Below are 144,179 nucleotides of genomic sequence, written 5' to 3' on the forward strand. Positions count from 1 at the left end.
CTATTTTACAATTTCAATTTACTTTATCAATTTCAAACAGGGAATTTAGTGCATACTATATAAAAGAATGATTTTATCTTTCTGTAAATGACAGAGAAATGGTATGAAGAAATGAAAATACATTCATGGTAATAAACAGAAAAGAAATTAGAGCAGTGATTGGCAAACACTAAGCTTTCACTTAGCATCAATTGTTATTTAACGCCTAATTTGAGCATAATTAATCAGTAAAGTTTAAACAACTCAAAGGGAATCTCAAATCGCTTAGATTTCCCAGTGTAAAATTAGAAAGGACAGAGGTAAGTAACTCATTCCAGGTGTCTTTTAAGAGAAGAAGCTCAGAGTTTCACATATAATTACTCATCATACATCATCATCATCATTACTGTGATAGCACCAGTGAACACAGCACTTTATGGAATTACCTTGGAGCCCCACCCTGTCTGTTCATTCATAGCACAGTAATGGCAACCCAAAGGCAACAACCTCACAACACCTGTAGTTCCTTTTACAAGTGCCCTAGCGATCGGTTTATGGTTTTCATTAACCAATGCAGAAATGCTAAACCAACTCACAGACTCTGGAAAGTGGTCAAAGGATGTTTTCCTGTTTTAGGTTTTCAGAAAATAACAGGAAGTATGACTTATACTTTCTAGTGTGATGGTATCAATAGAAGAGAAAGGTAAAACCCCTGCCCCAAGAGCTCAGAATATTGGGGTATAGGGGATGATATATGGAGTTTGAAAACAAAAGAGTTCAATAAGCTTGACTCTGGAATTTGTGATAAGTAAGCCAGCTCAGTGCTCACCTTGATATACAAAATAAAAATGTGATATTTTCTAAGGTCAAAATAAGCCTTTTATTCTTCTAAAATTACTTTTGGTTTTAGTTTTGTTAATTACTCTCATAACTCACAATAAAATTTCAAAGGCATTGGAGACACTTTAAAGAAGTTTATGGTTCTAAAAGAAGAATTGCATAGCTATGTAGATATTTTTAGATGGAAATGTCACAAGTTGAAATTAAGTCATTCATTCCACTGTTATCTGATTTAAGTCTTGAGTGTTTAGTAACTTTCCTAATGTTTTCTCCTTGGAATTGGCATGATATATATGAAAGTAAATCTATCCGGTGATGTTAATGATACTACTGGCATAAATTTGTACAAGCTTTACATTTTTGCAATACTTTCACAAAAACTGGATATCAAAACAAGACTATAAAGTAGACAGGGGGAAATTATTCGTCCTATATCACAAGAGAAGAAAATCGGGTTTAGAGACCTCAAGTCACTTGGTACAAGATATCAGATGGCAAGACTAACACTGCATCCTTTTTCTCAGTTTGGTACTTGCAGCAATCAGGATGGGCTAGGTAATGCTGTTGTGACAAACAAAGTCACAGTTCAGAAGGTCAAAACAACAAAGACATATTTCTAGCTCTTAATACAAGCCCATTACAAGATGTCTCAGAGGAAAATCGTATAACAAATCACACACTTGTTCTAAAAGCTGCTGCACAAACATATCTCATGGTTCAACAGCCAAAGCATGTGGCATAATCATGTCTAAATTCAAACATGTAAACCTAAGAAGTGAACCAAACCAAAAATATTTTGTGAATGTCACTCATCATAACACAGTCCTGAGTCATTTAATGACATTTCAGTCAACAAATAACTGCATACAATGGTGGTCCCAATAGACTACAACACATTAGATGGGTGTGCAGTAGGCCATACCATCCAGGTTCATGTAATTATACGCTGTGACATTCACACAATTGCAAAATCACCTAAAAATGCATTTCTTAAAACATTTCCCCATCATTAAGAGACACAACTGTTGTCTTCAAACATTAAAAATATTCAATTTACACTCCTTCTAATAGGTCTATGTACTTTCCCAGTTATAAGGAGAAAACCCAAAAGTGCCATTCAGTAAGGACATCAAGTTCAAAGAGTAGGATCTATAGTGACATGTAGTACATTGCATCAGGAGGGGATACCCATTTTGTTATTCATCTTTCATGTTGTGGCTCCTGTTGAGCCCATAACCTATGACTTTAAATCTCAAACCATTTGCACACCTAAAATCCAATATATTCTGGTGAAACATGTTCAGGATCACCTCAATAACAATTCTAACAGAAAAGAGAAGAATAGGCGACACACATCTGTTACGTTAGCATACACTTAAATGATTATAAGAATGCAATTTCTGCTGTTTCCAAACTAATTACAACTTAAAATTTAAAGTATATGTTTATTAATGTAGTTAAGTGTATACACTGGAATCCAAAATATTAAAAATCTGATATTCAGTGACCATCATCTATTTAAAAACATGTATAAATAACTTTATCTCTAAGTTGGACATTTTACATTGTACCCTTTCCTACTTGAAACTGTATTTTTATCCACTTCTGACATGGAATTTCATGTTAATATAAAATATTTTTATGCTTGAGAGGTCTTCATTGCTCACCCCATCATTTTTCTCTGTAACCAACACATGCATGTAAATTGAAATTTTATACATTTGTACATTTTGATATGACTGTAAGATTTCATTCTCACAAGTTTTCTTCTGGGTCTCATCATTACAATTATTAGTAATATATACTGTATAAAAATATGTATATTATACATTATAATGGATCAATGTTAAACATTAAAAGTAAAATGTCCTGAACTGGAAATGAATCACATGTGGAAATTCCTTTTGTCCCTTCAATTAGCTTATGTGTCCATGGACGAATATTAAATAATGCTAGAATGAGATAGGATTCAACATCTGGCTTTCATTTTTATAAATGAAAGCACTGATAACCTAGCTCACTATTTATAGTAACATTAACACCAACAATTTTAATTGTTCCATTGATATCCAGATGGTTTTTATATCATGTGGCAAAGCAGAAGGGATAGTTAAAGGCGATGCCTTTCTTTTGTCAAATGGGAAAAGGTGATTGTGGAGTGGGAACCAATGTGAGTCCTAGACAGCAGGCAAGTTGTTAGGCAGACCAATTTTATGATGGGGGATATAAATTGTAGATCTCGACAATAATTTCCTCCGAACTGCCCGTTCCTAATAAGCTTTGAAAGTGTTTGGGCCTCCCTGGTGGCATAAGGAGTTAAGCACAGCACTATGAAGCTATCCGCAGACTCTGTGGAATGAGTACAATCCCCAGCCAGACAGGGAGGTACCCACATGGCACAGCAGACCTCTAACACATGGTGCAGCAGACCTCTCCTGCCTTGCCAGCTGCTCCCCTCATCAGTGCTCTGTTCCCCATTGTCTCTAGTGAATCTCTCACCCCCTGCATCTCCGGCCTATACCCCAGTTCTTTTTGCATAAATAAAAAAAAAATTAAAAAAATAAAGTCTTTGAAAGTCGTTGTGTGCTTTAGCTTGAAGACCACTGAGTTAAGTTATGTAACTAATTCTTCTGGCTGATTTCCTCACTCAGTAAGGAGCCCTCTGATTTTAATGTCATTCAAATGTCCTTAGGTCTGAGTGTAATATGCAGGTCATATTAATAGTAATAACTCAAATTGCACTTAATTAGGTCCCCATCTTTAGAGAAAATCTCTCACCCTTTGCAACTCCCACCCAACTGGTCACTATCTAAACAGTGGCTCTTCTGGGTCAACAGATAAATCCACTTGGTCAATTCTTTTTTCTCACAGGGCATAGGCACCAATAGCTGTACCTCCATAATTTCACATAATAGAGCATACTGGAAACTAATCAAATGTCAAACCAAAATTTTTAAGTCAAATTTTGCCAAATAAGTAGTTTTAAAAATATTATATATTATTGCCTTGTTTTACTTTTATAAGAACATTCAGAATTTTAGAATTATTATTTCATGGAATAATTAGAAATATAACAAATTGGACTATAAATTAGAAATTTATATAGACTATGAATTAGAAATATAACAAATTAGACTATGAATTATTTATCATCAAATGTTTGAGATATCTCAAAGAATCTATGTAATATATATGTAAGTTACTAGATAAACATTTAAATGAATACTGATGAACTTATCCCAATTAAGAACTAAAATATTACTTTTAGCCTTATATCTGCATGCTATTTCCAGCTCATCCCCCTGCCTTTCTCCTAGAGGTACTGTCCTATTTTTTTTTACCACTCTCTTATTATTTATTTATTTATTTACAAAAAAGACTTATTTATTTATTTATTTGTTTGTTTGTTTATTTATTTATTTATTTATAAAAGCACTGGGTATAGTCAGAAGCACGGGAGGGTGAGAGAATTCACCAGAGCCAGAGGGGGGAGCAGAGCAGGCAGAAGGACCGAAGTACACTGCTGAGGGGAGCAGCGGGCGGCAGGAGAGGTCTGCGCGCCATGTGGGACCCTCCTCTGGTGGCCGGGGAGCAGCTGGGGATCGAACCGGCGCTGCAGAGGCTGCGGGCAGCTTCGCAGCCCAGCGCTCAACCACTGCGCCACTAGGGGAGGCCCCTCTCTTATTTTTTAAATATAAATTTTTATCACATGTATATGTTCTAATTAATGTGTTGTTTGGATTCTCTTATTATTTGGGTTTATAAAAAGTATGTGTTCTATGTAACCTCCTGCAACTTTCTCATTCAACACTTCTAAGTTTAGTCATAATATGACGTGTAACTATAGTTTACTAATCTTTACTAATATATAATATTCTATTGGTAATGTACCACAATTTATCCATTTTATTGAACTATTTGTTTTTTTTAATTTTTTTATTTTTTAAGATTTATTTATTTTTATAAGCACTGGGGTACAAAGTAGAGGCACAGGAGGGTGAGTGAATTCACCAGAGACAGAGCAAGGAGCAGAACAGGCAGAAGGACCAAAATATACTGCTGAGGGAGCAGCGGGCGAGACAGGAAAGGTCTGCCATGCCGTGTTGAAGGAGAGGTCTGCCACGCCAAATGGGAACTCCCTAGTCAATGGGAATCGAACCCGTGCTGCAGAGGTTGCTGACAGCTTCACAGCGCTGCACTCAACCCGCTGCACTACCGGGGAGGCCCTATTTGGTTTATTTCAATGTTTTTATTATTATAAGCAAAGCTGCTGGTACAAATTTGCAAGATTTCCCCAAAGGATATAATTGGAATTGCTGGATATACACCTTTAAAACTTCACAGACAGTTCTAAATATTTTTCCTAAGTAATTGAGAAAATTTGCATTCTTTCTACCAATGTATAATATTCCTTTGACTTGCATCTTTACCAACCCTCAGCATTATAAAACTTCTTAATATTTACCGTTTGTCACAATAAAATATTATCTCCTTGGAGTCTTATTTTGCAATTTGCAGATTAAGATTAATAATAAAGTTGAGCAACCTTTTACATTTTATTTGCCATTTGGGTTACTCTCCTACAATATATCCACAAATATTCATTTGAGGATTTTCCAGTTGACGTTTTATTGATTTGTAGCTTTTTATATATAGTCTAAGTGCTAATTATTTTTTAGTGGTAGGTCATATATATTCAAGTCTTTAAAATTTCCAAATCTACTCACATAAGATTTTGTCATTCAGTCCTCATATTTCTGTGAATCCCGTACAATAGGACATCAGCCCATAGATACTGACGTTTATTTCCTGCAGTAGCAATACCTTTTGCTTGTGTGGGACAGGCAGTTTACCAAGCACTCTCACAAATCTTATTTGTCTCCCAATAACTTTAATCCCATTCATGTCACAAATGGCAAGATTTCATGCTTTTTTTTTGTTTTTGTTAGTTTGTAATTAATCTGTTCAACTTTTCTGTTCCTTCCTGACTGAGTCTGGGAAGGCTGTAGGATTCTAAGAATTTTTCCTTTTTTTTCTGGATTATCCAATTTATTGGCATAACGATATTCATAGTAGTCTCTTATGTTCCTCTGTATTGCTAAGATGTCTGTTGTAACCTCTCCATTTAAATTTCTATTCATCTATTAGGTTTTTTTTTTTTCTTACAGAGTCTCACTGGAGATTTGTCTATTTTGTTTATCCTTTCAAAGAACCAGCTCTTGGTTTCATTGATCTTTCATTCTGTCTTTTTAATTTCATTCACTTCTAATAATAATTTTTATTATTTTCCTTATTTCAGAGGTTTTCAGCTTCATTAGTTCTTCTTTTTCTAGTTCCTTAAGGTATAAAGTTAGATTATTAATTTGAGCTTTTTGTTTTGTTACTTGATTGCCGGGGACCAGCCTCGGCAAAATGTCGTGTCAGGGGTTCCTGAAAGGATGAGACAGCGTCGGCGAAAATGAAAGGACTGAGGGGAAAGGGATGAGGTAGAATGAGGAGACACTGACACTTGGTGAGGTGCTAGTATCTTCTGTGGAGAGGCTCAGCAAGTTCTTTATTTATACATTTTTTGCATGCAGTGAGATTACATTATCATGTGCATAGAAACAAAGCAGAAACAATCAGTGCATCTCTTTTTCCATGGGCTTTTGGCCACTACGGGCTCTCAGTAGAAGGCAACCTTCAAGGTTAATAAAAAACTAAGTCTTACACTAAAACTCATTGTTTCAGCAAAACAATAACCTAAGACAGTAGATAGCCACCAGTACTTCCCTATCAACAAAAGCCCAAGTAAGAAAAGACTCCTCTTATTTGCATGGCCTTCAGCTGGGGACCAGCTGCTACTCAGCTATCAGAACTTTTTCTACCTAGAAACTCCTTAACTCAAATAGCTTCATTTAAAAACTTTGTCAAGAAACTTCAAGAGAAGGCAAAAGAAGGACCCACTACAATTGTTGTGCTGGATTGCTTGTGAGGCATGCACAACAAAACATTTTCCATTGTCAAGTGGGCCAAACTGCCCAACAACTAATTTCTAAACAGACAATTTTCCGTGCCATTTACTGACAGTATGCTGATACATATAATTTATTGTCTAATATACTTTTTGATAATTTTTTCTCTCTCTATGACCAAGAACAAAAAGCAAAGGGATGCCAGATCTTCAGCCCCACGGTGTGAGGCCTTTTCTCTTAGCTGCTTGTCAGTATCCTATCTGGCTGGGGCAACAATGCCCCCTGCAGCACTTGATAGGGTCTATATTGCTATAAACTTCCTTTTAGCATAGTCTTTACTACATTTCACAGATTCTGATAGCTAATGTCTTCATTTTCATTTGTCTCCAGGCAGTTTTTAATTTTTCCTTTGATTTCCTCATTAACCCAATAGTTATTCAGTAGCATGTTGTTTAGTCTCTACCTGTTGAATCTTTTTTTCTGTTTTCTTTCTCTTGATTTCTAGTGCCATACCATTGCTGTCAGAGAAGACACTTGAAATTATTTCACTCTTTATGAGTTTATTGACACTTGTTTTGTGGCCCAACATACGGTTTATTCTCAAGAATGTTCCAACAGCCTTTGAGAAGACTATGTATGCAGCTTTTGTGGGGTGAAGCACCCTATAAATGTCTATTAAATCCATCTGTTCTAATTCTCATTTAATGCTGTTGTTACCTTGTTGATTTTCTGTCAGGTTGATCTGTCCCAGCAACTTTTAAAAGACAAGCTGGGTATTATTATTCTTGTTTTATAGATAAGAACACTGAGTGGCTTGCCTTAGGTCATAGGACTAATAAGTCCTCAGACTCTGCATTCCGTATCCTCTTTATGATTATAAGATGCTGAGGCACTTTGTAGATTATGGTTTATTCATTTAAGCAAATGCGGCACCTCTGCTTAGCATCCTTACTTCAGTTCCTTCCTTTTATTTATTTTTAAAAAATAATTTAAAATACAGCTCTAGCATATTAAGTTAATTCTAATATCAGTATTATAATGGACGAGTAAAAGAAGCATCAAAAGGATTTTTAAATAGAACATATATTTTTCATGTTAAGAGTTTAGGAGGATATTAAAAACCGTAATGTGTTGTTACATGTCCTATGGCAAATTACATTTTTGAAATTAATGTGCCCACTATGTAAGTAAGAGCTAATTTCAAGTTCAGTATTTTCCTTCTTTGTCTTTTTAAAGTTTAAAAGAGGAATACAGGGGCTAAAGAGAAGAAAATTACACTTTGACATTTAATGGTATCTAAATTGGCTGTCCTATTTACATCAAATACTGATTTTTCTATTTTCTATATTAAATTTTTAATATACTATCTAGATATAACTAATACCTTTATTGAAATTAACATTAAATGTTGAATTTACAGTGGAAAAATATTGGCAGAATATTATTCCATCACTCAAGCTCCAGCTGAAGCTCCCATACCTAAACAGTTGGATAAACATGAACATGTTGTAGGAGACAAAAAAGTGAGGATGCTATCTTTTAAATGAGAGATGATCAAATGCTATCTCTGAAATACTTGAGATACTGAGAGACAGTACTTATTTTCTGGAAATTAAATTCATTCAGGTATTCATTCATTCATTCTCATGATAATCAAGCTATTGCATGTAAACGCTTTAACCTTTTGGTATTTATATTTTAAGCACTTCCTGGCCAATCTTGTGATGAATGACAGGACACACCATATACCATATCTTCTCCAAAGGAAAGACTTCAAACAACTACTACCTATTCTACAAATAGTTACTAAAGATGACCTGTCCTAGATCTATTTTTGGGTATCATAAATAAATGCATCTCCAGTTATATACCCAGTATTTATGCCTCATATATTCCTACATCAAGTTTCAATTTAAAATTGGTTGGCTTGCTCCTATTTTCACTGACAGAATGGCTTCTGTCAGTATTTTGATCTGAATCTGAGTTTTGTGTGTTATATGAGAAATAATACATGTGTTATATGAGAAATAATACATGATGAGACCTTTCTGTGTATTTCTTTTATGAGTCAAGTACTATACTAACTTCATGCAGTACTATATTAAGCTCATTACTTTGAATAGGGTTGAGGGTAATTATAACACAAAGTGGTAAGCAAGAGTGTGCAAAGGGGGAAGGGAACCTAATGTCTCCAGAATTCAATCTGTGTTTGGAGTGAATGAAGCGAACTCTGTGTTGGTAATTTTGAGCTGTACATTTTTTTATAGTTGTGTCTAAGGACATGGATCATTTCTAATGACCAATACATTCCTAATTTAAAGGGAGGGTCATCGCCTAGTCAAAAAGGCCTCAAAGAGGCAAAATACCCATTTAAGAGGAAGGGCACTCACATTTTTAGAAGTATGCCTTCAAACCAACTGAGTAAAAAAAAAAAATGACCTTGTGGATAATGTCACCTTCTAATTTAATATCCACTTTGGGACCAGTGTAAGATTGGTGATATTAGGACAACAAGCCCAAACAGAAACTGTCTCAGGCAAAATAAATAAATAAACAAACAAACAAACAAATAAATAAATAAATAAAAAGTAAGAAGGCATGATCACCCCATTTATGGAAGAAAAATTGTCAAAGGCCCTTTATGAGTTGAGGGTGGGAGAGCTATTTAGTAGATACTTTTCTCAGGTGATAAAGGTTTTCTGCTCATAAGGGCTTTAATTTTTGATACTTCAATTTTTATTTTTAAAGATTCCACATTTTCCTATATTATTATTAATAAAACTCTTTAATGAAAAAGTCATCGTACTGGTCTTTAGGAAGAGCAAGGAATGGGGTTCTGGGGAAACAATACTTCATTCGGCATGGATGTTGGTAGTGAAAGAGTAGTGAAAGAACTCTTTTGCAAGAAAGAACAGAATTTCGGGGGAAGGATGTGGAACTGTAAAGACACACTGGGGATGAATGAGAGGACCTTGTGAAATTCCTAATCAATAAGGCCCAGCTGAGTTCTCCTAGACGGACCACACTGTGCTGTGTGAGACAAAGAAGCCTGAGAGTGGTGTCACTTGGTTCTCTGGTTAAGAACATGGGATCCTAGCCACACCATGTATTCCTGAATTGTCTGCAGAAGCCGAGGAACTGCAGCCTTAAGCAATCTCCACCCTCCCGTGCTTTGGAGAGCCTTGAGTGGGATGCCAGCAGAAGGTACCCTAGCACAGGGCGTGCTTCAAAAGCCACCAGCCCAAATCCTGAGCCCGATCAGGAGCTCTCTGTGGCCATCGCTTTCCCCACGAACCCGCCTACTCCTCTCCCAGGTCCGCCCATATCCCAAAACGAGCTTAACTCAGCCAGCTGCTCCCAACTTTCCAACCCCGCACAGAGAACGCGGGTCTCCGCCAACTTCCGGCGCACAGGGCGCGGGGCGGCTCGACTGCGCGTGCGCGCGCCGGCTGGTGCCCCCCTGCGCCCCCTTCCCCTGCGGCCGGCAGTTGGTACAACCGGGCGGTTGGCGTCCTCCGAGCCTCCAGCTAGGGGCGGGCTTTTCAAATCTTACCTTTGGAGGCGGGCGAGGCTCTGGCTGTGGCGCCGGAGATGGAGGATCAGACCCCGAGCGGTCCCAGACTCGGCCTGGCGGGGCTTCCCGCGCCGCAGGTGAGTAGGGAGGGCCCGTCTTCAACTTCTTACGCAGGGGTTTTGTCTTTGTGGGAAAGTTCCCATCCCGCGTCTCGAAGCCAGTTGGGACCAGAAACAAAGGGAGACCGCGCACAGTTTCTTAGGGAAGGGGTGCGGAGCCCCGCCGCGGGGTTTCGGGGCGCACCTGTCCGCTTGCCCACATGGGGTTGGGGGGTCTGGGTTCCCCGGGATTTCCAAGAAGCCCACCCGAAGCCAAGTGGAGAACAGTTTTGCTTCTTACTAGATTTAATAAAAGCACAATTACCAGAGCTATGTCTACACACCATGCAAAGTTGCTGGAGTAGGGTGGAGAAGCAGGGAGCAGCCGCTCAACTCTATCAGAAGGTGACTCGATGATGGATTCTTTGACAAATAGAAAGGAAAGGAAGCGACCACTTTAAGAAAGAAGTTTATTTGCCATTTAGCCATGAATTCACACTCATAAATGTGTATTAGAAAGCTTTTTACTTTGAGGCCATTTACTAAAATGTTACGCATACTACTTTCTGCTCTAAAATCTTTAGTGTTTTAAAAAACACAAAATTTTTAAGCTGCATCTTCAATTTCATTTTAATCTCCACCTTTTACCTACTTCTGAAGTAGGCTAACCCATATGAAATTGCCGGATTTGTAGGTCAAAAGTACTAGCAATTTCACCTGGTTCAATCCAGTACCTTTGCTTAGGAACCTGGGATTTCTTCAGTAGATGCAAAATTGGTAAGAAGTCTTCAATAATGTGAACATTAAAGCAAAACATTAAGCTTCATGCACAAAACAATCTAGTACCTTTGTCAAGTAATTTATGCCGTTTTATGCCAACGTTTTCGAACATTTCAAAAATTTTGATGTAAGTAATTTTATCTGTCCTATCCCTTTGAGTGCCTTGGCTAATCGGATTGTGATTTCTAGTGAACTGGTGATCTGTTGAGTTCTTACACCTACTATATTGGTGTTGATGTAATTATTCAGGTATTTTTATTGAGCTCTATGCAGCTGTAAATTTAAAAATGATACAAAAAAAAGGATTAAGTTCATGAAAGAAGTTTAGTTACCAGAATGAAAATAAATATTTAAATGTACATAAGAGCTGAATTTCATACTTATGTGGGAAACTACAATACTAAATGATTTTTTTTAGGCAGCAAGAAATTCAAATAATTGAGTCCTGGCATTCTTTTTGTTTGAATCTTGGAGAAAAATTGCAAATTAGTAATAGGTTTCAACTTAACAAGAATATTGAGGATTAGTTATTTGATGAGTTTTCCTTGATATTAATGCTATTTCCTGCCCTTTAGTAGTGATCAGACCATATATTTTGAAGTGGCCAGTGATTAAATACCTCTTTTCAAACCTTGGAGTTATCTGTGACTATTCACATCATAGAATTGTTGGGTTTTAAATGAGCTTAAGGTGAAAGCCTGCTCTCCTTGTTGTGCAGCCTTACATTAGTTAGCTGTTTTTTTTTTTTTTTTAATTTCTGTTGTATACTGGGCTTATCCCTCAAACTTGTTGGAATTTGAACACTTCTATAAAGTACTTACCACAGTAGCCAACTCTGAGAACTTGCTTGAGAAATGACTGTTATTGTTATTATCTTTTGTTCCATTCATTTGAGCAGTTGGAGCTGTCACCTACCTTTTCTTACAAATGTTTAAGCTTTTGAAATCCCAATGAAAACAAAAATCAAGAAATATTATTTCATGAAAGAAGAGTAAACATAAACAGAAATGTGAATTTAAACTTTTTCTCCCATTTCATTCCCCAGAATGACCAGTATCAACAATTTCTAGACCTTTGTTTCTGTACATAAACAATTTTTAAAATACAGACTTTTTTTTTTTTTAAGATTGATTTATTTATTTATACAAGCACTGGGTCCAGTCAGAAGTGAGGGAGGGTGAGAGAATTCACTAGAGCCAGAGCGGGGAGCAGAACAGGCAGAGGGATCGAAGTACACTGCTGAGGGTAGCAGTGGGCAGCAGGAGAGGTCTGTGCGCCATGTGGGACCCTCACCGGTGGCCTGGGATCGAACCAGAGCTGCAGAGACTGCAGGCAGCTTCGCAGCCCAGCGCTCAACCACTGTGCCACCAGGGGAGGCCCCTTAAAATACAGACTTTTTAAGAAGAATGACTACTACATTCTGGTATCTTTTTTACCCCCATCTTAGTTAGCTAACTCAGTTACTTAACCATATCTATTAGGGGGAGTGATAGTTTCTACCTGGATTATTACATTTGTTTTACCAACAGCCCGACCTCATTTTTTATTTTTTAGTCAGTGCTTAATTCCAACACTAAGGCCATTTCCTTTATGCCATTCTAGTTCTTAAAACATAGTAGGTTACTATTTTTAATATAACCTTGTTTTCCACTTTCTAGTATCTTCCTTTTCATTTTTAGTCTTGCCCTGTCCATTTATTCTTTATTAGCCTGACTTGAAATACCTAGAATATCAGACAGTACCATAGTCATCTGTTTAATTTGATTATAAGCAAACCCTTTGTTCGGAAAATTGAAGAATAGCAAGAGGATGACTCCTCCCAACCCCATTTACTTTTTCTTCTTGAAGATTTGTTTTCAAACACTCCTAGGAGGAATGAATATAGGGAGACAAGTTTGAATCCACTATTCTGGTGGAGGTGGCAGCAGTCAGGATTTTGGCTACCTACTCTTTCTTTTTGAAGAAAAGAATGTGCATTGGGTGTCCTCATTACATGAGCATTGAAGACAAAGTCCTTTGACTCCATAAATCCTATTCTGGCTAGAGCTACAAATACTTGACTAATAAGGTTTCCTCTGCTTGTAAAGTGTATATGCGTATTAAAATAAGTTGCTTGGTGAACACAATAACACCCCACCTTTTACTTTACCCAAAATACATTCAAAATCATTTATAAACTTCCAGTTCATCCTGCTTGTGACTGCTCTCCCAGATCCACTTGGCTCACAGTAACCTGAGACCTATTTATCAAAGGGAGGCAGGGTTTAATTTACTGTGTAAGTAAATTTGACTGGGTTAGGATCAACAAACTATGTCTGTAAAAGGACAAATAGTCAATATTCTTGGCTTCACAGGCCGCACAGTCTGTTGAAATTGCTCAACTCTGCCATTGTAGCTTAAAAGTAGCCACACACAATATGAAAGATTAATTAATTTTTCATTAATCTTCAATTAATCTTTACTTACAAAATAGGATTTGGTTAGGGCATAATTTGCTGAATCTTACTTGAGAGTATTCTAATATTACTATTTAACAGATATATCACATTTCCTCAGTGAATCTTGCAAATTAGATTAAAAAGAAAAACTTGGCTTTACCTTTCCTTTTTTCCCAAATTACATAATTTTATGAAGTCTTTATCAATAAGTGATCTTCCATTTGCTAGATGGAAACCCCTGGAAGCCCAATCTGTTCTTTAATGTGACTGTGGCCATCTACTGGTTCCTTAAGTTTGTTGCAGCTTTCCAGATTGCTGTGGTACTCTGCCTTGGTTGTGCATTGATTCACCAGAGAAACTTGAAAAAAAATATTCAGCTTCAACCTCCAGAGATGCTAATTATGTTAGGGTAGGACTTCAAGTTAGTAGTGCTTTTATAAAACCCTTTCTCTTTGCCCAAGGTAACTCTAATACACAGTCAGATTTAAGAACGAATGTGCTAGTCCAACTTACTGCCTCACTTGTAGCATTTAAAAATCAGAATTAAAAAAAAAAAAAGATAGTATTTGTTTGTATTTGAGTTGTGGGATAACACTATCTCAGTTTCAGGTTGCTTCCAACTATTCTCCACTACTAACCAACCTTCTAGAATTTATTTCTATAAACATATGGATCACATAGGTAATTCTGAAAATTAATTAGTAATTACATTAAAAAGGAATTTATTTTGGGACAGACAAGTCATAAAAAGATGACATGGAATTATTGAAATTTATTTGTATTTAAAAAAGCCAGCAAATGGTTACTTATATATAATACACTAATTTTGAGTTTTACTGTAAGGTTTTTAGGTAGTGATTAAATGCTGTAATTACAGAAGGTAATTAAACATCTCTTTTCTGTGTATGAATAGTACATTCGATTGATTTAGATGGTCAAGTTACCTATTGTAGTTTCTCTTTTTGCGTTATCTTCATAGATTTACTCCCAGCTTTTCTTTTTTGAAAATAGTAGCTTTTTAATGTCTGAAACTTTTGTTATTAGATTCTATTCACATTTTTGGTTATATATGTTAATCCATTTAAAGGTAGATTATAGCATTCATTTTTTACTACAAAAACTAGGATGGTCATTTTATTTGTGGAAATGGACATAATGGAGCATTATTAGATATTTGTAGTACAATAGAGAGTATTCTGTAGTTTATAATTTTTAAGTCACCTATGAATTAAATCAGAACAAACATTTCAGATTACAGAATTTTAATGTTACATATGAAACTTATATGCAGAGTAAGACCATTAAATATCATTGCTAAAATACTCCTGAAATTTTATTTATACTTCTTACCATGACAAATAACTTGTTTTTCCTTGCTGCTAAACTGTACTTTCTTTATTCAGCGTCTGCTCATTCAGAGTTTTTCCTTGGTTAATTCAGTATCATCAACCACATTTACCATCCTGTGGTACAACTGATGTAATATTTACATGTAATATTACAATGTAATATTACATTGTTCTCATCAGCTATTATATTAGTTTCTGGAAGCTGTCTTAGCAAATTGCCAACATTGGGTAGCTTAAAACAATAAATTTATTCTCTCATAGTTCAGGAAGCAGAAGTCTAAAGTCAAGGTATCTGCAGGGCCATGTTCCCACTGAAAAACCTAGGCTTGCCTTTTCCATCTTCTGGTAGTTGCTGGCAATCCTTGACGTCTTTTGACTTGTAGATTCCAATCTTTTCCTCTGTTCTCTTCAATATGGAGTTCTGTGTGTCTCTCTCTCTGTATTCATATGGCTTTCCTATAAAGGAAGCCAGTCTTTGGCTATAGGACCCATACTAATCCAATATGACCCCATCTTAAGATCACATTCTGAAATGCTGGGAATACAGCTATATTTGGGGGATACAATTACCACGTGCAGTTATGGTAACATGAAATATTTCTTAACTTTGTCCTTTAGCCAGCAGATTGTGAAGAAATGAAGATTTTGCAATGAACATTTTAAAATAGCTTTATTTTTCTACTAACTCACATTAAAACTTTGTTAAATTAAAGCTTTCCTGATACATTATAAAATTGTATTACTATCTAATAATATTAATATCTAGTAATATTTCCATCTACTATCTAGATGGAAAATGTAGTAAATAGTATTATAATTTTATATTCTCTGGTGTGTGTGTATACATACATATATGCATGCAATTTATACCATATACCATTTATTAGGAGGAAAAAGAAATATTATAATTTTGGGTTTCTCTTAAAAATGCTTTTTTTTATTTTTAAGGACTGCAGCATTCAAGAAAAAATAGATTTAGAAATTCGAATGCGAGGAGGAATATCGAAACTCCTTTCTCTGAGCACTCAGAAAGATCAGGTTTTGTGTGCAGTTAAGAATCTCATGGTGTGTGATGCTCGAATCATGGCCTACACATTGGAGCTACAGAAATTAGAAGAGCAGAATGCAAATCAAACCGGAAGATGGTTAGTAACATATTAGTTTGCTTATGGCTTTTGATGTAATTAAATATTTGAATTGTATTAAAAACATGATATAATTTCAACTAACGTCAAATATTAAATCACCAAAGATTAAAAAAAAACTGAAATAGCCTCTAAATAATTTTGGGTTTCTAAAAAACATTTTGACAATAGAGCTTAAACTTATTAAGGCAGAAGTTTTCATATGGGCAGTTTTGTTGTTCAGTACATCCAGCTTATAAAGTGAAAGTGGTAAAGAAGCAAGGACTCAAGGGACTGTTTTATGAAGAAGGACCAAGGTTGATAGTTAAATATGTGCAAATGCAAGTTAGAAGACAAAAAAATGAATTGCTTAATGTGCTAATAAAGAAGTTTTGACTAAAGGATAGAAACTTAGGTATAGAGGGCCTCCCCGGTGGTGCAGCGGTTGAGCGCTGGGTTGCGAAGCTGCCCGCAGCCTCTGCAGCCGCTGGGTGAGGGTCCCACATGGCGTGACAGACCTCTGCCGTGCCCGCTGCTCCCCTCAGCAGTGTACTTCGGTCCTTCTGCCTGTTCTGCTCCCCACTCTGGCCCTGGTGAATTCTCTCACCCTCCTGTGCTTCTGACTGTACCCAGTGCTTGTATGAATAAATAAATAAATAAATCTTTAAAAAATAAAAGAAACTTATGTATAAAAATTGAAGTGTGACCATCTAAATTAAGAATATGTGACACTTATGAATGGTAAGGAATTTTAAAAATCTGCCAGTTGATACCCTTCATATAAAGAGGCATGTGACTTGCTCAAGGACATGTCACTGGCTAGTGGCAGAAGCAAATGTGTGGTCACTGAGGATTTGCTAAATCCTCTATCTTCTGTCACTCCATTCTGCCCTTCTGGATTATGAATTTAATATGTAATTTACATTCTACTCTGTTTACAATGCCAAGTCTTACTGGACCTGAGAACTGACTCAATTTAGTGATCAGATGTTGGTTTCTTATTTAATGTAAATGGACTTATATCACTCATTGTTGATTAGTCTTAGTGCTCTAGCACAAAAAATTTTCCTTTAATTTTTAGTTGTCTTTGGGTTATTCACAGTGCATTAATCTTAGTCCCTAAAAAGTAAAAACACAGGTCAGAAACAGAAATTTCTATAAAATTAAAATATCAATGAGATCCTGAAATAATAAAGACTTTGATACAAAATGGCAGTATATATTAGCTGTATTACTGTAGTGCTATTTGATCTTTTTGTGCTTCAGTTCCTTCCTGCAAGTTGGGATAATACTTGCCTTTGAAAACTTAGACTATATTGGGCCTCCCGTGTAGGTGCAGCTGTTGAGCGCTGGGCTGCGAAGCTTCCAGTTATATCCCCGGCTGCCAGTGAGTGTCCCACATGGCGTGACAGACCTCTCCTGCCTTACCTGCTGCTCCCCTCAGCAGTGTATTTCGTCAGTCTGCCTGTTCTGTTCCCCACTCTGGCTCTGGTGAATTCTCTCACCCTCCCGCGCTTCTGACTGTACCCAGTGCTTGTATAAATAAATAAATCTTTTAAAAAAAAAAAGAAAAAAGGGCCTCCCCTGGTGGCGCAGTGGTTGAGCACTGGGTTGCAAGGCTGCCCGCAGCCTCTGCAGCGCCAGTTTGATCCCCGGCCACTGGCGAGTGTCCCACCAAAAAAAAAGAAAAGTTTAATTGAAAAAAAAAAAAACAACTTAGACTATATGTATTTAAAACCTAATATAACACTTTATGCATAATTACTACTCAACAAATACAAAATTTATTATATGTTCCTGGAATTATGAAATTATTTCATAATAATATAATCAAGGAAACTGTTTTTCAGATAGACATACATTATTTGAATCTGTGCTTTTCAAATTGAGTATACATAATTATGTGTCAGGAGATATGCAAAAACCATAAAATAAATATGGCCTATCTTTCTATAGCATGAATTTGAAGATAAAGCATGAAAAACTTTAGAACTGTGTCCTAAGTTTTGGATTATTATAGTCATTAGGACATACATTTCTTATCCTCAGCCTTTTCAAGGGGGGCTGTTTCAGTGGAAAAGTTTTAGAAGCATTGGTTTAGTAAAATGTGGGATTCTAAACTCACTATCTCATCTGTGATATTCCTCTAGGAATCATATTTGGCCACCATAGTCTATAAAAATTTACTATGAATTGTGAGTTGGCCATTTTCTTAGTTTGGCAATCTAACTTATCTCAAGTTGCTAATTTATAAAATTGTTAAATAAGCTTAATATCTGTTGGATTTATATAACAAAAATAGGGATATGTATGATGTGCATGTTTTTTTACCGATTATTTTTGATAAATGAAAATTGTTTTGGTACTATACACATTTATAATCATTTATACAAAATATTGTCTTCCTTAATTATTGGATTATTTCCTTTTAAAAGATAACCTGAATATTCCCTATGAATTCTTGTTTCCAATTCATTTTTTTGTGCAGAGATATAAGGTGAAGTCACTGATCAAATGTAATTGGAAATTATAGTACTTGCCTTCTTAGTATATAAAAATGATCTAAAGATTAAATGGTGTCATTTTTAGTTCCTTGGTGAAAGTTATGTAAATTATGCCATTTGTTTAGTCAATTAAATATTTACCTAATAGCTATTATTTTCAGAACACTTACTAAGTGCACTAGTGTATTCACATTCAAAGAGCAGAATTTGTCATAATATGAAATACATACATATTCAGCAATCAAATATTTTAGAGACTCAGCAGTCTTTCCTTAATTTGTTTTTTTCAGTTGTCTTTAACACTTGAAAAGTGTTCAATTGTTACATTGCTAGCAGAATTGAATTGGCACTTTAATGTATTTATTGTCTACCATTACACTTTCTGTAACATTTATGATGAAATGCAAAAAACTAACAGACAGTATATTTAGACTTTATTCAAAGTAGAATTAAATCAGTATGAAATGATAGAATTGAGGAAGGTGTAATGAAAAAATTGGATTTGAATCTTCTAGCTTGTAAAGGATGGATAGGGTTTACTTAGTTGAGTAGAAGGAAAGCAGCATTCCAAATGACAGAAAAGAAAGAGAAATAGCAAAATAAATGATTAGGGTAAAAGATGAGCATGAATTATTCAAGAGAAGTGATAAGATGTATTTGGTAGAGACCAAAGATGGAGCCAGATGTGAAAAGGAAGGGAGTAGCAAGATTCAAGGAAGCTTATTTAGGATTCTAGAGATTTTTTTGGTGTTAACTTATTAACATATTCTATCAATTTACTAACTTCTGTATGCCAGATATTGTGCTATAGTGTTCACAGATACCACAGTACAAGTTGAGAGAGAGAGAAATCTCTTTATTAAAGACTTTGAAACTGGAATTTAGACTGATGCCTGTATAACTGTTCAGGTGACCAGAGCGCTGATCCTGGTAAAGGGTAACAGGTAGGGGCCAGGGCAGTAAGGCAGCAAATGATCACTGCCTGTGAACACCAAGGGTTCGGGTTTCTTGCAGGCATCCAGTTGTGTGATGAAGACCCACAGGGGCCCCCTCCTCTAGGCCAACTCCTTAGTCAACATGTCACAAACAGTCTTAGGCCAGGCTCAACCTCTAAAGCTGTTTGCACAATAGATGTAACCCTGGGTGGGGATTATAGTTGAGACAGGGCCACAAACTGAGAATTGTTCTCTTTTGCCTTTCAAGTATAGAGCTTTACCCTAGGGCACTTTGTTCCTTTTATTAAAGTCCAGGTGCTTCAGATTCTGGTTAGTGACAGTATCTGATTGTCTCATCTTTGGCCTTGGGTGGGAGTAAGGCAGGTGTTTTGAGTATCACAGCCAAAGGCTGCAAATAATAGCCTCTTCTGTGAGGTGACATAGGTGACCTGATCTCTCAGCCTGTTCCGAATCCAGCTGTTTTTGTTATGGAGGTTCAGGTTCAAGTGAGTACCTCCTGCAGTTCTCCGGTGGTGCACCCCTTCTCCAGGATAGTCCCTGGTTGTTAAAGTCCCCAGGGTGGGCATGTGCTTTTGAGTTAACCTCAGAAGGACTCTGATGGTAGCTGCTCTCCCCACTCATTTACTTTACTGCCCTGATGTTGCTTTAAGCATCTGTTTAGTTTTTCCTGCTTCTTCCACTGTGCCATCACCCTTGGTGTATACAGTAGTCATCAGTTTATTTCTCAAGGGTTTCATATTTTAGTTGTGATTGGTTATATATTTGTGGAGGAGATGAGCCCCCCATCTTCATTCTGCTGCCATCTTACTGGGCACTAAGAGTTAGAAATGTAAGTGTTTCAGAGGGCGCACAGTGACTATGTGACTGGGACATAGGGCTACTTGACTAACTACCCCTTGCCTCCCTCTCCCCCAAAAAGCCCACTTACTACCCCACGCTGCTATGGTGAGTTATTATAGAGCTTTCCTTTTATTTCTTTGTTTGTTTATATAGCAATTATTTATAATTTTATTTTCAGCAAGATGTGGCATGATAAAATGGATATTTGAGAAGGTTATTTAACAGTAGAGTGTTGAAAAGTATGGTAAGACAAAATAATTGAATAACCAATTTTTAGGAAAACATTTAAGAATAGGAAGCCATAGAAGTGATCTAATAATATAACTTTTGGCAAGAGAAATGAAGAGATCAAAACCAGTGCAGGAGTTTCAGGTTTTTCTAATTGATCACTCAAGTTGCTCCCTGTACAGAAATAAATATTCTATAAACAGTTTCAGTTATTTTTCAGTTTATTATGAATTTATTAAAGTAGGGAAATTATCTCACTTCATTTCACAACCCTGTAAAACTGGAGTTCCAGGAACGAATTAGCTTTAATGACCCAAGACTTTCATTGTATACAATGACTTAACTTGGGGAGAATTGAGAAAACAGTCATTCTGTGGTTTAGATGAGGAACCTCAGTTGGGAATTCAATGATAATAGTCCAATAACTTGTGCTTATTCTTAACTACATATCCAAATATAACAAAAGCTTTGGTCTCCTACTAAATTGTGTGTAGTTATGAGACACTTTCTGATATACTACTTTTTTTTTTAATTCCTAAATTTGTATTTGTGTAATTCGCAGAGTCATTGTGAATCAAAGTAAGATACAGAGAGCTTTCTCAGTTGAGTGGTCAGTAGAGAGTGTGAGGGGTGGAGGGGTGAGACAGCCTACTGCCTCAGTTCAAAGTATTAAATTGCACATTTACAACAATCTGTCAATTTACCAGTCTTTTGACTGGTAAACTAGACTATCGCCCTATCTTTTTTTTTGTATCTTTTTGCCAAATATATCTGTCTACTTAAAAAGACTTTTTATGTTGGTCCACTTGTTAAAAAAACAGCTAATAATGATTTCATTTACTAAAATTCTTTAGATAGGTGTTGCATTCCAGGATCTTTATGGTCTGATTTCAAACTATTTTCATAGACCTTATCTTTCAAATTTCTCCTTTATAAATTTACTTCAGTTAAATGCTTGATCTGTATCTCAAACAGTTCTTGAATTTTCCTGTTTCCAGTGCCTTTGCTCATACTGAAGTACTCTGTCTTCCATTCTCATTTAACAAGACCTCTTTTGTTCTACAATGCCCTACTTATATGGTCAAAGTTTCCTTGGTGATTCTATTCAGAAAATTTTAATTTTTTTTCCTTTATGCTCATAGTAAGAAATCAAAAGATGATTGTCTCCTCTTAGTTTTAGTAGCATATGAAGCATGAGTATCTCTCTATAACATACTATATTCTGATATAGCTACTGACAAACTCATTTTTTTTTTTTTGAATTATAAACTTTTGGAGGCAAGGGCAGTGTTTGGTTCTTACTTATTAGTGAGAGATGATGTCACCACGCATTTCATATGTTTTTTAATGAGCATTTAGTGCCTGAAGCTTAAATGCAGCTCAGCTAATGCTGATTCTATTCCTTATTCTCCTTTGTGTTACTCAGAATACCTAACAATACTGCCTATATATCTATTTAAGAACAATTTAACATGTGCTTCAAATAATAATATTTTCCCCCTTTTTCTCTCCATGTATATGATGGGCAAATAATACTTAGAATATAATAATAAATTGTATGCCAGTTATTCCTTTTTCTTTTTGTCAGTTTCTCCTATTTCTGGTTTTTGTTGTCTTCTGTTGGCCTCTAAGCTCACCATGTTCCAGATTGGCACCTACTGTTCCCTACTCTCTCACCTTTTTATATCCTTTTATTATGAAATTTAAGATGTAAATTTAAACACCATGTAATGGAGCATTAAATAATTTGCCATATATGTTCACCCACTGCTTTCTTTGTATATACACATAAATGCATGTATAGACACACACATTTCTCCTTTTTTGTTTGTTTGAATCATTTGAAAGTGAGTTGCAGACTACATGCCATGTATATCTCAGTAGTTTGGGGTATAACTTCTAAAAGCAAGAATATTCTTCTGCCTATAAAATACTAACATTCATTCCACAATAATCACATCATATTGTGTATTCAGTTTTACTTAATTGACAAAAGTTAATCCTTTGTAACTTTTTTCCAAAACAAGGATTCAGTCAATATTCATGTAATACATTTGCTTATATCTCTTTAGTTTCCTTTAATCATTTTACCCATTCTAAAATCTCCTTGGTAATGTTTTCAAGAGTCTAATCTTTAACAGAATCATGCTATTCCATGAGTAAGTTGGATCTAAAGGTTTAAACAGACTCAGGTTATACATTTTTTTTTTAAAGATTTTATTTATTTATTTATTCATTCATTCATTTATTTATTTATTTATTTATTTATGCAAGCCAGAAGCGTGGGAAGGTGAGAGAATTCACTAGAGCCAGAGTGGGGAGCAGAGCAGGCAGAAGGATCGAAGTACACTGCTGAGGGGAGCAGTGGGCGGTAGGAGAGGTCTGCGTGCCATGTGGGACCCTCCTCCGGTGGCCAGGGAGCAGCTGGGGATCAAACCGGCACTGCAGAGGCTGCGGGCAGCTTCGCAACCCAGTGCTCAACCGCTGCGCCACCGGGGAGGCCCAGGTTATACATTTTTTTGCAAGAAAATTTCTAGGTGAGGTTGGATACTGTATAAGCTGCCAATGTGATGTAATATGATAAATGGTTTTTCAACTCTTAAGTGATACTGAATTTGATCCCTTGGTTTATATGGCAATTGCCAGATTTCTTCTTTGTGATATGGTAGTTTTCTCTTTGTGAGTCATAAGTAATCCGTGGGACATTATATTAGGACTGGGTGAATATTCTGTTATCCTGCAAATTTTCACTTACTGGTTTTATGAAGCTTATCTAAGTTTTTGAAGGGGGCCTGCAAGACTGTGAATATCTTTTATTTTTCAACACTTTTTTAGCTGACACTCTTCTGTAGAGAAGAACGTTTCTCTACATAAATGTTCTTTTTCTCTCCATAAATTCATGGATTTTTATTTATTTGATGTGGTATTTTCATTTATAGCTATTAATCTCTTTGATAGATAAATGTCCCAAACTTTTTCAGTGGAAATTCTTTCAAACTGATTTCTTTGTTTCTTTGACTTGCCTCTGTGAGTCATTAAGAGAACTTCCTTACTTCTGGTACAGAAAGATGAACCAGACTTACTTTGTATATTCTGTGCCCTCAGACCTAGAGTTAGTAATTTTTCTAATGAATCCTGGTTCCCTTTAATGATGATGGTATTTTGAAACCACAGTCTGGGCCCTGGGTGTGCTCATTTTTACAGGGGATCACTGATGTTGGGTCTTTTCAGTGGACATAGCCATGGGAGAGACTTTTTAAAAAGTCAGGATTTTATTTTCATCATTATAGGTTTTTGTTTTAAAAATTATTGTATTTAATACCACTATCTATTTTTCTATATATTTTATGTCTTCCTTCCTTCCTCCTTCCCTCCCTTCCTCCCTCAGATGTAGACCCCATAGAATTTTCACCACCAATTCACCAGTGCACCATCGCCATAGTCCCTTGTATTCTTCCTGCCCTCGCTTTGGTCTCTCTCCTTCCCCCTCCCCTGCAGAATGTCTCCAATTTATAGTTGTCTCTTTATTGTTGTTTTGTTTTGTTGTATTTTTATTGTTATTTTTTGATGTCTTTTTCTTATGCTGAAAATCTTAATTTCTAATAACTGATATATTCCTTATTCATTTAATACTGTGATTGTTGTGCAAAAGTTTAATAATGAAAGTATCAGTGACCAGAAAGTCCACCTAGGCAAGTTCAAGATTTCTTTGCAGTTGTTTTCTAACATACAGAAATTATTAAGAACATGTTTCAATGTATAGAAAGTCGAAAACAATTGTGCAGTAAAAATCAATATATCTACCACCTAGGCTCTATAATGTTTTACTGTACTGTTCACCCATCAGTTCATCTTGTTTTCTATGATGTAATATAAAGTTTTTGTGTGTGTGCAAGTGTGTGTGTACATACAAATATACATTACTGTGATTGTAAAGTCAGAATTGTGTTTTAAAGTTGCTTGAAATGATCTTTTCTCTCTGTATAATAGTATTGACAGCTTCATAAATAGTCACTTGTTATTTGTTTCAAATTGCTTTTTATTCTCTTTGAATAAACTGTACTTTTTGGGTATATTGTGTTTCTTTTCTCCAATTCCCAGTTACCTCTGTCCCCACTCCAAGAGGCAACCGCTGATGATTTTGTCTGCTATAGGTTTTGCCTTTTTTAGAACTTAATGTAAATAAAATTGTCCAGTATGTATTTTAAGCCTTCTTTCTTCTTTGAGATTCCTCATGTGTTAGAATGTTTCAGTGATTTGTTCCTCTTTATTGCTAAAGATTCCACTATCTGAATGTATTGTCTTGCCACTCCCTTACAGGGTTGATTTTTCAGTTTATTCCTACTTTTGGCTGCTTGCAAGTCCCTTGAGGTAATTTTTTCATTGTGAATTGCAGCCCTTAGTATTTTAAAGTGTCCTTTTGTTGTCTGAGATAATGCTTTTGGACCTGAATTCTATAACAAGATCATATCCCCTGCTTTATTATTGTGTGGTATATCTTTGCCCATCTCTTTGTTTTTCACCTTTGTGAATTACTTTGTTGATGGTTTGTTTCTTGTATTCACCCCAGAGTTGGATTTTACATTATAAGCCAATTCAAAAATCCTAAAATTTTACTAGAGAGTTAAGTGTATTTACATATACATACTTCTATATTTGGTCTCAGCTTTGTCATATTCTTTTATATTATGTGAACTTATGTGTAATGTAATTATGGTCTATCTTTACTATTTTCTTGGCTCTTTTCATTTATTTATTTTAATTTAAGAAGAGTTTTACTGGCCACAGTAGTTACTACAAATTCGTATTAAAAAACTATACTCTGATAATTTTATAATAATCTCTGTTCTATTTTGTTTCATATTATGTTGTTTTTCTGCTTAAAATATCATTTCTACTTGTTAGTAGGATCAATGAACTTGTCCTTTTTTTCCCATTTCTACTTTTTTTTTAAATCCTTCTTTGGATACTATTTACATACTGCTCTTGCATTTCAGTTTTTGCTTTAGTCATTTATCTGGCATTAATTATACATATGTTCACTACCTATTTTTTGGTTATATTTTCTAATTTCATCTCTTGTTTGGATGAAGCTCCCGAGCTAGTAAATTCCTCAATCTGAATGCAGTTATCTTCATAATTTGGGGTGTTTAAAGAGTTTTTCATCAGTGTCACTACTAAAAGATTATCATGACTGTATATAAAATACTTGGCCAACATTTTTGTTCTTGGAGATTCTTGAAAAGTTTGTTCCATTGGTTTCATGTTATCAACAAATTTAAGGTTTAGTATTCTTCCCTCTGTAAGTGATTGATTTTGTTCCTATGTAAATAACTTAGTCTTTGTGCCTGGAGCCTGAAAACAGTTTTCTATATCTTACAGTCTGATAATTTTGCTAGGATATGTGTAAGACAAGACTCACGTAGGCCCTTTTATTATGAAGATAATGTCTTATTATTTTAGAAAGATTTTCTTTAGTTAAAGCCTACAGAATAAAGCATATATTCTATCTCATTATTTTAATTTTCTTATCTAAGAACTCCAATTGCATAGAAGTTGGATCTTCTTTGTCCTCTATGTCTTATCACTTTCTCTTTGATGTTTTAAATTTTTTATTTGGTTCTTTTTGTTCTCTTTCATTATGTCCTTCAGTGTATTTTCAGTTATGTCACTCCATCCTTGCACGCCTTGTGTTTTACTGTTTGTTTCAGAAATGATTTTATTTTTTCCAATTTCTTTCCTCTTTTATGTTTTTCTTCTTCTTTTTTTAATATATCTACATATTTTTTGTCCTTTACTAGTTTCTGAGTTATTAAATTTCAGATTTCTGATTGCCTTTATATTTGCAGTAGTGTATCTAACTACATCTATATATTTCGGAGTATTGTATTACTGTTTTTTGGCTACTTTATATGTAGTCATGTGTTACTTAAATAAGGCAAGGATACTTTCTGAGAGATGTAATGCATTGTTAGGCATTTTGTCATTTTGGAAAAGTAATAGAGAGTGTAATTATGTAAAACCCAACTGGTATGGTCTTTTCCAGTCCTAGGCTATGTATACAAACACTGCCATCATATTTCTGTCCCTTGTTGACTGAAACACAATTAAGTGATACTTGACTATATTTTGGAGAGTAATTGGTGGAATGTTTTTATCAGCTGAAGTAGTTTGATTCTTTCTACTTTAACTTTATACTAGCTTTCTGTAGATGTTTGGATCCTTTCTTTTGTTACTAATGAAATATGAAGGATATAGGACATTCCTGGGGGGACTGATGGTGGAGCGGGAGAAGGGTTTACTTGGTTTCTTAGTTCCAGAGTATTTTTGTTTTCAGAATTGTGAAGAGCAGTTTCTGTAATAAATGGTGCCTTTGGGAATGTTGGCAGGTTTAGTTTTCTCATTTTTTGATACTATTTTGTTTCTTAGGATTTTTACTTTCAACTGAATTTGCTTTCTTTTAATGGTTAAGCCTTCAAAGGGTATTTCTCCCATTGTCTCTTAACAAAACCACCAACTTCTGAGCCATAATTCTTTTGGAGCCCCTTCCTCTCAATTATCCAGTAAACAATGTTAATGGCATCCACCATGTCTTATATCCACTTTCTTCTTGTGGAGATCGCAAGTTAATACTGAGTTTTGTAGTGGTACCTGATCCAGTAACTGACTTTAAGGGTTTCAGTTAATTTGCCCAAGTTTGTAGTCTCTGTTTTGTTATGCTGTAGTTGTGGACTGTTGGTGATTTTTTTTTTCCTTTCCTTATTGACCTGAAGATCTTTGTAAGATGCCTGAAAAGATACTAATTTTGTTGGCTACTGTTATCTGGAACTAGGGATCAAACTCAAAATTTGATCACTTTTAACAAATGTTTTAATGCCTCTTGCAATTAAACTCCAAGTACTGAAACTAAACAAAACTTAATCCTTATATTTATATAACATTGTTTCAATGATAAAGAATACATTTAAAATATTATTTTGTTCGGTAGCTCTGAAGTAGATGATGTTTTCCTCATGTGATTGCTGAGTATAAACATTCATTAACATATCAATCAATAGTTATTAAAAACTAAAATGCAAACCCATGACTTTATTCTAAATCTGTCTGCTCCATTGAAATGACTGTATTCTATTTGTTTCATATAATATCCATTAAACATTTATTGAGTGCCATAGCATATACTGAGCTGTATAATGGGCACTGGTGATTTAGTAATGACCAAAATATATAAAAAAAATTCTCAAAAAAATATAAATATATATAAAATATATATAAATATATAAAAATATATAAAAATACATAAAAAAGTTCAGATTCTACTTTTATTTTTTAAAATTTAGTTGTAATTGACGTAAAATTTTCATAGTTTCAGGTGTACCACACAATAGTTCAATATTTGTATTTATTGTAAATGTTAATAAGTCTGGTTAATATCCATCACCTTACATTGTTACAAAAATATTTTTTCTTGTGAAGAAATCTTAGAGGCTTTCAAATATATAATACAGTATTATTAATTATATGACCATACTATACATTATATCCTCCTGTCTTTTTTTGATAACACTTTAGCAATAATATTCTCCCTTACCCAGTCTACCAGTTTGTCTCAATTTATGAAATGCTTTATTTGGTTTTGTAAAAATGACACTAATCAAAGTCAATTATAGTCAAAGTCAATTATACTATACATTATATCCTCCTGTCTTTTTTTGATAACACTTTAGCAATAATATTCTCCCTTACCCAGTCCACCAGTTTGTCTCAATTTATGAAATGCTTTATTTGGTTTTGTAAAAATGATACTAATCAAAGTCAATTATAGGGCCAAATAATGCAGATTATTCAACATATTTGTCATTTTGAAAATGCCCCTTAATGTGATTGCTGGTTTCTTATACTCCAGTTTCCTAGTTTGTTGCTTGTATACTGTAACATTAAAGAAAAAAATATATGTTACTAGTGAAAATTGTCTTCTCCTGGTATTTCTAAAATAAAACATAGCTGGTTTTGTTTTTAAAACTCTCTATTTTTTGTGTTGAGAAGAGTTTGTTATATGTCAGGATTTGAAAAGAAAGCTCCTCTTCCCAATTTAAGAGGCTTATGAAGCTATTATTTTTATAGCATAGCTTTAGGAGGATTTAAAATTCCACGTTAAGCATTTCTGAGTGCTTTAAGTTTTACTTATTTGCATAATAGGTGATGGATTTTTTTTTAACCTGCTTTCAAATCATAGAACACCATTTAGAATTCTTTTAGTACTTCATTGAGAAAATATAAAATACTTTCATCATCATGCTATTTCTCATTGTAGCTTGGTAGTTTTGGCAATGAAATGCTATTTTAAATCCCTGTATGGAATAACAAAAGATTATAATCTGTATTTATTCAATCAATTTTAATTCAGATTTTTGAGCAAAATTCAGTAAGGTGGCTGATTGGCACCCTCTGTTGGTCATTTTATTTACCTACAGCCAGAAATGTAAGTAATAAAATAAAGTTAAAAGTTTGTCTTTGATATTTTTATATCTTTTAAATTAGCATTTTCAAGTCTCAGCAAAATAATGATCTAAACTAGGAATAAGGTACACCATTATTGAGCTGTGCTTTTGTTTAGATAAATTTGTGGTTATTTGTTTTTTCCTCAGGCTGGCTCTCTAATTGTAGCATTTAGAATTGGCATTAACATTGCAGATTGTCAAACAAGTATTTATTTACTGTAGCAAACTATTAGCTACAGTAGCACATTATTAAACAGATAATGTTTTAACAATTTTATTGTCAATTTGGATTAATTAAGAAAACATCACACTTTAGCACTCTAAATAACAGTTTGAAGTTAATTTGAATTAAAAATAATTTAAGCTTTGGAAAAAAATAAGGCTGAATTACTTTAGTTTATGTCTCCTTTTTAAAGACAGATTTAATTTTTCTAAAAGATTTTATGGTTAATTAGATTTACATTTTAATTTGATAATATTTGTATATAATAAGTTGTTGACTGGTCCTGGAAATGCCTATGCAAATAGCTTGTAATTATAGAGAAGAAAGCTGTACTCTGCCAGGTGGTTGAATAATTTGGAGGGGAAATTTTTTTTGGTAAATATTCAGCAAGTTTGTTCTTGGTGGTTCTAATATTTCAGAATTTAACTTGCCTGCCAAAGCCTCAAGTTAAATCCAATTTAATAATACCTAATGGACCTCAGCTTTAGCATAATCTACAATCTATTTCATAATACTCAAATTACTCACCATATTGGAGTTTCCTTGTGATTTTTTTCACTGAAATAAATATTTTAAGAATTTATATTATGTACTGCTCCTATAGAAGATCTTTTAAACAAGATTACTTACAAGTGCCTACCAACTGCATTTATATTGTGTCTTTTGTACCAATTTGTGGAAATTGAAATTTGTGTTTGGTTTCAAGTGTGTCTCTTAGTATGTTACTTTCATCAAAATATGCTAGACCGTTTAAATTGAGCTTTTCACTCTGTGATGGACTAATAATAAGAAAGCTAGTGTTCTTAATATAACAGAATAAATGTTAGTGTAAATATTAAAATAGATTCTTTAATATTTATGATTCAACAAAACAGTATTTTGAAATATGTACTTTAATTTTTACTGAGTGATTTCCTATTTTAATATAAATAGCAAGTGTAACTATAAAGTAATTAGTTTTCTGAGAATTTACATCTTTAAATCTACAATACTTTTTAGGTACATCTAATATGCAATTTATAAATACCATATAAATGTCCCATATAAGGTTATTAATTTTATATTTCTAAAGGTTATTAATTTTACATCACTAAGGTTATTAATTTACATCACTAAATTATTTTAGCTCATTTAAAATATATTTCTTTTATATTTCATCTATAACATTTGTGTGCTAAGTGCATTAAGAGTAAAAAAAAGAGTATGCTGATACATTTTGTTTTCAAATTTGGATGCATGATAATAAATATATATGCAGTGTTTTTAATATACTGAAATGCAGTGAGAATCGTGTCACAGTCTTCTTCAAACTTCCACCTAGTCTTTCTATAGAAGCTTTTGTAGAATTAGACAGTTTTCAATAGAATATTTCAGTCTAATCACATATTTTTGAAGCACCTCATTAAATTAACCAGCAGTTAATTAGCTAACCAGTTTAGAGGTCCCTCCCTTCCCCAACCCCAGATAAAGTACAGAGGATATTCTTGGAAATGCTGCTCTACAAGATATGGAATTCTAATCTTTAAATACAAGTATTTAGAAAAGGATATTGGACTCAAAGATGGAATTGATTGGTCTAATAAGAGATTACTATTTTGAAAGTTTTTTTTTTATGGTAATAGTATATTCTAAAATCATATTTTGAAGTATCTTATATTCCAATAATTTCTTATGAAACTTATTTCTATTGTCATGGTAATATTTGCCTCTCCAAAATTAATACTCTCTATACAGAGTCACTCCCTTTCTTTTCCCATCTTTTAGTTCTGCATCTGTTTTAGAGTATGTATGTTTATGTGTTTGAGTGTGTGTGTATATGTGGAATTTCAAGAAAATATAATAATGATATTACTACATATAAATATATAACAGATTAATTTTTGATATTGGTCATTTCCATAGGTATAAGATACTTCTGGGCAGCAGGTTCATGATTAGGAAGTTGATTAACTTTTTGAGGCAACTATAATTTGACCATTTAAAAATACAATTTGTGAAATAGTGATCTAAAATCACCTGAGACCTGGGAAAATATTATATATCTTGCTTATATATGTAAGTGATTACAAAAGGCTTTATTGTAGGATAAGCAGTATATAGTCACCAGAGACTATAAAGCTTATATTAAAAAATCAAAGAGAATAACTATATTTTAATGCATTGACTAAAACATCTCAAAGTTTGAGTCAAGTAGTTTATATTAATTGAAAGTCACTATTATTCATGGATATGTGTGTATTTAATATTTAAGCATTTGTCAAATATTGTTAAAATAATTTTTTTTCTTTTGACAGTGATGTGAGTTATGAAAGTAAAGAACGGTCAGCATGTAAAGGAAAGATTGCCATATCAGGTATGCTATATAGATGGATCACTTTTATATTGCTGATTTAATTCTATAATGTTCTAAATTTGGTAAAATTTTTAAATCCCCTGTGTCCATTCTTTTCCTTCATTATATTTTGCATACCTCTATCAGAATATTCTCAAACACCATTTTCAACATTATATTCTATATTTGTATAAAATTTTATGATTTGAGAAAATGTTCATATGTGTTACATATACAGATTTCTCCTCAATGCAGCTTTTTTTTTTTTTTTTTTAAAGAAAGGTAGGGTACTTCTCTTTTTCTACATGCTCAGAGATTGCAAGGTTTCCTGCAAGTTGCTGAGCTGGACTGCCTCTCCATTCCTTTTCTGCCCAAGACTTTCAATCATGATTATAATGTTAGTGTAGGCTTGAAGTTCCATGCAGGTTGGAACCATGTTTGTTTTGTTCACTGTATACCCAGGAGCTAACAGTGATTGCACATAGTAATTGCTCAGTGGATAGTGAATGGATGACTGCTCTTTGTTGCCTATAGGATAAAGATCAAATATTTTCTTCTAGAATTTTCCATTCTGACCCAACTTTTTCTAGCCATATCTCCCACTTCCTCCATACATAAGGTTTCTGCTTTTGCCAGACTTTTTTCTCCCTGTTCTGTCCACACACGCCATGCTTCTGACATCTAATTAGGTCTTAAAATAAATATATTATATTTAGGATCTTATTGTCATCTTTAAAGCTTTCCCTGTTACCATTCCAGCTAGAAATATTTCTCTTCTGTGAATTCCTAATACAGTTAGGAAACTCTTTGCCACTAGATGGCACTTATGCTGTGTAGTCTCAGTTTCTCCAAAGTGTTTAGGAAACTTAAAGACAATGGCTTGGAGATACCACATAATGAAGTGAATGCTTGGCTGACTCATGTGTATGCCAGCTAGATAATGTACCTTTTACAAATAATATCTCATCAGTACTTTGGGAAACAACAGACCTCCATTACACCTTAAGTAATAACTAGGTTGTTTCATTGGCCAAAAATCTTGTTCTTAAGCTCCAGGGTGTCTGCTGCTACATTTCAGGCCCTTTTACAAGGAACTGTTTTTCGAAATGACTTTATGGATAAACAAAAATTATGGATATTTTGGATTAACAAAACAGGGAGGATAGACCTGAATTTTACATAGGACATAATTGTCGTACATCAGAGGAATTACCCTCAGCAAAATAATTCTTCAGAAAAAAATAATTGAGCTTTATAAAAATCTGTTGCTTTTTTAATAGTTGTTTATATTCATATATCTGCCTTTCCCCTTATAAGACTGGAATGTTTTTTGCATCCTTGTGTCCTTTCAAAACCAGTTACTTTTATATAGTAGTTGTTCACTATATACAATACATTTTGATATGAATAAATAAAATATAGATCTTTAAAGAGGATTTTCTAAAAATCCTAGACATGTCCCCCCATTTTCTGTTTCTGATGTGGTCCCACTCAGTTCACAAATGAAATATGTTAAATTGCTGTGGAACACTTGAATGATACAATAGAGTTAATATATGTTGTAATTTCATAATAGTTTGCAACAATTCATGAAATCAACATTAAATGTTCATTTTGAAGAGTGCTTAAGAAAAAGCATTTTAAGTAAAAGAAAAAAGCTTTTCCTGACCACAAATACTCAAGTGTAGAAATTAAACTTTTTTCTGCATGTGTTCTTTCTTTCCAAAAGATAATTTTAAATTAAAGAACTGAAAGTCTTAGAAAATGAAATACATATGTAATTTCTTTTCATCTTTGCTTAGACTTAATTATATCTTGTCTGTATATTTATAAAAATAAAAACAAAGAAAATTAAAAACTAATTCACTTTAATAAATCCATTTTCTTTGACATTGAGATGAAAATGTGACTTTTGTTTTGGTCAAAATGAATATTTACAAGAAAGTTTCATAATGTTTCTGAGATTACTTTGATTGCCAGGAGATCCCTGGATTTTCCACTTCCAGTTTGTCCACCCACTGACCACACACTCAAATAATAATTGAGGTTCATCCTAATTGCTTCTGTTAAATGCCAAATAATTGCATCATGGTAATTTTCTAAGTTTATTCTCTGACTTGTAATTCAATGACTGAGGCCAAATCAGTCCACAAAGTGCCTCAGTTTAGACAGACCTCTAGGCCCTAATAGCATCAAGCTAGCTGTTTTATTATGACTCTCAGTTTACCATTAAAACCCAATGAAGACATTTACAAAAGAGATAAAAGTAAGAATACTGTAAACTAACACAATCTGTAAGGAATGTCTATTTGAAGCTGAATTAAGAAGCATAGTTGGTGCATTGCCATCTGAAGTTGATAGTAATAGGGAAATAGATGAAAAATAGATGGGACTTATCCAGCTTTCTCTTCTTGAGAACTGACATAGCTAGGCATGGGAAAGGGTAAGAATACCTATAGGCTATAGTAAAAGAGGTCAGGGTCCATATTCCTCCCAGGATAGTATAAATAGTTAATACCACCCTAATAGAAGAAGAACAGCTGTGAACAAGAACAGTTGTGAAATGAAATGAGTCAGCAACTGTGGTCAAGCAAGTGGTCTCTTTGGCAGGACATCGGCGAAGTAATAATTATAAAACAATAAAAGCAGCCCATTAAAATAAAAACAAAATAACATGTTTATTGCATCAATATAATTAACATAGTTTTAGAAATTATAGCTAAAATAGTATGAGAGATGAAATTACTAAAAAGAAATAGACAAAGTGAACATTATTGGAAAATAATAGGTCACAGACATAGAAAAATCTCAGGAAATTTACTAAACCACTACTTGCATTAATAAAGAATTATGTGGAAGTGGCTGGATTCAAGATAAATATACAAAAAATAACTGCTCTCAGAACCAGCAATAACTACTTAGAAAATATGATAGCCAAAATGATTTCCTTTACAATGAAAGTAAAAATGATAAATATTCCCAAGAATAATCTTAAAAGGTAAATGTAATTATATTCTTTGTAAAGACAGAATATTATAAAATCATCTGTTCCCATATTAATTTGGATAATAGAACGCTAATAAAGTATTTTAGAGGAAGAATTTTGACAAAATACTTCAAAAATTTACATAAAGAAATGAACAAAAAGTTGGTTTTGGAAGGATATATTTCTGACAGTAAAATATAAAGGTTAAATGGATATAATAGTATGTTATTTGCATTAGGATAAATAATACTTGATAAGTGATTCAACTAGATCTGTAACAGAGATAGCCAAAGAATAGGGACTTACTCAAGATAATATGTGTGATAACATGGCATCACAAATCACTGAAGAAGAGAATGCCGAACAATTATTCTTGAAAGAAAATGTTTTTACCTCACATACCCCAAACTCTCAATAGATAAATAATTAACTTTTAAAAGAATAAACTGTAAACAATATAGTGAGAGAGAGAGAAAGAAAGGAGCCATGGATACAAACAGATTCACTTAAATGACGACCAATAATGTATTAACATTTTTCTCATCAATCAAATAAATGCAAATTTAAACAATTCTGTCTCTTGACCAAAATTTAAAAATTGCTGATGAGATATGAAGTATTGGCCTGTGGGAAGATCTTAGTAATTTTTTTTTTTCAATTAAATCTGCTAAAACAGCAGGTGAGAAGGCCAGTCACACAAACCTTCTTGGTTGGACAGGATAGAGATAAAGGAGTAATAGGAAGCTTTTCTAGAAAAAAAAAAAATGGAAATGGGCATTAGGAACCTTAGTACTAGAACTCTAAACAAATAAAGTAGACAAAGAATTATGGGATCTGAACATTGAAACACACAGATGTAGCCATAAACAGTTTATGTTCTAAGGATTATAATTATTTGAAAGTGATATAATTAGTATGTTTGAAAAATTTGCACATAAACTTCTAAATGTAATAAAGAAATATCTTAAGCAGGAATTTTCCACAAATAAATTAAAATTGTATTAACATTTGAGTTACTTGTAAAAATTACATGACTTATTTTTGCTGAATAATTAAAATCATCTTTGCCTTTGAGATCTCTACTGTATATGTTACAATTCATACATCTTACTCTAGGTAGAATCTTGTCCTCTAACTTTGAAAATATATAGATAACATAGGAATCCCAGGAACAAAATTATAATTTCAATTTCTAATATTAAAAGTAAAGGAAAACTGTGGGAAACTAGGATGGAAAAATTTTGTTTCACAGCTCTAAATTAATTTCTGAAATACTTCAGAGTTTGAAGACTGTGAATGAGAAAAATGTGTTTAAGTCACTTTTAGAACATGCTTACTTTTTGGACTTAAAGAATTAATGCATTTTCCCTTTCAGTTTTATTTCTTTTATAAAATAAATATTACAATTTTAACATGAAATTACAACTTCTTTGGTAGACAAGTTAAATCTTAATGGGAAGAGCCTTGATCTGCTTGTTTATTTTTTTCATCTGTATAGTTTTATAGTGGTTGAAAGTTCTAGAGTCCTTTCTACTTGTACTATTCTATGATTTTAAAATGTGTTTAGCTATAAAAAATAGAAATCCAAAATAGGAATTCAACACTGGGCTCCCACACTTCACCTATTTTAAACATAAGTCACAAAATGAAAATGGCGTGATATAACCCTATTACAGACCATAACTGGTAAATTAATTTCTTGAATAATCAGTAGGATTTTTTAAATTAAATTAGTTAAATAAGATTTGCTTATGTAAATTATTTAAATACATGTAACAGGCTTTATATTCCTCATTTACGCTATTTTTAAGAAAACTATCACTTGGGTTAGAATATTTAAATAATAAATTTTATTTTGGTCAGAATTCATTATATAATTCAGAGGTTGATTTCACTTTAAGAAATGAAATTTACTAGCATTATCACTTGTTATTTCTTTCCCCCTCTCTAGATATTCGAATACCACTAATGTGGAAAGACACTGATCACTTCAGCAATAAAGAAGGTATATAAATATACATACTTTCAATTTGTAATTGAAATATTTTCTTTAGTATATAGTAAACTTGTGATTATTGCCAGAAAAAAACTTCATACTGCCAAATGATTTAATTTGAAAAAGTGAGCAAAATCTTTAATTATTTTTCAATTTTTAGTAAAATGTAATTACTTGATACTAATTAAGATAATACATATCTATTGTTCTTTTAGTTGTTAGGAATCTCTACAATGTCAGTAAGTAAGAGGTAATGGGGAAGAAAGTGTGGAACAAAGATAATGTTTATTTAGGAATAAAGGCAGTATTTCTTTTGTTTGACCAGAATCTGAGGTGCCTTTCTGCCTTATTTTTGTTGCTTCATATTATTTAACAGGATGTGAGAGAGAAAGATTTTCAGGTTCATCTGATTTTTGTTCCTTTCAGCATTTTATGGCTTTATGTAGTCTTCACAAACCCATGTATTGCTTAGGTCATGGAAATTAACCTCAAATGATTCCTAGATCTGAGATGCAAAGCAGAAAAGATGTGTTTAATTCTTTATCTTTCTTGTCTTTTATGATAGTTTTGTTCCTTACACTTTAAAAACTGAATCACATTAAGCATAATTAGTTTTATATGAAAAATTCAAAATCAGGTTAGTATATTTGTTATTCAATTAGGAAATATAATTTACTTTACAAAGGAATACATGTGGGAATTGAGTACATTTTTCTGATTACTATAGAGAATAAGTTTTTCTGAAGTACTGCATTTCTCAATAATGAGACTAAGCCCTTTAACCACCTAATACTTTTTAAAAACATTACCAAATTAAAAGGCCTAGCAGCTATGTTTTTTGTGTTCACATGTCTACTTTTATTGTTTTTTGTGGTTTCCTCCCTTGCTCTTAGTTTGTGGAAAATGTTTTGCTGTTATTAATGTGCCTACTCTTAACCTCTTTGAATCGAAAATGTTTTTTTCTCACATAGATTTGGAAACCAAAATGAAAGAGGTAATAGTATATATGATAATAAATTTGTTATTAATTAAAGCTTAAAGAGTTTTCTAGGCAAAAAATTTATGAGTTTGGTGGTTTCTTTAGGCTGCTTGAGAGGCCTATATTTTTAGTTTTAATTCCTGATACTCCCTGGTTTAATCATTGTGTTTTAGTTGGATAAAGTATTAGTATATGCTAGCAGAAAAATCAATATAAAAACTAAGGATACAATGTTTAATGTGTGAAAGAATATAAGACTATTAACAAGTACTTGAGTTTTTTTTCAAGTAGATTTTAGATATATATATATTTATCACATAGATCATTGCATAAAATGTTGTTTTTCTTCTCTAGGGTCACAGCGCTATGCCATTTTTTGTTTATTCAAAATGGGAGCTGACGTTTTTGATACTGACATGGTGATTGTGGATAAAACAATCACAGATATATGTTTTGAAAATGTAACCATTTTGTAAGTGTCTTTTAATCTTCACAGAACGAAAATCTAAAATTCTACCTTTTAAAAATTATTGAGTAATTTGCATTATTTTTGAAGCATTAAAAAAATCTTTATTCAAAAGAAGTCCACTTCAGCATTTTAAATTTTCCAATGTAAAACAAAATAGAAATCTTGTAATATTAGTAGTAAATATTTGGCTCATGGGATATAATAACTTCTATAAATATTTATAGTTTCATTATTAACTAACCTGTGAATACAGTGGAATCTCATTTTAATAGCATTTGATACAGAGTGAATTGGAACAGAAAGCTCATTTTGTATTTCATGTAGTAGATTTAGTTACATAAATACTAAAATAGTATGTTTTATTTATAATTAGTCCTAAAATGTATTGTATAGGAAAATCGCTTTAGCAAAAATCTGAGATTTTTTCTTATAATAAAAAAAAATATAATATTTTAATAATTTTTCTTATAATTCTTTTTTTTATAATTTTTTAAATAATTTTTCTTATAATTCTTTTCATTCTTGACTGCAAAACAATAGAAAGTTGGGTTATCCTCAAGACCGTTTTTATCGCCCATACTCCTTACAAGTTCAATTTAGAGATTCAGAAAGAACTTAGGTAGACATAGAAATAATTTTTAACTAGCATAAGTTTCTTCTGACCCTTCAAAAGTTCTATTGGTCTAAATCTCTGTATCTTGGAAATTGAAGAGTACTAGTTTTGCCACTTAAATAGCATTAAAAAATGTATCACAAGCCATGTTTTATAGCTTTTGTCTAGTTTCCCATAAGTATTTCTGTAATACAGAAAAATAAATGCATTGCTCTGAATTAACATTAACACAGGTCTCCTGACAAAGCTTTGTTGAACTATAGGGGATTATATTTAGGATTCTTCAAATTATTGCCAAATAGATAAATGAGACTCAAAAAAATAGCTTTTTTTAGTATCTGAGTATATTTATTTCTATTGTCAGCAATTACTGATAATTTTTTTTTCTGTCAAAATCATCCTGTTAATGGACTCTTTTCACATCACTTTGCTCTTGTTTGTTTTTACCACAAATGCAAAAAGCATAGTTTATTTTCAGAAATAAAGAACAATGCAAGTTACTTGGGAAGAAACATGATTTATAGTTAAAATTCTGTAAATATTTAAAATTGTTCTAAAAATAATTGCTGACAAATGTTCTAAATGTTTAAAAATGTGCTTTTTGTTATGATTGTTTTTAATAAGTATTCAATATTTATGAATCTCTGGCTTTACTCTAAATATTGACATTTGTTAGTCATTACCAGGAATACTGTATGTTTAAAAGTTACAACATAAAAATGTAAAAATATCTGCAAGTTATTCCTTGGATTCATCCAAACTATAGATTGGCCATTGAAATCTTTAAAAGTCTTATGTTGCATTTTTTAAATATATGAGACTGATGGATTCCCTGTCTGCAGGCAGCATCTACTACTGATAGGCCTCTTGCAGTTTTAAGTACATTTTATTGTTAGTAACATTACCACAATATTTTATAGTAAAGGTACTTCATTATCTGTAAAAGGACAAAGACAACCTTAGCATTTGCTAAAATTATAGAATTTCTGCATATTTATTTAATTAATATATTGAATATCTTTTGTACTAGCTTAAGAGTACAAAAATTTCCAAGACAGCACTCTCCTTCAAAGAGCTCATGCCTTAAAGTATAACTCTGTATATTTTTGTTTATTTTCCCTCATATAACCAAGTAGTGAAATGCTGTTTATAGTTATTAAGTACAAAGGTGAGTGTAGTTAGGTGAGACATGGTAGTAAGTGACCCTTTATGAAAAAGAAATGAAAACTTGAGATTTTAGCAGAAGAAATCTTTTGTTTGTTCCTTTTTATTTTTAAACCTTTTTTTTTTTTTTGGAGGTGTAATCACTTCAAGAAACCACACTTATAGTTAAATACCTTAAAAACAGCTGTATTAAAGGAATGATAAGGCGAAATAATACTGGCTACAAAATGACCATGGTATTTTATTCTTTTTCTTTAAGTGAGATGGATGGATGGGTGGATGGATGGATGGATGGATGGATGGATGGATGGATGGATGGATGGATGGATGGATGGGGAGAGAGATAGATAGATAGATAGATAGATAGATAGATAGATAGATAGATAGATAGATAGATAGATAGATAGATAGATGATTGATAGATAGACAGACAGACAGAAAGACAGAGATTGCCCTAGTTTAGAAGCTGATAATCAGGTCTAGAAGTTACAATGACTCTTTCAGCTTATTTAGATATTAAATAAGTCCAGATACTGACCCATTAACATAGGTTAACATAAACCTATTTCAAATGCTGTTTTTAAATGTTACAAAATACAAAGAATGTTATAATTCTATTTTCTATTGAGTAAATTTCTAATGTTACGAATGTCCTTGTTTTTAGTAATGAAGCAAGTCCAGACTTTCAAATAAAGGTGGAAATATATAGTTGCTGTACAGAAGTCTCTTCTATAACCAACATACCAAAAAAACTAGCAAAGAAACTTAAGACATCTGTAAGTAAAGCTACAGGAAAGAAAATAAATTCAATACTTCAAAAAGGAGAAAACGAAATATGCTCATCTTTCAGTTCTGCTATTCCGTAAGTTTTGTAATACAGTATGTATAGTGACATAGTATAATTATATATTTGTGACATTTTAAAGTATTGTATATGGAGAATATGTTTATACTTTAAATAGAAAAACATCCTGAAGCAGAAACAAAACTTGGTTGTCTGACATTTACCCAGCTGTGAGGTATTCTTAATACCTTCCTTTGAAGGTAGGAAGTTGGGTGACAATGTTTTTAAGGATTTGGAATTCTGACATCTACCAGAAAGATGAAATGTTTTTCTTGAAAAGGGACTATCTACATGTCAAAATATTTGCTGCATATCAGTCTGCTAATTGAATTTCTGTGTTTGTCATGCTTTATTCTTATAGCCTTAAAGAATGTTTTATCTCTTTGTAACAAAATCGCTTTATCATACCTAACAAAATAAAAAAAATAAGTTATTAATATCATTTGATTTCCAATCTGTATTACCTCGGCTCTGATAAAGTCCTCTTGTAATTTGTTTGTACAAATCAGGAACCAAGCAATGTCTACAATGTTGGATTTAAGTGAGTCTTTTAAGTTTCTTTTTATCATTAATGACTTCCCATCTACTTCTTTTTCCTTGGCATTATTTATTGACAAAATCAAGTCTTGTAGAATTTACCACATTTTGAATTTAGTTGGTTGTATCTTTGTGGTCTTTTTTAACATCTTTTTATAGCCCTGTATTTTCTTTAACTTGGTGGTAAGATCCAGAGAACTGATTAAGTTCATTTTCTTTTTATGGCAGTATTTCATATTGATTTTACTTCTGTCCTATTAGAAGACCTGTCTCATGTGTAGTGATGTTAAAATTGATCTTTGGGTTCAGGTGTTGCTCACCTGATGATTGTGAAGTTCTCTATCAATCTTTCATCTAATGGTTTTAGCAATCATTGCTGATCATTCATTATTCTACTAGGGATTTTAATTTGTTGATTTTCTAAATTTTTCCCTTTTTTGATTAAATATGGATTTCTCTCAAGAACTGTCTTCACAAGCTCGCTGGATAAAAATGCAAAAAAAAAATAGAAAAAAATTACTTCATTCTTTTACTTACCCAATTTTAGAATAATAAATTGATATTCTAGCAACCGTGGAGGTGATCAATATTTTGTTTTATTTGGACTTTTGAATTTTCATGTGCTTGTATTTTAATCTATTGTAGTTGTTATTTTCTTTGAAGCCAAAATTGTTCCTAATTTCATCAGTAAGAAACATTTCAGCTGACTCCTACATCCTTTTGAATCTCTCAGTAGCTTCCTTGCTTTCTGACACAATAAGAGGTCCCATATTCATCTTGTATTTTTTCTGCCCACACTTGGAATCACTGTTTCTTTAAGAAACTCAGATTTCTTCTAGTTATGTTCTTTAAATATTGTGTTGTTGCTTTACAAATAGTTTTGGGTTTATGTTCTTGTGAAAACTGTTAAATCGGTCTATAGTCCTAGAATGTCTATACAAGTCTAATAGAATTTACTCTTAAGCATGTCAATAACTTTACTACAATTTCAAAAAGCAAAATATTTTAGGTATAGAACTTAGAAATGTCAGTCATCGAAGTGTAATTAAATAACTTCACATCAGGTATATTGCATGTGAAATGTTCCTTGGGAGTCTAGCATTGCAACTTTCAGATCTATTTTGATTGAGACTGATTCTAGGAATACATTTTACATTATGACTGAGTGCATAGCGATATAATAGTTTTCATGAAGCAGTACTTAACCCTTGCTCTTTACAGTATTATCAGATTTTTAAAATTCTAGTTATTTTTAGTTTTTAAAATGCTACTGATGAATTATTAAACTTATTTCATGCTCCATGAATGGTTCCCATCCACTGAAAAAGAATCATAGGAGAAATAATTCTTTTCTAATATTAATGCCATTAGATAGAAGGAAGGGATCCTCATTTTATTTTCTTCTTTACAATTAAGACCATCTTAAAACTTTTCTAGATTGAAATTATATGCTGGAAATTGCTTAAATTTAACCAAGGCATAGTAGAACAATTTCTTTTTTTCATGACTAAATGAATAATTATAGTTTTTGGTTTAAACATACATTTTGTTTATTTTTTATTATTTAATTGAGGCATTGGTTTACATTGTTGTTTGTATTTTTTTTAAAGATTTATTTTTTTAATTTATGCATACAAGAGCTGGGATGTGGGCCAGAGGTGTTGGGGGTGAGAGGATTCACCAGAGACAGAGTGGGGAGCAGAATAGGCAGATTGACTGAAATATATTGCTGAGGGGAGCAGTGGGCAAGACAGGAGAGGTCTGCTGCACCATGTGGGTCAGCATCTTAGCCAGGGATTGAGCTCTTGCTGTAGTGGTTGCCTATAGCTTCATAGTGCTGAGACTTAACCCCTTACACCACCAGGGGGGCCCCTGTTGTTTGTATTTTGAAAGTACAGGATGCCCTCTCTTCCAGTGATGTTACCTTACTACTCTTACCACCAAAGAACCCATAGTCTACCACTATAGTCCATTGTCCTCTGTCCCTATTTTGAGCTTGTCCCTCTGCCTATGAATATTTCACTTCTATAGTCAGCTTTCAAGGACTAGTCTTTTATTTTGGCTTTATCTGACCCTTTGTCTACTTTCTCTGTATTCCACATGTAAATAATCCCATCCAGTATTTGTCTTTATTTTTTCTGACTTATTTCACTTAGTATAATCCTGTCCACCTCTATCCATGTTGTTGCAAATGAAATTAGTTCATCTTTTTTGATCTCTGAGTAGTATTCCATTGTGTATATATACACATCTTCTTGATCCACTCATCTGTGTTTGGCACTTAGGTTGTTTCCATAGTTTGGCTATTGTAAATAGTGCTGCAGTGAACATGGGAGTTCAAGTTCCCCTTCCAATTAGTGTATTTGTATTCTTCTGGTAGAAACCTAGGTGTGAAATTGCTGGTTCATGTGCTAGATCCATTTTTAGTCTTTTGAGAAACCTCTATACTGCTTTCCATAGGAGTTGGATCAGCCTATATTCCCACCATCCCTCCTTTTTCTCCACATCCTTGCTGAAACATAAATTTTAGAATTGAAAGGAACCTTAGAGATAATCACCCAATTCTGTCATTTTAAAATTTTAAGCAGGAAAATTCCTAATTTAAAAAAAGACAGGACTAGTAGTGTTTCTTATCTAACAACCTGATATACCTTGGACAAATTATACTATTCCATGGGCCTCAGCTCTTTCATATGAAAAGTGAAGATGTTTAGACACAATCATTTATTTTTAGAACTGTCCTTAGAAACAGTTTTAGGGATTTATATACCTTTAAAGCATTTAAAAACGAGTGGACTATGCAAATGACTTAAAACTTCATTTTTTGGCAATGAGACTTAATTTTTTATTCTGTCACTTATTATTTATTTGACCAAAGACAGATTACTTTCTGGGTTTTTTTTCCCTTCTACAAAGGGGAATACTAATATTATAAAATCTTAGGATCATTGTGAGATTCAAAAAGATAATTTATGAACTTACAATATAGTAAACATTTAATAAAATGTTGTTCTTCCTATTATTGTTGCTATTTTTACTATTCCCATGCAAGTGCTTTTTCTGAACTTTTTATTTTCAAACTCATGCTAAAGCATTGCAGTTTAGAAGCTTGCGTTAGGATTATGAAGTATAGACATATATTATAAAATTTAAAACCATTGTTTATAATATCATAGAGAAGATAAGTAAGTAATGTTAGTTAGGACTTGTATTTAATATATATTCCTCTTCAAAGTCTAGAGAAATGTTTGAGGATATCATTATTGGTATTAAGATCTTTTTTAATAGGAACTGACATGCTTGTATTGAAGTGTTCATTCTCCTATTCAGACTTGTCATCGTACTTGGTTTATTCCTGAGTTCAAATACTTATTTTCTTTATGACTATTCTTGTGAAATTTAAATGCTACTTCTTTATTTATACCATTGAAGTTGGTCAAAAGAGTAAAACCTTTTACATTTCACTAAGATGTGTTCTAATACCGGCATTCTGTTGATCTCCTAGTGTGAATCCAGAGTATACTAGATTAAACCCATAGTCTACACTTAGTCTTACCTGATACTCCTTAACTAACCATTTCAGTACCATGATAGGAGTTTGAGAACAGCATTAGTAATTAGAATGCATGAAGGGATCAATTTTGTTTCTTTAGTAGTGATTTAGTTCACTGAAAAGATTGTTAATATAGTTTTTGGTTATTAACCAAATCAGGCATAAAAGATCAAATTTGGGCAGTATATATCATCTCTAATAATATGGTATATGAATAAATATAATTCTTCTTTCTGACAAAAGAGTGTAGTTTTTCAGATTACCATTTAAAGTAGTCATGTTTTTCTTAATAGCATATTTGGATGGCCTCCCAAAAATTGTATAATAATTGACTTATTTGATAAAAAAATGTAGCTGATTAAACTTTTGGGAACTTAGTATTAGGGTTGACTATAAGGAATGAGTGTAATGTTTTAGTAAGAAAATGTTTTCCTGACAAAAATGTTTTAGAAGTGAGATCATTGTTGGTTTTGGAAGCACAGGCATTGTAATTAGTCATAGTTTTTAAATGAAGTAACTTGAAATATCATCATAAAGTATTGTTTGATCTAAAAGAAGACAGTGAACATTTTTGGTAATTTTTAGCATGCTCCCTGATGTGATTCATTTATTCATTTTATTTGTACAATTTAGCTTACTGAAATTCCTTAAGCTAGATTTTCCCAGTGCTTCTAATAACTGAATTAACTGTTAAACTCCTTGAAAACTACTTAGTACATTTTACTCCATTGTGTAAATATACATCATTTTAACCAACCATCTTAAGAAAACAGGTAAAATTGAGAATGATTACTTGGCAAAAAGTTATATTAAAAAATAAGCTACTGTATTACATTTTAAAATAAATTGAAGTTAGAAAACAAGTATCCTAGAATAAATGGATTATTTATATTAAAGAATAATGGTGTAAAGAAGTTTGGCAGTGTGAAAAGTGATGCAGTGTTTAAACATAACTAGGGAATTACTCAGCTATTGAGTATAATTTATTTACTCATTCATTTAGTCATCTTAGAAATGATTATTCATCAGTTACACCATGTGGTACATTGGATTCAAAGGCTAATAAGTCATGTTCCCTACACTGAAAGTTCTAGCAGTGGTATAATATGGTCACTATGCCTCTGTTTCAACATGTTTATTATTTTATTACCAAAGTAATAAAAACTTGAGAAAGAATCTAGAAGAAAAAAATTTTATTCAGAGTTCAACCACTTTAAATACTTTTTATTATTTTAAATTAATATTTCTCTTCCAGATTTTTGTAGTACTTATCTTTGGGAGATATTTAGATTATCATAATTACACTATAAATTCAACTTTCTCTGGAATTGTTACCCGGTGTTCACATAATCATTCTTTTTCCTTCTCAATTTTTATTGATTTGCCACTTGTTTGCATATGATTTTGGAAGTACAGCCTTCATCTGTGTTGCATGCCACATTCATGCTCCACCAAATTTCCTGTTCTACAACCCTATTACCTGCCCTCCTCTATCTTCACCCTCCATCCCCAATCCCTTTGGTAACCAGTATATTTTTTCACAAAATCTAAGAATTGTTCTTGTGGTTTTGCTGATTTGTTTTCTTCTCTGGTTTCTAGTCAGAAACTATCTGGTGAACTGTCTTACTTTCTGACTTACTTCATTTAGCATAATCACCTCCATCCATTCATCTTGTCCCAAAAGGCACTATTTCATTTTTTTAAATAGCTGAGTAGTGTTTCATTGAGTCTCTATTTTACATCTTTTTAATATACTTATCTGTCAGTGGGTATTTGGGTTGGTTCCATAGCTTGGCTATTGTAAATAATGTTGCAGTGAACATAGAAGTGCAAATTTCCTTTCAAATTAGTGTTCTTGCATTCTTTGAACAGATAGCTAGGGGTGGAATTGTTGGATCATATGGCTGATCTATTTTTAATATTTCGAGAAATCTCCATACTGTTTTCTTTAGAGGCTGCACCACACTACTTTTCCACCATAGAGTATGAGGGTTCCTTTTTCTCTACATCCTTGCCAACACTTGCTGTTTCTGGTCTTTTTGATATGGGCCACTCTCACCGGTGTGAGGCGGTATCTTATTGTGGTTTTAATTTGCATTTCTCTGATGATAAGTGATGATGAGGATTTTTTTCATGTGCCCCTTGACCATCTGGTGTCTTCTTTGGAGAAGTGACTATTTAGCTCTTCTGCTTTTTTTTTTTTTTGGTTGTGTTATTTGTTTTCTTTTTGTGGAATTATATAAGTTCCCTGTCAATGTTCTTAACTATCATTTCCTTGCTAAATGTATGGTATGCAAATACTTTCAAAAAGTAGAGTGTCTTTTTGCTTTTGTGATAGTTTCTTTTACTGTGTGGAAACTTTTTAGTTTGTTATGTTCCCAGTTGTCTATATTCTTGTTTCTCTTGCTGTTGTAGAAAATTCCACAAAAATATCTCTGAAGTCTGTGTCGTGAAATGTTTGCCTATCCTTTCTTCTATGTATAGTGTGGTCTCAGGTCTTACATAGAAGGTTTATAAACATTACTGAAATTCATATGAAGCCATAAAAGTCCCTGAATAGCCAAGGCAGTTCTGACAAGCAAGGAGGAAGAATGGTGGTATCACACTGCCAGACTTTAAACTATATTGCAAACATATTATAATCAAAAACACTGTGGTACTGAGCAAAAGCAGACAAACAGACCAGTGAAATAGAATTGAGAACCCAGAAGTAAACTTATATCTATATGGACAGTTAATCTACAATGAAGGAACCAAGGGAAAATCTGTTCAATAAATGGTGTTGGGAAAACTGAACAGCCACATGCAAAAGAATGAAACTAGACCTTTGCCTTACATCAGACATGAAAATTAGCCATTTATTTTTGCTTTTGTTTCCCTTGCTACTAGAGTTGTGTTTCCAAATACTTCTGTGAAGTTGATGCCCAGGAGTGTATCTCTTATGGTTTCTTTTATGTATCTTATGGCTTCTGTTTTTATATCCACACATTATTATTTTAATTACCATGTTTCCTATAATTTGGTCTATCATAATTTATTTATCATGCTTAGGCAACCATTCTTAGAAGAGGTTATCAATAACTTTTTCATATTGTTATTTTCAGATGTGTCATTCATTAGAAATAGGTAGTTGTCTTAATATATTTGCCTTAGAGTACCTGAAAAATCATATTTTAAACATATTTTGGTTACCACATAATTTTAGCTTATTCTGTCTCATAAGTTGCTTTTAAATATGCTGTCACTTCAGTGAGCTAAGTGCAAATAAATGCTCAGCCTTTAATGTAGCTGCTTCTTGTGTACAAGAATAGCAGTATTTTATATTCCACTATGTATTGAAATGATGCTATTCTTGAAGTAAAGAATACTCAAATGGTTTTAGTAGCTGCTGAGATTAAATTACAATGTCACTCCTAAAAGTAAAACTAAAAAGTTTCTTCATTCTCTTTTTCTCCTTTTGTATGCCTCCCACCATTTCAGATGTTTTTCTTGATGGACTGAAAATACATGTATACTATCCATATAGTATTCTGACTTAACAGTTTCATAACCACCTTGCCCCTGTGATTTTGCTTTTTACCTTTCTCAGTTATCCACCCCATGATTGTACATTAGATCTTGTCATTACTAAAAATTGCAAACTCTTTAAAATCTTCACAGTAAGTATTGTACTCCATCATCCATCTTCCACATGTACAGCTTGCTCCCTTCTCTATGCTGACTGCAGATTAGCTTAAACTCCATTATTTACCATTTTATTCTTTTCCTAGCATTTCATTTTGGTGTCATGCTTGGAAAAATGGCAATGTTGGTTAAATCCTACTTTTAGCCACTCTGCACCTGTACTCATGAGGAATAGATGAAAAAAAACTGGAGAAACACAGTCATATTGACTAGTTTCACTGGTTTTCACATGATTACTGATTACTAATCTTAAGTGTGTTCTCCGTATGACTGAGCAATCCTACCAAGTTTCCATAACCTTCCACTTTACTTCTCTTCCAGTCAGTATTTCACACTGTTATTCTTTTTCTGAAACCCTCAATACCCCTTCTCTCCCCTTCTCATTCAAAGCTGATACCTTTGTTTTCTAGATCATTGATATTACTGAAGCAATCAGAAGAGAATTTGCATATCCTTACCTACCAGCCTGCCTGCATTTATCTCTTTATATATTGTTTCCCATCCTTGTGAACTGCCTTTGGTTCATCTGTGCACTAGACCCCATCTTCTCAATGACTCAAAAGTGGCTCCTACACATGTTCCTTCCTCTCTTCTACACATTTTTCTTCTGCATCATTTACACAAATATTTGAATTCACATTTTTACTGTCCCATTTCACAGCCATCCTTTAGAAAAAATTTGTGTCTCTACTTCCTCTCCTCATTGTCTTTTGTATCATTTCAGTCAGCTTTCGTCATGTTATCTCTGTCCCACCCTACAGAAATGGCTCTTGTCAAGGACAACAGTGATCTACATATTGCCAAAGCCTAAATCACATGTTATTGTTCTTCCTGGACCTTTCCATATTGTTTAACAAAATGATCATTCTCCTTGAAACACTTTTTGAAATGTACCTTTTAGGTTTTGCTTCTGCCTCAGTGACTATTCCTTGCCTACCTCCTTTGTTCATTGCTTTTCAAGGTAATCTGAAGTGATAGAGTGCTTATATATCAGTGTTTGATATTCTGACATTCTTTGAACAGTAGTTATATACTGGTAACTTCCAAATTCAATTCTCCAGTATCCATCCTCTCTTAACTCCAGAGTCATATATCCAGCTCTCTGCCCTACAACCCATCTGGATATCAAAAACAATCTTAAAGTTAACTTGTCCAAAAATAATCTGTTTCCCATATGCATGCTTCTCTCAGTCAACCTAATTTCATTAATAACAATTCCATTCTGAAACTCCCTGATGACGCAAGGGGTTAAGACGCAACCTGTGAAGCTGTCTGCAGCCTCTGTAGCATGAAGTGATCCCCGGCCAGCCAGGGAGCAACCCACATGGCGCAGCAGACCTCTCCTGTCTCACCCTCCCGCTATTCCCCTCAGCAGTGTATTTCAGTAGATCTGCCTGTTCTGTTCCCCACTCTGTCTCTGGTGAATCCTCTCACACACGCCCCTCCTCTGGCTTGTACTCCAGCTCTTGTATGCATAAATAAATAAATCTTTTTTTAAAAAAAAAAATCCATTCTTCCAGTTGTTCAGGCCCAAAACCTTGGAAGTGTCCTTGTCTTACTCTTTCACAGCCCTGCCTACACTGATTCAATTATAAGACTGTATCAAAAATCTTACCACTTCTCACTATCCCAGCAGCTTCCACCCTGTTCTATGCCTGCATCTGCTCTTGACCAGACAATTGTAGTTGCTTTCTGGTTGGTATCTCCGTTATTCACTCATGATCCCTGTGGTCTGTTCTGCACATGATAGCCAGAGGGATTATTTGACAGTAGAAATAATATCACAGCAACATGTCTCTGTCAAAAATTTGCTTTCCATCTCACTCGGAATAAAACCCAGTGTCTTTGTCATGCCCTAAAAAACACTACAGTGTGAAGGGCCTGTACCCTTTCTACCTCTTAAACACCTCTCTCCTCTCACCTCTCTCCTCTCACCTCTCTCCTTCACTGCCCCTCACTTTATTCCAGCCACACTGGCTTTCTTGTCAGACACCTACCATCATTTTCTTGCATCACTTATTGATATTCATTGATGATAATGTATTCCTGAACATACCATGTTCTTTTCTGCCATGCCAGCAGGGAGTCTATTTCTCAGTATTTTGAGTAGAAAAATTATAATGTTGTTCCATAAAGCTTGCATATCAGTGATGAATTATGTTGAGGTAATGCTTGAGCATGTTGCTTCCTAACCAACAAACAACTAATAGGTGGTTTTGTGTGTAGTAGTATTTGGTCTTCCATTGTAATTGCTGTTCTCAACTGTTTTGATTTTTCTTCATCGTTTTCTTTAATACTTCCTCAACTTTTTGGTGGGACTTTTTTTGTGTAACAATAGGCAAAAGTAAGAGCTAATGATGAAAGACACTATAGATACTTAACAGCATAGGTGAATAATAGCCAAGAATGGCCCCCACTGAGTATGAGGCTAGTATCTCTTATCTCTGGCAGCATTGAGATTTGATAATACTTTGTGAACTTTTACAAAAGTCTACGTATGAGGCTGATATTAAACTAATTGTATACAGAACATAATGTTAAATTTTACTCATGTATTGTTTTGTTAAAAAAATATTTGATGCACTTTTAAGACTAAACTTAAGTTTTCCTATATAAATTAACAATTTTGGGGTAATAAGAGAGCTCTGGTCTATGATGGTTATATATTAAAAACAAGAACTATTCTTTTGAGTATGTCCTTATTTATTAAAGAAGTTCATGTATGCAGTGTGTATTACTAATTCATTGAAGTTTTAGTAAAAGACAAAGTTTATATCACCTGGCACAATTAATAAAAATTCCAGACATCTCTCTTCAAATTTTGTCTGTATTTCTGTTTTGTTATTTTTTTCTAACATAGTCTTTGATATTATGAACATTTATATTTTACTATTTTGGAAAATAATAAAACTGAGAACTCTTGAAATGAAGATTATTAGCAGAGAAAATACAACTATTACTGAATAAAATGCATTTTATCACCACAAAGTACCATGATAAGAACTTAATCAAAATTTTTAGATCTTCAACCCAAATGCCCAAAAATAGATGACTGGATCAAGAAGATGTGGTACATATACACCATGGAATATTACTCAGCAATCAAAAAAGATAAACACATGCAATTTGCAGCAACATGGATGGTGCTGGAAGGGATCATGCTCAACGAAATAAACCAGAAAGAAAAAGAAAAATACCGGATGGTCTCACTCATAGCAGGAATCTAGAAAACTTAAATAAGGGACCAGGAAAAAGAATAGCTATAAGAAAGAAAAAATCAAAATCAACATACAACTATGAACCGGAGACACACTATGGGGAGGGGGGCGGGGAAAGGAGGGAATGGGGTCAAAATAAGGGGGTTGCAATTGTATGGGGAATATAAAAATAAAATTTAAAAAAAAAAGAAAAAAAAATTAGATCTTTGGCAAGAGACTATTTTAACACAAGCATAAAGGGGACCTCAGTGACAAAAATGGAATTAGTAATGAAGTTTTCTATTTTCATCCTATAGATAAAATCCCTAAATCTTTGAAGTTGGCATACCAGAAGAAGGAGATTGATTACTTCCTTTGGGAAATAAAGATGAATCAGATTGCATCATTACTCTTTTTATTAACTTTCTTTCATGATTTCCCATCACAGTTAGAATTAAATCCACTTTCAAAACTCACAAAGATTTGGGTGTCTTTGCCAACCTTATGCTGAACCATGCTTTTAGCTTGCTCTCTGTTTCAGTCATGCTGCTTTCAGAGTTAAGACAAATAATTTGTAAATATTCTTAAGATAAAATATCATAAACATGCTAAATTGACTAATTTATGTTGACTGTAATCTTTCATTTATAAACCTCTTAAGTTTGGGGGGTGTTTTTAATTTTTCATTGTGGTAGTATATATAACAATATTTACCATGTTAACCATTTTTAACTGCAGGTTCAATGTCACTAAATGCATTTATAATGTTGTGCAACTATCGCTACCATCCATCTCCAGAATATTTTCATCTTCCTAAAATAAACTCTACCCATTATGCAATAATTTTCTGTTTCCCCATCCAACTAGCTGCTGGCAACCTCCACTCTACTTTATTTCTAGGAATTTGACTATTCTAAGTAACTTGTATAAGTGGAATTATGCCATATCTGTTCTTTTGTGACTGGCTTATTTCATAGAATGTCCCTTTAAAAAATTAAGATGACATTGGTTTATATCATTGTATATGATTCAGAGGTATAGGATCAGATCTCTTTGCGTGTATGTTACCACACCACATCCAATACCAAGACATCCATAATCCTCCACTGTAACCCATAGAGACCTCTCCCACCTTTTTTTTTTTTTTTTTTTTTTTTTTGCTCCCCACTGGTAACCTCAATTCTGTAGTCAGATTTCTAAGGATTGTTTTTGGTTTGGTTTTGTCTGACCATTTGTTTTGTTTCTCATTATTCTACATGTAAGTGATACCATCTGGAATTTTGTTTCTCCTTGTGATTTATTTTGCTTTGCATAATCACGTCCAGTGTCTTCCATGTTCCAGTGTTGTCATAAATGGCAAGAGTTCGTTTTCATAGCTGTGTAGTATTCCATAATGTATTTATTCCACATCTTCCTAACCCATTTCTCTGTCCTTGGGTACTTAGGTTGTTTTCATAACTTGGATATTGTTAATGGTGCTGCAATGAACAGGGGAGTGTATAATATCCCTTCAAATTAGTGTTTTTGCATTTTTTGGGTAGATACCATAACATCTATATGTCAGTAAATTGAAAATCTAGGAAAACTGACACATTTTTAGATGTATAGCACCTGCCAAGACTGAATGAAATACAAATAGGAAATCTGAACAGACTATTTACATGCAAGGAAATTGAAATCATAATTGAAAATCTCCTCAAAAAAACCCAAAAATTCAGGTCCAGACAGGTTCATTAGTGAGTTCTACCAAACTTTCAAAGACAAACTAATACTTATCCTTCTCAAACCTATCCCAAAAAAAATTGAGCAAGAGGGAATGCAAACACATTTTATGAAGTCAACGTTATCCTGATACCAACAGTAGACAAGGACACCACACACACACAAAAATGTCTTTAAGGTTCATCCATGTTGTAGCAAGTGTCAGAATTTCATTCCCTTCTAAGGATGAATAATATCCTATTGTACATATATACCTCATTTTGTTTATCCTTTCATCCCTAAATGGATACTTGGGCTTCTCCTATTTTGCTGTTTTGAATAATGCTGCTATTAACATAGGTGTACCTATATCTGAGTCCATGCTTTAAATTCTTTTTAGTATATACCCAGATGTGGAATTACTAGATCATATTGTAGTCTTATCTGTTTTTTGAGGAACTACTATATTGCTTTCCATAGCAGCTGCACCATTTTAAATTTTTATCAGCAATGCACAGAGGTTCTAATTTGTCCACATCCTGTCAACACTTTTCTGTTTTTGTCTTTTTTTTTTTTTTAGAAGCCATCCTAATGGGTATGGAATGGTATCTCATTGTAGTTTTGATTGCATTTCTCTAATGACTAGTGATCTTGAAGATTTTTAAATAATTTTATTTGCCACTTATATATCTTTGAAAAATATCTGCACATTTTTTAACCTGGTTGTTTATTTTTTGCTGTTGAATATAAAATTAGTTTATGTGATAGAAAACATACTTGAAAATTTAAAATATGTTTTCTTTCTTTTAGTGGTGCAAAGTATAATTTGCTAGCTTATACTACCCTTACCTTGGAAAGTGCTGAGGATAATTTCAAGACCCATAATCTGTTTATTAATGGAAATGGTAGGTATATTCTATATTTTACTTGTTACATATATCAATGTATATGTGGTTACAGTAATAATTTCTAATTTTAATATGTTCCTCTGAAGTTGATATTGACTTAAATACAGTGCAGGCCAGAATGATTCATGGGGGACCTTTCAAATATATTTATCACAGTGTTGCAAAGATCAGAGGAATGTATATATCTTTTTAAATTACTGTTTTCTTATTCTTTGACTAAATACCCAGAAGTGACGTTGCTGAACTATATGGTAGTTCTAATATTTTTGAGGAATCTCCATAGTGTTTACCACAGGGGCTTGACCAGTATGTATTCCCACTAACAGTGCACTAGGGTTCCTTCCCCAAATCCTCATTAGCCCATTGTTTCATGTCCTTTTGACAATAGCCATTCCAGTTGGTGTAAGGTGAAAGTTCTGGATAGCATTCATGCAGGATACTTTTTACAAGCTAACAGAAGTTTGGCAGTTTAAATAATTTTCTCCTTAAATAGTAAACATATAATTCACAAACTTTCTTCTGCTTTTATTGGCTCTTGGAAATCACTTATCAACATCACTTTTGTGATGTTAACCTGTCTCTTTATCATTCATTTTCTGAAGTTTCACTGTGATATAAGTATAGAATTTAACTTTATTTATGCTTCTAGTAGAACTCCTTGAACTTAAAAAAAAATGTTGATTGATGTCTTTTATTAGTTCTGGACAAGATCTCACACATCTATTCCAACAGTTGCAGCTCCATTCTCTTTTTCTTCTTTTAGCATTCCTCTTAATTGAATGGGAATCCTGCTAATTCTGTTAGCTTATCTCACTGTCTCTCTTATGTTAATTACTATTTATTATACACTTATCATTTTATCTGTCTGTCTGCAATTTTTGTGGATATTTTATTACTTTTTTTATTTCCCTCATTTTCTCTGTGGCTCTCTTATCTTCTGTTATACCCGTATACTAAATTCTTCATTATAGGTATTGTATGTCTCAGTTCTAAAAGTTCTTTTTTTTTAAAGATTTATTTATTTATGCATACAAGAACTGGGGTACAGGCCAGAGGTGCGGGGGTGAGAGGATTCACCAGAGACAGAGTGGGGAACATAACATGCAGATCGACTGAAATACACTGCTGAGAGAAGCAGTGGGTGAGTCAGGAGAAGTCTGCTGCATCATGTGGGTAGCTTCCTGGCTGGGGATTGAACTTGTGCTGCAGTGGCTGCGGATAGCTTCATAGGTTGCGTCTTAACCCCTTGCACTACCAAGGAGGCCCAGCCCTGAAAATTCTATTTGACTTTTCCTAATTTGCTGTGCTGCTCTGTTTTCTTTGTATGCACTGTTAATGTTATATTTTAGGTTTTTATTAAAAGAATATGCATAGCTGTTTCATAACTTATGACTAATAATTCAGATAAATAAAGTCCAGGTAAGTTTCTGTTGAGTTTTTTCTTCTTGTTCTTACTCATAGTGTCTCATTGTTTACATGTCTGCTGATCTTTATGCATTTGTCATTATAATTGGAAGTTTTTAGGAAAAAATTAATACTTAATATTTCTGTTTTGCTTCTGGTAGGCACTGGGGGAACTGTCAGTTTAGGTCCAATTTCTTCAAAGACCATGTCTGGATCTCTGCTATACCCACAGTGTATTCTGGGCAGAGCAAGGATTTTTCACCATCACCATGTTGGTAGTTACTTTGGGTATCAACTTAGTATAAGGAAACCCCTCCAATGCTTGACATTGCTCAGCCCCTAAACATTAACTTCTGTTTTGCTTCCATCATCTTGCGGAATTATTGGCAAATACTATCAGGAAAGACTCCACTTTCTTTTTTTTAAATAACAATTTTTTTTTAAAAGATTATTTATTTATACAAGCACTGGGTACAGTCAGAAGCGCGGGAGGGTGAGAGAATTCACCAGAGCCAGAGCAGGGAGCAGAGCAGGCAGAAGGACCGAAGTATACTGCTGAGGGGAGCAGCGGGCGGCAGGAGAGGTCTGGAGAGCAGCCGGGGATCGAACAGGCGCTGCACAGGCTGCAGGCAGCTTCGCAACCCAGCACTCAACCGCTGTGCCACTGAGGAGGCCCAAAAGACTCCACTTTCCATGATCACTTAACTCACTGGCTCTCATTTACCCTCAGATTTGTACTGGTAATAGCTTTGTTACCTCTTTGGAATTAGGGGCAATTTTTAAAATATATTTGACTCATCATTCTCAGTGAGAGGACTGATTTGAATCATCTAGCCTTCTGTCACCCAAAATTTGAAGTCTATAAGAATTAGCATTATCAATTTAATCAGAAAATCTAGCAAATAAAGTTTGTTGTCATTCCATTTGTATCAGTTCTCTAGAATTATCAATATTACCACCATTTGTTGAGTGCCTATTACGTTATATCAGACCTTTGTCTATGAAATATTCAGTCTTAAAAAAGAAAAAAATATCCCACAATGTGTGGCAACATGGATGAACCTTGAAGACTTCATGGCAGATTATAAAAAAGTGCCATAGTGACAGTACCTCATGAAAAGAGAAGAGAATCCTTTAGAAATGACTAAATTCAAGCCAAGGATTTCAGAGGAAATAGCCAGTCACAGAAGGACGAATACTGCATGATTATGCTTACATGAGGTATCTAAAATAGCCAATCTTAGAAGTAGAGGGTAGAATAGCAGGTACCAGGGACAGTGGGAGGGTGAAATGGGGAGTTGCTAATCACCAGATGTAAAGTTTCAGTTATACAAGATGAGTAAGTTTTAGGTTGATGAATAAGTTTTAGAGATCTGTTGTTCAACATTGTGCCTGTAATTAACAAATAATACTCTATTGTACTCAAATATCTATTAAGAGGGTAGAACTCCTATAAGATGTTCTTAACATAATAAGATATAAACAAACACATCTTTAAAGTAGTTGATATTCTTATCCTCTGTGAGATGTTCTTATAAGGAAACATTTCAATAAAGTGGTTAATAGTGGAGACTATGGCGCCATCAGCCTTAGATTCATGTTCTAGTTCTACTACTGATTAGTTCTGTGACCTTCACAAGTTCCTCATTTTATTACCACTTACATTTTACAGATGAGTAAAATACAGCTTAGAGAATCTAACGTGCTAGATTATGTAGCTGGCAAGTGATTGAACCAGACTTTAAATAATCCAGGACAGGCTGTGCTATGCTTTCTGGTCAGGCATGATTAGTATTAAAGTACCCAAAGTCTCAAAATACTGTCATTGTGTGAATAGTGGAATTGATGATGAAAAGCCCCATTCTTTCAACCAAATCATCTGAAAAGTTGTGGAAAGGAATAAAATTCACAAAGGGAGCATCAGTTTTTAACAGTGATTCCTCAGTTGTCCTTAGTGTTCTGTATTACTATATTCTCCTTTAACAAAATATTCATGGTCAAATAAGCTTGGGAACAGTGTGGTATAACTTTCTTAGAGAAACAATACAGATTAACATATTAAAGACTATGAAAATATCTGTATTTAAACCTAACACCTCAAAACTGTGTGTATTAGAACTTAAAGATTCAATTGAAAAATTTCAAGAACACTAACCTGTATGCCTCTTTTTATGTGATAGATTATTTCCCTAAACATGTGCATAAATTGAAATTTTGAAAAAAGAAAGTTTGTAATTAAAAAGAAGCAAAATTTTATACAGGAAAAATGCTATCCTCTAATTTTTTCATTGATATAAATATATTAACATAATAGGTTTTCTTAAATAAAGTATCAATGTCTGGCAAATTCTGTAAAATCAAAAGGAAATGCAAGCATTTTGAAAATTGTAATTCAGTTATTGTTGCTAATTGAAGGGAAAGTCAAAATGATTTATTAAGATTTATATTTGTCATCAAGAAATTTTTATACTTTTTATAAAGCAATGAAACCACATTGTGAAGATTGACTCACACGGAACTGAGATGTTATCTGGATTCTTTCTCCTGCCTGTGTTTTGTTTTTTTTTTGTTGTTGCTGCTGTCATTTAAAAACTCCATTTTGTTCCCCATTTGAAACAACAGATGAATTAGATAATGTCTTAAAGTAATGAAAAGTCAGACTGCCCTTTCACTTCCTGTTTCATCTTGTTCTAATACCTCCCTTGGTTAGAAAAAAAGAATTAAGTATTTTGATTAAATGTGTTGCACAAGGACTGAGAGACAGCACTAAGAAATGGAAAGCATGTGGTTTGGGGCATGAGACTGCCCTGGATATGAAATTATAAGAAGTATCCATTATATGTCAGACATAATGGTAGAGGTCATAGATTCATTATCTTACTTGCTTTTCACAACCTTTCTACTTAAAAAATAGGTAGTATTTTTAAAATGAGAAATTGATTTTGAAATAGGTTAAGTGACAGCCTACATGCCATATTTCTTGTCAGGGATAGAGAGAAGCAGCTGTGATTCTGTATTTTAATGCACAGTGGCCCCAGGTTGGAAATAACAGGTGATTACAGGGTATATGGCAAGGGGGCTGTGGAGCCAGAACTTCTATATCAAATATCCCTTTCAAGAACTACAGTCAGTAAAGAATGTTCATGGCATGCCATGAAATCTGAACTGATTTTTACCAAAGAGGCCCATTGTTATATGTTCTGTTTAGGTTCTAGGTTTATTATTGACTGACCAAATTTCATGAACTGGTCTGAAAAACCAATCATCATTTATGACTCCATTTCTTTAGGGAGTGCATCCTAAGTTAAAAACAACTAACTTAGAGATATTTAGAACCCAAACCATTCATACGTCTGAAATTACTTTATAAAGAAATTTGCTTTCAAACTTTAATCACAGTTATTTCAGATATAGTACTCAGATGTATGCTTATAGAATGTTTATATCATTTCCTGCCTATTTTAGGCAGATTCTCATGTATTTATTTATATCTGCTCTTTTAAATCATTGCCTGTATTGTATTTATGCATTTATTTCTCCCAACTTAAGCCTTCTTTTTTCCTAAAAAGCAGTAACTTTAACAAGATATTAATTTAAAAGATTTGAATAGTCCCAGACAATTTGTTGTGTGCTATTCTGTAGTAGTGTGCTGGGAGTGAAGCTGATAAAAACTTTTTTTTGTTTGTTTTACTTAGTACTTTTTGTGTAGGCTGATCTTTTTCCTTTAATTGATGTATCAAACCTTGGCTACATGGTATCTGTATATTAAAAAATGTATTTATACAGTTTTACAGATGCTTTACTTCTTGTGATTATTAAGAATTTTTGGTTAATAAGAGCAACAGTCAGTCACTAGCCATTTTATAGGCACTACCAACAAGGATGCAGTAAAAACTTTAAAAATCATTTTATGTGATCTAGTGTGATCAGAGAGCATATTTTTGGTTTTTATTTGTATACTGATTCACAGAATAAATTATGTAATGCCCTCCTTCCATAATAATGTGAAGACAATATACATATCTGCATCATACATTAGAGTATCGATGTTTTTTGGAAAAAAATTTTAAGTACTAACCAACTTACAGAAAAGTTGTAAGTTGAATGCAAAGGTCTTTTTTTTTAATCCCCGCAAATATATATAAAACAAGTTCCTTACATGATGCTCCATTACTCCCAAATATGTTATTCCATAATTCCTATTAACAGGACACATGGCTACATTGCTGCAACTATCCAAGTCATTAAGTGAATATTAATACATAATTACCGTCTAATCCTCATAATCCATTCCAATGTTGTTTACTATCCCAGTGATGTCCCTGTGGCCAAAGGATATTATGCAAAGTCACACATTATAATTAATTATCATGTTTTAATATCTTAGAATCTTGACCAGTCCTTTGGTCTTTCCTTGGTTTTCATGATCTTGATACTTTTAAATTATTTTGTAGAAATTTCTTCAATTTGAGTTTGACTGATGTTTTCTTGGGATAAGAGTCAGATATGCATCTTTGGCAGAAATAGCGCAGAAGTGGTGCTGGATTCCCATTGCATTCTATCAGGTGGCATATAATTTTGATTCATCCCATTACTGATGATGTTCACTTTGATCACTTGATTAAGGTGGTGTCTGCGAAGCTTCTCTGCTATACTTTGTTTCCACCTTTGTTATTAAGGGAATATATATTTTGTGCCTTTCAGTTTATTCATTGGTTTATTCATTGGTTTATTTATTTCACTGTGGGCTCCTGTTTTCCTACATTCAGTGCCTCATAATCTCTTAACATCATTATTTATTTTGAAGTTCAGATTGTCTCAAATTTGACCAGTGTGCCCATTCAAGACTTCTGTGTCTTTTTGATCTGTCCTCATCATTTTTGAGTACTTCTTTGCTTAATGGCATAACAAGATATTCTAGGGTCATCATACACATTCCCTGCCCCTGCTCTGGAATCATCGGTTTCTGCAAGGAACTCTGGTTCTTTTTAATTGAAATAGTATTTAGAAGACATGATGTGATTCTAGATATATTCACTGCTGTTCAGAGTGCCATTCTGGTATTGCTTTTTCTTACAGGCCTCTGATTAAACAGTGCTACATACATACATATATACATACATGCATGCATACATATTTGCATATATATTTTGTCTTGGTTTTCTTAATCTTATATATGTTGAAAACTGTAAGTTCACACATTCAATCCTAATTCAGAACTGCAGAATTCATTCTATTTCTTTTTTCTAACAGTGAGAAACCTTTTATCTTCCATGTTTTTTCTTCTTTAATCAGTCATCTTCAAAGCAACTATTCTCCTATCTCTGCTATATGGACTCTTTCCTTCTTTGCTGGGCTTCTAATATGACGCCCTGGACTGCTTCTTGCCCCATGTGGACACTCTGTGTCCTGCTCAGGATCTAACTCTCCATACCTGGCTGCCTTCACCTTTATTCCCTGTGGACATCTTCCTCAGCCTGCCTGTTTTCCGACACTCCGTGCCAGCTGCCCCTCCACTTGGATGCCCTTCTCTCTCAACTTATGGCTCTGATATACTGTCTGGGTAACCCATGATAAATGACTTCCTTGGTCTTCTCAGAATCTGACTCTCAACCCAAATGTGGAGACTCCTTACTCTGCTTGGGTCCTCACTCCCCACACTAAACCATCCCCTGAACAGAGATCGCCCTCAGGCTCTAGACTGTGCCCCATGTGATTGCCCTCCTAAGCCCATTCAGAGACTGCCACCTCATGTAGGCAGCTCTCTTACTCTCCTCATCCTGCCTGGCCTCAGCACCCAGCTCTGGCACACCACAGTTTTTCCCCCAGCCTTTGTTACAGTTCCCTATCTTAGGGGGATCCACTTAATGATTTATAGCTATATTATAGCTATATTGTTCAACAAGTGAAGGGGAAGGAGAAGGGTGAAAGTGTTTATTAAATTTTTATTTTAAAGTTTTGCTCTGATGCATTTTATTCAGAAAATCACTTTGATAATTATTGTAATGCAAATCAGAAAAAATACAATTTAACATATAAAAATCAATTGTTAGAATGATTTTTGCATTAAATGTGTTTACTTACACCTTCATTGATTAATAACTTTAAGCTTCAATAAGGGATCAAGAGATAACAGTTTCCATGTCTTTTTCAGGTGTAGTATGCTAGAAACTATTTAATATTCTTTCCTATTTTCTCTAACATAATTATACTATTGAATGAGTACTAGTGTTTGAGTTGTATGAACCTATACATATGTTCTTATATAAAGCAAAAAAAAAATTTGTAAAATGAAAAAATCAAATGTAATTGTAACTGGGCTTTTTTTCTCTCCTTTTAATAGAGGAGTCTTCATTTTGGCTTCCCTTGTATGGCAACATGTGCTGCCGATTAGTTGCCCAGCCAGCTTGTATGACTGAGAATGCATTTGCAGGATTTCTTAATCATCAGGTTGGAGGATTTCATATATCCTAAAATTATCACTCCAATTTAGATCTGATTATACAGACAATTGTTTGATCTTCTGATATTGAGAAGTATTTTTAAAGTTCTCAGTGGTAAACATAGAATATGGGGTTTGGGGGAGAAGAATTGGAGGTGAGAAGGTGGGAAAGAAAGGGTCTGATAGATACAGTTTTGATGACTAAGGAGCTCTCTTTCCAGGTTTCTGTGCTTCATTAATAGCAGTAATAGAATAGTCAACAACAGAGGACTCCTTGTGGAAACTGATAAGGACAGCTCAACACCTTTCACATAAAGGCCTTTCTGGCAGTCAGCTTTTGGCATGGTTTAGGCATCTAAGCTTCCAAAACTGCCTCTGTGCCATCTCCTCCTGATTTATTTATAACCATAGTTATTGTATTCAGTAAATAATTAATTATGGGCTTCAATGAATCAATAGCTTTTTCTAAAAGATTCCATTAGGAGGAAGGAAAATTTGCATTCTTACAGGGCAGTCAACATTTTCCAGTGTTCTGAGAACAGTAAGAAAAAAATTATATTTTGAACAGTGAGAGTTATTTTTATAACTTTCCTGAGTCATTAGATGAATGCTGTGGAATTCTAAGCACTAATTTTTAATAGAATAGCTTTTCTAAAACTGCATTGATTTATGATTTTATGGTTGCAAAAGTTATGTGCTAATCATTACCTCCATTTTGCTTAGTGCTTTTCAGAATTTCAAGCTTTTCTTCTTTAATATTAACTCACTCTTTGCTTTGGGGCTACTGAGCCACTTACTGTACAGTATATTAAGGGGTAATTCTATCATATTTAAAGGAAAACCTAACTTCATTTTGATGATTTAAGTATTTTGTTGACTTTAAGATGATAATGATTTAAGGTTGATAGTTTCCTGAGTTTTTGTTTTTTTTTTTTTTTTTTTACAGCAAATGGTAGAAGGACTGATTAGTTGGAGACGGTTGTATTGTGTTTTGAGAGAGGGTAAACTCTATTGTTTTTACACTCCAGAAGAAATTGAAGCTAAAGTGGAACCAACTTTAGTAGTGTCCATTAACAAGGTAAATGAAATACTCTTTTGGAAATAAAGATGTAACATTTTATGAAGTTTATTTTCTCAACAATATTGTTACCATCTTGAAAAGGCAAGGACTGTTAAAATTGGATAGTTCGTAACAATAATTTGATCTTACTTTTCTTTTCATTATGGAGCTTATAGAGGAAATCCTGTACTATATTTCCTAAAAAAACCTAGTCATTGGAAATCTGTACCAGTTAATAGATTTTAAAGCAAGGACTGTAACTCTACATTAACAGGACATTTGAATTTTTCATGAATTTTAAGAGATTATATAAACATAAATGATAGTTCATGTTACAGTGATGCTCATTCTGGTTAATATTCAAATGCACCATTGAAAGATATTTTTGGGTGTACTTTGTGATTTCTTGTGGGATTGATAGGCAATTGTCCAATATTCAGTTCAGGACAGAATAGGCTAACAGTCCAGTTAGAATACATGAGTACTTACACGGCTTTTAAAAAGTAGTACTGTACCACCTAGACAATCTATCAAATATATATATGTGCATGTATTTATATATGCATACAGTGGTTTGATACAAATGAGACTATTAAGTTTAGTTACATTTTTCACCCAAAAATCTGTAATGAAAACTTTTCATTCAGGCAAACTTATTTTTTTTTTATTTTATTTTTATATTCCCCTTACAATTACAACCGCCTTATTTCGACCCCAATTCCTCCTTTCCCCGCTCCCCTGTAGTGTGTCACTGGTTCATAGTTGTTTGCTGATTTTGATTTTTTCTTTCTTATAGCTATTCTTTTTCCTGGTCCCTTATTTAAGTTTTCTAGATTCCTGCTATGAGTGAGACCATCCGGTATTTTTCTTTTTCTTTCTGGTTTATTTCGCTGAGCATGATCCCTTCCAGCTCCATCCATGTTGCTGCAAATTGCATGTGTTTATCTTTTTTGAATGCTGAGTAAGATTCCATTGTGTATATGTACCACATCGTCTTGATCCAGTCATCTGTTTTTGGGCATTTGGGTTGTTTCCAAAGCTTAGCTATTGTAAATAGTGCTGCTATAAACATAGGGGTGCAGGTCTTTGGAATGAATGTATCTGTGTCCTTTGGGTAAATACCTACGAGTGGAATTGCTGCATCATATGGAAGCTCTATCTTCAGTAGGGTGAGGAATCTCCACACAGTTTTCCATAGTGATTGGACCAGTTTACACTCCCACCAGCATTGCAGGAGAGTTCCTTTTTCTCCATATCCTCGCCAACGTTTGTTGTTGCTAGTTTTTTTAATATGTGCCATTCTCACTGGTGTGAGATGGTATCTTATTGTAGCTTTGATTTGCATTTCCCTGATTACAAGTGATGTTGAACATTTTTTCGTATGCCTCTTGGCCATTTGTATTTCCTCTTTGGAGAATTTTCTTTTTAGCTCTTCTGCCCATTTTTTGGCTGGATTATTTTCTTTGTTTTTGTTCAGTCTCATCAGCTCTTTGTAGATTTTTGTGATCAGTCCTTTACCATTAGTGTTGTGGGCAAAAATGTTCTCCCAGTCGGTGGGGTTTCTCTTTGTTTTGGTTATTGTCTCTTTTGCTGTGCAGAAGCTCTTTAATTTAATGTAATCCCAGCTGTTTATCTTTGCCTTCACTATCACTGCTTTGGGTGATGTGTCTGTAAAGATGTCTTTGAGGTGCATGTCATGTAGTGTTTCGCCTATATTTCCTTCTATATATTTTATGGTTTCAGGTCTTATGTCTATTCTTTAATCCATTTTGAGTTGGTTTTTGTGCATGGGATGAGGTAGTGGTCAAGTTTCGTTCTTTTGCATGTAGTGACCCAGTTTTCCCAGCACCATTTATTGAAAAACTTTCTTTGCTCCAGTGCATATTCTTTGTTCCTTTGTCAAAGATTATTTGACCATAAATCTCTGGGTTTATTTCTGGGTTTTCTGTTTGGTTCCATTGGTCCGTGTGTCTGTTCTGGTTCCAATACCATGCAGTTTTGATTATTATGGCTTTGTAGTATAGTTTGAAATCTGGGAGAGTGATGCCTCCATCCCCTTCTCTTTTTTTCAGGAGGGTTTTGGCTATTTGGGGTTTTTGGTGGCTCCACATGAATTTCATCAATATTTTTTCAATTTCTTTGAAGAATGACATTGAAATTTTAATTGGAATAGCACTGAATCTGTAGATTGCTTTTGGTAGGATGGCCATTTTGATAATGTTAATTCTTCCGAACCATGAGCAAGGGATAGCTTTCCATTTCTTTGTGTCTACTTCTATTTCTTTTAACAGTGTTTATAGTTTTCTTTGTATAGGTCCTTTACTTCTTTTGTTAGGTTTATTCCCAAGTATTTGAGTTTGTTTTTTTTTTTTGTTTCAATAATAAGAGGAATAGTTTTCTTGATTTCTTCTTCAGATTTATTGTTTGTGTATAGGAAGGCTACTGATTTTTGTGCATTGATTTTATGTCCTGCCACTTTACTAAACTAATTGATTAATTAGTTTTTCTGTGGAGTTTTTGGGGTTTTCTATGTATAGTATCATATCATATACAAATAGTGATAGTTTGACTTCTTCCTTGCCTATTTGGATTCCTTGTATGTCTTTTTCTTGTCTTATTGCTCTGGCTAGAACTTCCAGTATTATGTTGAAAAGCAGTGGTGAGAATGGACATCCTTGTCTTGTTCCAGATCTTAATGGAAATGCTTTCAGCTTTTTACCATTGAGAATGATACTGGCTGTGGGCTTGTCATATATGGCCTTTATGATGATGAGGTATGTTCCTTATATCCCGAGAATTTCAAGGGCCTTTATCACAAATTGGTGTTGTACTTTGTCAAATGCTTTCTCAGCATCTATGTATATTATGGTTTTTAAGGCAAACTTACTTTTTTGCACGATCTTAAATGTATCTTTTTATCCAAGTCTAGTTTATTACAGAATCCCTCCCCATTGTATGCATTCCTACTCTAGAATACTTGAATGGCATTTCTCGGGCAAAATGCCATGTTTTCTACCTCTAGAGGTACCTCATTGTTTCTAGCTGTTTTACTTTGCTTGTCTTTGGAATGGTTGAATTGAAGTAAATGATAAAATATGAGCCACCATGTCTGTTAACAGTGTATGTTCTACTTGTCTTTAGATTTTCCTTTCAAAAAAAATATTAAGTAGTATGGTCTGATGACATAGATAATGGTCTACTAATCTATAAGGACTTGAATTAATTGTTACGATTGTTTTCAGTGGTAACTTTTTGTCTTTTTATACTGCTTTTAGAAGTAGCACTACTTTTTACTGGAAGAATTCCTTCAGTGAGACTTTTACTATATAATTAAGTCCTCTTAATTTATTTGTTTTGTGTATTGCAAAGATTAGTTTCTCTTAAGTAATATACCTCAATATTGTAAAATAGTGAATTTATTTTAGTTTAGAAAATTAGGTTTATGAAATTATAATTCTATTTTTGGAAAATTAATATATTTTTATTACATACCAATTCTTATTTTATTTTGCTTATTCTTCATTTTGCTTTTCCCCACATTAGTCTTTTGAAAATGTTAGATGTGCAGGAGAGTTGAAGGAAGAGAGTAATGGATGTCTGTATTCCTTCACCTACATCTGTAGTAATCATTTTGCCACTTTTGCTTTCTCTTTAGAATGTATAACTTTTTTTTTTTTCTGAGCTATTTGAAAGTGTAGCAAAGAGCATAACATTTTTTTCCTAGAAAATTTCTCCTAAAAACAAAGATATTTCCTTCATAACCCTATTAGTGTTACACTCAAGAAATTTACTGCTATATAATAACATCATCTAATATACAGAACAAATTGTCTCCACACTGTACTAATTTTTATCTGTTGTTTGACCCAGGACCCCCATCAACTAGTACAAATTGTATCTGGTTACCATATCTTTGTTTCTTTTCCATCTAAAGGACACATTCTTTTCTCTCACTGCCTTCCCCCACTCCCCACCTTGATATTTTTGGAAAACCTAGGCAAATCCCCAAATCTGTATTTAACCAATTGCTTCCTAGATTCAGGGTAAATATTTTTGACAAGAGTTCTATATAGGTAAATTTTTCTAACCTGTTCTTCTTACAAACTCAGTAGATAGTAAAACTGAAACCCTACTATTCTTTTCCCTTACATGTTGTGCAAATGAATATGGAAAGTCAAAAACCAAATTCAAATGTAATGTAAATAAATATTTTCAAAGTCATTTGTTTTACTTGAGAACAGTCTTCAAGGTATTCATTTCACCTTATCTCAGCCCTTTAAGGTAGGCAGAACAGGTAAGTCAACCCTGTTTTACAGGCGTATTATTTCTGTTTTACAAATGAAGAAACAGACTCAGAGATGAGATAGAACTTGTCTAGCTAGGTAAGTAAAATTATATGACTCACTCTTTTCCTAATGAATAGCAAAAAAATAGATAAAAATTCATAGACTACTTTTCTGTTTTCTCATAGACATACTGCTACCTCTGGCCTAGATTTAGAAGGCAAAATTAGACTTTTTCCTATCCCCATGCCTACTCTGAAACCATTTTGCAAGTAAAAAGTAGCTTTCAGGACCTGAAGACATAAAATGCGTTATCTGTAGACAATGACTTATGAATCTTTACCATTTAAATTTAAGAGGGACAATTATAATGGAACTCCTCTGTTATTGTAGCTAGTGTATCTATATTTTCTTGTCTCATGACAAGGGTCTAATTCCAGGAAAGTGGTTAACAGTGTTTCATGGTCTGACTGAATTGACCTTTTTTCAATTGACTCATTTTTCCTCATGGTAATAAAAGTTGACAGCCCAGCCACTGATGGGATTCTGTAGTCAATCAGTTCCATTATTAAGATGACTGAAATCAGCATACTTAGAAATCCCAGTGGTGATTCCTCAATTGACCGTTATAAATTCACAGAAAAATGATTAATCTAGTAATCTATATAGAATCAGCCCTAGACTGAAGGGACAGTATGGGCTATATTTGACCCTGAGGATTGATGACATAAATCCTTCATTGTAACTTTTGTCTACAATGCATCCTCTAAAAAAGAACTTTAAGATTAAACCATGGGATAAGATTTAAGTTTGGGAAGATTAATATAATTTAGTTGCTGAGCTCAAAAGATTAAAGTGATAATAAAACCTTCCATTCTCTAGCATTGTGGTAGTGCCAGCTAAGTTTACTGTAATGCTGAATCCTGCCCTTTCTCTGTAAAAATTTTTCTCTTTGCAATTCCTACTTCAACTGCAGGATTCATCTGAATCCTTCTACTTGTTTAAAAACCTCACTCATAAGAATAAACACCATTGATCTCCTTATTTAAATGTTAATTATAATCTGACAAGAAATCTGTATGTTACTTCCAAAAACAACTGTCATATATTATATCCTATTAAAGTAAATTTTACAATTTTTCTTAACTTATAAAATAAATTTACCAAAAATTGAGAAACTATAGTGATCATTATACCATGTATACTAAGTAAATTTAAAAGTTACCATGTTGTCATATTTGCTTTTGTTTTGATCTTTTGTTAAACACTTCATATTTTATTTACATTGTAATCAGTTTCATGATAGTATAGATTGCATAAAATAAAATTCACCAATTGTAAGTTAGCAGATAATTTTGACAAATAATATACAGTTGTATAGTCATTATAGTAATTTATTATCATTTTTAAATCTTTTTTAATTAATTTTTTTATGTTTTACATCATTGTTCATTTTTAAACAATATTTGCTTCCCCCCCACTCCCTCAGGTGTCGCCCCCATAGAGTTTTCTTCACCAGTATACCCATGCATCATCACCTCAGTCCCCTGTGCTCCTCATTCCCTCCCTCTTATCCCTTTCCCTCCTCCTCCCCTGCAGTATGTGTCTGATTTATAATTGTCTGTTTTTGCTTTGTTGTGCTTTGTACTATTATTTTTTTACACTGATGTCTTATTTGGTTCCCCTATATTCCTGCTATAAGTAAAACCATGTGGTATTTTTCTTTTTTCTTCTGACTTATTTCACTGAACATAATTTCTTTTAGCTCCATCCATGTTGCTGCGAATAATGGCATGAGTTTATTTTTTTTTGATTGCTGAACAATATTCCTTTGTGTATATATACCACATCTTCTTGATCTAGTCATCTATTTTTGGGCATTTGGGTTGTTTCCATTTTTTACCTATTGTAAACAATGCTGCAATAAACATAGGGGTACAGGTGTTCTTTTGAATCAATGTTTTTGTGTCCTTTGGGTAGATTCCCTAATAGTGGAATTGCTGGGTCATATGGTAGCTCCATTTTTAGTAGACTGAGGACCTCCCGACAGCTTTCCATAGTGCTCGGACCAGTTTGCACTCCCACCAGCAATGTAGAAGAGTTCCTTTTTACCGCACCCTTGCCAACATTTGTTGTTGCTTGTTTTTTTTGATATGTGCCATTCTTACTGGTGTAAGGTGGTATTTCAATGTGGTTTTTTTTTAATCTTTTTTTTTAATTAACTTATTTATTTATACAAGAACCGGAATACAGGCCAGATGCGTGGGAGGGTGAGAGGATTCACTAGAGACATAGCGGGAACAGAACAGGCAGACTGACGACATACACTGCTGAGGGGAGCAGCGGGCGAGACAGGGGAGGTCTGCTTGGTCATGTGGGACCCTCACCAGCTGGCCGGGATCGAACCAGCGCTGTAGAGGCTACGGACAGCTTCACAGCGCTGCACTCAACTGCCTGCGCCACCAGGGGAGGTCCTCTCAATGTGGTTTTGATTTGCATTTCCCTGATAAGAACTGGACAAAAGACCTGAAACCAGGGCCTCCCTGGTGGCGCAGCGGTTGAGCGCTGGGTTGCGAAGCTCCTGCCGCCTCTGTAGCGCTGGTTCAATCCCCGGGCTGCATCCCGGCCACTCCGTGTACTTGGTCAGCAGTGTGCTTCGGTCCTTCTGCCTGCTCTGCTCCCCGCTCTGGCTCTGGTGGATTCTCTCACCCTCCTGCGCTTCTGACTGTACCCAGTGCTTGTATAAATAAATAAATAAATAAATAAATAAATAAATAAATAAATAAATAAATAAATAAATCTTAAAAAGAAAAAAAAAAACCTGAAACCATAAAATATATAGAAGACAATATAGGTAAAATATAGGTAAAACACTGCAAGACATACGTCTCAAAAACATTTAAAGACTCATCACCCAAAGCAAAGAAAGTCAAGGAAAAGATAAACACCTGGGATTATATCAAACTGAAAAGCTTCTATACAGCAAAAGAGACATTAACCAAAACAAAGAGACACCCCACTGATTGGGAAAAAAATCTTTGCACTCCATACAACTGATATGGGACTGATTACAAAGATATACAAAGAACTCACACGACTCAACAAAAACAAAGTAAATTGACAATCCAGTCAAGAAATGGGCAGAAGAACTTAAAAGAAATTTCTCCAAAGAGGAAATGCAAATGGCCAACAGGCATATGAAAAAATGTTCACCATCCCTTATAATCAGGAAAATGCAAATTAAATCTTTTTTGTGAGGACATTTAATTTCTGTCTCTTAGTAAATGTCAATTATACAATAGTTATCAACTGTAGTATGTTCTCATTAGATCTCATTTCTTACTGTCTTATAACTGAACATTTGAAGTTTCATAAACTTACCTAGTTTTTGCTGACCTATTTTAAAATGTATCTCCATTATTGACACTTGATCTTTCAGTACTTCAACATGTCACTCTTTTTTTACTGATACAAAATAACAACTTTGTCATATTAGCTTGGAATATAACTTAGATTTATTTCTGAGCTTGATGTACAATGTTCCACTCTTTCACTTGTTTGAGTGAATGGTGTGCTGTGAAGTACAGTATAAAAGCATGTAAATAGGGCCTCCCTGGTGGCACAGGCGATTGAGTACAGCACTATGAAGCTGTCTGCAGCTTCTGTAGTGCTGGTTCAACCCACATGGTGCGGCAGAGCTCTCTTGTCTCGCACTGCTGCTCCCCTCAACAGTGTATTTTAGTCAGTCTGCCTGTTCTGCTCCCCGATCTGTCTCTGGTGAATCCTCTCACCCTCCTGCACATCTGGCCTGTACCCTGGTTCTTATATAAATAAATAAATAAAAAGCATGTAAATATCTGTAAGAAAGAATGAAAATCTACAAAGTGAGACAATGACTAAGAAATTCATGAAACAATTTTAAATAGAGACATGATATACTAGATGCTAACAATTTTTGTAAAGCTGTCTTTAAAAAAGTATGTTAATGTCCCAGGAACAGATGAATAAAAATATACAAATTAGGGCTTCCCCAGTGGCACAGCGGTTGAGCGCTGGATTGCGAAGCTGCCCACAGCCTTGAAAGCGCCGGTTCGATCCCCGGCTGCTCCCCGGCCACCGGAGGAGTGTCCCGCATGGTGCGCAGACCTCTCCTGCCGCCTGCTGCTCCCCTCAGCAGTATACTTCGGTCCTTATGCCTGCTCTGCTCCCTGCTCTGGCTCTGGTGAATTCTCTCACCCTCCCGCGCTTCTGACTGTACCCAGTGCTTGCATAAATAAATAAATAAATCTTTAAAAATATATATATACAAATTAAACTGGAAAACTACTACTTTAATGCAGTAGCTATTTTCTGTTCTTTATTGTCCACTCTTTATTTGTATACTCAAAGGCCAACCTCCTGAATAGCCCAAATTCATAGGCTTTCTGGAGGCACTTTTGTTTTTTGTTTCTCTCTAACTCCTTTCTGTACCCCTGCTTCATTTTTGTTCTTAGAACATTTTCATGAATCATTTCTTTTATGAAGTCCCCAGCTTCTGGACTTTTTGCTCTCCTTGTTTTCTCGACACTTTCTCTGATCTCTTATCTGAAAAGAGGGTCTCTTCATCTCCACCAGTTTCTCCCCATTCCAGCCCACCTGTGTGGGCTCCAGGAAATTAAAATTTTTTCTTAATTAAAAACATGTCTTACTCTAACCACTGCTAACCCTCAGCTCTAGTTTGCTGCAACCATGAAGGTCTGTTAAAGTGTTTGGCAAATCACAAGGGACTATGGTGATGGTTCCCAGTGCTGTGGTGGTGGGAAACTACACCTGAGGGGGGAGATCAAATATTGTTAAAAAATGAACAATAATGTGAAAATATAAAAATAATAATAATAATAAACATGTTGCGCAAATCAAAAATAGTCCACCTTCTGAGGATTTGTCCCCAGCATTTTTTATTTATTTCTTGTACCAATTGTTTATTTACTTGCTTATATATTTATATATTTTTCTCTTAATTACCATAAGGAAAATACATGTATTCATATCCTTTTTTCCCCAATGCCATCCCTTTAACCTCTTATCCCTTCCTCTCTATCACTTAACCTCACAGTCCTAATGATGTCCATGGTTTTTGAAAGTGTTTTACATTATAGAATTGTCTTCTGTGTAAATATCCAGTACTTTTTTTTTCATTCTGACTTTGCTACTACATATAATTCTCTCAAATTTCCTCCATTTTGTTGAAAATGACTGCATTTCATCCTTTTTTTTACTGCCATATGATATTCCATGATGTAGATGTACCATATCTTCTTGATCCAATCTTCTATTGATAAACATTTAGACTGTTTCTATATTCTGCTTATTATAAATAATGTTGCTATGAACATTGTGGAATATATGGGTACAATTCACAAGAGAGAGAAGCAACTTGTGTAGAGAAACAACGTTTAACATAGGACTCTTTATAAATTTTACAAGTATATAATTATAATAACAATAGCATTATCACAAATAAATTAACTGTAATTCCTTTGTATCATCTGAAACCCAGTCCATATTTAGATTTCCCTGTTGTCCCCAAAATATCCTTTAGAATCTAGAAATATTCAAGGATCTTTATTTTACTAAATATTCAAGCATCTTTATTTTACTAAACTGTGATTTAGATCTGGAGAATTGATTAGATTCACTTTAAATATTTTTTTGTGGATAATGACCAGTGCTTTATAGAACATCCTATTCAGTTGCCACATTATTGGCAATGCCAAGCTTAATAGCTTGGTAAAGGTGGTGACCATCTTTCCACTAAAAAGGTAGGCATTTCCTCTTTACTGTTAACAAGTAGTCAATAAGGTGATATTTTGACACTGTATGAATAGCGTTGTTGTCCACAATCTTCTCACCTATTGGTTTTAGTGACCTGATTGCTCTTGTTTAATTGGTCATTACATTGGAGACTACATATATATCTACCTTCTTTATAAGTATATTAGTATTGTTTTATAAAGGAGTTTTTTTTTTCCTCAACTAGGAATGAATTAGAGTCCCTCCTGAAATGGCAAGATAAATGTTTTATGTTTTGATTATCAGTTTTCAGAGTATGTAATTGGTATTGTATTGATCCTGACAATATGTATTGGGGTGGTATTACCCCTGCAGAGATAGCAAGTGAAAGTTGCACTTGTTAACTTACGCACATACACACACACACACCCCACCCCCCAGCTCATGAGTTATGACAAACTCATTAATTTTTATCTATTCAGTGTTTTAAATTACTTGGTTTTTAAATATAAGGTATATTTTAATAGTTTTGTTTACATATTTCTAAGAGATGTATGCTATTAGTATATTTTTAGATAAACAGGATCTTTTCTAAATGCCTACTTATTTTCTGAAATGTAGAACAGGTAAGCACCAAATAACTTTAAAAAATAACATTTTGTTTCAGTTTTTAGTATATTACCAATAGTGGGTCTCTTAAGATATTTTTATATTTAATAATGTTAAATATAAGCTCGATGTCCCTGTTTGTCTTTTCATGATCTAGAAAATAATAATTTTACTTAATACTACTTTAAAAACTATGACTACTTTAAAAACTGTGAAAACACAAATTCTGCAGTCAGTGAGTTATATAAGTAATAGTTTTGTTATTTGGATCACAAAATCTGTTTCTTAATTCTTGTCTTTCTAATGGTATATCCTGTAAGGCTAAGTCAGTTTATTAATTTTCATAGGCAGCCATCTGTGGAAATAGTCACATTAAGAAAAGCCTAAAATCTATTCCTCTCCCCCCTTTCAATCCAAATTTGAAAGGATGATTTACTTCAAAGTGATTGCTTCAACTTCAAAAACTTGTGTGTTGAGCAAGACATTCTCAATAAGGGATACTTAACTGGAGGCACTGAATCTCTTGTACACTGTAGGAAGCATTTTATTAGCCGAAAGTTTTATCCATTGCCAATGGGATGGGGAATAGAATGGAAAATACTCGTGGCCTTTGAGATCAATAGTCTTTTCTTTTTTTTTTTTTTCAATAGTCTTTTCTTGATTTAAATACTGTGCATCACTTGATTTTAATGAATAATAAAATCGGTACTAAACAAGTCAATAGCATTACTTGGTGTGATAGACCTTTGTTAAATTGTCTTGAAATTGCTTTTAACCATTATATTTATCATAAACTTCCTAGCAAGCAATATTACAATGTAGCGTATGGGATTTTCTTCTGATTATGTTAGTCCTCATAGTATCTGAACTCTGTGAACTATTCAGATGGTTCTATATTAAATATAACAAATATTTTTTAAACAGCCTTTTCCCTTAGGAGTTTACATCTGACTTCATTGACATAAATTGTAAATAATTACATCACACTAATACAAATCATATCTAATACTTTGTTTAACCTTATGGTTATGCTTTACACATGTCAAACCTTCCTTGTCATGTTTTGTGAAGGTATGCTTTCTTTGTTACTAGAGTATATATAAAGTCTAGACTTGTTTTTAGCTTGCAACATTTTGTCTTTAGTCCTGACCGGCAAGACTTTAGATCAGATACCTTTCAAAGAAGTCATTTATCTTTACATGTTTGTAAGGAATGTGTGAGTGAAATAGAATTATCTGTGCATCATATATGAGAAAACAGGCACTTTTTTTTGTAATTGAGTTTTATTTTTAAAATTGATACTCTGGAAAATTTCAAGATAATCTGTAAGGAGAATAGTACAAGTGAGCTCATCTGCACTTTTACATATTATCACCACTATAGAATGTTTTAAAGCAAATCCTAGAAACCACATTATTTTACTTGTAAGTATTATAATTGTCATCCTTAAGAAAATATATAGCCATATATAGTCACTATATCATCAAAAATCTAGACTGTTCAAATTTCCCAATCTTGTATTTTTTTTAAGATTTTATTTTGTCTTACGTAGAAGTACTGGGGTACAGGCCAGAGGTGTGGGGGCTGAGAGGATTCACCAGAGACAGAATAGGGAGCAGAACAGGCAGATCTACTGAACTAACACTGCTGAGGCTAGCAGAGGGCGAGACAGGAGAGGTCTGCTGAGCCATGTGGGTCAGCTCCCTGGCAGGGGATTGAACTCATGCTGCTGTGATTGCTAATGGCTTCCTAATTGCTGACACCTAACCTCTTGTGCCACCAGGGAGGTCCCAGTCTTGTAATTTTTAAACAATTTTTCTTAAATCAGGATTCAAATAAGGGTCATACATTACAGTTGATTTATTGCTTTCTTAAGTTTATTAACCTACTGACTTTTATTCTCTTTATCTCCTGTTCTCTCCTTCTCCCTCTCCTTTTACCCTTACCCCTCCGGCTGTCCCTTTCCCTCTCCCTTACTCTCACATATAACCAATGGATACAATCACATACCATTTATTTGTTGAAGAATTTGGGTCATTTTTCTGTAAGATTTTCCATACTCTGAATTTTGCTGATTGCATCTTCCCCTATATATTTTTGCCCTATATTTTAGATCAGATTTATGAGGGGTTTTTTGTTAGCTGATTAGTAGTAATATCTTAGAAAATGTCTACTTTTATCTGGAGGTATTCCACTCATATTAAAACCTAGTGAAGAGCATTACGTAGATCCTTTCATTTCATTGGGGATTGCAAAATGGTGACATTTAGACATTCTTGTTTATAAACATATTTCTATCAGCCGTTTGGTTAAGGTTCAATTTTTTTATAGGAAAAACAGGATACATGATTTATTTGATTTTTTTCTTGCATTTATAAACTAGTTACAAAACAATGGAGTGATACTCTAGCATCCTTCAAAGGTGACCAGTGAGTTAGTTTTAAATAGCATTGAGAAGTTATGGACTTAAGGACATTTCTTGTGTCACCCCATTACCTTTGCAATTCTTACTCTTCACTTTACCCTATGGTTAGATGCTGGAAGCCTTTTCAAGTTGGCTATTGAGTCCTTTTGATATCAACCTTGTACTTTTTCATTTCTGGTAGGGTGTGATGTTCCAGGATCATTCTATACATTTTCTGACCTTGGTTGGAAATCATCCATTTCTCTAAGAGCTCTGGTTCCTTTTAGTAAGAAAGAGTACTTAGAGATCATATTCTGGGTACACAGACTTTTTAAATACCTCATAGTGAAAACAAAGTAAAAAATAATTCATAAGTCTAGACTTGATATAGTAACTTTCCATTATGGAAATAGAAAGATTGGTTAATTCAAAATAATGAACATTCAGAGTTATATTTTGTTACAAAATTGATGTCAGATTACATTTTTATTGACTTCCTTTGGCTTTCTCTAGGTATCTACCATCATATACAATGGAAGATTGCAGTTCAATATATGCTGATTGATAAAAGTGGAGCCAGTCAAAGATTAAAATTTTAGCGTGAATTATCTCAAGTCTATCCAAAAATAATGAAAGTTGACTTTAAAGCATTCCAAATCAATGAAAGTGTTTGGTATCCGCAAAGCAAAATAAGAAACACTTACTTGGAACCTAAATTTCCTCATCTATAAATTAAGAGTTGGATTAGAGAGTATCTCCTAGATCTAAGTCAGTCTAAAAAAAATTTGATCATTATTTGAGTTTTTCTGTTCCTGTAGCTTGTTCATTTATGCATCAAATATTTTAAAATCACTTAGTGGCTACTGGGCAATATTTAGAAATGATGGAAGGGTAGGAACACCAAGTATCCTGCTAAGGTGAGATACTTACCTCATCAATACATCCTGTGAGCCCATAATAATCACTACTGAAATTCATCTTTGTGTTTTCTAATCCATTGTTTGAGAAGTGAAACCATGAGCACTTTTATCAATATTTTGCCCACACTGAAAAACAGCTTGCTTGAATTTTTCTTTTTCTAAAGACACAAATACTTGTTTTCAGTTGTTATGACACATTAACAAATCCTATTCTACTATTATTAGAAACTTTAATTAATTGATCACTTTTTGTTTGACATGCAGTTCTTTGGCTTAAAATTTTCTTCAAATTACTTGGGGTAGTAAACTATATAAATTAATTCATATGATTGTTCTATATTTCATTTGTAGCTTTTAAAAACTCATGTCTTCAAAATGTAGTTAGTAGAGTTAATGGAGAATATAGCATTTATATATTATTGCATTATATTCTCTTAGGATGTAAATGATCCACTTCAACAGATTTTCTATAGCTATTTTCACTTGAAATGATAATCTAAATATTACCAAAAATGTACATGGTATTCATCTATAAAATCACGTTCTTAAATACCCTATACAAAAGGTAGTCAGAAATTTGCATTAAACTGGACTTGGGTGGAGAGAAGCACAATAGTAACGAGAATTCTTAATATTTTCTTGTTTTTCTTATTTTTGTTTTTTCAAATACAGTAATAGAGCATCCCCTTAGCTCCTACTGAGTTAGCCTTCAGTTAGTTTGATAAAGAAGCATATCAGGGCCTAGGGGTTAAGTCTCAGCGCTATCACTGAATTACCTGAGTTCGATCCCTGGCCAGGGAGCTGACTCACACGGCACAGAAGACCTCTCCTGTCTTGTCTGCTGCACCTGTCAGCAGTGCATTTCAGTAGATCCACCTGTTCTGCTCCCCACTCTGTCTCTGGTGAATCCTCTCATCCCCCGCAGCTCTGACCTACACCCCAATTCTTCTATGCAAACATAAATAAAAATACAATCTTTAAAAAAGAAAGAAGCATATCAATGATTCTTCCGAAAGTTTACATCATTTTCTCCAGTGGTGATAAGCTTGATATTTAAAGAAGTTAACTACTTGTATTTTCAGACTTCAACGATGCCAATTAGGGCAGCATTTTTTTATATTCTATAAATAATTACTTAAAAGAACTAATTGACAAAGTTTATTACCAAGGCATAGGAGTGTAAAAAGATCCTATTATAATAAAATTGCAGTGCTGGCCATAAATCCATTACAAGCCCCTGAAGACACTTACATTCCTATATATTTTAAATGACAGGTTAAACTGTCTCTAAGATGGTTATCTTTATAGTTTGTGATACTCCAAAGTTTCAAATTTAAGTTGCTATTTTATACAGTATACATATTTTGTCATGTGATTTTGAATAAGAGAATGCCTTCTGTTATGTTTTTTGTATTTAAATTTTGTATTGAAATAACATCTTATAACAGTGTTATAATGCAGTGTGCAGCATTGCAATTCAAAAAGTAAAGAATTCTTACTTCAGGAAATAGTTTCTTATGTAGTATATAAGGTGTTCACCTATCTATATTTACCCATTTTTAAGGGCTGGACAGTTTTTCTTCCTGTCTCTTTGCTGCTGCTTAAATGTCCACATATTGCCTTGTTTGGATATTTAAGTTTTGTTGTGTGACTATAAATATAATTTCTCCTAATTCTACTCAATGGAGTAAAGAACTTCTTCCCATTCTTAATCTGCTTTTGTAACTGCCAGATACATTTACTTTTGCATACATCACAGTAGACTTAACCATATTCCTTTCTAATTGCTCTACCTGATGTAGTAGTCACTAGCGACTAGCAGCTATTGGACACCTAAAATGTGACTGGGTTGAATTTATATGTGCTGTAAATACAAAATGCAGACTTAGTGTGAAAAAAGAATATAAAATATTTCAAAAGTGTTTTATTGATTGCATCTTAAAATATTATTTTTGGGGCCTCCCCTGGTGGCTCAGCGGTTGAGTGCTGGGCTGCGAGGCTGCCCACAGCCTCTGCAGCACCGGTTTGTTCCCCGGCCGCCAGCGAGGGTCCCACAAAAAAAAAAAATTTTTTTTTGATTTACTGATTACATAAAATATTTTTAAATGTCATAATTACATAATTTTTACCAGTTTCATTTTACCTTTTTTTAATGTGATTACTAGAAAATCTTATGTTTATCACATTATATTTCTAATGGATAGTACTGTAAAATAATACAATAATCATCATTAACCATGCAATCCAATTCCCCATCCTTGCATAATAGATAGTGCTACTCCAGACCTTTTCCCCCAAGTGGAAAACTGTATGTAGTTGCTAGCTTGCCCTGTTACAGGTACTGTGAGTGATGGGGGAGTAGACTTTTTCTCCTCTGCACATAGCGCTGATAAGCATCACCACAGTGTTACATGTAGTACCACTCGAGGAGGGGAAAAAGCATTTGTACTATTAATACAAATAAATCCATTGTCTTTGTTGTAGATTGTTGCATTCAGAATTTTAAGGAAATTATTATTATTATGAGAATAATTTTATTCTATGGGTCTTTTGCTATCAGCTTCATAAATAATTGTTAAATATGAAATGCATGTTAATAAGGAAAGCCTAACTATTTTGCTTCAGTGAATACTGTTAGACTTTTATTTTTTAATCTGATAACACTGTGTGAGTATTAGAATAAGAAGCATATTATATTAGATTTTTCTGTTTCATTGCTATTGGAAATACATATTCACATTCCAGTTATGATATGTTGTACTTGTTATATTTCAGACTTTAGATATATATAAAAGACAGAGAATTCCTACTAAAACTGAGGTATATTTAAATAGACGTTATGTTTTAATCTCATGTAATTTAACATAAATATTATATGTAGCATACTTTGAAACATTACTCAGTATATTTATTATAAAGAATTTTTAAAAACCCAGCTTTAAATTTGAATATTGAAAACTGTCAAAATTACATATTTTAAATATCAGATGATCAGCACTATGATGGCAGTTGCATTCATGTAAAATATGTTAGCTAAGCAATAAAATATTTGATCATTACAGAAATATTCTCTTGTAAAACACCAATTTTGTCTAATTTTTAGGAAACCAGAATACAGGCAATGGATAACGATGCCAAGAAAAGAATCCATAATTTCTCTGTCATCAACCCTGTTCCTGGACAGGCTATAACTCATATTTTTGCAGCTGACAATAGAGAAGATCTTCAGAAATGGATGGAAGCCTTCTGGCAACATTTCTTTGATCTTAGTAAGACAAAGTTTGGCTTTTATAGTAATATATTCATGTAGCATGAAAGGATGCACACAGCAATTTGAATATCAAAATTATATTATAATCTTATAGTTTGTATCAAGAATTTTTTATGCTATTGAATTAAATGGTGGTATATTATCAATGCAAAAAAGCTTTTTTCTCTCAACCTTTCTCCATTGCCTGCCTGACTGTGCAGTATGCCATTGAATTGTTAGTATCTCTACCTCTTTAAGTTCATATGTTAACTGAAACAACTATACCACATTTTTTCAGAATATTAGGTTTTAACTAGTTTAGTCAGTGTGTTTGATTAAAAGGTTAAGAAACCGGTTGAGGAGTAAAAATACTTTTCTAGGCTAGTGATGATCCTAAAATACTGAAATGCTCAGGCAATTCATTTTTATGTAAACTTCTGTTAACTCCAGATTTATTCTAATATTACCTTGGATATCATCCAAAGAGAATTTTCTTAAACAGCACATATAGTTTTTCAGTTTCAATAATACAGTCCAATGGCATTGATTATAAAAACAATGTACTAGTAATGTGACCAAGTTCTGATGTTAAGCATGTGAGGTTCTAATATCCTTAATTTAATGAGAAATTTTATCAGAAAAATACTGGAGTTGTAGCACTTTGTCTTTATTGACAATAAGCTTAACAACATATTATGTAAAATTTTATATTGAAAATGTAGAATTTTGATAATGGCTATTTCTAATCAAACTAAGCCTACTATTTAGGTTCAAGCAGTGTTTTTATGTCTTTAAAATCCTTTTTTATAGGGTTACAAATTTATGTCTATTTCCAGACAATAGAAAGTTTATTTAGTTCCTAAAAATAATCCTAGAAACATTTTAGAAGTTTTTAGGAGCAGTTTTCAACATCTCTGTAAAATAGTTAAATGCCTGTAGAGTGAAGTCCTTAGATTAATTGATTTTTATAAGCCTACTCTCATCCATGACTTGATCAAGTATACAGTGATAGATGTGGAGGAGGCATAAAAGGAAACTATATGTATTGATTATTTACTATATGACTTCATTCATTTCTTATAATAACCCTGAGATACAAATTATTTCCCTCTACTCTGAAGAAGAGAAAACTGAGGCCTAAAAGAGTTCTGGTTTATTGCAGGAAACCAGAGGACTTCCTCCATGGCCTTCTTGGTTACTTTAGGAGTTTTTTCTTTAAGTACTATCTCTAGTCACTCAGTAGATGTTGTTCTACATTTATCAGCATATACTACATTTTTTTATTTTAAAAAATTTCAGCGGATTTTAGGTGTGTAACTTAAAAGACAACTTCCTAAGCAGATATAATTTTAACAGCTTTCCTAAATGCTGTGATTCAGGAACTGTCTTACAAAAGTATAGTTTTACAAAAAACTTAATTTTAGAAATGATTGTGGTATTTTCAAATTTCTTATATACATAAAACCAGAAAAGAGGGGTAAATGGAGGTAAAGATGCCAGAATATTGCAGTGTAGATATCAGCTACTACTAGATGATGATCTGATGTTTTTATTCTCCAGATTATATAAAATAATTTACCATGGTACATTTGGGAGTAGGAGGGGTAAGACTCTCATGACATTTTTGTGCTGTCAAAATAGTCATGATAATGAGATTCTCTGTTCTGGTTCTTTAGTATATATACTTTGGGGATAAAATCTGCCAATCTAATTTTTAAAATATAAGTTATATTGCATTTGCATTTTAGAATTCATTATGTATGAAGTATAAATTAAAGATGGAAATATTTATAATTCTTACCTCTCTCGTGTTCTTAGGTGAAATATAGTATTTGGAACAAAGTAGAGAGGATGGATATTTAGGATAGATAAATAAATGGATGGATGTCCAGGGCATAATAAAGTAAGAGTAATTTAATGTTTAGAGCAAATTTCAATTATTTGTCTACACTTAAGCCTTGGAAATCAGGAGAAATCATGAGGAAACTTTGGAAGTGGGTATGTTTAGCCTGTTAAATAGCCTGAGGAGGTGGAGGCTGGGAAGGAAGGGGACTATAATACCTTTTTTTAATATTTGAGACCTAGTAAGCATTTAACAGAGGAATGACACCTGTTATGAATGGTCAAAAAATGATTGCTGGCTCAAAGATAATTTTTTAAAATATATAGTAATGTGAATATTGAATTACATGAGCAGCTTAGCAGATCATTTTGACTAGGAACAGTATAGCAATAAATATTGTGGAAAACTTTTTCAACATGCAGATCGTATGTAAACAAAATATATTTTTTAGTATATCATACTGGTTCTTTATTTTTGTTAATTTATTAGTATCATATAACTATATATACTAGTTTATTCACTAGAATGTAAAGTTTTCAGTTGTAAAGTCTTGACTAGTGAGCATACCATGTTTGTACTTCCAACTTTAGTGACACATGGGATAATGTAGAATTCAATTCCAATTTGCAACATGATTAGTATTCTGCTACAACTGTAACAATGAAAAGCTTTCCTCTATCTACAAAGAGAAAATAACTGCACTTGGTAATTTGTCTACGATTGTGACAGAGAAATGTTTGCCAGGTTAAAGTGTTTTATTATTTTTCCATTAGTTAAGGGCTTTTCTTTTTCTGCCCTCAAGAAGGAAACACTGGCTTTTATATATTTATCTCAAAAAGGAAGTGGAGGGGAGGAATAAGTTATCAGATCTAAGATCCTTCCAGATTTCAATTCTGTACAACAACCTTTGAAGCCTCAAAATCAAGATTTTATTCCCTTTATGAAATACTGTGTGGGTTATTTAAATTTTTAACATATCTTGTATTTAGCATTATAATAAAACATACTAAAATATTTATCTTAACTACTTAAGGTGATAGATTTTAAGTTTATGCACATGTTACCATTTTACCATGACAACTATATGAGACTTGAAAACAACAGAAATGAATAATTTTTCTAATCATTAAATGTCTTCAATTTTGAAGCCACTAAGAATAACTGAGTTCCATATTGACTATAGATTGAAAATACAATAAAAGGAGCAATGTAGATCGTAAAATTTTCAATTGTCAACTGCCTTACATGCTTTGAACTATCTTACATGCTGGGTGTTTTTAATAATTAAAATAGAGAATTTGTTTGTATAGAGTCTGCCATGAATAGAAATTTTAGATATTTACCATTTAGTGATTTTAATAGTGTGGAGACTTTAGCTTAATATCTATGCATAGATCTTCATTTTTTAAAAAAAATTATTTTGCCTAGATTTGAATTTTGAAATTATGTGTAGAATTAGGTTTTTATGACTTCCTTGAGGCAGTATTTATAAATGCACTGCTTTTTTTTCAAAGCAAAAATGTGTTGATATTTGTTGAAATTGAAATATACATCTTCACATTTATGTTTTAAACTAGCCTGGCTTTTTCTGTCTTTTTTAGGCCAATGGAAGCATTGTTGTAAAGAACTTATGAAAATTGAGATTATGTCACCACGGAAACCACCTTTGTTCTTGACAAAAGCAGCGACCTCAGTCTACCATGATATGAGTAAGTGGGGTTTGTCTTTTCTTAGCTGCAGGGTAACAAAAACAACATTGTCCCTACTCAGGCAGCTTATTCTATTGACATTAAAATGCTAGAATTTTCAGGGCACAGTCAAAATGAATGGAAAAGGACTATGATTATAGACTAAGGAACCTCATGTTTAATAGATGAATTAATGCAAAATTAATGAATACACATTTTTCATAGTTTGAATGCTTAAGATCAGACAAAAATGTTAGGACCTCAAAATGGAAAGGGTACACTCAAAATAAATATTAACTGAGTAACTGACGAAAATTCTGAGAATGTAAACTTGCAGATTCTAAAGTAAAATTTTACTTTAGAATACAGTAATTCTTTTCCTGTATTTTATCAAATTTGTTTTAAAGTAGTGTTGATGAATGAATATGAATAAAGTGAAAGCTTTCATCTTAGGCCAAAAAAGTGGTTAACACTTTGGAAATTTTCAAATTTCTGGACTCATTAATGTTCCATTTCTCCACACTCTGAACGGTATTTCTTATCTTTGTGGAATTCCCTCAGTGAACAGTGTTGTGAACAAGCACAAGTCAATACTAAATTTTAATCTATTTTGCTACCAATATCCCTCCACTTAATGACACATTTGGGTTTACACATTTGAAAATACTAGTGATTCATGCAGTAGACATTTATCTCTCTTATTTTTCCTAAGAAAAATTTTACCAGGATCTTTATCAATGCAGTATCAAGCCTTCTTTCTCTGTCCCTGGGTTTTGGTTTTAGATTTTTCCCTTTTAGCAGAGATTTTGTAGGTCTACAGGATAGGGTAGTAATCCATTTGCTTTTATTTGTCAGGCTTTGGAGGAAGGGAGGCCACTCCTGCATAGAAGTAAAGAGGTGATTTTAAATCCAAAAAAATAAAGGTTATTTAATAAATACTTAAAATATAGAAAAAGTACTGTTGTAACAACATTTCTTTGAAAGCTGAACTTTATATATTTATGCATATGTGTTTGAAAGAGAAAGAGACAAGAACAGTGCATGATCTCCTTATCTTTGGGCTCTATTGGTGTGGTTATTTTTGCAACTAAATGATTATTTAAAAAAGCACTTTTTTATTATAGTTAAAGATAACATGTTTAACTTTGAAAAATAGTTACAGGCAAAGTATATACTGCCTTTGAATTTTTTCCTGTGTACATTTTTCTTAAAATTTATAGGCATTGATTCACCTGTGAAACTTGAAAGTGTAACTGATATAATCCAAAAAAAAATTGAGCAGACAAATGGACAGTTCCTTATTGGTCAGCATGAAGAATCCTCACCACCTCCTTGGACCGCACTCTTTGATGGTAATCATCAAGTGGTCATCCAGAAAAAGGTATTATCTCCTGAAAGTGAGCAGTTACATGATGGGAAAAGGAAAAAGAGACGAGCTCCCCTTCCTCCTCCTGATAAAGTGCCTTTCACCTTAAAAACACAGAGTAATACAGATCAATTGGTTAAGGACAACTGGGAAAAAGCAAGTGTATCTCAGACTTCGCCTTCGGATACCAAATTATCAACTCTAATGCATCACTTACAGAAACCAGTGGCTGCGCCTCGAAAACTTCTTCCTGCCAGGAAAAATAGTTTAACTGATGGTGAACACACAGACACTAAAACCAATTTTGAAGCCAAGCCAGTGCCAGCTCCAAGGCAGAAATCTATCAAAGATGTTTTAGACCCTAGATCATGGTTGCAGGCACCAGTATAGAATACCCTTAATGTATAAAACATTCAACAAGATCTATAACTATGCAACTTAATTCAGAGCCACTATAGAGGTTTGTAATTATATGGGCAAATATGATAGTGATTCAAATCAATAACTAATAACTGTTAGGTGTTAACAAAAAGTCTTATAATAAAGAAATGCATTTATCTTTTACTTCTGATTTTCAGAATATAAGTGACTCCCCTAGCACAGTTCAGGAGGCAGTTTCTAGACAATGTCCTAATTGTTAGAAGGGTTAATTTATTTCTAAATTAGTACCAGGCAGTGAACAAGCACTAGGCAGAAGAAAGCATTAAAATTTCTTTGGGTGAAGACTGTCTAGTAATTTAAAATGTGTTAAATAAGAGCCATATTCTCATTGTGAGAATTTTAATAGTAATGGAATGTTTCAAAAGTTTTATTCAAACCACAAATTATAGAATCCACCCAAGAAAATTTTCTTCTTAGCATTCTGGAATTCTCATCTAATGGTTCACTGGCTCTCATCTATTGTTTAACTCACTAGTTAACTCACTGACCTTTCAAATTCCTGGGATAAATTTTGGAATATTAAATTCTTCGTCTTTAAAGGGAATTTGTAATGTGCTATTCAAAGCTGTTTCTTTGATGAGCCCTGAAATCCTGTTGGCATTAACTCTCATAAGTGAAGCATAACATTTATTAGTTTAGAAAAAACGTAGATTTAAATGTTCTTTACTTCCACTTTTCTATGCATAGTGCTAATTTCTATTGTGACATTGGAATTTGGGGAAGTGAGTAGCTGATTAACACCTTAAAATTCATTTAATACTTATTTAAAAAACAGATGGCAGATTCAAAAATATCAGAAAAGTTGGCCTTGGTAATAATTTTCAGAATTAATCCTTTTATATATTTTTAATTAGATTTCCTTTTTCTAGTAAGAGGTTGATGTCTGCTATTGATATTATTCACTAAAAGACATACTCTTATAATAATGACATCAGAATCATTTCCATAGGAGGTAATTTCCATAGCAACTAATCATAGTGACCCAAACAGGAGGATTAGGAAATCAAGTAAGGACTAAATAGCAAATGGACGAATACCTTAAAGGAACAAAAATCTATTTTTTATAATCATGCTTCTTGTAAACAAGAGCTAGTTTTAAAAATCTAATCAGAATTTCCAAATAAAGGAGTTTCCATAAGGTGTCAGCAGTAGCACTAAAAATCTCAAATCACACTGAGCCCCAAATGTCTTTGCAAGAAATAAAAGTAAAAGAATTAAATTACTGCCCTGAGTACAATCTCTGGAGGTCTTTTTAAAGCTTGTAAGAACTCCATTTGGATCAGAACTACATTATTACAAAGCAAAATTGAATGCTTGACAAAAAATAACATTAATTTAAATGAAGTCTTTTATTATTTTTATATAGCAGAGTCTTTTTTTCACTTTAATAATGATATAACTGCCAGGTTGCTTTGTGTTTGCCCAGGACTCCGAGTAAGAATTGGGACTCAAGAGAATAATGATATAAGAGGTCTCCTGTGTCTGGGACACCTGGATAGACATGGTTTTTGATTAGAAAGAAACCTGATATCTTGCCTGATAGTCTTTAGAGAAAAATCATGTGTTTGAAAATCTAAAAAAGTAAGATTAATTTGTTTCTTCTAACTGGAAGGCTTGTAGATTTTTGTTGTGATTGCTAATCCAGCAAATGGCATACTAAAAATCTAAATGATATTATTTGAATTTTTTTTTTAAACCTCACTTCTGTTTTTGACAGCGTTTGTGACTGTCATTGCCACTAAATTATTGAACTAGAAGATGCTGCAGGCAAATTTGTTTCTGAAACTGGCATCTAAGCATTTTTTTTTGTAGTTGAAGCCTTCCTTATAACAAAACAGTATTAAAACGTCCATATTATATTCTTTTCATTGTACCTCATGCATATCATATCAAGAAGAATTTAAGTCGTACAGAAAAGGGAATTTATTCATGGGGAAATCACCTAGCAGTTGTGCCCTCAGTGGGGCACTTTGAAACAAGTTTGAAGCCATTAACTTAAAATGATTTAGATAAGCCTGACCAAGGATAACACTCCCACCCCACCCATCGCCCAAAATTATTCACAATATCCGTGCTATTACCAGAGATCCATCTTCCTTTATATGTTGCAGTGTCTTTGAAATTGGGCTGAAGTCTTCAGCTACACTTTCACATTGTACTCATGAAATTTTAGTTCACTTCCCCCAAAAGGTATAATACAAATATGGTGCTTCCTTCTTACCGCCCTCTTTACCTCCCTCCTTCCCAACCTTCCTTCTTTCCTTTCTTCCACAGACAAAAAAAAAAAAAAAAAAAAAATGGAATTAAACCCTATGTCAAGGAGTTTGTCAAAAGAAGGATTTGTTTTTTCACTTCCTAAACTGGATGTTTATGACAGAAAAATATGCCTTGTAATAAAAGACATTTCAACTTTATATGAGCTTGCTTTTCACATTCCTTGTTTGTCCTTTTAATTTGTTTCTTGATATATGAAGACTATAAACTTGAAGCAAAGAATTAGCTGTCAGATCTTAATAATAATATTATAATTGGTGAAACATAATAGAAAGAATAGATATTTTATTATGTTATGATAATTCTGATCTGAAGATAATGGCTTAGACAATTACATTTACATTTCAAGCTTTGGGACATAAATTACAACAGCATTAAGATAGTATTGTTTTTAATTGCTACAAAGTGATGAGCTTTGTACTTAAGCATCTTACAAGGACAAAGAAGGCATTTTGTTACTATAAATGTGCACCTCCTAAGGTAAACGAACTTAAAATATCTGGCATGTCAGCTCTTAGTGAGTTTTGTTAAATCCTTAACTATCTGCAATGCCTCCTGACTTCTTGTGAATGGAAGTGTATGTATGTGGAAAACTAAATCCACTTATTATAAACATCTTATCTTACTCTTTAGGAGCCTCCTAAATGTATTTTACTTAGTATTGTTTATTAAAAATGAAAAATGCCTTGATTTAGAGACAATTCATGTCAGGTAGGTTAAGCAGTCAAGTATTTCTTTAGGCTTATGTTCAACATCTCAGCCACCTACAGAGAAGTTAATTAATTCAATCCAAAATGAAATTATAGGGCAGTTTGGTGCAATTTATGTTAAATGCCATTTGAATGTAATCACCTGTGTTACCATGAATGAAGAACAACTGTACTAGATAGATATAGAAGCTGCACTATGAGCAAGAACAGAAGTGCTTTGGCAAGAAATATATCTGTGGCTATGGTCAGAATTTATCAAAACTCATTGTCTTATAAAGATTATATTATTGAATAGTAATTAAATTTTAACTGATGATCATTAATATTCTAGAATATGTCTTCATTGTTCTGCTAGTATTAAACTGTAAGGCACAGAGGTGATTTTTTGCACTTACAATTCAGACTATTGTTTTTAAATGACTATTTGTAATTGCTCCACTGCTAATAATAGTTACATGAAAACGTTTTTTTTTTTCTGGATCGTGCATAGCCTTAGTTAACATTAGAAAAGTATTATGTTACCCTTTGATTTTTAAAAGATAAGATTTCATTTGAAAATATTAGTGTATTATTTTTTATGACATGTTGGTATAGTTGGCATTGTTCATTTTTAATTATGGGTCAAACTTCAGGATTAAAAAGTGTTATGAATATTTTTTTAATGTACCATACTGATAAGGAAGCCTAAGTTATGTTGATGGATGCTTCTATACATTAAGAGAACTGATTCATGAAGACGTTTTCTAGCTTTTTCCCTTAGGTTAGTGCCTTTTGAGCTAGACTGATAAAAGTGAACACTATTGTGAAATGGGCTTAACCAAAGAAAGACAAGCCCACTAGCTGGTGATAATTCTTAATAAAACTAATATTCAGTAATCTTAGTGTAACTAGCATTTATTCAAATGTTTGTATATAATCCTTAGACAGCACTCTTAAAAATTCATTGATATAACCTAGGTTTTAGATTAGTAATTCAAAATTTCCCCAGAGCTTAAGTCACTCTGATAATAAATTAGGGACTTAGGACATACTCAGTTGCTGTTAGCCACTAGGAGACTTCTTATTTGAATGAACCTCCCTCAGTATTTAATTCATTCCTAAAGAATACCTCAGGGGAGGGTGAGAGAAATGAGCAATCTTGGCTCAATTATATTAATTTTAACATTTTACTTCTAAATATTAATGTGACCAGAAATATTTAATATTTCTTTTTAGAAAAATCTTCCTTTCTCTAAGGAGAAGGCCTGCTAACCATTGTGCTCTGATAAGAAAAAAGTACCTTAAGGTTCATTTAACAAAAATTAAACTATTCCAGAAATCTAATAAACTTTGTTACTTATCTTAATATAGGGAAAAAATGCCAATCTTTGGTATGTTTGAAGTTAGAAAACTAGGCAGATCATTCCAAATAATCTTACTTAAAATTATTTTACATTGTAGCAGTTTGCTCTGAGATACATGATAATTTTTCAATATAACTAACAAAGATTGAAACTAACAAAGATTGAAACTAACAAAGACACATTCATTTCTGAATGAATATATTTTTGTTGAATTTAGCCACCTTAATAAACATTTTAATTGTAGCAATTTTCACTATATTAAAGGTGAGAAAAGTATTGAGAATCATCTGTCCACTCAAGTATTAAAACATCTGTTTTATATATTATACATATATAATAAAAGCGAAAGATACATATATATGCTCTGTTAGAGACTTTAATCTAGCTGTTTCCTATTAATTTTAAAAGATTCTTTAAAAATTTGTTACCAATGGTAGCAGAATAAAAATCCTAACCTTTTTCAATAGCTTACAGAAAGCATCATAACCCAGCTTCAACCTGCCTTGCCTTACTAGGATATTTGCTCTTCTTGAGCTCATCTTTGGGACATTGCTGCAACAATTTTGCCTGCTCATCACTTTCTTATGCTATACTCTCTTTGCCCAGAATATCTTTCCTGTTTATCTTCTTCATGCAATCTTCTCTCAACCCAAAGTCATCAAATTTTATTCATTCTTCAATTTGTTAGCTATAAATTCATCAAGACATCATACCCTCTTCAACCTCTTCACCTAAGTAGTTACATGTCTTTGTGTTTTAGATATACCTCTTTATATTAAGTTCTTGTTCATGTTTTTCCCCTATATATTTTGTGAATTTGCCCCCTGAATCACAAATTACCATAAACTTACCAACTTAAAACAATACCCATTTATTATATTTTATTAGACCTGAAGTCTGATGAGCTCAGGTTATCTCTCGGCTTAGGCTCCTACAAGGCTGATATCAAGACTGATATTGGCAGTGGTAGGCTTTTATTTGGAGGCTCTGGGGAAAAAGCTACTTTCAAGTCTATTGAGGTTAATGGCAGAATTCAGTTCCTTGCACTTGTGTATTGGCCAGGGGTCACTCTCAGTTCCTAGAGACCTGCTTTCCAGTTCTGGCATATGGCCCCATCAATCTTCACTACCAGCAATATCTCATCAAATCTGGCATGTCAAATTCACCTTGTAGAAGGTTTGAATCTGAATCAAATCACTCTTCCATGTATTACCAGCCAGAGGAAGCTGCTTTTAAAAGGGCTCATGTGATTAGATGCAGACCACCAGGGTAATTCCCCTTTTGATTAATTTGGAGTCCAACAAAAAATATCCCTAATCATACCTGGAAAAATCCCTTTTGTGTGTATTATAATCATGGACATGATGTTATATTCATAGGGCAAGAAATCTTGGGGTACTATTTTAGAACTTTGCTTACCTCAAGTTAGATCATTCAAGGGCTAGGGGCATGTTTTATTTGTCCTTTATACCCTGTCATAGTATAATAAATGCAGAATATTAAGTACTTATTGTGTCTACTGTGCTAACAACTTTAACTTGCACATTTAATTTTTATCATACTTTTCCTATTAACTTCACTAAACAAATTAAGACTTTCCCTTTATTACACTGAATGGTACTTAATAAGAGTATAGACTCTGGAACTAGACTTGGATTAAATTATAGCTCTAGTTTTTCACACCCACAATACAATGCAGTATAAATTTCATCAGGAACAATTCCCTTTAAAGCACAACCAGTAAACAACTAAATGTCTCATGGAACTCACATGGACTCATCACCAGGGAGTGACTATTCAATCCACAAACCACTGTTTTTAAAGTTGAGCAGTCTTGGTGTTGACAAAACTGGGCGAGGGAAGGCAGAGATGCAGCCACCTTGTCATTAATATACGTGAACTTAAATACATAAAAGATGAACTTAAAGATGAACTTAAATACAATAAAGATGAACTTAAATACATAAAATTGTTAATAGATTTCCAGGAGACATCGACAGCAACACTGTAATAGTAAGGGATCTCAACACACCACTTACATCAAAGGATAGAATATCCAGACCAAAAATTAAGGAAATAGTGGCCCTAAATGAACTAATGGATCATATGTACTCTAGACATATATTGAAACTTGCATCCCAGAAGAAATGACTACGCATTCCTCTTAAGTGCACATGGGACATTCTTAAAGATAGATCATATGTTGGGACACACAACAAATCTCCACGATGGTATGAAACTAGAAATTAACCACAAAAGGAAAACTGGAATGACCTCAACTATGTGGAGACTTAATATGCTCCTGAACAACTATTGGATAAACAAAGAAACCAAAGGAAAAAATATAGTTACCTTGAGACCAACAGAAATGAAGAGATGAGCTATCAGAACTAATGGGGTGCAACAAAACCAATTTTACAAGGGAAGGTCAGTGCATACAGACCCACGTCAATAAATAAAACTCCCAAACAAAAAAATCTAACCTTATATCTGAAAGAACTAAAAAAGAAAAACAAAAGCAGTCAGTAGAAACAAGGAGATAATAAAAATTAGAGCAGAAATTAATGAAATAGAAACTAAAGAGGTTATACAAAGTATCACCGAAACCAAGAGCTGTTTCTTTGAAAGGATAAACAAAGATAAACTCTTAGCTAGGCTCACTAAGAAAAAAAAAAAAAAAAAAAACTAATAAGAAGAATGAAGAATGAAAGGTGAAATCACAACTGCTGCTGCAGAAATGCAAAGGCTCATAAGCGACTATTATGAACGCATATATGTAAACAAATGAGACAACCTAGAAGAAATGGAAAGATTTATGGACGCCTGTAACCTTCCAAAACTGACCTTGGAGGAAATAGATTGAGCAGACTAGTCACATGTACAGAAATTGAAAGAGTAATCAGAAGTCTTTCTACAAACAAAAGTCCAGGACAGATAACTTCCCTAGTGAATTCTACCACACCTTCAAAGAGGATTTAATACATCCTTCTCAAACTCTTCAAAAAAACTGAAGAAGGGTGAAAGATCCCAAACACATTTTTCAAGACCAACATTATCTTCATCCAATAAACATAGATGCAAAAATCCTCAACAAAATCTTTGCAAACCGAATCCAACAAAAACTGAAAGAATTATAACTAGTGTCATTCATTCCAAGGATGAAAGGATTGTCCAACATATGCAAATCAATTAATGTAATATATATCACATCAAAAAAAAAAAAAAAAAAAAGGAAAGCCACATGATGTTACCTGGAATAGATGCTGCAAAAAATTTTGACAAAATTCAACAACCATTTATGATAAAAATTCTTGACGAATTGGGAATAGAAAGAACATACCTCAACATAAAAAAGGCCATAAATGACAAACCCACAGCTAACATGAGTCAAAGGAAAAAACTGAACGCTTTTCTGTCAGGGACAATACAGGGGTGTCCTATCTCATTACTGTTCAACATAGTTTTGGAAGTCCTAGCCAGAGCAATTAGGCATGAAAAAGATATAAAAGGAATCTAAATTGGAAAAAGAAATAAAACTATCACTAGTTGCAGATGACATGAATATAAATAAAATCCTAAAGACTCCACCAAAAACATAGAAATATTAGGTGAATATAGTAAGTTGTCAGAATACAAAATTAACATGTTTATGAAGTATATATTATGTACAAAAATCAGTTAATTTCTGTATGAAGTAAATTAGAGAAAAGACAAATGAAGACAGTAATCCCATTTACAATCTCATCAAAATGGATAAAATACCTGGGAATAAATTTAACAAAGTAGGTTAATGACCTACATCCTGAAAACTTCATGACACTGTTAAAAGATACAGAAGAAGACAGAAAGAAATGTAAAGATATCCCATCTTCATGGATTGAAAGAATAAACATTCTTATGGTCATATTACCTAAAGCAATATACAGATTCAGTGCAATCCTATCAAAATTTCAATGGCATTTTTCAAGGAAATAAAATTTGTATGAAATCACAAAGATCATCAGTAGTCAGAGCAATCCTGAATAAAGTACAGTTTAAAGCAACAATCAAAACATATTATATTGAAGCAAAATACACAGGTCAGTGGAGCAGAATTCAGAGTCCAGAAATAAATGCATATTTAGACAATTTAGGACCCAAAATCGTACAATGAAGAAAGGGAAACCTCTTCAACAAACGGTGTTGAGAAGTGCAATGTGCCAAAAAATCAAACTAGGTCATAATTTTAACCAGATACAAAAACTAACTCAGTAAACTACGGACTTCAATATAAGATATGACACCATAAAATACGTAGAAGGAAGTATAAGCAATACACTTACAGCCTTCAACAGCTATTAATTCACCTATTTAACTTCCTTATCAGTAAAGGCTATTGGTGTTTGTCTCAAAGTAATCTATAGAGCACTAGGCTTCTTAGCAATGGCAGCCAGTGGGAGTAATGCCAAGTAAGTGAGCCTCTGGTTCTCTCCTAACCCTACTATACTTAGATCAGCTCTCAGTTGTTCTGTTTTATTGTAACCTCATGAGGTAGTATTATAAATCAACATTTATAGATGAGCAGTTTGAGGCACAGAACAATTAGGTAACTTGGTCTCGTGATGAGTGAAACAGGATTTGAACCTAATCATTCATGATCCAGAGTTAGTGCTTGACCTCCTCATTATACAAACAGCCTCTTATAAATACAAAATAACAAAAAAGGCATTGAGAACAAGATTTTTCCTGACTAGCCTCTAAATGTTGTTCCCTAGAGATACTGTCACTTGGTATATCCCTTTGTACTCAATTCCCAAATGAATTTACATTTTAATCGAGCCTATACTATTCTGGGCATGTTGCCTGACCCTGGGAGGCATTTGGGAAGGGAAGTTTGGGTATATTCAAACCTAACCCTACTTCTAGGCTGTGGAAAATATTATAATAAAAATATAAAGGGGATGAAAAGATAAATTCCACTCAAGCATATCTGAGAGAACTGGAAGAAGTGGCATTTGAGCCAGTGTTTAAAGTGGGAGTTGGTTTTATTTAATTACATTTATTTTGAGTGAAGCTTAACTTTAAAAGGTAGGGAAATTTATTGAAAGGTTATTGGAATCACTCTGGAGTGAAGGAAGCCGTGGAAAGGGTAAACAGGTGTCTTCAACAAAATGAAGATTGAAAGAACTAAGTCTTATACTCCTAGCTTTGAAGAGGGCCTCCCCGGTGGCGCTGCAGATTGAGTGCAGCACTGTGAAGCTATCCTCAGCCTCTGCAGTGTGGGTTCGATCCCAGCTGGCCGGCGAGAATCCCACATGACACAGCAGACCTCTCCTGTCTCGCCCACTGCTCCCCTCAGCAGTGTATTTCAGTCCATCTGCCTGTTCTGTTCCCCGCTCTGTCTCTGCTGAATCCTCTCACCCTCCCGCGCCTCTGGCCTATCCCCTAGCTCTTGTATAAAAATAAAATAAATCTTAAAAAAAAAAAAGAATAGTCTTTGAGAGTGGTCACTATATCAGCATGTTAAAACTTTAATCTTCACAAAATGAATCAGAGAATTACTATCTAGGATTGTGGTTCTCAACCAAGGGTGGTTTTTGTCCACCACTGAACATTTGACAATGTCTAGAAACAGTTTTGATAATCATGACTAGGGTTTCAGACTGTTGCTTGCATCTGGTCAGGGAAAAAAAAAAAAAAGCAGTGGCGCTAAATGTGAATATAAGTCATGTGGAGTGAGAAAGGGCATTTTGAGTCGGGGGAGCAGACTGAACAGGAGCATTATAATGGTGCTTTAAAATGTCTATAAATTCTTTGTCATGTTTTCTCTTAAAGGTGGAACCTCATCCCCTCCCCTTGACAATGACCTTAGTGATTCACTCTTAGTGACTATAACATGGCGCATATGACTCTGAGGCTTTATCATGAAGAGGGTAGTTAAGCTAAGCTAAGCTCAGTCTCCTGAATCATTCACTCTGAGGAAAACCAGCAGCTGCATTTGAACAGTGTTGAGAAAGATATGTGTAGAAGAACTAGCACTGCCCACCTACAGTCAGCACTGATTTCTGAGTGACCTGCCTCCAAAGCAGGTCCTCAAGCCCAGGCATGACTCAGCCTGAGACACTCCATGTCAGAACCACCCAGCCTCCTAAATTCTTCACCCACAGAAAGTGATAGTAAAGTAATACATGTTTATTGTTTGAACCAGTAAGTTTTGGGGTAACTTGTTTCCATAGCAACAGGTAACTTTATAAAGCACAAAATAAAGGGCATACCCAGAACTTGAAATGGTTTGGTTTGCTTTTCTTATTTTTAGAATAAGAAAAGGTAACCTCTAAATATCACCATATTAAGTTCTTGGAGACCAGGGGCCATTTTTTTAGTCATACTTTCTCAAAGTGCTGAGAGAATTATGCCTCCCCAATATTACCAAAAAAAAAAAAGAGAGTGGGCCTCCCCGGTGGTGCAGCGGTTGAGCGCTGGGTTGCGAAGCTGCCAGCAGCCTCTGCAGCGCCGGTTCGATCCCCGGCTGCTCCCCAGCCACCGGAGGAGGGTCCCACATGGCGCGCAGACCTCTCCTGCTGCCCGCTGCTCCCCTCAGCAGTGTACTTCGGTCCTTCTGCCTGCTCTGCTCCCCGCTCTGGCTCTGGTGAATTCTCTCACCCTCCCGTGCTTCTGACTGTACCCAGTGCATGTATAAACAAAACAAACAAATGAATAAATAAATAAATAAATAAATAAATAAATAAATAAAAACATGCCTCTATTAAAAAAAATTTAAAAAAAAAATTAAAAAAAAAAAAAGAGAGAGAGAGAAAATAACTTCTCACATGTATCAAGGTCACTAATGTGACAACATTGACTTGATTTTTCTACCTGCTAGAGCTTTTGTGAGGACAAGATGTGACATTAAATTGTATCCACCTGTGACATCTTAGCATGCCTGAGTTTATCAAATTCTCTTCAGTAGGTGAGAGGGGAAAAGAGACCTAGAGGACTGTGAAACGTGATGCAGAGGGCTGAACAGATTGAAGGGAGGAGACATTCAGGGGCCCATGGCAAACCTCGATAACATGCAGCCACACCAACGACTTTTAATGGAGCTCATGATTCCGACTCCCCATCGGTGGGAAATTCATCTGCACATTGCTTTTTTGTTCTTTATAGTTAGTGATACCAAAAGTGTTTCTTAAATAGTCAATTGCGAGAGCAAAACTGGCATCATCCCTGAATCAGTCGCTCATTCAGGGTTTTTCTGGGAAATAAAAATAGTGTGACTGGTCTGCTTCAACACCTTTGCTAGATCACGCAGCAAAGGATGCCAGGAAGTTAAATTCAGTAAGAAAATAGAGATGTGATTGCACTTTGGATTGATTTCAACCAAGGTCATTTACTAAAAAAATGCAGAAGAGTGAAAAACTCTTAGTGTTGGGCTAAATGTATCACAAGTCTTATCAATATCAGTGAAAATAGACTGCTTAATTTTCTGCAGTGTATTTCCTGGGAAGTAGTTGGTAATTTGTACTATTAATAAAAATTTGGGGGAAATAAACATACTCTGTCAACACTTCGCTACTCCCCATCGTATGTAGGACTCTGCTCACTGTCTAGGAATGTGAAAAAGAGGCTAGTCTTGGCCTCAGCGATTATAGATTAGTTGGGTTGTTTCATAGAATTTAGTTCCCTTGTCAGAAACACACACACACACACACACAAATATTCTTCTGATCAGAAAACAGCATTATAATGTCATTTATATGCTATAGTTTTGTTTTAGCAGCCAATCTCTATACCCACAAAATCTCATGTAAACCTTTTAGTACACAAAACTACTGGAGTGGAAGGGGAATGAGTTGCACTTGATTCCCCATCATGCTTGCTCCCCATCCCAGTCCTTAGCCTCCCAGAAACCTTCACTGTACGACCTTAGGGTGTCACAGAATAATGTGAAAACCTCTGGTCTAAGATGTTTGATTAGTTTTAGCTACTGCAAGTCATTCAGTTTAGAAGTTGATAAGCTTTACACTAATTCCTCATTCTCTCTTTTTTTTTTTTAATTTTATAGAGGCATGTTTTATTTATTTATTATTTGGGTTTTTTTTGTTTATACATGCACTGGGTACAGTCAGAGCGCGGGAGGGTGAGAGAATTCACCAGAGCCAGAGCGGGGAGCAGACAGAAGGACCAAAGCACACTGCCGAGGGCAGCAGCGGGCGGCAGGAGAGGTCTGCGCGCCATGTGGGAGCCTCCTCCGGTGGCCGGGGAGCAGCCGGGGATCGAACCGGTGCCGCAGAGGCTGCTGGCAGCTTCGCAACCCAGCACTCAACCGCTGCGCCACCAGGGAGGCCCTAATTCCTCATTCTCTGTTGCAGCCAGTTGGCCTTCAAGAACCACTGAAGTCAAAATTGAACATTTTAACGGCTCAGTACTGGTTTACTCAGTAGACAAAACCAAGCGATGTTCAACCCCACAACACACAGTAGGAAGAGACCAGATTTTTCAATAATATGAAAAGAAGCTATCTTTTTTCCAACACATGTATATGATTTCTATTTTATGGGTTGGTATTGTATTGTTTTTGAATGACATACAGTGCCTAGAGTCACCCAAAGATTTCATCTCTCAGTAATCAGTCCTCTACTGATCCCTGAGACCACAAAGCATGAAATTGGCAACACAACTCTCGAAAGCACACATCTCTCTTGGGACTGATAACCACGTTCCCTTTTGTTTCAATGTCTACTTCAGTTAAGTAGAAGAATGCAAAGATGGTCACTGTGCTGTGTTTTCCTCCTTGACTGCAAAATGCCCATGTTTATTGCCTTCAAATCAAGCTTCACTCATCAATTTTTGTCCAGTAAATCTCTCCCTACCTCATCCTTTTTAGCAAAGCTTTACATAGCTATTTAGAAACTTGTTTTGGATCTTCTCGGTATCTGACTGCATTAAGTAGAAACTGAATTATAAAATACTTTCCAAATGTAAAAACATTAGGAATAGGTAGGAGTGTGGGCACCAAGCCAGGGGATTCAGGCATAAAGTAAAGGCCCAACACTCCTATAGTCAGTTACCTCTTCCATTTCGCAACCAATGCTGCTGAAAGCACATCAACCTGGGTGTGCATCCTGCGGGGGCTACCTTTTCCTGACTGGCCTTCACTGACTCGTCAACCTAATTCTCCTAGGCCCCCGACCCTGTAAAATGGTAATGAGAGAATATTTCTCAGACGTTTATTACAAGGACTCAGTGAGACTGTATGTAAGGCTGTCTATAAAGTGCCAAGAAACAATAAGTGTTCAATAAATGTTCAATAGTAAGACTTATTATTATTGTCCCAGCTCCAGAGGTTATTCTAAACACAAGGAGCATCTGATATACTATTTAGGAGACTCTCTAACTTGAGATGGCCTCAGGCAAGGAACCATGGTCACATGTAACTATCCCATAAATTCTGGTATTAGGTTAACCTGGTCTCCTAAAAGTAACTAAACTAAGAGCTTCCTCCTTTGATGTCTCACCACAATTTGAAAGTGAGACAATGTCTTTGCCAAAAGCATTCTTTGAATCAGAGCTGCAGGAGCTGATGCATCAAATGCTCCTTAGCTTAGGACTTAGCACCTAAGTGCCAATTTGAGGAGGCTGACAACAAAATATGTGAATTTTTTATTTTTACTGTGAAGGTCTTATAAATTACAGAAAAAGTAAGGGGTGGCAAGTTAGAAGATGAAACAAGTCATCTGAAACTGGCACTGAATTAAAAATGTGGGTGGCAAATTAATTAGAACAGGGAGGTAAAAGCAATGGGAAAGATTTTAGCAATGAGTTGGGGAGATGGGACTGGTGCTGCAGGCAACTGACTGATGTAGACTGACCTTCAATCTTAGTGGTTACCTATAAAATTCACAGGTATGTAACCCGTGAGTGATAAGATTTATAATTAAGCTTCAGACAGAAGAATACTTGGTAAAAGCTATGCTTTAATTCCCTTTTCACTAGTTAACAAGGCCTATTTGTTGTCTCTACTCATCTCTGGTTTGAGATCATTGTTAAATAATCATAAAATATAAATAGAATATTAGCATCTTGGGTGTATTTGGTTCTTGAGAAATCTTCCTCTAGAGAAATAGAACTTCAAAATTGCTGTACTTATTTTAAATAAGTTCCTTAGATTTGGAAGGAACCTCAACAGAAATGTACTGTACTTCAACCTCTTCCTGGAGGCAGAAGTCACTACCCTCAACCTCTCGATATCCATGAATATTCAACCTTTATTTATTTATTTAACATAATTTTGTTTGAGTGGTGGTGATGGTGGTGGTGGGGTGTGTGTGTGTGTGTGTGTTTAAAACTTTCAGCCTGATTTCTTCTAAGTTCCAGTTCTAAGAAAGGTCATCTTACATATTAAGAAACCCACCTTTTTAAAACTTGCAACCTTTTCCATTGACTGCCTTTTCTGTGATTCTAATTGGTGCTAACCTTCTGCTTTTCTCCTCACCCTTGTGGGACTGAAGGTGACTTTTTTTTTTTTTTTTTCAAAATAATGACTACATTATCTTCCAAAACTGCTAAGTTCCTCTTCACACAGAATCTCAAATCCTTCATTAGAATAGTGATACAAATTTTAAAATACAATGTGGCATTTCTCTGGCAGAATATAAGCTTCATGAGGGAAAAGACATGTATTTTCTTCTTGTATTTTTAGCACCTAATACAGTACCCAACACATAATAAAGACCTTAGGAGAATATTTAAGACACTTTGATAGAACATTTTGTAGGGCTGTCATTGTTTATTATTTTCCATTCTGTGTACCAGAAACTTTCCTTTAAAGATATCTCTTATTTGGACAGTCACTTCATTGTTCATTAATACATGACTTTGGTAAGTATATCTCCTGTGAAGAGAAATATTTTAGCAAACTGTAATGGCATTCAACACTGGTATTTCAGTTACTCAACTAATCCACCCACTGATAGTGAACTTTGAATTAAATGCTTTGAAGAATAAAGTCAAGTAAATCTTGATAAAAATCAAAGGCAGAGGAAATCTTGTTTGACAGAGGCATGAACAAAAATGCTAAAATGAGTACCGTTTGGGAGAAACACTCACTCCGGAGCAGACTAAATTAAGAGTAATAGTTCAAGAATATTAAAATGCCTATGTTGTCAAAAGGCAGAAACAACTTCTTTTTACTATGTCTCTTAATATTCCAGGACTCATAATATCCTGCCTGCTTAAGTATCTGTCTTTGTGGTAACTCAAAGTATTTGAACACCTTATCTCATCCAACCTCAAATTTCCTGTGAGGTAGGTAAGCACTGAGAGCTCTTGGTGCTGTTTTCGAGATGAGGTGAGTAAATTAGAGAGGCTGTTCACACACTCCAAATTTCACACAAACCTGAGAGGAAGTGGGGGTAAAAATTAGCAATTAACTCCAAGTAGCAGAAATCAGTGTCAGACTTGAAAGGACATTGTGGATACTCTGTTCCAACTTGAGCTTTCCTGATAAGACTGATTTGTGGTATCTTGATTCATCTCACCAACCACACACATTTTATGTAATTTTTCAGTCATGAAAGTAATATAGAACATGTTAATACATATATACATATACTTGATGCAATATGGTATTACATTAAAAAAAAAGATAAACTATTACTCCCTCTCCCCTCATCCCAGTGCCACTTTTTGAAGATTTCCATTACTCAGAGGTAACCACTGTTAGCAATTTTCAGTGTTTATTTCCAAGTTTTCCATGCATTTAAAAGTGTGCATGTATACACAAATGCCATTTTATGTTCCACTTCCTATTAAATAGCTGCACTTGGAATAGTCATTCTGAATTTAGGAAGAATGTCTGCTGTTGTTTCCCAATTCTGAGGTTTTCATCATCTGGCAAATACCAACTCCATCCTTCCAGTTGCCTGGGTCAAAGTCTTGAAGTCCTTTCTGGCACCTCTTGTGCCACTCTACGGCCAATTTATCAGCAAATCCTGCTGCATGTTGAAAGTATATCCACAATCCAACCACTATCGGATTGGATAGTGTAGCAGGATTTGCTGATAAATTCAAGACACTATATATATTTAGTATAGAACATAAGGAATGAGCTTAACCTAGGGTTACACACAATGACTTCCTTCCAAAAAGTACATTACAGGAAGGAGAGAAAAAAGAATGACATCACAGTAGTGAGACCTACACTATATCCGCCAGGTGAGCTCTTTCAGTTGGTGCCTGTTTTCTTTGAACATACTTCAATCATGGTGTTTTTGTGTGAACACTTCCTTGCTTTTTGGCACTACAGAATTCTCTAGGTCCATCTATATATTTCCTGCCCAATTCTAAAACAACCTATTTCTCCAAAGAGCCCTGGTTCCTTTTATTGCAGAATGGTGTTAGATACCAAGATCTAGTAACTCGTTGTGTTCATTGTTACTGGGGTATCTGTTTCTACCTGTTTCTACTAACAATAAAAAATAAATGTGGGGCCTCCCTGGTGGCGCAGTGGTTGAGCACTGGGTTGTGAAGCTGCCCGCAGCCTCTGCAGCGCTGGTTCGATCCCTGGCCGCTGGGCAAGGGTCCCACATGGCGCGCAGACCTCTCCTGCTGCCCGCTGCTCCCCCCACCAGTGTATCGTCAGTCTGCCTGTACTGTTTCCTGCTTTAGCTCTGGTGAATTCTCTCACCCCCCTGCGCTTCTGACTGTACCCAGTGCTTGTACAAATAAATAAATCTTTAAAAATAAATAAATGTGTATATACACATAAATGTATCTATATATAAGTGTTTCTATATAGACAAATATTGTAAGCTAAACACTGTGACTAAACTTAGGACTCCACCTCCAACCATAGCCACATAGAGCAGTCTAGCCACTTCCCCTTGATTATCTGTAAACTTCCATCCAAATAGCGAGGAACTTAGTTGTTACATTCCAGTACACATATGGTTATCAGTCTTTTTAATTTTAGTCATTTTGATGGGTAGGTATTCGTATGATTTCAATTTCTATTTTCTGAATGATTAATGATGCTGAGCATCATTTCCTGTGCTCATTTGACTTCAGTATCCCTAGTGATGTATCAAGTCAATATTTTGCTTCTTTGAAAAATTGGGTTGTTTCCTTTCTTATGTTTTCAAAGTGCTTTATGTATTCTGCATACATGTCCTTTATAGATATATGGTTTTCAAATATTTTCTCCCAGTATGTGGTATGTCTGTTCATTTTCTGAATGGTGATTTTACTGTTGAAGAAGTTTAATTTCTCTGGTGTTTTTATTTATTTATTTTTTTTTTTTTTGGTCAATTTTTTGGTGTCCTATCTAAGAAGTCTTTACCTAAGCCAAGATAACTGGGTATTGATGTTTCCTCAATACCTCATGTACTGTATGTCTTATCATACAGGACTCAACATTCCATTTGGTGGAGAGAATAAAAGGTAAAGTTGATTTGCAGACCTAGAAGAGAATGAAGCTGACATAAAGAGAGGTTGAGATGAGAAATTCCCAGGGTTTCAAACAGACCTCTATTTCCTAGCTCTTCTTTATGCCTGATCACAGATTTGAGTTCTATAAAAGAGCCCAGTAACATAGAAAATAAATAATACATTTTCCTTTAGCTAGCTTGAGTTGGTGTCCCTTACTTTTTATAGTTAATAAAGTAGGACACGTGTGCTCTATTAACAAGCTTTGTAAAGTTTATGATGTACTGTATATTTTAGGGTATAATTAAGCTAGAATTACAAAGCCAAAGTTTCCTGGAAATGCAAAGATATTTCTAATATTGAAGTTTAAATGAAGAATTACCATAAGCTACATGTAGATTAATTACTATCTTCAAATAATTAAAACTCTATCAAATATTCTTGCCACAAAATTATGCTGAATAAAATTTAATCTTTTTGTGACTATTCAAAAGAATTTAGAATCTTTTCATGCTCCCAGGGACATTACCATTTTATAAATTGCACAAAAAAATTCTCATTATTTCAGCTTTCTGGTAGTTTGGTTTCAGAATAAATGGGAATTTACTGTAATACTTTGAATTATTAAGTTCTGGGGAGTTCAAAGTACTTATATATACATGAAACTCTAACACTTATATTTCCCAACAGTAGAATGAAATTTACAGATGGAAACAGCAATGGGTGAATTCAGGGTACAAAGCCATGTTTCTTGATGTTCTTATGAGTAATTCTATTGGCTTTTCTGAACGGATACTGTCCTCATTTTCTACTTAAAACTGATTTTTTTTTTCAGCTGAAAAAAATAAATTTAACGCCAGCAGCAAAGATTTGGACCATAATTTAATTTTATTATTCAGTATAAAATGACTTTATTTTAGGTTTCAGCTCAAAAATTCTCAGAAGAACCTGAATCCTGCTGTTTAATTTCACAAAAGAGTAAAACAAATATATTCATTAAAAAAATCAAATGCTACTCTTTATTTTCATCATGCTTTAAAACATACAGGAAAGGGGAGTCTGGCAAAATGGAGGAAGAATGAAGACACCAGGCTCCCAGCTTCCGACATACACAACAAAACAGATGCAAAACAAAGCCAAAACCTCTGATGGAAATCAGTGTACATGATAGGAGCATTAGCCTGAAAGAAAGGGATAGGAAAAACGCTAAGTGAACTTTGTTTAAAGTAACAACAGAGCAGTACAGCCCACAAGAAGGAGGAGTGGTTGTGGTGCAGAGGCCCCTGCAGCCATTGACTTGGGCACATGCCAACATTGCGGCTCATGAGACCAGGCACTGCACTGGAAAGGGGGATACAGAAGGAGGCACCCAGAACAATGGGTGCATTGTGGGAGAGCTACAAGGTGAGAGCAAGAGCAAGAACTACTGACTTGAATTTGAGGCTCATAACACCAAACAGCTATAGCCTGAATAGGGTGAGAGCACCTGGACTTCCTTATAGAGGAGACTAGTGAGAAACACTTGCCACTCCCCACCTCAGACTGAGCCATCCATAACACTTACCATCTCCTACCCCAGACTAAGGGTCTAAAATACTTGTCAAACCCCACAAAGTAGTGATTTACAACAAGAATTTCCAAATTCTGAGTCTGATAGATATAATCCTTTGATGCCAATTGCACTGATCCTCTTTTAAACCTACTACCCCTCGCTGGTACCCAACTTTTCCAACTATAAAACAACCGTTGAAAAGTTATCCTTACTCAAACCCATACAAATTGAAAATGAGACAAATGATCACAGTATAAATGCCAGTGCAAAAACACTCTAAAAGAGGCCCAGCTCAGTGGAGTTGCAGAGCATAACAGAAGGGGAATTCAAGACAACAGTTCCAACAACAAATATAAAACAACAGAATAAAGAATAAAAATATGACGTAGGTATACTCAGAATTAATTTAAGAAATACTATAGCTGGTTTTAAAAATACAATTGCGAACCTTACTGGACAACAGGAGCAATGGAGAGAATTAATGAACTTGAAAACACAATACTAGAGAATACAAGACTAAAACAAGGTAGAGAAAAATGGAATTGAAAGTATGAGAGTCCTCTGGGATGATTTAAAGAGAAATGACATCCATATCGTAGGGGATCCCAAAAGGAGAAAAAAAAAAAGAGAAAGGCATGGAGAACCTATCTAAAGAAATAATCACTGAGGGCCTCCCTGGTGGCGCAGTGGTTGAGCGCTGGGCTGTGAAGCTGCCTGCAGCCTCTGCAGCGCCCGTTCAATCCCCGGCCGCTGGCGAGGGTCCCACATGGTGCACAGACCTCTCCTGCTGCGCCTGCTGCTCCCCTCAGCAGTGTACTTTGGTCCTTCTGCCTGTTCTGCTCCCTGCTCTGGCTCTGGTGAATTCTCTCACCCTCCCATGCTTCTGACTGTACCCAGTGCTTGTATAAATAAATAAATAAATCTTTAAAAAAATAATAAAGAAATAATCACTGAATACTACCTCACTCTGGGAAATGAATCAGAAGTTGTGACCCAAGAGGCCCAAAGAGCTCCAAACAAAATCATGCCAAGATGACATACATACCAAGACGCATCATAATAAAGCTGTCAAAAACCAATTATAAGGACAAAATACTAAATATATCAAGAGAGAAAAGGGTAAAGTATAAGGGAACTAATCATACTATCAGCAGAAACATTACAAGTATGGAGGGACTGGCAAGAGATATTCAAAATACTTAAAGAAAAAGACATCTAGTCCAGAATTCTCTACACAGCAAGATTAACAATCAAAATGAAGAGCAAGAAACCTCACTGAAATTCAAATACTAAAACAATTTTTCACTATTAATCCACATATAAAATAAATCTTAAATGAGTTATTATGAAGAAATAGAACAATGAATAACAAGGCAAAAAGCACCTAATTATTTAACATAGAGGACGAAAATAACAATATGGCTCACTAGAACCAGCCAAAGACCAGACCATCCAATGGGTCACACAAATAATCCAACATATACTAACCTCAGTATTACCCTCAAACAAAAAAATAATGGAAGTAACACATAAGACAATAGACATGGACCCTAAACAAAACTTAATAACAAGGCCTCAAAAAAAAAAAAAAAAAAAAAAAAAAAAAGACAAGACAAACCAAAACAAAAAACAGGAACATAACAAATGGCAATAAACACATAGCTCAATAATTACCTTAAATGTAAAAAGAAAATATAAGATGATTAAATCGACACTGTACAGAATGAGAAAAAGTATTATGCACAATAGAAGTGATAAGGGATAAATATCCAAGATATATTAAAATAGCTCATACAGGGCCTCCACTGGTGGCGCAGACGGTTGAGCGCTGTGCTGTTAAGCTTTTCGCAGCCTCTGCAGCGCTGGTTCCATCCTGGCCAGCCGGAGAGGGTCACACATGGAGCAGCAGACCTCTCCTGTCTCGCCCGCTGCTCCCCTCAGCAGTATATTTCAGTCAGTCTGCCATTCTATTCCCCGCTCTGTCTCTGGTGAATCCTCTCACCGTACCGCGCCTTTGGCCTGTACCCCGGTTCTTGTACAAATAAATAAATAAAGAAAATAAACAAATTAACAAATGGAGAAATGGGGCACAGATCTGAATAGATAATTCACTGAAGAGGATATCCAGAAGACCAAAAGACATAAGAAAAAATGTTTATCATTATTCCTAATAAAAGAGATGCAGTAAGATGGCACCTCACACCCGTGAGAATGGCACGTGTCAAAAAGATCAACCGCAGCCATTGAGAGGATGCAGAGAAAAAAGAACCCTGTTATGCTATTGGTGGGAATGTGAACTGGTGAATCTATTGTGGAAAGCAATCTGGATTTTTTCTTTAAAAATTAAAAAGAGAAATACCATAGCAACCTGGCAATCCCACTCTTGGACATAAATCCACAGACTATGAATCCATCAACCACAATAGCTAGGGCATGGAAGCAGCCTCAATCTCCTTCAATGGATGAATGGATCAAAAATACCTAATGTATATCCAATCTGCCATAGAATATTACATAGTAATGGGAAAGAATGAAATGCAGCCATTTTCGACAAAATAAAGGGAATTTGAAAGAATTACGTGCAGCAAAAGAAGTCAGAATGATAAAGGCAAATATTAGATAGTCATATAACAGACAATTCAACAACGTAAAACATTTTCAAGAACTAGTGTACATCAACAAACATGCTGAGGGCTCGGAGGTAAGAGGAAAGGGCAGTGAAGGAACAAGGTGACACAAGAGATAGTGATGGTGGAAATATTAAAAACGATATTGACAAAGATACATGAAAATTACAAAATATTTAAGAATTTTGCTCTAGTGTTGAGACTTAAAAGAAGTTTCACTTTCAATATCAGGATTCTCGATAACCAAATATAATGTAATTAATATATAAACAGTCTTCTTGCCATCCAAGCTCCCTTCTGAAAATCTTTCTTCCTTAAAATGTAATTAGTGTCTTTCTGCTGCTAAAAAATGTAATGTTCTCTGAAGCCAAAGCTTATTTCTGGTATCACCTGCTGTTTTGGAATATCTGTACCTTTTCTCCTTCCAGTTAGCGTGGTTAATCAAAATTGAAGTGCAAGGAGAAATCTTCCATTTAGGAAACATCAATTTGTACTGAGGCTAATCTAAAAGATTAATATGAACCATGTGGTACATTCAATAGGAAAATGGCATTTAAATATTAATAGTAGATAAATACACTCTTGCTATCTTTGATAATTTATAAGTCATACACTTCTAGAAGGAAGTAAATCACGTTTTCTTTTATGCTGTTACTCAATAATATTATACAGCAACATGTAAAACAGGACACCATTTTCCTAGTCAGATCTGACAAGGGAAAGGGAGAAGTTGGGGTCCAATTTCAACCTCATCTCCTTATAGCCTTGATTTGTGTCACATGCTTGATCCTAACTAGTGCTTTCCAAATTCAATGTATATTTCTTAAACCAATATCTTAAGTGGTAGTGTTCCAACAGTCCAAATGTCGATTACCAAAACAAACATTTGTTTCTCCAGCAAGTGTTTTCACACAAAAGCATTTGATTCACGTACTGCAGCAAACAAACATTTGCTTTAGGCGGTTAAAGCAGCCAAAAGTTCTTGCAGAAACATTTCACAGGCTGACTGGCATACCTCCCTGGATCAGGGCTTGCTGATGTCCGAGAGTACTTGGAAGCTCTTGCTGACTGAGAGAATCTTGCAAGGATTCATGGTCATCAAGGCCATGAAGAGGTGCGAACATTTTCAAAATGTATCTTTTGAGAAAAAGTGCTTCTAATTATGTTTCCATTAGAAACTGTCTTGTCATTACAGAGCTTAATTTGCTAATATAAATTCAGCCTTTGATGTAATCATGAAACTAACCTCTTATGAAAGTTCACAAAGGCAGTTTTCACGTAAAAACATTCACACAGTTCATGAATCATTATTTATGCAACAGCCCATGAGAGTTCATACATAAATAGTCCTATTACTACATTAAAGTCTATGTTCTCTTTGAGCAAGATGCAGATTATATGTGTAAATATATTTTTGTTAAGCTCATGTCTATTTCACGGTCGAGATGCAGCTTCCTTATAAAAATCTTGTTTTCCATATTATTTAAATGTTTTTGGAATGGATCAATATTTCTGAGGAAGTAATTTACTTAAATATATGTTCTTTAAAGCATGGAGAAATTGATTTTTAATTTGTGTTCCAAAGACTGAGTTTCCTAGCAACCAGGTTAAGATCGATTCTTTGACTACTTTTAATAGTTACTAGCCCATTTAGAAGCAAAGTAAGAGGCGTTCTTTTTAGCTGAATGAATGAAAACACATATATTGTCATTTAGAGTATATTCGCTAGAGCATGTGACAATTTGGACCTCTACCTAGCTAAATAATTTCTAACAAGCTAACAAGCTTGCTGAACATTTTCCTTGGGTTTAATTCTATTCTGGCATGGATGGGATGGGGCAAGTATGATGCAGAGAAGAGGTAATCAACCATATTGTTACATAACAATTTACTTAATGTGTTTTATGGGCCAGTGCTTACAGATGAAATAACAAGAGACAAAGGTAGAAAATGGCAGATCAAGGCTGAACGATACTATGCTGCCCTTATATGGAAAACCCAAAGGTTTCTTGTCTTGAAGAAATTTTCAACCTAATTAAAAAGAAAACACACCCCAAAGAATTAGTTGCTTGAGAAATTTGATGCTTACGTGTTAATAACATTAAAGTAACAATAGTTTGCATTTAATGAGCCCTTAGTGTCAGGGGTATGCTAAGGATCTGATAACATGAAGGAGATAGAAGTTGGACTTGGCTTAGAAATAGGTGGAAAGAGGTGAAAACAAGGTGGAGGGTACTTAGGAAGATGAAAGAATATGAACAAAGGCATGGGTGAGGGTTGGGGGGCTGGGGAACAGGGAACCTAGCAGGCTTTGGGTGACTCTTTAGTGACAGAGAGTACCTCTTAAAGGACAGATGAAGGCAGAGTATGGAGGGTCTCCCAAACCATGCTGAGACACAAAAAACTTGGCCCAAAGGGAAATGTAGACATTAAAGACAGGATAATCCCCCCCTTTAATTTTTAGGACAAAGGAAATAATGCATTTTCTGTTGAAATAATTACTGCCACATTCTCTCCAAAAGGCTTGCCTTTACGCTACCACTAATGTCAACAGGATCTTAAAATTTTCCATTTGCCATATTTTTCAAACATTGTACTATTTGCTAAATATTTCTTTTAAAATAATATTCTATATTTTTTGATTTGCACATTTTTGGCTTTTGGTTCAATGTGCATCTATTTGTATGTTTACTGGCCATTTGTTTATTTTTTTTATGATTTAGGTTTGTATTTCTTTTCCTGTCCTAAAGAGTAGTTTGTTTTTTTTTCCTTATTGATTTACAGAAGCTATTTACATATTATTTCTCTCTCTTTATCATATATTTACAAATTTTCTCAGAATATTATTTTCTTCCAACATGAATTAGGGTTATTTTTTCCATTTCTTATATACATAGCTAAAGCTACAAATCTTTTTTAAAAAGATGCCAGGCTTCAAATGTCTAGAAAGAATGCCAGTATTATAAAAATATTCAAATATTTTGTCTTAGAACTTAAAATTTTTAAATCATTTACATACTTAAATACATTTGGATAATTTGGTTTAGGTTTGAAGTAGACATTTTACTGATTTGAAATACCTAGTTATCATGTTAATTTTATTTTTATGGGTCTATTTTTTATCTCTATTTACTTTAATGAAATGACACCACAATATTTTAATTCTCATCATTTTATTTTTAAAAAGCCCTGATACATGAGAAAACGGACTCGAGCCAGGACACTATACCACTTAGCAGCACTGAGAAGGCTTACTCTCTGTTCCTCACCTTTAAAACAAGAATCTTTAAAACAAGAATAGTAATAAGGTGATAATGAGAATTTCACTAATTTCTATAAAGTAGTTAGTGCCTGGCATATAGAACTTATAAAAGTGTCAAGTAGTGTTATTTGTCCACAAATTTTCTTGCTTTTCTTATGCACCCTTTGGATGATTTTTCAGAATCAGTTCCTAAGAGAAGTTGTCAAGGGATTTTCCAAAGATGATTCCCTTCCTATGAGGAATTTGGATGCCAGCTGTTAAGATAATTCATGTTTCCACTTGGCACATAGTAAGCATTTAATCAGTGGCAGCCGTTATTATAACTATTATTTTTGGAGGGAACAACAATAATGCAAAGTTAATATAGTCTCCTGTGGCCATTGTCTTTGAAGATATTTTGTGGGAATTAGGAAAAGTTCTCCCACCTCTGTATTTCAGCCCCTTCCTCCCTGGCAAATCTTCAGTTCCTCAGAGAGCTCTGGGAGATAATGGTACTAGAATCTGCACTTGGGGGGATGACATAGACTTTAGCATAGAGATACTCAGTTCTTTAGCTAAGGCAGGAGTCATAGACTGAAATGCCTACAGGTGCCAGCTGGCAAAACACATCAATGACTGTTAAACTTTTGTTCACGAATCTCTTAAAAATTTCTGGAAGACCATGTACTGCTCATCAAATGTTTGGGTTGACAGCTAGAATTTTTAATCATTAATAATTAGCTTAATAGTTATTCTTAAAGGTAATTAGTGGTATACTGTAAATGGTGACATTTTAAAATAAATTTGCATCACTCCAGTGGAATTTAAACACACAGCAATTTGATGATACCATGAACAATTAAAAAAATACACAAATCAGTTTTTATTTGACACAGGTTTACTTTTCCTTGAACTCATATTTTAATTCTTCTTCCCCCACAAAATATTATTCAAATATAATATCTCATTTCAAGAATTTTATTCATCACACTGTCAGATTTCTCTGCAAGATAAATATAAATAAAAACAGTTTATTTCCTGTCACTGTAAGGTCACCGGTATTAAATTTCTGTTCTTGTGGAAGTAGATTAAATCAACCCAAGCACTCTTTTAAATTTTTTATGAATGATTATTAACATAAACTTAAATTTTATTAAAAATGCATAACTAGACATGCTAGATGGAATTTTATTTTTTCCAATTAGTTCATGGATGCGTGGATGAGTATTACTTAATACAAAAATGAGATAGGATTCAACACCAAGTCTGTTCCAATATTCAGTTGGAGAGAAAGACTGAGAAAACTGACATCTAAAAACGAGTAAATGGGAACAGGAAACTTATAGGAGCATCAGTATTTTAAATTATCTTAGATATTGTCACCCAGAAAGTTGTAACACCCTAAGGCGCACCACATTAAATTGCACTACATTAAGATTTGAAATGGGTGTGCATTTCTTCTGTGTGAAAGGTTGGGTTGTCCAGAAGTAGATACTGAGGCAGAATGTGGAGGTCAAGAAGATTTTTAGGCCTCAATGCTTGTGAAAGGAAGGCGGGAAGTGAGTCTGGACAAGTAGGTGAAGCCTGGTCAACTGAAGTGAAAATTGTTCATTAGAATTGTCTTGGTGACAGACCAAGATGGCAGGTTTTTATACACACCTTCCACATTCAGTCACAAGGCCTGGAGCTATTCTGGGAAGGGTGTGACCTCAGGCAGGGCAACCCTCTGTACCTGTAACTTGTTTTGAAGGTACTGACCATAGAGATTGTCAGCTGACCCCTCTCTCCACAGAGGGCAGTGTGTCCCTTTACTAGGGCTGCAATAACCAACTTGGTGACCTCACCGTTCTGGAGGCCACAAGTCCAAAATCAAGATGTCAATAGGTTGGCTCCTTCTAGAGATTCTGAGAGAGAATCTGTCCCATCCCTCTCTCCCAGCATCTGGATGCTACTGGCACTCCATGGAGCTCCTTAGCTTGCAGATCCATCACTAAGATCTCCATCTACATCTTGCATGACCCTCTCATGTTTTCTGTGTCTCTGGGGCTGTTTTCTACTTTCAGTCGCTTGTGAGGATACTTGTCATTGAATTTGAGTCTGTCATAATCCAGGATGATCTCAAGATCCTTACCTTAATTTTATCTACAAAGACCTTAATTCCATATAGTAAATTCTGGGGCTCCAGATGGACATGTGTTTTGGGTCACCATTTTACCCACTATTGACAGCAAGTCCTTTGTTGCAGGGGGAGCTGAATATATATTTATATCAGCTACATTATGTAAAGTGGAGAAAGGGTGATTGTGAAGGGGAGATGATAAAGAGGACAAAAGTAAGGCTCCGAAGGCAAGCAGGTTGCCAAGTAGATTAAGTTTAGAAATGAGAACATGTGGATGTTGAATGTCTGGAAATTGATACTCCTTGAAAGCCTTTGTGTCCCTCCAGGGTGACAAGTAACCCAATTTGAGGATTTAGTTCAAGTTGATTATTTTCTTGCAGGAATACAGGCTTCAGGTTTCTGGATGTGCAAATACTTAAGAAAATTGGAATTTCACACTTAAAGTATTATCTCCTTATTTTAGAATGTCAACTCATATATATATTAAAAAACTGTGGATGCCAATAATGATGTTTGGGAGCTGAATATGCCCACTGAATTACCCTGTGCTTTATGTTTCTATCTCTTCTGCCATCATAAGTGATTATCAGTGTGTCTTCTTTTGATGGCCACGGATTTACCATCTCATGCGTAGAGTTGTATTAGAGTTCTCAGAGAAAGAGACTCAATAGGATATATATGTATATTGTGACACTTATTTTAGGAGATTGGGTCCTACAATTATGGCAACTGGCAAGAAAAAAAGCTGGTGGACATGCTGGCAAACTTGAAACTCAGGCGAATACTGTAGTTTTGCTGCAGAATTTTTTCCCCTCTGGGAAACCTCAGCTTTTGCTTTAAAGAACTTCCAATGGGTTGCAGGACAGCTGCTCTATTATCAAGATCATCTCCTTAATATCAACTGATTGTAGATATTAAACATATCTGTGAAACAATCTTGACAGAAACACCTGGATAAGTGTTTAATTAACTAACTGGGCACTGTGGTCTATCCAACTTGACAAAGAGTCACCCACTGCAGGAGCCATACTCACCATGTTGAATAGAAGAAACTCAGATGGCCCAGGTTACCTGGCTCAGTACCACTTCATGGTACAGAGGAGGAAAGTGAGGCCCAGAGAAGGAAAATAACTTGTCGAAGGTCACACAGTTAGCTGGGGGAATGAAAACTCAAAGCCACGCCGGGGCCGCCAAGTACCCTACACTTTCTATTATTTTACTGCAATGCAATTCAATGTCTCAAGACAAAAATCATGGCATTGAAGAGCACAGGAAGTAAGGCCAAACCATTATTTTATTATAAGGTCTAGAGACACTAAGCATGAGAATTCTGATTCCTTAGCAAAAGGCGTTTTTCCTCACTCTGCAGTCTTTCACACATTTGTTACAACAAATAACATTTGTTATTCTCCCAGAAGCCCAGAGGAGTGGCTCCATTTTCTTGGCTGGTAACTAAGTGTAATAGTCAACTCTAATCAACTGATATAGAACATTATACCCACTGCTCTGGCTCATTCAGATATTATGTCACATCTCTGAATCACCTTTGAAAGGGACCAGAATTTGCGGACCCCCCCCCAAAAAAAAATTGCACTTCAGTATATGGATTATTTTGAGCTGCAGGCAATTAAGAAATGGCAGGCACCAGAGCAGCTATCTGCCCTTCTCCAGTGTACCTAAGAGCAGGGCATAAATTTTCCTTTGTGAAGATGCCCCCTCTCCTGTCTTATACCAGGAGGGGAGAACAGCCTTTAGCATTGGAGACCAAATGCCACTGCGTAGTCTGCATGAACAAACCTTACTAAATAACCCTTCTCAACCATCAGTTTCCCTCATGTATTTACCTTCCCACAATTCAAAACCCCTAGAAATCCAGACCCTTCTTTCATCGGTCTAGTCAATTCTAAACAACCTCTTGCCTTTTATTCAATTGGCTTGTAAGCTTCCAAATCTAAATGCTTCCATGATCATTCACTTTCTTTCTGCGAAGCCTTCATGCACATAACTTTAAAATTAAATATGTGTGACTTTTCTGCAATAAACTGTCCTTTTTTTAGTTTAATTCACAGGCCCTCAGTGACTGAATATGAGAGGATGAAGGAAAGCTGTTTTTCCTTGTCCATATCTTCTCCCATCATATACTGATCTGGCCCCAGATAAGAAAGAACAGCTCTTACAATTATATTTTTCTATTTTCCAAGCATGGTTGTAACTCAGCATAACATGCAGATTTACTATCCCAGCATGGTCAGAGACCATCAAAGGCATATCAGGGTGATGAAGGGAGGCCAGTGTGAGGTTCTCTAAGAGCCAAAGACCAGAATTGTTTCTGATTTCTGAGGTTTAGCTGTGAGAGGGAAGTGACGTCCAAATGTATTTCTGGGAGCTGTGCTGGTGAGCAAGTCCTTCCTTTTCTAGCATTTTCTGTGATGACATTCTGACTTTCATTTCACCAGGATTTGGATAATTCTAATATATTTTGCTTATTATGTTAAGAAGGTTTGAAATCAGAGGTTTTGTTTGAGAGTGGCAAAATAAAAAAAAGTGGGGTTCAGTGGAAGGAAAAAAATTCCTAAAACCATATAATCTCTACCTTGCTGCCCTCCCCCACCCCTATTTGTTTTATAAAGGGGAAGTGGAAGAACTAATATAATTTTACAGTAGCATGTAGTTCACTAGGCAGAGAATGGGCAGAGAAGTTTCTGGATGCCACATGTCTTCTGAAATAACAAGGAAGGGAAAAATAATTTAGCAATTTTTATTTATTTTCACGGGCAAAGTCACAATTCTCTTCCCACAGAATCGAGACCTAGAATCCTGATATCACATTTAACAATACCAAATTCTTTATTTTCTAGGATAAATAGCTTTGGGAAATGGCCAGTGGAATTTTCCACATCAGTTAGCCACAGTGGGGAGTTTACTTTGTTACACAATTGCAATGAAGTTTAGTAATGAGCATCACAATGGAAAATTAATAAAAGCTCAGTGTAGCCCGGCCCATTCAAGTAATTGTCAATTAAGGCTACAATCAATACCGAGGTAATAGCTCATGAACAAGGATAGTTGGGTACTTACTTCATTAACGTTGCAAATCGATGTCGACCATTTGGGAGTAAGTGCAGAGAAATGAGCTCATCTATTGGAGGTAATCATAGTTGGGGAATTTGCTGGCTAGAAGGAGATTCAGGGATCAGTCTGCAAAAAGACAACTATGAGAGAATGGTCCTATGGTTAAAGGTGTCCTGATTGCAAGAAGGCAAAAGCTTTTTGTTCCGACCTTGATACTGCATTTTTTTCCCCCTAAGCTTGAGGCACTCATCAGTTTATATTTATGACCCCTTTCTGTTCACCTCAAGTCCCTTATGGATATTTGTGGTCTGATGCTGTTGAAAAAATGTAAATATATTTGTTTCATAGTTCTTTGTAGCACCAAACAGTCCTCCCTCGCTAGGTCTGGTGACTCAACAGGTTTGAGTTTCAGGAGGCATTTACTCAAAAAATAATCTTTTTAGGATTAAAGACTTTCTACACTTACCCCATTCTTTAAACCCTTCTCCTCCTACCCATTTATAGCACCTAAAGCAAATATATACATAATATGAAGTCAGAATGCATTGCTAAGCCTGAAACAATTAAGTTACATGCCTAATGGGAAAAGCAAGATCACATAGAGAGCACCCCCAAAAGTCCACGATTGCTGACTTTCCAATCTACCTGAACATGGTAGAGTCCAGTACTGTAGTTGTGATAATGCATCCTACCACACCCTGCTGTCATCCAAAGAATTTATTTTCTTGACTTTACTGTGTGAGAATTTATGGATGTCTCTCTTGCCTCATACACTTCATGAAAATGTGCAGCTTGTGGCATTGATGTTTCTCTTCAGTCCTTCAGTTCTGATGTGAGCATGAGAGTTCCTGAGTTTAGAGTACTTCCAAATGGGGCTCATGGAAAAGCAGGTATGTGGGCAAAGTAGTAATAGCAAGTAGAACCACCTTTAGCCCTCTCTTTAAGAGTATCGCTTCAGCAGAAAGAAGAGAAGAAGGAAGAAGTGGGTAAATGAATTACTGCTGTACTCCGCTGCCAGTGCCAGGCACGGGACAAGGTGTTCGATGGACAACAATGGTGGGAAGAACGCTCACCGAGGAATCAGGAAACGGGGCATTTAGGAGCCACCCTGTGAGGTTTTGGGAAATCAGTTAATCTTCACTGAGTCTTTATTTTTCCATCTATGAGTGAAATCTGGATCCGACACAATGTACTTAGGAAAAGCTAAAACTCTTTTTTTCCCCACATTTGTTATTTTCTTTTATTTTTTGTAGTAATTTCTTTTGGCTATATTTTCTATTCCTTAAAATATATATATATATATATATATATATTGTGTTACCATTGGTTTAAATCACTTTTTGTATTTTAGAAATGTAGGCTCCCTCTTCAGGTGCTGTTGCCATAGCACATTCACCACTAAAGCACCCAGAGTCCACCACCATAGTCCAGAAACTTCTGCACTGTTGGTGGGAATGCAACTGGCTCAGCCTCCATGAAAAACAATATGGAGGTATCTCAAAAGACTACAAATGGGTCTGCCATAGGAGCTAGCAATTCCACTCCTAAGTGGAATATATGTGTACATTATGTGTACATATTCCAAAGAACACAAATACACAAATTCAAAGGTGAAGCTCTATTGTCTCAAGTACCTGACAGCTTCAGAGTGTAGCATAGATTATGTACACACACACAGATCTGGGTAGAAAATCTAGTGAATTTAAATCCTGCTTACAATCATCCAAAAATAACAGTATTTTTAAAAGAGATGTTACTTTTCTGTTTTTGGATTCGCCATGATTTTCTTTACCAAACCTAGTGTTTTCTTCCTGGAGCAGCTATGGGGGGACTGCACTTAGGCAAGAGCAGTGGAGACATTTGCCCTTGCTAATTCCAGGGAGCTGTAAATTGAGACACACACACGCAACCAAAGGAAACCATTTCCTTGCCTGTCACCTCGTATGTCAGGCATCAGTCAGGAGCATATTTTTATGGCCCAGGAAATGAGGGATGCTGATGGGGCCACGGGCGGGCCCAGGACAACCCCACCACTAACTGCACATTTTCTGAGCTTGTCTGCCAGGAGATGCTTTCTTCACAGGGTTGAAATATGAAGTGTTTATTATGGCACTTCATGAAGATTCTCCCCTCCACAAATCCCTTTTCTGGGAGGCCTTCCTCCCCCTCATTTTGTTCCAGAAGAGCAGAAAATTGCTTCACACATGAGGTGGAAGTTACTCTTTTTCAAAGGTGTATGAGATATATACATGTATTTGACACCACAAATACCATATCACCCCAGCCAGCTCCATCCTCTACTGCTCCCCACCTGATATCTCTGGCCCCTACTATCTATCTGTAGTCACCAGCCAGCTGCGACTCAGAATTGCTCCTCTGCCTTCTCTTGAGCATAGTCCCCTTCATAGAATTATGTCCATGTAGGCCTGGATGATGTTTCCCACAGGATGTTTCAAGAAATGGTCATTTAAAACTCACAACTGTATTGTAAGGATTTTGTTATATACTATCTCACAGACAATCTCTTTATGAAGACTCATAAAAACTTTTTGACTCAACATTAGAAAGGCTTAGGTTTTGCTGAGCTACTGCTGTTCTGTGACTCTTCTTAATTTTGTTTCTGTGAATCTAGCAACTGAATGTTGCTCTTTTCACTAATTGCTAGAAGACGTTGTAATTCATCTCTATATAGAACTACTCTTTAAGGATTGTTACTGCTAGCTTTAGCCCTAATTTTATCTTATTTCCCTACCTCCACAATCCTTTCCTCTATATAGAACTACTCTTTAAGGATTGTTACTGCTAGCTTTAGCCCTAATTTTATCTTATTTCCCTACCTCCACAATCCTTTCCTCTGATTTGTTTATTTATTTTTGTGTTTTAATAATATATGTGCCTCTGTACATAATTTCAAAAGCTTTTTTGGGATTAGATGGATTATAAATACCTAAAAGTGACCAACGTTTATTGAGCACCTACTTTATGCCTGGTGCTGAGGTTGGACCGGAGGTAAAATAACACAGGCCACAGCCTGGTTTGCTGTCATCCCCTGCAGATCTTGAAAACTAGAAGCTGCAACCAGGAAAACTGTATTTACATAGCGCCCCAGGGCCATGGGAACCAGAACCACAACGAGCAAGGACCACCTCTTCTACTTCTATGATTTATGGGTCATTGTTTCCTTCCCATACTTCCTATAATGTGCAGGAATTGATCTTCTGCACGCTGGCTGCTTGTGTCTGTCTTTCTTTTAGGATACTAAATCTCCAGGGCAGTTTGTACCCACAAGTGCCAGACAAGACAAGGGTCTCTCGAGTAATAGTCACTTATTAGATGGATGGATAAAGGAATGTAGCTTCCTGCTTAAATCTTCCAGTTTTTAGAGTACACTTACTATAAAACTCAGACTCCTTAAGGTAACCTGTCATGAACTACTTCATCCAGCAGCCACCTGCCCTTCACCTCTGTGACCTTTGCTCTACTATAAGCCTTCCTACCTTTATTAGGGCATTGAAGGTTTTACCCCAGGACATGGCAAGGCCAGATCCTTCACTTCATTCAGCCCTCAGCACAGATCTTCCCAAGTTTTTCTTTTAAAAAGTACAAATAGAACTACTCTATGATCCAGCAGTTCTACTTCTTAATTCAAAGAAAATAGACATGGACTTGAAAATATCTATGCATCCCTGTGTTTATTTCATCACTATTTATGATAACTGAGAAATGGAAACAACAAAAGTACCCACTGACAGATGAATGGATTAAAAAAAGTATGTGTTGAATTGAATATTGAATATTATTCATCCATAAAAAAAGAATGAAATCTTTGAGATTCTGCCATTTGTGATGACAGGGATGGAACCTGAGGACAATGTGTTAGTAAACTAAGTCAGAGAAAGACAAATAGTATACAATCTTATATGTGGAATCTTAAACAAAAAACACATAACAAACTAAAGCAAAAACAGAAAGCCAAGCTCATAGATACGGAAAACAGATTGGTGATTGCCAGAGGGATGTGAGACAGTGAAGAGAGATGAGTGAAGGAGGTCAAAAGGTAAAAACGTACAGTTATAAAATATCTAAGTCATGTAGGTGTTCTGTGTAGCCTGGACATGATCATTAATAATATTGTATTGCATATTTGAAAGTTGCTAAGAGAATAAATCTTAAAAGTTCTCATCACAAGAAAAAGAATTTTCTAACTATGTGTGGTGATGGTGGTTAACTAGATTTATTGTGATCGTTTCACAACATATGCAAGTATTGAATCATTATGTTGTACACCTGAAATGAAAATAATGTTATATGGTAATTATATCTCAAAAACAGTTACCACTCCAAATGAAAGTATCCCTACTGCCAGCCCCACCTCCATCACGAAGGATTGAATGGCCCTGCTTCTTTGATATCATGTCATTAATAGCGACTGCTGATTCCAGCATAGACTGCTGAAATAGCCTCTGATTGCACAAAGCCAAATTTACTGCTCAGTGCAGTAAGGGATATTGCTCTTCTGATGGAATCATTGAAGCTTCTTAGAAAGGAAAGGACAAGAGTGGAATATTGATACCATTTTGAAGGTCTGATTTAAGATGGGTCTTTCTAGGTGGAGCCCTGATTGCAAAGTTTGCAATATAATCGTTTAAAACTGAACGCAGAGAAATAAAGGGCTTTGAAGAGCATACAGACCAGTTGGATTGTTCTGAGAAGGGGAGTACTACCCTGATGAAGACTAGTGAAAAGTTTGTTGTTCCAGATCAATGGGATTTCAGGGAGTTCCTAAAACAAACGTAACATTATTTTCAACTTCTTCATCGCTTGGGGCTAGAGTTTTCTGGAATATTGCAGTTGTGTAAATGCTGAATATCAAGTAGTTGAATCATACTAACATGGACAGCAAGCTTTGTGATCATAATGATTTCATTTTTTATTTAACGTTAAGTGAAATTATCATTTATTAATTTATTATTTGTCTCCCCTCCACCACCACACACACAAATGTAATTTTACATAAATATAATTCCTCTAGCTTGTTCATCCTGTGTCTGTATTTCCTGCAATGGTGCCTGGCACCAAAATAATGTTGATTATTCATGAAATTTAAAGAAAAACCAGGTCTCTTCCTGTGTTCAGCACCAGAGACCGGCATGCTGAATTCTGCATTATGAACTCCTTGCTGCAGCCCAAACACCTTCTCTTCGGTCCAGAAGAACCTATATAATGGAAAGCTGAATTATGGATTTGGGCTAGGCTGCTCCCTGGGCTTATAGAGATTCTTTTACTTATTTTTTCACTTAATGAGCATTTCTATAATCCCTCTTGAGGGTCTGGCATGGTCTGGGTGTTTGCCATATGCATATCCTGGCTAATTGCTGTCTGCAAAAATGCAGGGGTCTGAGAAGATCTGTTTCTCCAGCTCCCCTAAATGCCTGAACTGGGAATAAGAGTGGGTATTTTTCAGTCATTAAAAGACCTACTAATTAAGGATATTTAAATGCATATGCAAACATAATAGTAAATATATAATTATAGGTGAATTAAACATAAAACACATATACATACATATGTGATAGAGAGAAGCATAATATGAAACTGAGTATTTAGCTGTTTGATATAATACAAATGTTACAAAGATATAACTGATAATAGATAGCATACATAGATGTTTATTTTATATAACGTGAGAAAGGGGGGAGAGAGATTAATAAGGAATAGATCAAAATGTTAACATATGTTAACAACTCTGAGTGGTACAATAGTGACTGGTTTTAATTTTCTTCACATTTTTCTGTGTTTTTGACAGTGAATATATTTCTTTAGCATGGTATTTGAAGATGTCAGTTTCCTGTTAGAGGGTGAGAGAGTGCCTCACCCTCTAACCTGCCCAGTTAGATTTGAATTTCAGATAAACAAAAAAAAATTTTTAGTGTATGTTTGTCCTCATTATAGAATACACTTAGGCTAAAAGTATTCACTGTTTATATGAAAGTCACATTCAACTGGGTGTCCTGTGTTTTTATTTGCTATATTTGGCAATCCTGGGGGAAGAACAGCTCATCAGAATCATCAGAATCAGTGGAACATTTTCAAATCTGTCCTCTATCCCCACCCCAACCAGATTCCGAGGTGTCTTCCTGTCTACTGCTACCTGCCAGCTTCCAAAGTTAGTTATCTCCTGTCGGATGGTGTCACTAATATGTGGACTATAAAGTAACTAAATGAATAGTCAGAAATGACAAGCTGGAAAACTAACGCTTGATCTCTGGCTACAGAACTGAGACACCAAGGGATGGCAAAGAACAAAGAGGGAAAGAAGCACAATGGTCTGTGGTGGTGGGATATGGGTGAGCTGGTGGTGGGTGCACTACGGCGATAATACCCAATAGGGATACCCCAATATTACCACAGTTAAAAAATAAATAAATAAATAATAAAAAAGAAATCTCCTGTTGAGGTGCTCCCAGAAACTGGGGGTCAGGACAGCATTGCAGTGGGAGCTGTGTGGCCTCCGGCATTGTGGTTTGACAAGATGCTGTAGGTGTTTCAGTCATGTCTCTCCTGCTCCTGACAACTGTCTGGAAGCTTCCAGATCCTCCTGACTAGGATGAATGTTTTCATCTTCAAAGAGATCCCAATGGACAGCTTTGCAGAGCAGAGTGAGCTGGCACATTAGGAAGCTCTCAAGGTAGCTCAAGGTCTCTGCCTTGAAAATCCTCCTCCTCTGATCTCTGGATCCCTCACAGAGGGACGGCGGCCCCCCAAACCAAGGGTGTCTACCAAAGCTACCCACTAAAAACCATGAATCCAACCAAACTATTACAGCCTCTGTGAGGTTCTCTCTTACAGCTCTGCCACCACAGCTATCGAAGAAAGCTTTTCTTGCCAAAGAACAAATGTGTCCAGGGGAACAGACCTCTGTCAGGAAGGAAGGATCTGGAACCCATGGCCAATGACCATCCACCAACTTGGCACCTCCAATGGCTGTGAGAAATTCACATCATTGCCTTTTTTTGGGAGACCATTGCAAAAGAGCTGAAATAACACTATGTGGCAACACCTCACAAAATAATACTGGAGATGCAAACAGCTAAATATTAGCCAGGATTTTGTAAACACAGACTTCAAAAAGGTGATAATTAACAAGGTGTAAAACAAAGAGCAATAGAGGAGAAATAGCAGGCTTTGAACAAAACCCCTGAACCCCCTAGGCCTCAGTTTCATCATCTGCAAAATGGATGGGTTGAACAAGATGATAGAAAAGTGCCTTCTAATTTTGATGTTCTAGATGCTCATTTGGGGAGTTAATTGAGGGTCAGTTTCTGAACCAGAGAAACAAAACGATGACTCAGATAAGTCCAATATCATTACCAAACCTTACAGTATTGAGGGAGAGGAGAGATTAATATACCTCTGTTGGTTACTTGATGCCAGCATTATACATGTTTGATCTCATTTCTTCACTTTGTAACAGCACTTGGCGGTTACTATTATTATCTTGTTTTCATATCAAGGAAATGGAGTCACAGAGAAGTCAAAACTCTTGAGGTCACACAGCAAGTAAGTGTAAACCCAGGATTTGAAGGAAGTCTGCCTTCTACTAAAAACAAGTCTGTCTTCTGTTTATGCCTTGCCCACCACTTCCCACGGCCACCTGTGAAGCTGAGCTGAAGTTGAAGTGTTCCTTACCTCTCTCTTTTTTTAAAGATTTATTTATTTATGCATTCAAGAACTGGGGTATAGGCCATAGGTGCGGGAGGGTGAGAGGATTCACCAGAGATGGGGGGAGGGGCAGAATAGGCAGATTGACTGAAATACATTGCTGAGGGAGCAGCGGGTGAGAGAGGAGAGGTCTGCTGCACTACGTGTGCCACCTCACTGGCCAGGGATCGAACTTGTGCTACAGTTGCTGCGGATTGCTTCATAGTGCTGTGCTTAACCCCTTGTGCCACTAGGGAGGCCCCTGTTCCTTCCTCTCACTCACACCAGGTGAATGACAGAGATGGGCGCCGAGGGAGATCCATTCAGAGACAGCTTCTTCCCTTTCCACTGCGATTAATCTGCAAACTCTGTAAAAAAGGAATTGTGTACAATGGACTTTCACTTAATAAGAACAGATGCTGGGGTGTAACTTCAAGGACTGCTATGCCCCAAAATACTCAACATACCTATTGCTTGATCCCTGGAATACCTTGAATGACACCCAGAACTTTTCCTTATGTACAGAAAACATGTTCTCTAAATACCTGACTCTCCTCCCCCCATCTCTCACTGGCAGAAGAAAATTAGTGTATTTCAGTCATTGATGAATTTAATCTTTTCTCATGAGCAGCTTTTATCTAGGCAAGTGGGGGGCCTTTTGCCTAAACAAAAGCACTGGAATAGAAAACTTAATTGTATGAGCAGCAAATGTTTATCTGTATGACACATTTAAATGACATCAGCCTGTAGAATTGTGGCTACCACAGGGTGAGGGAGCGGGGAGTCTAAGTGAGGAGGAAGCACAATTGACTGTGATGGAGGATTTTCAGCACCTGGGTGGTGGGTGGGGTGTGGTAACACCTGAAGTATGTGATCTTAGGCCGTAAATCATACAAGACGTTATAAACCAATGTAATCTCAGTAAAAAATAAAAGAGGCAAATTTGGTAATTACAAAATAATAAATGGAGTCAGTTGCTTCACTTGGACTGATGGATCATTTTGGAGTCGATTAGGTGGACTCTTTGGCTATATAAACGTGAAAACAGAGGCAGTCACCTCCTTGTACTTTTTGGATGGTATGTTAAGTTGAGTTTCCCAGGAACATACTCTTAAGATGGGAACTTGATTACGAAAGCATTTCCAGGGGAGATGGGTGAGCATGTGGAGGAAGCAGAACAAGAAAAGGAAGGAAACCAAGCAAGGATATGATGTAGCATCACCCTGACCCCCCAGAGGATTTGGAATATTAATTACAAATTGCAGTTTTCCAACCCAAGGCAAGGGAACTGAGTTTTCTAAGTCAACGAAGAGTCACTCTTCATGGGGGATGCTGGGTGCAAATTCCCAGATACTTCTAACTAAGCAAATGCAAGCTTGAGCTCCAGCTTCAGGATAGTCTTTTGAGGGTCACAGGTACCTTAACTATTCCACCTCTGTTGCCCTACTGAGCCCCTACAGAACTAATGTCTAGATAGCAAATGAGTAAATTGAGTGACTCTAGACCTAGAAACCTTTCCTTTTGAAGATAATATGAACTGAGATGCCCTTGAATGGGGCTTGTAAGTAGGGAAGTTCAAGTGAAAGGAAATTCACCATGCAGATAGGGGGATGTGGGTTTGTTGATTTACTTATTAAGTTAGATAACCTAGCATGGTGGTGTGACTTTGGGACCCTCACTGAAAGTGTGAGTGGGGCACTAATAACCTCAGCGACTCAAGGGTGGAGCACACATAGACCAACATGAAACTGAGGTTATAGATTCTTCCCCCCTGAAAAATCTGCTGCAGTCTAAATTGTGAGTGGTAGTGGGCAGGAATGCATAGGACTATAAAGCCACGTGTTTTCGATGGTGGCATAGTTTAACATAACCAATGCAGTGTTAGAAACGCTGAGGAATAAAAGGGGAACTTATTTAGTGGAATGATGAGATTCTACAGTGCCTTCCAGTAAAAAGTTTTGAAAACTCAACTAACTAGACTGTGTGCTAGGATTCTAGGACAAGACAGGGAGCTCCAAAGTAAGGATATACCACTTCCTGCTATTATGTACACAGGGGTTCGATGCCTTAATTTGTTTTAAAAGATTTATTTATTTATTTACAAGAACTGGGGTACAGGCCAGAGGCTCGGGGCGTGAGAGGATTCACCAGAGACGGAGTGGGGAAGAGAACTGGCAGACATACTGAAATACACTGCGGAGGGGAGCAGCAGGTGAGTCGGGAGAGGTCTGGCTGAGCCATGTGGGTATCTCCCTGGCCGGGGATCCAACTTGCACTACAGTGGCAGCGAATAGCTTCAAGGTTGCATCTTAACCCCTGCGTGACCAGGGAGACCCTCAGTGCCTTAATTTAAGTATCAAAAACAGCCCTGATGCACTTCTGTTTTCTGCTTAAACATGTAATAAGTATAGAAGTTCTTACTCCTGTCCTCATGACAACAACAAAAAAACCTGAACCAACTGAAAATCAACAACTTTTTTTTGATCCTTCAGAGAATTGGGGTCACAAGAGAAGCTGCTGCCTTGAACCTTGAACCAGACAGTAGATACAGAGAACCACAGGGTACGTTCAGCAGAAAATTTTCCCTGCAACTGGATTGCCGGGAATTATAATTGACAAATTGCTGGAGCATCAGAATGGACAAGTTTGAAAGTTAAAAACTAAACGGGATTGAGGCTTTCATGTATTTGTGAACTTTATGTTTAGAAACACTACTAGGACCTCACTACGAAGATTAAAGAAAAAAATAACAGGTTTCCAATAGGGGGAGGGGAAATGAAACTTTTGAAATTCTCCTAGTACTCTCTTTTCTTCTCAACAAGCCCACCCTCAAGGGATACTAATTTACAAGTTTTTAATCTATTGAGATTTTACCAATACTTAACCACTCTGAGGTAGGGAAATACCCAACCCAGCTCACTAACACACTAAAATCTAATTATAGGACTAAAAAACTTCCCCTCCCTTCCACCTTACTACCACATCAATTCAGTTCCTGTATAATAATAGAAGTTTATAGCAAAAAGAACTGTAGGCCTCTGGCCCTATTTATAAGTCTCTAGGAAAACCCAAAACAACAGAGACAGATAAAGATACTAAAGGAAATTTTAGTTTCTGACACAATACCTACAGCAAACAGTAAATACCACCTCACTTCTAAAACATAAAATTTTACACTAAAGATCTGTTCAGCTCAGTTCCTTTTACCCAATACATCATTTCTGACTTTCAGCAACAACAAAAAAAATTACAAGGCAAGCTAAAGAGCAAAAAAAAAAAAAAAAAAAAGGAAGGCTTGTAGTTTGAAAGAGATAAAGCAAGCATCAGAACTAGATGCAGATATGTTAGAGATTTTTGGAGTTAAAATGAATATATTTAATGTGCTAAGAACTTTATTGGAAGAAGGAGCCAACATGCAAGGACAAATGAACAATGTAAGTAGAGGCTGAAGCTCTAAAAATCCAAAGGAAACATTGTTTATATATATTAAAAAAAAACACTATAAAGCAATGCCATTGATGGGCTTATCTACAAACTGGACACAACCAAAGAAGAAATCAAGGAGCTTGAAGATATGTTAATAAAAACTGAAATGTAAAAAGATAAAAAAGGCAAAAATATGGAACAGAATAGAAAAATGATGGAAGTACATTTCAGAGAGCTTTAGACTTCTTTAAAGACATATTTGAAATAAAGGCTGGAAATTTTCTGAATCATGGCAAATGCCAAACCACAGATCCAGGAAACTCTTATAGAACAACAAACAGGATAATGTTTTTTTAAATCTACATTTAAGTGTATCATACGCAAACTGCAGAAAGTCAAAGAGAAAAATGAAAGAAGTCAGAGTAGAATAAACAGCTTACTAACAGAAGAATACAGAGAAGTATTAGATCAGAATTCTCTTCAGAAACCATACAAGCAGAGCTAGAAGGGATCATGCTCAGTAATAACCCAGAAGGAAAAGAAAAATATCAGATGATTTCACTTATAGGAGGGATATAGGGGAAACAAATAAGGGATCAGAGGAGAAAATAACAATAATGGTAAATAAATAAGCAAAATTAGGCAGCTATACCAGACATATTCTGCAGGGGAGGGAGAGGCAGAGGGAACAAAACAGGAGAGAGAAGAACTCAAGGGACTGAGGTGATGGTGCGTGGTTGAGTTGGTGGTGGGAATTTTATGGGGACTACACCTGAGAGGAGAAAGCATACATTGTACAAAAATAAACATGATGTAAAAAATACATATATATATATAAATAAAAAATAGCTTTCTCAGAATTAAAAAAAAAGAACAGTTGAGAAATATTCAAAGTGTTGAAAGAAAAGGAACTGTGAACCTAGAATTCTGTATTCAGTGAAATTATCTTTCAAAACTGAAAGAGAAATGAAGATGTTCTCAGATAAACAAACGCTGAGGGAATTGGTTGCCAGTAAACCTGCCTTGAAAGAACTTATTTCTTAAAATAAGTTCTTCAGAGAAAAGGAAAATTATGTGGTTGGGAAACTAGAGCTACATAAAGAAGAATAGAGGAGGAATAAATGATGGTAGAATAAAATCTTTAATTTTTCATTTTCAGTTATCAATTATTAATTCTTTTTTTTTTAAATGCCACTTTTTTTTTTAAAGAGTTTATTTATTTATACAAGATCCCGGGCATGGGCCAGATGCGTGGGACGGTGAGAGGATTCACCAGAGACAGAGTGGGGAATAGAACAGGCAGACTGACGAAATACACTGCTGAGGGGAGCAGCGGGTGAGAGATCTGCTTCTCCATGTGGGATTCTCGCCAGCAGGCGGGGATCACACCCCCTGCTGCAGAGGCTGTGGACAGCTTCACAGGGCGGCCGCCTGCGGACCACCAGGGAGACCCATCAATTATCTATTCTTTTTTTTTTTAATAATAAATTTTATTTTTATATTCCCCATACAATTGCAACCCCCCCATTTTGACCCCAATCCCTCCCCTCCCACCCCTCACCCCCCAACCCCCAAAAAGTGTCTCTGGTTCATAGTTTTTTGTTGATTTTGATTTTCACTTTCTTATAGTTATTCATTTTCTTGGTCCCTTATTTAAGTTTTCTAGACTGGATCAAGAAGATGTGGTACATATACACTATGGAATATTACTCAGCATTCAAAAAAGATAAACACATGCAATTTGCAGCAACATGGATGGCGCTGGAAGGGATCATGCTCAGCGAAATAAGCCAGAAAGAAAAAGAAAAATACCGGATGGTCTCAATTATCGATTCTTAATGGCTCTGAAGAAAACAGTTTAAAATAATAATAGCAACAATGCCTTGGTCATTATAGCTTATGGATACATGAAATAATTAGCAGCAATATTAAGAGGGACTGGAAGGAGGAACTGGGAATACAGAGTTTTAGGTATTTATACTACCCATGAAACAGTGCAGTGTTACTTGAAAATGAACTTGTCTTAATGATACTGTATTTTGCAAACTCTAGGGCAATCACTAAAATAGAATGCTTAGAAGAAATATGATTGATATGCTAAGACAGCAGAGAAAATGGAATCATAAAATGTTCAGTCAAGCCAAAAAGGCATTAAAAAAAAATGCAAGACAAAAAAACAAAACAAAAACAGAACATGGGCAACAAAGAGAAAGCAATTAAAAATATGGAAGATTTTAATCAAATTATATCATTATTCAATATAAATGTCTGCAGCCTAAATACACAGATTAAAAGACAGATTCACAGAAAATTTGACACGAAACAATACCAACTATGTGTTGTCAACAAGAAATGCATGGACACAATTAGTTTAAAAGTAAAGGACTAGTGAAAGCACATGTTAACACTAATCAAAAGAAATCTAGTTATATTTCAGATAAATCCACCTTCAGAACAAGGGACAGTATCAGGGATAAAGAGGGGCATTGAAAAATTATAAAGGGCCAATTCTCTAAATGACAACAACTGTAATGTGTGTGTGCCTGAAATGGAGTTCTGATGTTAACCACCCACAGTTAGTGCAGATGTCATAGATTAAGGACTCAATTTTACATAAAACTTCCTTCCAGATACCAGCTGCAAGTTCCAGGGTTTCCTTGCCACCCACATTTCTGATCAACTGGCTGCAAATTCAAGAGTTCCCGCTGTACTCCTAGATTTGATAATTTCATAGAATGGCATGCAGAACGCAGGAAAATGCTTTCCTTTATATTACAATTCCATTAATAAAAAAGACAAATCAGGCTTAACCAAATGAAGACACACAGGGTGAGGTCTGGGAGGGCCCCAAACATGAAGTTTCCTTGTAGCAGGACATATCACCTTCACATCACGTCAGTATCTGTCTACCAACCTGTGATGTTCACCTAAGGCTCTGGAGTTCATAGTTTTTATTGGTGCTCATTATGAAGGCATGAATGACTGAATAATTGATCATATTATTGAACTCAATCTCTAACTCCCACACTTCCTGAAACATTTCTATAAAGTTACAGTAATTAAGATAAAGTGATAATGATATGAGGATAGACAAATGAATTGATGGAACAGAATAGGAAGGCTATAAGTAGACCTACACATATACAATGATTTGATTTATGGAAAAGGTCCTTTTTTATTCAGTAGAGAAAAATTAGACTTTTCGATTAATAATAGTGGAATACCTATTTTTTTTTGCATATAAGAACTGGGGAGCAGGCCAGAGGTTGGGGGTGGGGTGAGAGGACTCACCAGAGGCAGAGTGGTGAACAGAACAGGCAGATCTACTGAAATACACTGCTCAGGAGAGCAGCAGGCGAGACAGGAGAGGTCTGCAGGGCCATATGTGAGTTAGTTCCCTAGCTGGGATCTAACTCAGGCCACAGTGGTGATAGCACTGAGACTTAAACCCTAGGCTACCAGGGTTTTAAGAAGCTAGTTATTATTCATATCATGTGTAAGAGTTAATGCAAAATGGACATAAACCTTAAGTTGAAATTTTTTAAAAGGAAAAACGTGTGATATGTGTCCATGTTAATGATCTTGGGATAGATGAAGATTTTACTTTAAAAGCACTTATAAAAAATTGATAAATTGAACTGGATTAAAATTAAAAACTTCTGATCATCAAAAGACTTCATCAAGAAAGCAAATAGACAAGGATTTAAATTCAGTATATATAAAGAATGCCTTCAAATAAGTTAAAACGTAAAAAATTCACAATTAAAAATTGGCAAAAGACCTCAGCAAGCAATTCACAAAATAGGATATCAAAATGACTAATGAGCATATGAAAAAGTACAGAACAGTATTATTCATTAGGGAAATGAAAATTAAAACCGTAAGAGTATGTACTGATTAGAATGACTCAAATTGTAAAAATTGGAAATAACAAGCGTTGTTAAGGAAATGGAGCAACTGAAACTCTTATACAGTGCTTATGGGTCTCTAAATTAGCTGAAAGACATGTGAAAGACAGTTTAGCAGTAACCACTAGAGATAAATATATACCTACTCTATGAGCTTAGAATTTAAACTCCTAGATATATACCCAAAAGAAAGCAGTAGTTATAGCCACAAACAGTCATGTACGAGACAGTTTGTAGTACCCTTTTTCATCATAGTGCAAACCTAGAAACCACCAAACATTCGTCAAAAGGAGCATGAATAAATCCAGTGTCCTATATTCACATGATAGAATATTTCAGCAATAAGGAAGGAACAACCTATGGTGCAAGAGACAACATAGACAGATATCAAAGAATTATGTGAATGAAAGAAGTAAAACACAAACTAGTACATATGTTTTGATTTCTTATATGAAGTTCAATAATTGGCAAAACTAATCAATGGCAATAAAAATCAAAATAGTAATTCCTTAGCACGGGAAAAATCTGGACTAAGCAAGGACTTCAGGGGAAATTTCAGTTGATGAAATGGTTCTGTATTTATATTTGGGTTGTGTTTCAAGTATATTGTAAAGATTGACAAGAAGAGAAAAAAATATTAAACCTGAGTACATTTGTACCTCAAGCTAGTGAATCCGTTTGTGCCGATCATAAAGTGTCAACCAATTAGTGAAGTTTATATAAAATATGAAACATCCTTGCTATAGAAAATTTTATAGAGGATTTGTAATGACATGGAGAAGTGTTTAGGATATTATATTAAAGGTCAAAAATATTGGGATACAAAATTACACTAAAGCTTTTTTCCTGGATCTTACAACAGAACAGTAATGGCAGTTATGTTTGGGTGGTGGGATTAAAGATCATAGCAGTTTTAAAAATATAGATATAAATTCTTTGCCACTTCTCATATCTAGAGTTGATTAGTATCTGTGCCCCTTCTTCCTGAACTGGTTAGAATCGGGGCTACTTCAGTCAAAGAATATGGTGCAAATAACACTATGTGACTTCTAATGTTGGTTCATAAAAAGGCTTATGTGTCTGCCGTGGTCTCTGAAATCCTCACATTTGGAGCTCAGAGTTGCCAGGTTAAGAAATTCAACTATCCTGAAACTGACTACTATGCTTAAGAAGTCCAAGCCAAGTGGCGAGGCCATGAGGCTCTCCAGTCAACCCCAGATGAGCCCAACAACTGAGACATCCCAGCCAAGGGGCCAAGCCTATGAGTGAAGAAACCTCTAGCTGGAGATGATTTCACCTCCCAGCCGTTCAGTCTTCCTACCTGAGGCCTTAGGCATCTCAGGGCAGAAGCAAGTCATCCCTCCAATGTTCTGTACCAATACAAAAATGAACATAATAAAATGGATGTTTAATGCCACTAATTTGGGAGCAGTTTATTATTAAAAAATAGACAACTCAAATAAAGATGTTTATTGTCTTCTTTGTACTAATTAGTAAACAAAAAAGTTTTAAAAAATGAAAGCACAGAGTGTTAGCTACTTTCTTCAGTAAATCTTTCATTTGATCAGGAAGGAAGAAAAATTGACTGTCTCAACCCAATGGCCTTCCCTATAAAGTATGTCTGATACTTCCTACTTGCCATCAGCTAAAAAAATATCTAAGAATAAAGATTCTCAGGTTTTTTTTTTAAAAAAGTTTGCCTTTATGGGAACATCATGATTCCCCTGTTCTCTCTTCATAACCAAGGATATGATGAATTTTCCAGCAGGAGGGCTGCTTTAGAAAGCCTATCAGTAGGAACTGACTGCATTGAACACTGATTACATATCACACTGCCCTGATAGGTCATAGCTCTTTCCAGTATAACCATAGTTAAACCGAGTATTTGAAATAGTATCATTTAATGAAAGCTTATAAACCCTGAGTTAAATCAAAACTACCTTGGTGGAATTTTTTTTGGTATTATGGGTTAACTTGTTAGACTAGTGGTAGCAAGTAAAATCAAAACTCTGTAGTGGTTCAAACTTAATGGACATATCAATAATTATTGCTTATTAACATAGAAGGAGGGTCAAACTGGAGGGTCATCTGGAGACCCATGCTGACAGCCTTCCGCGGTCTATAACATGTGATTTCCAAAGTTCCCCTGGCAATTTTCCCCATTTCAGCCATCAGAAGGGTTTAAAAAGCACACAGAAAAGGGTTTACAGTAAGTTTCCTGGACCAAATCTGGCAATGAAACAGTTCAGTCATACGGCCTGTCTTAGGGCAAGGGGAAATTAGAGAATAATCCGTGAGGCTGTGAAAGAAGAGCAAACAAAATTTGTAAACATTTAGCAGTCTCTGCCACAATTGTCTGCATGTTCATAGGCAGATAAACAAAATTGACTCTTCTTGAAAGAAGATCTGGAAGGGCCCTGGGTCATCATTCTGACCATTGATGCTCATTTTCTGAGAGCCAAACAGATGAAAAAGACGAACAGGACTCTGTTCCAACTCTAAACTGCTAACTTACTTGAAGTATTTATTACATCATATATTTTTTAAAAAATAAAATAAAAATAAAAGGTCTAATAACTAAATGGTATACAGCAAGGAACATTCATATATATCATTTTGTTTTATCCTGACAACATCCCATACCAGGGTAAGTTTTTGCTCCCTCTCTCCCACATTTTCAATGTGAAGAAAAAAGTCAGATATATTCTTGTGGGGTTTTTTTGCTCTTAAGAGAAAAACTTTCAAACTTTTATCAATAAATGTGATATTAGTTGTGCTTTGCTTTATGGATTTCCTTTATTACATTGAGGGAATTCCTTTCTACTTCTAGTAACCTACCTTTTGTGGGGGGAATCTCTACATTTCTAAATAGGGGAAAATGGTGATCAAGAGATATGATTCCTGTGATTTCAAAACCAGAAGGTCCAGGGAAAGGTGTTATGGTTTCTCTGCAATTCCAGACTTCAGTTAGAAAGGAGTTGGTTTCATGACACGGACATAGCGGCCTGGACTTTGAGATAGCCTATTATCATTTGTTGAGCTTCCGTTTTTACTAAGTGACTAAAAATTATCTAGTCACTTTAAAGAGTAAGATACCCAAAGTATTTAGCAGCAGGGATGCTTCTAAATTTCCTCATAAATCAGGCAATGGAAATATTGACGCATAGTAGGCATTCAGTAAACATTTGGAAGCGAGTGAGTGGACTGAATGAACAAATGTCAGATGACATTTAGGATTTTTAGAATGTTGACTGGGAAATCCTTGAAAGCTTCTCCACACTACTCCCTCACATTATTGATGAGAATGACATCAGAGTGACTCTGAGCTTCTCTGCCTGTGAGTTAGAGACTGGGCCGGATGCAGCTGCCATTGGTACCGGTACTGAAAGACTCTCCAGCATACCCTGTCCGAGCAAGAAAGCCCAAGTCCTTGCCTCTTCTAGGAGCCGGCCAGCTAATTAGGGATCAAAACAAGGGTGGAAAGAGCACAAGGGACTAAAGTGATGGTGCACGGGTGAATTGGTAGTGGAAATTCTATGAGGACTATACCTGATGTAAAACATATACAAATAAAGAAATTAATTTAAACAACAACAACAAATATCTGTGGCCCAAATATCTGTTCCACTGCCAGAAGTGCCATTATTAGGGTTTTTTTTTTAAATTATCTTTTAAATTTTTTACATCCTCCTCCCCCTACCCCCTCAGGTGTAGTCCCCATAGAATTTCCTTCACCAATGCACCCGTGCACCATCACCTCAGTCCCCTGTGCTCCTCCCTCCCTCCCTCTGATGCCTCTCCCTCCTCCTCCCTACAGGATGTCTCTGGTTTATAATTCTGTTTTTGCTTTGTTGTGTTTTTTATTGTTATTATTTTTTTACACTGATGTCTTATTTGGTTCCCCTATATTCCTGCTATAAGGGAAACCATCCAATATTTTTCTTTTTCCTTCTGGCTTATTTCACTGAGCATTATTATTATAGTTTTATTCATTTAAATCAGAGACTCCTGAAAGACTTCAGGAACAAATCAGTCCTAGACATGGAGGGAATCCAGGAGGGAATCGTGTCCTGTAGTTAGGAGGCCAGCTTGTTGCAGTCACAGATGCAGAGGCAGAGCTGAGCTGGAGTCCCAGAACTGTCACATGCTTGATGTGTGACTTTGGGTTAAATATATAACCTCTCTGAGATTCAATTTCTTTATTTGTGAAGTGGGGATAATCATAATACCTGCCTCACAGAATTACTGAGGTGATAAATGAGATCATACGTTTGAAGTACTTAGCAGAGTAGGAGAATGAAGACCTTGAATGATCTTTTTTAGACCTATTTCTCTGTTTCAGCCATTCAGGTTCACAAGTCAAGGAGTAGGGCCTGGTAGTGCCTTATCCCTCCTCCCCCACCCTCCCTGCTCACCAGTCTTGGTCTTCACAAGCCTACTTACCCTGAGGGGCCTTGGAGTATGCATCAGGGCTAGTGAAACCGGGAGGTGGACAGAACCAGAAGCAGAAGTGGGCCAACAGGATGGGCCAGAGCTCCTTTCAAAATGGTTGGGAGGGAAACAGAGTAGGTGGATGGTGATGTGGCTTCAGAACTGGATGGAGGAAAACAAGAATCCAGTAACACTGATGGTAAAAGTTCCACAAGGAACCGTCTGCCTTCTGAGTTCCTCTAACCAAGAAAAGTATTAGCTAAGAAGGCCCCCAACACATAGCAGGCTTTTTGGGTTTCTGTTTTTCTCCCTTAAGTCCTACATTACATGATCTTCTACAAATTTCAGGAGGAAAATAAGGTTAATGTTAATTTTGATTTATATCTTCATTTATTCATTGGCATTTGCTTGGTATCTGAGAGTTTTTTAAGGGGCTGACTCATGGCTAAGTCTGTTTTTTTTTCTTCTCTGAGACCACGCACTACCCATTTACTTACTGAACACAAGAGTCAGCACTAATCCCTCCTTCTCCAGTAGGCCGCAGCTCCTGACACCAACCCCTGCTTTGGACTTAAATGTGATGCCAGTTGCCTGCAACCGTTGTAGGAAATGCTCCATACCTAGTGATGGCAAATGACGTTCCTCTCATGCTAACACCCATTTACTAGAATTACAATGAAGAGATGGGTTAGGAAGGATTCTGAATCTGGAGTTGGTCTTAGTAGGGGAAATTTCTGCTTGATTCACAAGGTTAGTTTTAGGAATAGCAGTAAGGAATTACAAATATAAGTCATGGATGGCCATGCCTGCACTACAAGAAAAATGCTTATTGAATAAATAAATGAACAAAGTTTTTGTGGATTTTTTTGGTTCCATTTAGAAAAAGAGATTCACAAATTAAAAAGACTTATTAATACTTAGGTTCCGAGACAAGAGATGATATGACCATGGTGGACCCAATCAAGTCCTAGCAGAAGGAGGACTTTAGGGACTTTTCCCATAACAAGGATCACAGGTCCTTATTCTCCCCCATTTGGAAGAAAATTTCTCTTTTGTTTCATTTCTAAAAATTTTCAATGAAAATACTACCTGTTTCTCCTTAACTTATTGAATTAAAAAATTTATATTTCCTCTTTTGTATTATGGTAAAATAGCCACGATATAAAATTTATCATTTTAACCATTTTTATGTGTATAGAGCAGTGACACTAAACACATTGACAATGTTGTGGACTGTTACCATCAAATTTTTCCAGAGCTGGGCCTCCCCGGTGGCGCAGCGGTTGAGCACTGGGTTGCGAAGCTGCCCACAGCCTCTGCAGCGCCGGTTCCATCCCTGGCTGCTCCCCGGCCACCGGAGGAGGGTGTCCCGCATGGCGCACAGACCTCTCCTGCCGCCCGCTGCTCCCCTAAGCAGTGTACCTTGGTCCTTCTGCCTGCTCTGCTCCCCGCTCTGGCTCTGGTGAATTCTCTCACCTTCCCGCGCTTCTGACTGTACCCAGTGCTTGCATAAATAAATAAATAAATAAATAAATAAATAAATAAATAAATAAATAAATAAATAAATCTTTAAAAAAATTTTTTTTTTCCAGAGCTATTTCTCTTCCTAAGTTAAAACTCTGTACCCATTAAATAATAATTCCCTATTTCCACTACCACCCATACACCAGTAACTTTCATTCTTCTTGGTTTCTATGAATTTGACTACCCCAGGTACTCACATAAATGAAATCACATAGCATTTGTCCTTTTCTGACTGCCTTATTTCTCTTCAAGTTTATATGTATATATACATAAATACATGTATGTGTATGCACGCACACACACACAATGAAATACTATTCAGCTCTAAAAAGGAAGCTCTGACATATGCTACAACATAAATACACCATGTCTTGTTTATCCATTCATCTGTGAAGGCTATTTGGGTTGCTTCCACTTTTTGGCTACTTTGAATAATACTGTTATGAACATGGGTATAAAAATATCAAGTCCTTGTTTTCAGTTCTTTTGGGTATATACACAGAAAGGGAAATTACTGGATCATATCATGATTACTTTTATTTTTTTTAAAGATTTATTTATTTATGCATACAAAAACTGGGGTACAGGTGAGAGGTGTGAGGGGTGAAAGGATTCACCAGATACACAGGGGGAGCAGAACAGGGGATTGATTGAAACACACTGCTGAGGGGAGCAGCAGGCAAGACAGGAGAGGTCTCCTCCACCATGTGGGTAGCTCCCTGGCCATCCGGGGATCAAACTCGATCTCAGCTCCACAGTGCTGCGCTTAACCCCTTGTGCCACCAGGGAGGCCCCTATTTTTAATTTTTTGAGCTACTGCCATGTATTTTCCATAGCTGCTGCTCCATTTTGCAGTCCTACCAACAGTTTCTCATCAACACTGTTAATTTTGTTTTCCTCATTTTGTTTAAATAATAGCCATCCTGATGGGTCTTTTTGGGTTTGAAGGCTCATGCTACCTATTTCCAAAGGACTGTGGCAAAACGGATGGATTGAATCTCCTTGTAAAGGATTTTCATTTTTTGAACTATCTTACTATTCTTTAGGTAAAACACTAGATGGAGTACACCACATTTTTAAAAAATAAGCTTTAATTTTTTCACCAATAGTACTGTCTGAGCAGACAATTCTACCAGACACAAAGAACAGACACAAAGAACGACCTTGAAATAATTTCATGTGTCTCTCAATCCCCTATGAAGTCCTATGGGAAATGCTGCCTTTAGGGGACTTTTCCAAAGGCAGCTGGGCTAGTGTACACTGAGCTCCCTCCCTACCAGAGCAATGGGCCCTGATTTGACCATGACGTAAGTATTTATAGGGAAACTTATTATCAGATATATTGGAAGTTGGACAAATATATATAAAACATGGTCCCTGCCCTCAAGGGGAAGTCATCTAGGAAGGCTTCCTGAAGGTGATAGGATATGTCTGAGACCTTGAGGGCTGGGTAGGCCTGAGGCATTGGGATAGGAGGGTATATAGGGGATATTCCTGGGGACCTGAGAAACAAAAAGAATAAATAAATTGGAGCTGCTCACACCTTTATTATTGGATGCCTACAAATCAATAAGAAGACCTTGGAAATTGTCTTTTATTCAAGGGGAAGGTTTTGGGCAGACAGTGAGACCATCAAATTTTATTTAGAAGGATTGTTCTATCTAGTAGCAGTGTGTAGATCAGATGGAAAGTGTAGAGTGCAGAGAGGAGGACCTTTGTATTCAGTGATGGGAGATTAAACTTCAGACTAGGCTCTCACTAAGATTTTTCCCATAACTACAACTACTACTTCTTTTTTAAAAAATGATTTATTTATTTATGCATACAAGAGCTGGGGTGCAGGCCAGAGATGTGGGGGATAAGAGGATTCACCAGAGACAGAGTGGGGAGCAGAACAGGCGGATTGACTAAAATACACTGCTGAGGGGAGCAGCGGGCAAGACAGGAGAGGTCTGCTGCGCCATGTGGGTAGCTCCCTCTCAGGGGATTGAACTTGTGCTTCAGTGGCTGCAGATAGCTTTGTAGTGCTGTGTCTTAACCCCTTGTACCACCAAGGAGGCCCCACAACCCACTATTTCTATGTTTGCTTTCTGTCCTGCACCTGACACTGTTAAGCCTCTCGTGTTCTGATGGGCCTCATCAGGCCTGTCCTGTGATGAGCCATTGCTGCTCTGCTTGGTTCTCTCTTCACACTGGTTTTCTCCTCCCTCCCCAGTAAACAGGATCCATGCCCAGGTTGAAAGAAGAGGCAGACTAGTCCTTTTAAGTTAGAAGTTCCAGTAACAAAACTTTTGAACTGACCCACACATACTGACCACACTTTGGCCTTAGTAAGTTGGGAAAAATCAGAAATTACAATAACTCCAGTAAAAGAAGAAAATAAAAATCAACCATCATCCCCATTGTCTGGAGCATACATCAGGTTCTGCGGGTAACAAACTCTTTCCTTCATTTGAGGCTTAACATCACTGTTACTTTTACCTCAAGCTTCATCAGAAATTTGACTGGGGCATGTACTGCTATGTCATTGTCTTCTTCACCCACAGAGATGGAACTTCTCTCTTTCATTTGGAACATTGTTCATTGCTAGAGTAGAAAAAAAAGAAGATAGCAGAGTGGTGGAAAGTTTCATACTTACAATAAAATACTTGATCCAGAAGGGACATGTACTTCTGCTTACAACTCCGAGGCCAGAGTGCTTATATGGTCTCACACAACCACAATGGTCATAGGAAATGCAGTCCTACTGTGTGACTTGAAGGTGGAAGCCAGGGATATTTGATGAGGAGCACATAGACTGGATACCAGGACCAGTTAGAGCTATAGTTCTAACATTTCAGTGCTTATCCTCTAAACCTTTTTCTTTATACACATGTACCTAGAGTCATCCATACATTAAAAACTAGCATTTTGTATTGATTTTGTATTTTGTTTTTATAAAAATAGAGTCATCCCTGACCCTCTCAGAGATCCACTTCTGGAGATGTAAAGTAAGAGGTTGAGTCAAATTAAAGTGAAGAGTCACTCTTCTAAGCACTGGAAGATTTTTGTTTTATTTAAACATTTTGAAATTTTTTGGTACCATTCTTTTTTTTTTTTAAAGATTTATTTATTTATGTATACAAGCACTGGGTACAGTCAGAAGCGCAGAAGGGTGAGATAATTCACCAGAGACAGAGTGGGGAGCAGAACAGCAGACTTGACGAAATACACTGCTGAGGGGAGCAGCAGGCACTGCAGGAGAGGTCTGCGCTCCATGTGGGACCCTCGCTGGCGGCGGGGGATCAAACCGGCTCTGTAGAGGCTGAGGGCCCCTTCGCAGCCCAGTGATCAACCACTGCGCCACCAGTGGAGGCCCAGCACTGGAAGTTTTATTCAAAAGTTTAAATGTTGGACCTTCAGCCTCAAGAGAAGCCAATCCAGCTTTGTTGTGAGGATGCTCAAGACGTTGGATGCAGACAGACTTCAGCTCAGAACCAGTCCTTTCTGATGCCAATGTACTAGCACGGAGGTGCTCATGACCAAGGCTGCAAGGCACTTTCAACAATATGCAAATAGTACTCACCTGTAGTAACTTTGTAGTTCATTGAAAATTTCATATTCCAAAAATAAGTAGAGGTTCTGGTTCAAGATACAGACACAGAAAGATGCTGAGCTCACCTCCTCCCACAGACACACTGAATCTGCAGCTACACATAGAACAATTTCCTCCGAAAAAGACGCAAAAGCTAGCAGAATGACTGTGGCAGTTCAAGCAAATGAGAGAGAAACTGATCTCCTCCTAAGCCCCATCCCCAGTTCTATGACAATCAAGGTGGATTCAAAATCCAGAGTCTCTTTCTAAGAAGTGACGGGTTTGAACCCCACACAGGGCACCTCAACTTTTGACACGTGCACCTGAGAGTATCTATTGATAGCTTTGAAGACCAGCCAGAGATACATGCCGGAAAGATCCCAGGACTGCAGGGAACTAGAAACAGGCTTCCCTTCAGACCCACTGCAATAACACCCTGCAGAAGTAGCTGTTTGAAAAGCACCCAGTCTTTATGCAAAAGAGGCTCATTGGCTAATTTTAAAACACTGGGCTGAGGGTAATGGAGCCCCTCAGAGATGGCAGCCCTATCAAGCTCTCTCTCTGCCTTCCTAAAGCCACTCAGCCAAAAGCAAGGACTTTTCTGCCCAGATATAGCAACAGAAATACTTTATCTTCATTTATTTGTTTATTTATTTAGTCTGTCCTTTAATAAATGTGTACTGAACACCTATCACAGTTAAAACAAAAAAACATGGAATCACATTACATGTGGTAAACTCTTGCCCTCTATGATGGCTGTCTTTACTTATCACTGAACATGTCTAATGCCTGCATGGCATCCCACTGTGTGAATCCCACGGTGTATTTTACTTGTCTCCTAATGGAGATTTGGGTTCTTGTCCAAATTTTACTATGTTAAATAGTGCTGCCCTAGACACCCTCTGACATGTCTTTGTACTGTTGTATTATTACTTCCTTAGGAAACATTTCCACACATTACTGAGTTCAAAGATATGCCCTGTTTTATACTTTGATAGATATTGCAAAACTGCTCTGCAATAGTGCTGTGCCAACTTATGCTCTTTCCAGTGGCATTTAAGAGTCCTCAGAGCCTGGTTTCACCAGGAATGACTTAATTTCTCAGCAAAAGCTTTCATAATAACAATGATATTAATAACACTTACTAGACCAGACAGTATATGAAATATTTATTGAGCTTTATCTCATCTGATCCTTACAATGTATACAGGAGATACTATTATCACTGCTTTGCAGATGAGAAATCTGAAGCTGAGAGAGGTGAGGTAACTTATCCAAGTTAACCTGTCAGAAAACAGGGCTGGGGATTGACAAAGGCTTTCCTAAACCAAACTTGAGTCAGGCTTTTCTGAGGCATCTTTCTGACTAGGCTTCAACTTGGCTCTGTTTTGACACACGTGGCCACACCATGGTGAGTTTCCTGTGTCTACTCCTTCCTGGTTACATTTCACCTCCCCTGCTCTATGTATTCCAGGTATCAAAAGAAAAAAAAAACAAAACAACAAACCCTTTCAGATATGTATGGAGCTGGGACCTTTTAACTTTGCCTCCCCTATGTATGGGATCCTGAAACCTCTGTCTGAGCAACTTTATTAGCCCCTTCTTAGACTTACAGAGATTAAGTTATAGTTCATCCTGTAAAACACAGTATTGGAATTTGAAGCCAAATTCTTCAATTCCAAGGTTAATGTACTTTCCACTATATCAGAGCTACTTCCTCTTCAGACTAAGTGTGTCAGTTAATAATGGATTTGACTGCAAATAGCAGACCATCCCATTAGTAACTGCTTAAGCAAACGGGAAGCTTATCTTTCTCACATAAGGAAAAATCCAGATGTGGTTGAGCAGGGCTGGTGCAGTGAGTGGTCTGACAATGCCAGTAGAGACTTGAGCTCTGTGTTGACTTCACCTTCATGTATGATGCTGCTGATTTTGAAGGCATCTACTTACCCCTGGCCTCGCACCTTCATCCCCACATGAAGATAAGGGGAAGGAGCAAGAGGAAAAAAGGTCATGTCGACCAGGCCTGTCTTTTTACAAATGTTTTCATTTTTCACTCAGATTCTCTTTATATCTCTTTGCTTCAATGGTGTCACCAGACATCCCCTTGCTGTAGCGTGAAAGGGAGGTAAACCCAAGTCTGCTCCATCTCAAAGTCTGGACTGGAACTCTCTTTTATTCCCAACTTTCATGAAGTCGTCTAATTGCTTGCTGAGATTTCTAAGAAGCGTCCAGCAGTTCTTTGAGCATTGAGGCCATGTTTGACCATCTCTGGCATCGTGCATGGCGCTACACACAGAGCTGGCCTCAGTACAGATTGAGCGGACAAAGCTGTCTCCAGCGCTGTGAGAAAGGTGAGGCAGGGAAAGACCCAGTGACAATCACAGGACTGTTCCTGGGTCTGGAATCCACCTGGCTCCAGCTTCATGCTTAGGTCGCTGAGGCCTGCAGGGCCCAAAAGAAGGCAGGTTGGGCATGAGTCACCTTAGTCTGCCAGTTTAGTGGAAGGGAAGAAAAGGCATGAGCTGAACCCATGTCTGTTTTTGTCATCTCGCTCAATTTTATCTATAGAGAGGAAATGCTTACACAAATCATAATGACATTCTTTTTTAAGCCTGATTTCCTTTGATTTATTTTAACCCTCTTGATGCTGGAGCCAAGTTCCCTCATGGCTGTACATGGGAAGACCATGTGGGAAAATCTGTGAGACTGTAGAAGGGCTCTAGAAATACTGCCTCCTGGGGCTCTAGGCAGTGTTGAACAGGTCACCATTTGAGGTTTATTTCTTTGGATCAAGACCTTACTTGGTATCTTTTCCTTTCTTACTTTCCCTAAGATTTTTTTTTTAACTGCAGACATTTCTAGAAGATTTAAAAAAATGTCTATTATCACATTCATATTTTTTTTTAAGATTTATTTATTTATTTATTTATTTCTACAAGCACTGGGTACAGTCAGAAGCGCGGGAGGTGAGAGAATTCACCAGAGCCAGAGTGGGGAACAGAAGAGGCAGGCTGACAAAACACACTGCTGAGGGGAGCAGTGGGTGAAGCAGGAGAAGTCTGCGCACCATGTGGGACCCTCGCCCAGAGGCCAGGTATCGAACTGGCACTGCAGAGGCTGCGGGCAGCTTTGCAGCTCTGCGCTCAACCACTGCGCCACCAGGGAAGGCCCACATTCATATTTTTTAATAAATGAAAGTAGTTAATCTACATAAATAATCACTTTCAATATTAGAATAAAACATAAAATTTGATGTAAAAGACTGTATCATTCAGGTCTGTGACTGCCCAAAAATAGCCACACACAAAATACTTTTGATTGCTTTCAGAAAATGTGTTCATGACTTTGCAGTTATGCACATCTATTAATATCTATCTCTCTATCATCTATCTATCTATTGATCTATGACTCTATTGATCATCATCATCTACTTTCTGGCTTACATAAAATTGACACAAAAAAAGATGCTACCATATGCACACAGTTCCTGTATCTCT

The 144,179-nt window shown here is 35.3% G+C and overlaps 1 protein-coding gene across 1 annotated transcript; it reads left to right on the forward strand.

Annotated features, from left to right (window-relative positions):
* Positions 1–10,364: 10,364 nt before the first annotated feature.
* Positions 10,365–85,722, forward strand: RTKN2 (rhotekin 2; the record flags this gene model as incomplete). The annotated part of the gene is made up of 12 exons (XM_084246137.1): positions 10,365–10,424; positions 15,901–16,097; positions 31,623–31,681; positions 36,598–36,651; positions 37,976–38,093; positions 40,532–40,729; positions 54,194–54,288; positions 62,039–62,145; positions 63,084–63,215; positions 80,289–80,454; positions 83,880–83,987; positions 85,187–85,722. 12 exons carry the CDS (start codon positions 10,365–10,367, stop codon positions 85,720–85,722), a joined length of 1,830 nt encoding a protein of 609 aa, XP_084102263.1.
* Positions 85,723–144,179: the final 58,457 nt, after the last annotated feature.

Source organism: Talpa europaea (assembly GCF_964194135.1).
Source record: "Talpa europaea genome assembly, chromosome: 10".
NCBI classification, from domain to species: domain Eukaryota; kingdom Metazoa; phylum Chordata; class Mammalia; order Eulipotyphla; family Talpidae; genus Talpa; species Talpa europaea.